Source organism: Phoenix dactylifera, chromosome 9, assembly GCF_051530095.1.
Source record: "Phoenix dactylifera cultivar Ajwa chromosome 9, Ajwa_hap1_PhDact_Kaust_v1.1, whole genome shotgun sequence".
NCBI classification, from domain to species: domain Eukaryota; kingdom Viridiplantae; phylum Streptophyta; class Magnoliopsida; order Arecales; family Arecaceae; genus Phoenix; species Phoenix dactylifera.
This window is the reverse complement of record NC_143198.1, coordinates 11,710,600-11,854,778: the sequence shown is the minus strand read 5'-3', so window position 1 is coordinate 11,854,778 and position 144,179 is coordinate 11,710,600. Positions and strand designations below refer to the sequence as shown.

Below are 144,179 nucleotides of genomic sequence, written 5' to 3'. Positions count from 1 at the left end.
TCTTTAGGATATCCTATATAACGAGCACTTATGGTCCTAGCCTCTAACTTGTCCGCCTGTAGTCTCTTGACATGGGCCGGACATCCCCAAATGTTGAGATGACCCAGACTTGGTTTCTTACCATGCCATATCTCATACGGTGTGGTAGGAACGGATTTAGAGGGAACTCTATTCAATAAATAAATCGCTGTGAGTAAGGCATCTCCCCAAAGGAACATAGGTAAATTAGTGAAGCTCATCATGGACCTGACCATGTCCAACAGGGTCCGATTCCTCCTCTCTGACACCCCGTTGAGTTGAGGTGTACCCGGAGGTGTCCATTGTGAGACTATGCCTTTTTTTTGAGATAGTCCCGGAATTCCCCACTAAGGTATTCTCCTCCTCGATCTGATCGAAGAGCCTTAAGAGGTTTTCCAGTTTGTTTTTCTACTTCATTCTTGAACTCTTTGAACTTTTCAAAGGATTCAGACTTGTGTCTCATAAGATACACATACCCATACCGTGAATAATCATTGGTAAAGGTAATGAAGTAAGAATAACGTCCCCTGGCTAGCACATCGAATGGGCCACATACATCTGTATGTATTAGGGTAAGTATTTCAGTGGTCCTCTCCCCATGTCCTACAAAGGGCAGTCTAGCCATTTTTCCTTGAAGACAGGACTCGCAAACTGGATATGACTCGGAAGTCAATGAGCCAAGAAGCCCATCTTTATCCATTTTGTTCATCCTATCCTCTCCAATATGGCCAAGTCTGAGGTGCCACAAATATCTTTGGTTTATCTCATCTCTGGATCTTTTGGATCCTTTGGCACTCACATCTTGCTCGGTAACAGATACATCCATATGTAAATGATAGAGACTGTCAATCATGAAACCACGTGCGACTATTTTATTTCTCAAATAAATAGAACAGCAGTCTTTGTCAAATGTAAAAACATGACCTTCCTGTGCTAGACATGAAACAGAAATCAAATTTCTGCTAGCAACAGGTACATAATAGCAGTCTCTAAGTATTAAACTAAATCCAGACGGTAGTCGCAAATGGTAGGTGCCCACAGCCACAGCAGCAACTTTTGTCCCGTTGCCAACCCGAAGGGTTACCGCACCTTCCGCCAGCCTTCTACTTTCCTTTAGACCCTGCATGGTAGTGCACAAATGAGCACTAGAACCAGAATCTATAACCCAACTAGAAGTATAAGAAACCGTTAGATTAGTTTCAATTATGAGCAAGTCTATACCTTCTGAAGGTATGTCACCTTTCTTGTTCTTCAGGCTCTCGAGGTATGAAGGACAGTTTCTCTTCCAGTGGCCTTCGACATTGCAGTGGAAACATTTTCCTTTGTCGTTAGCCTTTTTCTTTTGAACTTCCTTCTTTAGCTTCTTGTCTTTCTTCTGCTTCTTAGCAGGCTTCTTTTTCTTCCAAGCAGACTTTCTCTTGGAACCAGAAGTCAACTCAGCAGCAAGGACATTGCCCCTTGAACCTTTCAAGGCTCCCTCAGCAGTTACCAACATGTTGATTAGTTCAGTCTTAGTGCATTCAATCTTATTCATGTGGTAGTTTACTATAAACTGACCAAATGAATCAGAAAGTGACTGTAGGATCAAATCCACTTGCAATTCCTTGTGCATGTCCATACCGAGCCTCTCAAGCTCCTCTAGGTCCTTGATCATGGTCAGACCGTGATCATGGACAGACTGCCCCTCGCGCATCTTCGCTTTGAAAAGCCTCTTGGACACTTCAAAACGAGCTGTGCGACTCTGCTCACCATACAACTCTTGCAGGTGTGCCAGTATGTCCCTAGCAGTCTTTATATTTTCATGCTGGCATTGGAGTTCATTAGACATGGATGCCATCATATAGCATTTTACTCTAATGTCATCATCCAACCATTTTTTATGCATTTCACGCTGAACATCAGTAGGACGTGCTGGTAGTGTGGGGATATCTGAATCGAGTATGTAGCCTATCTTCTCACAGTCCAAAACTATTTTGAGATTTCTAAGCCAGTCTTTGTAATTGGTTCCGGTCAGTCGGTTGGTCTCAAGAATACGGGTCAAAGGGTTTGAAGCTGACATTGTATCTGCAGAGAGTAAAGATTCTAGTTAGACTTTTGTACTTGATCCTAATCTGTTCTAAGGTCTTTTAGAACAAATGTAACTCCCACTATTTTCTCGAATTCCTCACACTCCCCTGGTAGGAAAACGGAAATCCCACACGACTAGAGTTTCTAGTGGGTACTGCGGTCCCACCGATTTACATGCCACCTTACCTAACAGTTATTGGTGACACATAGATGGATGAGTGTACAACTCTTGTACAATGCTTCTCAAGCATGTTGCAGTGTAACTTGGTCTCTAAGCCATGAAGACCTCACCTAACAGTTATTGGTCCCATTTCTTAGTTAAGTCAGACCCACCGTATAACCGTAGGAATAAAGTCGTCATTGGGTCCTCACCTAACAGTTATTGGTGCCCAACCCCACCTTTACCCTACAACATCTCATGTCTATAGAGAGGTCCAGCCCTCCGATGCAACTTGACCACTGTGTCCAGCCGAGACAAATCAACATCAGAAAGGCCTTAGCAGCTCTACTACAGTGGAAGACCTATTGACTTAATATTGGTTAATCAGGTCTTAGTGTTTGCAACTTGAGCCCTTCATAAGAGGTAATCGAACAATTGGCCAGGTAAGCAGGTGGGAGGCTCCCCTTACTCAGAGAGTAAGGTCCTAATTAAGTAACCACCTTTCATGCTTTCCTAGACACCAATTAGATCAATTAATCTAATATGACTTGCTCATGTCGGTTCACTCTCGACTTGATTGAGGAGGTTTTGATTTAGGTCTCAATTGGGTTTGATACATCATATGTAAACCTATCTACCCGACTCGCATTCACATCACATGCAAACGGCTCATCACAGGCAGTTATAATCGACGGGCAATTGATCGAATCCCTTAATTTGACGAACCCTATTTATCAAAAAAATTAAGGATGCACTGTGTCTGGCTGAAGACAATAAACTTAGCGCTTGTTGGGAGGCAACCCAATTCTTTTAGATTTCTTTAACATTGAGGACAATGTTAGGTTTAGATTTGGGAGTATTTTTAAGTATTTTTAATCATTTTTGTTTTGTTTGCATCTCTTACATTTGTTTTCACTTCATAATGTCAGGTTTATTAAAAAATAAAAAATAAAAATAAAAATATCTTTTTTTAAAAAAAATTGTGTTCATTTTCATTTTTATAAATTGAAAAAAAATAAAAAAAATAAAAAAATAAATAATAATAATAATAATAATAATAATAATTTTTTAAAAAAATATTTTTTTACCTAATTTCTATACATGAATGCGAGAATGATAAACACACAGGGTATATAAAATCTAAAAAGCCCAATGACTAGTCGGAAGTAATACAAATTTAAGTTCTTTTTATTAAGTCTCTTTTAGGGAGTTGTAAGCTAATTAATACTTTGGAATTTCACTACACACTGGCCGACCCTTCTAAGGTCTAGGTTCGACATTATGTTGATAGTATAGTAGCAACCTTGGATCCTGATGAATCATACTTATCTAATCCAAAAAAAAAATTATCAATAAAAATGGATTTAGTCAGGAACATCGAAAAGGGCTACCTATTGTCAAAGGTCAAGTGGGCTTGTGATGAGGACTTCGAGCATAAGTCCGTAGGGGAGTCTTAATGCCCGACACCTTATGCCAACTGGTGTGAGAGTTGTCGACTGATTGCTCGTTACACGGAGAAATCACCACAAGAGTAAAAGTGCACAATTTATATATCTTTCTTGAAAAAAATTCTTATCTTCAATGAAAAAAAAAATTATTAAGAAAAAATGCTGTATTGACCTTGAAAAAGATAATAGTGTGAAAGCCGTCGTTGTAAAAATTCGAGTAAACTGGAATATTAAGATAAAGCCCGTGAGGTACTAAAGTAAATATCCACAACTCTCGAAATTCTGCTGATAAGATGATTTTGAATCAGTGAGCAGGTCTTTTCGACCAATCCTTGGAGACTACTAGTATTAGCAATATTTTGGAGATCCGAACTCTTAGCTTGTGTACGGTCCAGATTTTACTGAGCACTCTAGTATAAATAAGTTTTATAACTCCCTAAACGGAAACTTAATAACTTTAACTTAGATTGCATACTAACCTAGAATTTGGGCTGACTTAGTAAATAAAACCGTGTGTGCTTTGAAATTCTTATCATTTATGTATCTTAAATTAGATTTTAATAATAATTAAAAAAAGAGATTTTTTTGAAATTCTTAGCTAGTATGCATTTGGAATTTGATTTTCAATTTATAGATCAATCGATTTAAAAAAAATAAAGAATAAAATAAAAAAAACAAATTAATCATGACAATAAATGATTTATTTTAATATTGAAGTTTGTGGGTATCTTCACTGAAAACCCTCATGAGACTATAACCCGTCCACTAGGATAACCTAGGGGTTTAAAGCCTTGTTGCATATGGTAAATGCAATCGCGATTCCTGCGAAAGTGAGTAAATGTCTTTTCTATTTTGCTTGAAGACTAGCAAAACATAGGTTTGGGGGTGTGATAAGTGCTGAATAATTTATAATTTAGTTATCTTTCCATAGCACTTATCAATGTTCTTAAACTGACAAAAACGTATTTTACCATGAAATTGAATAATCATTTAAATAAATTTAAAATATGGTAAGAAGTAGATAATTTTTTTCTTAAACCAGACTCTGAACTTGTCTCCCTCTTGGTTGCAATCTTGTTTTGACCCGGTTTGGTGATCTAATAGAGTTGTAATCAAGCTAAGGTTATAATTAAATGGGTTTTGGTACTGAGTAGATTGAAAGTTATAATTAATTATTTTTATATGGGAAAAATGTTTGATTAACCCTTCTTATTAAGTCACGGTCTTGTTTATTTTATCTGGTTGAGTTCAGTCTGAAGCAGTTTAGCGAGAATTAAATTTAAATGATGTTGGACTCGAGGACAAGTCAATGATCATGACCCACCTCAAATCCAAAGCCAATTCCCCAATCCTTCCCAGATCAGCAGCCATCCAACGGACTTGCCATTCTTTCTTTACCAGCTGAAACAGGGGAGACTTTTATGCCGTTGATTTCAAATCCTCCCCAGCACACCCAGATCCTCGTTTCAAAGCAACACACCCAGATCCTCGTTTCAAAGCAACGCTCCCAAATCCTCCGCGATCGATTCCCAGCTCCAAGCCATGATCGGCTCCCACCAGCCTTCCATTCCTCTTCTCCCGCGAGGCATCCAGGCAGGCGTTTTCTGCATCCAGGTAGCTACGACATCGTCTTCATCCCCGGATGTTCCGCCTGCGACCATTCCTCCGTCGATCCCGCAGCCAGCCCTCTTCCCAGCAGCCGAGATCCAGCTCTTCCGCATCAGCCCGTTCCAGCCGCATCCAACGACCACACCAGCGACCAGCATCCTGTTTCTCGCCATCACCGTCCGCATCTCCTCCGGATTCAAAATCCCCAAATCCCGGATCCCATCCGCACTCACCAGCATCTGCAAATCAAGCCCGAAATCCAGCCCTTCATCCTTTTCGTCCGCAATCTACCCTCCAGCATCTCGCCCCAGAATCACAGCAGCCTAGCATTCAGCCCCGTCTCCCGTCCGTATTCATCTTCCACGGATCACTCCTCCGCGACCAGCTCCCGTGATCCAGCCGATGATGTGCACTCCGCCCAAGGATCATGCGTCCGCTCCCTTTGGATTCATGGCTGGCTTCACCAAGAAAGGAGAGACCTATATAAGAGAGGGGAGAGCTCGGTTTAGAGGGAGAGGGAGCTCGGTTCAATAGAAAACAGGGGAGACTCTATTTCGGTGAAGAAAAGAGAGAAAAGAGCCAAGCCAGCGAAGAAGAGAAAAAGAAATAAAAAAAGAAAGAAAGAGGGGGGAAAGAGAATAGTTTTGGATATTTTGGAAATAATGGGAGGTGATCAATTTCATTTGAAGATGGGAGGTCGTCCGGAAGCCATGCGCGGCTAAACGTCTAATCTAGGGCTGGATGAAGCCCTAGCAATGTATCAGGACAATTGTAGTTCTTACTTTTTTATTATTTTGGAGTTTGTTTAAATTCTTATTTTCAATAAAATATTTCTTTATGATATTTAAATTTTGAGCATGCTAGTTACTAATCATGTTTGCTAAAGTAGTCTAAGATGATCCATGCCTAGGAATATGCAGTGTGCTGCATCCTAGATTAGCATACTTAGGTAGACACTTCATGCTACATCGAAGATGGATCTTCCTAACACTCTTTATGCTTTTATTTTAAAAGGCTTGTAGCCAAAATTGCATGCCTCTCCAAAAGACAAAAATTAAAAACACAATCCTTGATGCAATGCTATGTGGTGGATTCCAAACCCTAGATCTATTTACTCTGATAAATTCCAATCCGTACTCATAGTTTAATTTAGTTAAATCAAGTTAGCAAATCTTTCTTCTTGATTTATTTTTAAAAGAAAAATAACTTATTCTTCAATCCCTGTGGACCGACACCCGTAATCACTATCCTACAGGATACGTGCTATTGCGTGGTTTATTTTCAAAATTGAAAAAACCGATCAGTAAGGTCCTAATTAAGTAACCACCTTTCATGCTTTCCTAGACACTAATTAGATCAATTAATCTAATATGACTTGCTCATGTTAGTTTACTCTCGACTTGATTGAGGAGGTTTTAGTTTAGGTCTCATTTGAATTGGTCTAATAGTTTGCATCATATGTAAACCTATCTACCCCGCTTACATTCGCATCACATGCAAATAGCACATCACAGGCAGTTTATAATTCAGCAATAAATAAAAGCTGAATTTTAAATAGGTGATGATCATGGATTCTAATTAGGTCATATTACAAGCACATGTACGTCAATCGATCAACTGGTCTTCAACTCTTGAATTGGTCCCGAGTCTCCTTGATTCGATCCCTGATCAACTCTTGATCCAATCGCCATCAACCGCTCATATCGTCGTTTATCTCATGTACTGTCTTCGACTGATCGTTGACGTACATTACATCACAGAAATACAACCAGATATATAAATAAATTACATCCCTTTTAGGAGGCTCGCAGGCCCCTCAAAATATCAAATAAGATGCATGCAAGCATCTGAAAAATTACATGACATTACAGATCACATCACAGGTCTTTACATTTGATACCAAAAGGGTTTGAATCCTATGATCATCACCACATGCATCTTATGCATGATTTTATCCAATCTGATTTTAATTTTATTATGCAACCATCTGAGATCCAGATCATGCAATACCTTAATTTTAAACATCATAATCATATCATAATTTTAAAACTAACATCGCATGATCGATCTAACAAAATCAGCATGCTGAAAATTTTCAGCAATCACGAAATTTCAGCACGCAGAATTTTTCAGCATGCATAATAATTAAAAAATCAGAACTAATTCATAAAAATTTATTATTATCTTAATTGGTTTCCCAAAAACCATGCTCTGATACCACTGTTGGATTGCCCCACAGCGGCGCGACATTCGCGGCGGAATCCGCATGCCGGGCCCGGTGCATCGCATACGCCGGAACAGGATCGGGTAGATTTCAAAATTTTTCTGAATCAGAATGATTCAGAACCCTTTTGAATTAAGATGGGGACTAAACTAAGATCTAATAATTAATTATGAATTGTTAAACTATCAGAAAATCAGAAATATAAAAGTTCAAATGAAGATCTCATCTTCACCTTTGTGCGGGTAGAAGAACACCGCAACCGATGATCGTGGTTTGGTTCCTTGTAGCCGCACAAACGTCCGGCCTCTACAAGTATCCACACGAGGTTGCTGAAGATCAGAGATGGGGCTTCACCGGGGTGCTAGCTCCTTGCAAAAGCCTCTCTTGGATGTCGAAGAAGAAGGAAGAAGAAATCACAAGGATCCCACCTTGTGCAGCCTTCAAAAGGAAGAAGAAAACCCTTCACTGTTTTGATTCTTTTCTCTCCCTTTTTGCTGATTTAAAAATCCCCAAAAATATAGCCTTGCTGCCCCATGCCTGGGAGAAGAGCTCTGATTTTTCTTGGGGCGTGGGGCTCCCTTTTTATAGGGTTTAAAACCCTATGCGCCAGGAAACCTATTCCTAATAGGTTTCCTGGTGCCTTTCTTTATTGGCGGGCCCCTTGATTCTTGGAAAAGAATCAAGGGGCTCCGGCTCACAGCAAAGAAGGAGAGGGGGCCACGCCCCTCCTTGCCCTCTTGGCTGCCCCCTCTTGCCTATTTTGACTCTTCAAAATAAGCCATCAAGAGGGAGGCTCTATTCAGGGAAAAAGGCTGAATTAGGTAGGGTTTTTAGGGACTCGATCTAGCCAACTCTTGACTAGGATTTGAGTCAAATTTCTTTGGGTCAGACCCAACATAATTTGACGCAATTAATCAGCAATAATAGACTTAATTATAATCTAATTATAATTATTTAATTCTTCCATTTAACTCACTAACTCTTAGTGGGTTATTTCGAACATCAATCTTATTGACAATTGATATTGTGATTCTAAATCACAATTCGACAATCCTAATAATCAGAACCTCTAATGTGTGTGACCTCATAGGTTCTAATCTGACTGGTAATGAGACATATTGAGATCTCCATCTCAATATTACTGAAACACTTTTAGTTCTACTCGTCAGGGTTTACCGATCATCAGGTAAATTGCCGTGAGTCCCAACATCCACAAGTGACACCTAGCAGTATGTAGTGGCAACCCAGTAGAATAGAATAATGAACCTCTAGGTGCAGTTATCGTATGATACAGTCCTACTATCGTGGATTCCTACAGGATGGAGGTTATGGACAACTCGTCAAACCCCATCGTCTGTCATATGTCAAGATTTATTCGACTTAAGTTCGAGAGGGGAAAACTCTTTCTCCACTATGCATACTGCCCCGGCCGAGGTCTTACGAACTCAGTCTTATAAATCACATAGGATCTCTCCTTATCTATCAAGGTCGATAGATTCCATATAGGTGCATACCCTACTCCTACAGTAAACCTACTGCAGCCAATCTACACTGCATGGACCTATATGTCTAGAGATCATGTATTCGTGCAGTCAAACTACAATAACCTCACTGTGAGTAGCCGAAGCACCACAGGTCAAAGACCAGTCACACTACTGCAACATCAAGTAAGTCACTGACGAGTGGATAGACATCCAAGTGACTTCTTGTCTAGGTCACGCTCAGTACCCTTGTTCTCTAACAAGCACTTGCACAATTGCTCCAATGTCCCTACACTATGGACTCAAGACTCATCCATCAAAGAAAGCAATATGTGCACTAATCTCAGCGGATCAATCACCGTCCTCGTGATGATCCATCGATCAGGAGCAATTCAGGAATTAATCATCAATGACACATGCCTCAAATTCTCAACTCTTGAGAATATGCGTCATCATCTTATTAATTCCTTGGACGATTCATGGACACATAAGAACATGAATGAAAAGAATGCCAACTTAATAGGTCAAGTACAAATTTATGTTCTAGAATAAAATAATGCGTCAGCCAAATTGGCTTCTAGGGCATACTTCTAACACAGCGTGCCTTATAACGTCAACGATGAATCAAATAATCGAGGAAGACATGTATCAATAAGCATAAATCATAAAAAAAATTTCAACATATAAGAATCATGACATAATCAAAAGATAAATCGTATAAAGCAAAGGATTAGAATTTACATCATGAACTTGGTACATCAAAGGATCTCCCTTCACCCATCACCTACGATATCAGCCCTCCATCAAAGAAATAAGCCTCCTCATGTTTTTTTTCAAATTTTTTTCGGAAACAAGGGATGCCCTGTTTCTTCTTTTTTTTCTTTCTCTCTTTGAATGGCTGCTGGTTGCTCTATTTTCTTCCCCCAAAAAAATGAGCACCCTTTCCAGCCGAGGAAGCTCTCTACATATAGATCCCTAGAGCCCATGGAATCGATGATTCCCCTGATCGCGCGTGGAGAGGAGATGAGAACGGAGCCGAGGATCGTGCGTCAGATGCTGAAAATGCGGAGCGAACATGGAGGGATGCTTTGCGGATGGCTGGGCTGATGCTGGGATTGGGATGGACGAACGGGATGACTGGGGCTGATCCCGGGTGCGGACGATGCGTGGATGGATGCAGAAGGTGCTCGCGGATGCTGCAGCATTTCACGGGATGCTGGGAATCCGGAAGATTGCTCGGACGTTGATCGCGAAAGCTTTGAAATGGTGGAAGGAGGCAAACGCGGAAATGGAAGCTTGTAGGGGATTTGATGCGGTAGAATCACTACGAACGGCTGGGGGGTCTGATGCGGGTCCGAAAGAAGGGGATCACGGGCTCGGACGCTGTGGAGGTCATCGCGGGTGGAAGAAGTGGGCGGACGATGTGGATCTGAGAAAATTACTGGAAGCCGCAGACGAAGAAGGGAGTTGATCGCGGGTGCTTCGCGGACGCTGGGAGACGCATGAGGCAGATGAAATTTGGGTGAGCAGAAACAGGGGATGCAGGAGATCAGATCATGGATGCGGATGGGGAAGGGATCATGGACTCGGGCAGACGCTGTGGAGGAGGTTGAAGGGGATTGCATGCATGAGAGGAGCTGGAGACTGGGTGCGGGAGATCAGATCACAGATCCTGGCTCACGGATGCGGGGGATGAAGCTTGGACTCGTGGACGGTTGAAGTGAGTGAAATCTGGATGAGGGGATGCGAGAGATCAGATCACAGATCCGCTGCGGGCTTTTGGACCCTCTCGGATGATGAAACTTGGCCCTTAGCGGATCCATCTTGCGTTGCCTCCAAATGGCTGCCAAGTGTCGTTCGAGTGAAGTGTACTTAACCAAATTCAATTATGCTTCAGCATGATCAAGTTCGGGGTCATGCATCATCCCAATTTGTACCAAATACGCATCTTAACTCTGATTTATGATCACCTGTATCCAACAAAAATATAATATTAACTCAGCGATTTTATCGTGGTATGTTGGCAGTAATACTAATTTAAGCAGCGTGTAGATCGCACTTTTGTGCTCTCATCACACCCCCCAACTAGCTTATTGCTAGTCTCTAGCAATTCAGAGTAAACAATAATATGAGAGTACAAAAAGTGTTGGTTGATCCTTTGATGTTCTATTAGAACTAATTGCATAAAATTAAGATAATTACTCACTTTCGTAGGAATCATGATTGCCCTTAGCACGTGCAACAAGCCGTTAAACTCCTAGGTTACTCTAGTGGACGAGTATTGTCTCGTGAGGGTTTGCAGTGATGTTACCCACAAATATCATTCATAAAGTGATATATAACGAAATTTAAGTCAATACACATGTGAAATATATTTTTCTCAAGCATGGCAACTATCAAGGCAAGGGTAATACTAAAGTTTAGTATGCATAAATAGAATGACTTTCTTAGAGCACTAATACCTCCACCACAATATGGCACCACCTGAGTTTTAGGTACACTACTCAAGTTCACAAGTATTTTCTACAATTTATTAGAGCCTGATCCATCAAATTTTCAGAATATCTCAGGTTGTCTAAAATTACCAAGAATGGTTCGCATAAAAAGAAAGAATTATCAGTCCCAACTAAACATCCAAAGTATACAAAGTTCCAAATTAATGGAGTCAAACCAGCCCTTACTACATGTCACTGGGTTCAGTTCGACCAACCCTATTCATGCTTATTTTTATTTTTAAACACATATGATGATTACAATAGTCCACCCCCTTAAGCTGTAGTAAGGTCCATATAGCGAGTTTTCGGCCAATGACTCCTGATCCAGTTGGCTCAAGGCATTAGGTGAAACACCCCTAGGGCTTAATTACTCGAACCAGACTACACCACGAGGTCAGATTTGTCATCTTTTTTTTTTTAATAAAAGGAGAAGGTAAACTGAACCATATAACGTGACTACATCATGACTGTAGGTCAACCAAGGTCGGAACATAAGGCACTTAGATGATCTAGCCGGGGTATTCAACCTCTATCTTTATGTGAAAACCAAATCATGAACCTTATAGTACGGACAAGGATACTCGTACTTCTTTTACAAATACGGCTTAATAAAAATGCATTAAACAAATGTGAACTCCTGAGGCCTTCCTATAATCATTAAGTACATGTGCGGGGATCTAATAATAGGTCTCTGATTAGTCATAGTATACATGTGTTCCTTGCCTTAATAGTTGCAAAAACTCAATATGAAAATATATGTGCATTTGCTTAGAAAAGAAAGTAATAGAATAAATCAAATGCAAAAATAAGTTTTTTTTTTGGGCAAAATATTTTCCTCCCCCCAACTTAAACATTGCATTGTCCTCAATGTAATAGATTCAAGAAAACTATATATGAGAGACAATATAGAAAATAATATTGGAGAGAAGAGGAATACCTTGAGCTGTTGATATCCAGAAGAGAAGACCTACAAAATAAGAAGAAAACTAGAAAAAAAATATAATTCTAACTAATATACATATATCTTTACCGTAATGCTCAGTCATAAGAAGGCTCCCCCAAAGAAAAGGAGTCCTCTTCATTTGCAAAATTCTCAAGAAAAAGGTTTTAACCTGTGTCCATTCACCTTAAAAATCGTACCATTTCGTGGATTCTCAATTTCAACCACCCCATATGGAAAAACAGTTTTTATAATGTAAGGACCTGTCCATCTCGATCGCAACTTACCAGGAAACAGATATAAGCGGGAGTCGTATAAAAGGACTTTTTGCAAAGGTTCAAAAGTTTTTTTCAAAATTGATTTATCATGTAAGATCTTCATTCGTTCTTTACAAATCTTAGCATTATCATAAACATCTCTGCGATTCTCGTTAAGCTCGTTCAATTGCGATTTTCTCGCTAGACCAGCATCACGTAAATCAAAATTCAATTTTCTAATTGCTTAATACGATTTATGCTCTATTTCTACAGGCAGATGACATGCTTTTCCGTAAACTAGCCGGTAGGGAGACATGCCAAGAATGGTTTTGTATGCAGTACGATAAGCCCATAATGCATACGATAGTTTCAAGGACCAATCTTTTCATGATGGGTTCACCGTTTTCTCTAAAATACGCTTGATCTCTCTATTGGCTAACTCTACCTGGCCACTAGTTTGCGGATGATATGGAGTAGCAACTCTATGGGTGACACCATACTTTTTCAATAAGGTCTCGAAAGGTTTATTACAAAAGTATTTTCCACCATCACTAATTATAACCTTAGGCATCCCAAATCGTGAAAAAATATTTTGTTGCCCAAGGTGACAAGCCAAGAGGGGGGGTGAATTGGTTTCTCTAAATTTTTACTATCTTAATTGAGTCAATTGATGAGTGAGTGAAGTTAAAACAATACACAATGCAAACACACAAGAAGTATAGTTCGGTGCTCTCCTAAGCACCTACGTCCACTCCCCAAGCGATCCCTTGGGAATTCACTATAATTTTGCGGATTACAGTTAGATTGTTTTCCGGGCTCACAATCCAAAAACCTTTACACATTGGTTTTTCGGGATCACCAAGAACCTATGTTAGTTTTACGGGCTCACCAACGAACCTTCACAATTGGTTTTACAAGTTCACCAACAAACCTACACCGTTGGTTTTATGGGCTCACCAACAAACCTTCATCGTTGGTTTTACGGGCTCACCAACAAATCTTTACAAGGTGATTAAAAAGAAGAAGAAAGTTGAAACTCCTAGATGAGCAAATATAACAATTATAAGCTACAAAGAAGAGTTTAGAATATAGTTATCACTTGATGAGACTTCTCTCTTCTTTGTCAAGATTGCTTCACTTTTCAAGGGTTGATGGAGCTCTTAATGTTCCTTAGAATCTGCTCTACCACTTCCTTTTGACTCTTTGAGTGAAGCACTTGGATGAAGAAAATTAGGGCTCTTGTCTTTCTTGTGTGAGCTTTGATATTTTGCAAAAGTCTGTTTTCTCTGATGAATAGTATCACTTTAAATAGTTTTCCTCATCCATTGGACACCCCCATTGGTTAGATTTCAAAAACTAGCCGTTACTGACTGTTGGGAGGACAAAAAGCACTTCTGCAGAACTAGCCGTTATGGCCCGTGCTGAGGTCGACCTAAATTTTTTTGGGGTCGACTCAAACCACTATTCATCAGACTTGGGGTCGACTCAACTTTCACTGGGGTTGACCCAACTTTCACTGGGGTCGACTCCTGCTACATTGGGGTCGGCCCTCTCAGAAAACACAGAACCTTATATTTCAGCCGTTTTTCACTAGGGTTGACTCAAGGTACAGTGGGGTCGACTCAAGTTCCATTGGGGTCGACCCTCTCAGGGATTCCAGAGAGACAGCAGTGAACGACACAGCCTTGGGGTCGACTTATGTTCAGTTGGGGTCGACTCCATTGGGGTCGACTCAAGCATTCCTGGGGTCGACTCAATCTGGGGTCGACTCAACGAAGGTTGGGGTCGGCCCTCTGAGTAAATTCCAGAGACTTGTTTTCTTGAGGCTTGAAGACGGGGTCGACTCAAGCAAGCTTTGTGTCGACTCCATTACTGTTCATCCGTGCCATTTTCGCAGAAGTGTGCCTGATGGTTCCATGATGTGTCGGGGTTGACTCCACCAATCTTGGGGTCGACTCATTCCACACTTTGCTGCAACTTAAGGTTAGATTCATCCATATAATCAATGAAATATACTTCAAGCAATTTTGAATGTATGCCATGGTAGTGCTACATACTCTTAACAATGAAAATTACTATTGTCCCCTTAATAGTATGTTTCACTTGAAACTTTGCCGAATTAGAATTTAGAATTCACTATCTCTTTTCTATCGCAAATTTTATCTCATTATTAATCATTGAAATACATCTTGATCTCATTCTTCTAATGTACCGAGAGTGACGAACTCAGTAATGATGTATCATGTTAACTTATAGTATTTAATTAGATATTCCCTCAATGGTTGTGTTAATCATCAAAATAACACTATCATCCTCAATCTTTTCCTTTTTGATGATTACAAAATATTGAGTATGAGCAGATTGATACTTATCTTAAAATTAGAAAATTTGTTTTTAGAAGAGCTCAAGTTGCTGAATTTCAGCTTTTCAAATTTGAGAGTGAAGTCTCCCCCTTTTTCATCCAAATATTGCCAATTTGAACTTTTGATTTTCTCCCCCTTTCTTTTATATTTGGTTAAAGGTGAAACTTCAAAAATTTGAGATAAGGCAAGAGTTTCAGGTTATGTATCAAGGTATGAGAGGTATGTGCCAAATTCTGAAATTTGATTAAATGATTAGACTTTAACATTTTCATTATTACATATCGCTCCCCTTAAGTATATATTATCTCCTGTTATAATTTTCAAACTTGTTTATCAACTTATTGCAACTTCTTTCTTTCCTTACTTTTTTCCTTTTTTGTTATCATCAAATAGGTGCATGGCAATAGATAAGTGGATGCAGTAAATAATAAACAGTCAAGTTTCATTGATCAAAATGGAACATTGTAGTACATTAATGTCAAAAATACAATGTTCTTCAATCAAAGTGCAAAGTACATCAACGAGGCAAAATATATATGAGAGCTAGATAAATCCTAGGCACTAATCATAATGCTAACACCAGCCTAGGAGGTATCTAAGGGCTGTGATCTAGTCCTCATCCTCCTAGCATAAGTGGCGAGGGGAGGTCGAGCCTGACGGGACTAAGTCTGGCGTGGACCTCGCTGAGCTGGATGACTCTGTGCTGAAACCTCCGACTCAGCTGCTCGGGGCACAAATGGACCATGAGCCCCTCTCTCTCTCCGTAATGCTCCTACCTGCTCTCTGAGATCGCTAATCTCAGCAGTCATAATGTCCATCCTGCCCGTCAATCCGTCAGAGAGAGTCCTCACCTGAGCTGACACAAGCTCAGTCATCCTACTCCAAAACTCCTCTGTGCCCCCCATAGGTACGGATGACGATGGGCCAGCCTCTGAAGGTGCCGTAGGATGATCCTCAGGTACCTCAGCCTCAGGGATGGGGTCTCCAACCTCTGGTGCATCACCATCTGATGCATGTATCCTTGCTTCTCCATGCACCCACTGCCCGTTCACCTTCTCATAACCCATGCGAACTAGGGACCATGCAGTGTAAGTGTCGGTAAATAATAGATGCCTGGAGATCTCTTCCTCCACTGATATGTCATGCTGTCGGAAGATCAGGGTGAGTATCATACCATAGGGCAGGGAGACTCTCGACTTGCATATAGCCCCTCTCATCTGCCTCATCATCATAGCTGGGAGGTTCAGGAAAATGCCCTGAATAACGTGCTCCATAATGACCAAATCTCTCTCAGATATATGATCAAATCTCCCACTTTTTGGAAACAAAATCTGACCTATGAAGTGTTAGAAAACCCCGATCATGCCGCTGAAATTTTAAAAAATTCAGATGTAGCGGAAGAGGCATGCGCGGGATCAACCGTTCATCGCATGAACGTTGTTCAAAAACCGTTCGTAGATAGATAAGGATTAAAAACTTTTTAAAATATTTAGAAAATCAGATCTTCACCTTGTGCGGGTAGATGATCACCGCAAACTGAAGTTCGTGATTTAGGATGAAGGTTCGCTTGAAGCCGTTCAAGTGCCCGGCCTCTACGGGTATCCACACGAAGCAGGATCCGATCCAAGCTCTCTATCTCACCGGGGTGCTAGCTCCCTTGTAGAGATAACTTTTGATGGCTGATCTCCTCTCTTTCTTTCAACTCTTGAATGTGCTTGAGAGGAGGAAGAAGAAGGATGCAAGAGGATGAAGAATCAAAGGTTGCTTGCAGCCTTTTCAATTTCCCTTGCATTGGAAGAAGGAAGGGGGCCAAGAGGAGGGAGACGCCTCCTCTTCTTTTCCCTTTGCTGATGGCGGCTGAGAATCCCAAGAGAAGGGAGATGGCTCACGGCTGGAAGAGGAGAAAAAGCAGTGCTCTAGGGTTGGCCTTTTTACCTCCTTATAAAGTCACATGAAGTTCCTACATTTTAGGATCTTCACGTTTTTCCTTTTGGAGCCATGAAGAGGGGCGCACGCCCCTCTTCTCTTCTCTTTGATTTCGGCCAAGGGGAGAGGGCTCCCCTCATCACGCATGCCCTAGTTGATCCAATCAACTAGGGCGTGGGGTCTAATGTAAGGTGGTCTATTCCTCTTCCAAAGAGGATTAGGTGCACCTATTTGCTTTCCCTTCAAATCTCAATCTAATTAGGATTTGAACCATGACTCAATTGAATCCTTCAATCCTAATCAAATTAGGAGTCATCATAATTCATTAGATTAATATTTAATTAGAACTTAAGAAACTCTAATCCAATTAGGACTTATTTAATTTTAGTCCTAATCCAATTAGGACTCTAATTTGAATCCGAAGTCCTAATCCGATTAGGACTCTAGGAATCCTGCTCCAAGTAGGAATCCAATTTTAATTCAAAAACTCCTAATCTAATTAGGATTGTAGGAATCCTATTCCAAGTAGGAATCCCAGTCCTACTCCAACTAGGATTCCCAGTCCTAATCCAATTAGGACTCTAGGAATCCTCCTCGAAGTAGGATTTGTGTTTAAGTCTAATTAATTAATTTCCTTTGTTCCTTCTACAACTGAATATCAATCGAATTGATTACTTGTGATTCCTAATCACGATTCAACCATCGGATCGGTCAATACTTCTAGTGTGTGTGACCCCATAGGTTCTATTCTGACTGGTAGTGAGATATATTGTGATCTCTATCACAATATCATTGAAAACTCCTTTCAATGGATTGGAACGATTCCAATTCTACTCATTAGGGTTTATCGATCATCGAGATAATTCCTGTGAGTCCCACCATCCACCAGTGACACCTAGCAGCATGTAGTGGCTACCCAGTAGAATAGGATGATGAACCTCTAGGTGCAGTTATCATGTGATACAGTCCTACTATCGTGGATCCCTACAGGATGGAGGTCATGGATAACTCGTCAAACCCCTTCGTCTGTCATATGTCAAGATTTATTTGACTCGAGTTCGATAGTGAAAAACTCTTTCTCCACTTTATATTACTGCCCTGGCCAAGGTCTTAGAACTCAGTCTAACAAATCACATAGGATCACTCCTCTTCTATCAAGGTCGATAGATTCCATGTAAGTGCATACCCTACTCCTACAGTGAACTTAATGTAGCCAATCTACACTACAAGAACCCATATGACTAGAGACCATGTATACGTGTAGTCAAACTACAATAACCTCACTGTGAGTAGCTGAAGCACCGCAGGTCAAAGGACCAGTCAAACTACTGCAACATCAAGCAAGACACTGACGAGTGGATAGACATCCAAGTGACTTCTTGTCTTGGTCACGCTCAGTATCCTTATTCTCTAACAAGCACCTGCACTATCACTTCAGTGTCCCTACACTATGGACTCAAGTCTCGTCCATCCTATAAGAAAGTGATCTGTGCACTGATCGGATCGATCACCGTCCTCGTGATGATCCATTGATCAGGAGCATTTAGAAATTAATCACCAATGATACATGGCTCAAATTCTCAACTCTTGAGAATATGCATCATCATCTTATTAATTTCTTGGACGATTCATAGACACATAAATAATATGAATGATAAGATGCCTTTTATTTATTCAATAATAAATAGTCAAGTACAAAATTATGTCCCTAGAATTAACAATGTGTCAGCCAGATTGGCTTCTAGGGCATACATCTAACATGAAGTTGTGCAACAACCTCATCTCAGCTGATAGGGAGCTCGCTATCACATTCTCGGAATAATCAAAATCATCGTTCTCAAAGATCAACTGTAGAGCTCTCAACTTGCTTTCCGGCCTTTCTGGAGTTGCACCTTCGCAGGGGAGATGGAGCAACTACTCAAACTTTCTTCTAAAATCCTAATCCGTACACATCGGACCTTAGACACAAGCCCTCCCATTCCAACTTTTAGGAAGGTATAGAACTCACGAACCAAGCCCGGGTAGGTCACCAAATCTAGGGAGCAAAGATACTCCCATCCTTGCTTTCGGATCCAATCCCCCAACCGGAACCCTTCTTGATCCAAAAATTCGGAGTGAATCCTTCTCCCCGTGGTTACCGGTCTCCTGCATATTTAGCAAGTTGAACTGAAGGGGAAGGAGGTGGAGGAGGCTCAACATTTGTCTCACCTTGTGGGGGAACTGTAGATGAATCTCTAGCATGTCTATCTACAATGGTTGGGCGTGAGACTCTTCCGGATCTCTTAGCAACGGCTCGCTTGGGTCCCATTTTCACCAAATCCTTCCTTAGGTCTTGATCTAACAGCTTAGAGAAGCAATCTAGCACTGTTTGGAGATGATTGGAAGAGATTGGAAAGTGGGAAGTAGGGTTTTAGGAAGAGGACTAGATGAAACAGTGCCCTAGAATAGCTCATGGGTCCCTCTTTAAAAACAGGGTCCCACCGTTGGGTCGACCCTAGATTTTTCTTGGGTCGACTCAACGTGGGGTCGACCCCATTCTGGCTCGGGTCGGCCCCAGTTCAGAAAATTTTCTTTCTCTTCCTTTCTTTTTAAAAATTCTTCCTTTCCTCCAATCCTTACAAATTCTTTATGGGGCAATGATACATGAGTAAGAAATCTATAGATGACTAGTTTGACTAATGTTTCATGATTTTTCGAAATGGGAGGAGAGTATCATGAGACAACTTGTTCCTTTTATATCTCCTCAATCAAAAGGATCACATATGCCTAATTCCCTCCTAAGCATGCAAAATCTATCTTCATTAAAGGTTTTGTGAATATGTCAGCTAATTGTTTCTCAGTACATACATGCTCAATACATATGTTCCCATTTTGCACATGATCTCTAATGAAATGATATCTTATTTCAATGTGTTTGGCTTTAGAGTGCTGAACCGGATTTTTAGTAAGGTTAATGACACTAGTGTTATCACACTTTATAGGAATGTTATCTAGTTTAATTCTATAGTCCTCTAGTTGTTGCTTGAGCCATAGTACTTGAGCACAGCAACTTCCGGCAGCTATATATTCGCCCTCAGCCGTTGACAATGCTACCGAATTCTGCTTTTTGCTAAACCATGATACTAAGTTATTTCCTAAAAATTGACATGTTCCACTAGTACTCTTCCTATCTAATTTGCAACCAGCAAAATCTGCATCAGAATATGCAAATAAATCTAGATAGGAGTCTCTGGAGTACCATAAACCTATGTTTGTGGTTGCTCTCAAATATCTAAGGATTCTTTTGACAGCACTTAGATGTGACTCCTTAGGATCTGATTGGTATCTAGCACATATTCCCACACTAAACACTATGTCTGGCCTACTAGCAGTAAGGTAAAGCAAAGATCCAATTAATCCTCTATAAAGCTTTATATCTATACTTTTCCCTTTTTCATCTTTGTCTAGCTTACTAGTGGGATTCATTAGGGTGCCTATTCCCTTGTGATTTTCATTCCCAAACTTCTTTAATATTTTCTTTGTGTACTTAGTTTGATGAATAAAGATACCTTCCTTAGTTTGCTTGATTTGTAATCCGAGAAAGAAATTCAGTTCTCCCATCATACTCATCTCGAATTCTTCTTGCATTAATTTAGCAAACTCTTTGCAAAGATTATCATTAGTTGCACCAAAAATTATGTCATCTACGTATATTTGAACTACTAGTAGATTTTTGTCTTTTCTTTTGAGAAAAAGTGTATTATCTACATTTCCCCTACTGAAATCATTATTCAGTAGAAATTTGCTTAGTCGATCATACCAAGCTCTAGGTGCTTGTTTCAATCCATATAATGCCTTATGTAATCTAAACACATGATTTGGCAATTCATGATTCTCAAAACTAGGAAGTTCCTCTATAAAATCATTTAAGAAGGTACTTTTTACATCCATTTGATACAATTTGAAATTCATGAAGCATGCAAAAGCTAGAAGTAATCTAATAGCTTCTAATCTGGCCACGGAAGCAAATGTTTCCTCAAAATCTATCCCTTCTTCTTGATTGTATCCCTTAGCTACAAGTCTAGCTTTATTTCTTATAACTACCCCATTTTCATCTAATTTATTTCTAAAGATCCATTTTGTTCCAATTACAGAGTTATGCTTTGATCTCTCAGTTAATGTCCATACATTACTTCTTTTGAATTGATTTAATTCTTCTTACATAGCATTTATCCAATTTATGTTTTTTTCAGCTTCTTCATAAGTCTTAGGTTCTAATTATGAAACAAAAGCAAGATAGTCATTTAAATTTCTAAGAGAGGATCGAGTTCTTACCCCTTGAGATGGATCACCAACGATTAAGTTTTTAGGATGTCCATGTGCATACCTCCATTCCTTTGGCAAGTCTTGAGATTGTGGTGGCACGCGATCATTTTTCTTTTCTTGATTTGGCACGTCATCAAGATTCAATTTTTCAAAGTCAATAATTCCTGCATCATCATCAAGAGTATTTTCTCTCCTAGGAGACTCACTATCAGACTCATCAAAAATGATATTAATTGACTCTTCAACTACAAGAGTTCTTTTGTTGAACACTCTGTATGCCCTGCTAGATGTAGAGTATCCTAAGAAGATACCTTCATCTGACTTGGCATCAAATTTACTTAGATCCTCCTTGCCATTGTTTAAAATGAAACATCTACATCCAAATATTCAAAGATATTTAGTAGTTGGTTTCTTATTCTTCCAAAGTTCATAAGAAGTTTTCTTGGTTATAGGTCGTATTAAAACCCGATTTAGAATATGGCAAGCAGTACTTATAGCTTCAGACCAAAAGTACTTTAGAAGATTTGACTCGCACAACATTGTGCGTGCCATTTCTGCCAAGGTCCTATTTTTTTCTTTCAACAACCCCATTTTATTGAGGCGTTCTAGGTGCTGAAAATTGATGTGAGATACCATTTTCATTACAAAATTCTTCAAAGTGTTGATTTTCAAATTCAGTTCCATGATCACTTCGAATTGCTATTAAGGTGAGCTTCTTTTCAGTTATGATATTTTTATAATATTTCAAGAATGCTGAAAATGCTTCATTCTTATGTGCAAGAAATGAAACCCATGTATATCTTGAAAAATCATCTACTATAACTAGTCCATACTTCTTTCCTCCTAGACTCGCGGTTCTAGTGGGTCCAAATAGATCCATGTGTATGAGTTCAAAAGGCCTAGTAGTTGATACTATATTCTTTGATTTGAAGGATGATTTTGTTTGCTTTCCTAATGAGCAGGGACCACAGATTTTGTCCTTCTCAAAGATCAATTTTGGCACATCCTTTATCAAATCCTTCTTGACTAGTTTTGAGATTAAGTCCATACTAGCATGTCCTAGTCTACGATGCCAAAGCCAACTTGTTTCATTTTTCCTTGTTTCATTTTTCCTTTGTTCATTAGTAATTAAACATAATCCATTTTTCTTACCTAACTCATAAAGATCTACCATGTAAATATTTCTCAGCCTTTGTCCTACTTGTTGGGAACCCGCCCATGCCGTAGAAAATTAAAAAAAAATTCAGATGGCAGCGGAAGAGGCATGCGCGGGATCACACGTTCATCCCATAAACGTTGTTCAAAAACCGTTCGTAGATAGATTAGAATTAAAAACTTTTAACTACATTAGGAAGATCAGATCTTCACCTTGTGCGGATAGATGATCACCGCAAACTGAAGTCGTGGTTTAGGATGAAGGTTTGCTTGAAGCCGTTCAAGTGTCCGGCCTCTACGGGTATCCACACGAAGCAGAGATCCGATCAAAGCTTCCTTGTCTCCCCGGGGTGCTAGCTCCCTTGTAGAGACTACTTTAGGTAGCTGATCTCCTCCCTTTTGATCAACCCTTGATTGTGCTTGGGAGGAGGAAGAAGAAGGATGAAGATTGAAGAAGAATCAAAGCACCTTTGAAACCCTTTTCTTTCCCTTGCGTTGGATGAAGCAAAGGAGGAGGGAGGAGGCCGCTAAGCTTCTTGCTTCTTTCTTCTCCTCTTCTTGCTTGCGGCTGAACCAAGGAAAGGGGAGAGGGAGGCCACGGCACAAAGGGAAGAGGGCTTCTAATAAAATGCCCTAGGTGCCTCCCATAGCCCTTTATAAGCAAGTGGAGCTCCTAACTTTTAGGAGCTCCTTGATAACCTTCCAAGAGGGGCGCCGGCCCCTCTTGTTTGCTGCACCAAGCAAGGAAAAGGAAGAGGGGTGTGTGCCCCTCCTTCATGGTTAACCTAATCCTCATTAAGTAAGGATTGAGATGCCCTAATGTGGCTAAGCCTTAATCTAATTAGGCTTAGTCCAAGGGTGAACCAATTTTGGGTTTGATCCATGCAATGTCCTAATCCAATTAGAACTTAATGAATCATGACTCAATTGAACCTTTCAATCCTAATCTAATTAGGAGTCATTAGATTAATAATTAATTGGGACTTAAGAAATTCTATTCCAATTAGGACTTATTTAATTTTAATCCTAATCCAATTAGGACTCTAATTTGAATCTAAAGTCCTAATCCAATTAGGACTTCTAGGAATCCTATTCTAAGTAGGAATCCAAATTGAATTCAAAATTCTAATCTAATTAGAATTGTTGGAATCCTATTCTAAGCAGGACTCCCAGTCCTACTCCAAGTAGGATTCTCAGTCCTAATCCAATTAGAACTTCCGAAATCCTACTCCAAGTAGGATTCGTGTTTAAGTCTAATTAATTAATTCCCATTGTTCCTTCTTCAACTGATCATCAATCAAATTGTTTACTCGTGATTCATAATCACATTTCAACCATCGGATCGGTCAATACTTCTAATGTGTGTGACCCCATAGGTTCTATTCTGACTGGTAGTCAGATATATTGCGATCGCTATCACAATATCATTGAAAACTCCTTTCAATGGGTTGGAACGATTCCAACTCAACTCATTAGGGTTTATCGATCATCGAGATATTCCCTATGAGTCTCACCATCCACCAGTGATACCTAGCAGCATGTAGTGGCTACCCAGTAGAATGGAATAATGAACCTCTAGGTGCAGTTATCGTATGATACAATCCTTCTACCGTAGATCCCTATAAGACGGAGGTCATGGACAACTCGTCAAACCCCATCATCTGTCATATGTCAAGATTTATTCGACTTAAGTTTGAGAGTGAAAAAACTCTTTCTCCACTGTGCATACTATTCCGGCCGAGGTCTTACGAACTCAGTCTTATAAATCACATAGGATCTCTTCTTATCTACCAAGGTCGATAGATTCCATATAGGTGCATACCCTACTCCTACAATGAACCTATTGCAGCCAATCTACACTGCATGGACCCGTATATCTAGAGACCATGTATACGTGCAGTCAAACTACAATAACCTCACTGTGAGTAGCCGAAGCACCGCAGGTCAAAGGACCAGTCATACTACTGCAACATCAAGCAAGTCACTGACGAGTGGATAGACATCCAAGTGACTTCTTGTCTTGGTCACGCTCAGTACCCTTGTTCTTAACAAGCACCTGCACTATTACTTCAGTGTCGCCACACTGTGGACCCGAGTCTTGTCCATCCATAAGGAAAGCAATGTGTGCACTGATCGGATTGATCACCGTCCTCGTGATGATCCATTGATCAGGAACATTCAGAAATTAATCACCAATGATGCATGGCTCAAATTCTTAACTCTTAAGAATATGCATCATCATCTTATTAATTCTTGGACGATTTATAGACACATAAACAATATGAATGAAAAAGATGCCTTTTATTTATTCAATAATAAATAGTCAAGTATAAAATTATGTTCCTAGAATTAACAATGTGTCAGCCAGATTGGCTTCTAGGGCATACATCAAACACTACAATGCTATTATCTTTAGGATTTGTGATTATGCATACTGAAGCTTCAAATGTGACTTTAAGACCTTTATCACAAAATTGACTTATGCTAAGTAGGTTATGTTTCAGACCATTAACTAATAAAACATTTTCTATAAAGGTGGATGGAGTAATGTAAATTTTACCCTTTCCAATGATAAATCCTTTTCCATTGTCTCCATAGGTTACCACTCCACCCTTCTTAGATTCCAAGGTGACAAATTGTTCTACGTCACCTGTCATGTGTCTTGAACAGCCACTATCTAGATACCATCATTTATCCACCTTATTAGCTGCAAGACACCCCTCATCGTCATTGGCCATGTAGTAGATTTGGGCCGTCTCTTGTTGATCTTCCTCTTCCGAACTTGACTCTTCACTTTCACTCCATTCAGCCATGAAGTTCCTCTTCTTAAGTTTTCTTGCCATCCATTTCAATTCCGGACAATCTATCTTGAAATGTCCGGGCTTGTTACACTCATAGCAAATTGGTGTTTCCTTTTTCTTTTCTTTATCCTTACCCTTTTTCTTGCTTGAGCTACCTTTGAGGAAGGGCTTCCTTTTATGAAATTTCTTCTTTCCTCTAATAAACTTTCTGAATTTTCTTGCAAGCATAGCCATTCCTTCTTCATCATATTCCTCCTCATCATCAGATTCTTCTGATTTAGTTTTCTATTTTGGAGTGGTAGACTTCAAGGCAATGGTCTTTCTTTTCTTGACCTCATCTTCTGAATTTTGCCTCATGGTCAACTCATGGGTTATGAGTGATCCTAGAAGTTCTTCCAATTGCAGTGTATTGAGGTCCTTTGCTTCTTGAATTGCTGTTTTCTTGGCCTCCCAAACTCTTGGTAGAGACCTGAGAATTTTTCGCACTAGTTCAGAGTTAGTATAAGACTTTTCTAAGCTCTTTAGCCCATTTATGATTTCCGTGAATCGAGTAAATATTTCAGTTATGGATTCAGTGGATTCCATTTTAAACAACTCATACTTATGTACTAATATATTTATTTTTGACTCCTTGACTTGATTAGTTCCTTCATGTATGTTGCCCAGATAGACAACCCAAGAGGAGGGGTGAATTGGGTTTTAAAATAATTTTAACTATTAAAGCGTTTGTGGGTGACTAATTAATGCTTTTTACAAGATGATTAATTAGTTGCTGTGATGTGTATGAAATGAGAGTAATGGTAAGAGACAAGCAATCACAAACACAAAGCTGTTATAGTGGTTCGGAGCTAACCCTTGCTCCTACGTCCACTCCCCAAGTCTCTCTTGGAAATTCACTATAACCCCTTGGATTACAGCCGGTTGTTTTCCAAGCTCACAACCAAACTTGTTGTTTTACGAGCTCACAACGAACTCGGTCGATTTTTCCAGGCTCACCGACTAGAACCAACCCCGATTGTTTTCCCGGGATCACAATCGAACCCTTACACGTTGGTTTTACACTCGGCTCACCAACCAACCTCAATACTCTTGATTCAATGCCCCGATTGAACCAAGCAAAGACAAAGGTGTAAATAAAAGAGACAAACAGAAAAATACAGCTTCTCAAAAGCAGATAAATGGCAATATAAACAATAACGAAGTTAAGAGCCCTCAAACGCTTTTAAGTTGGAGAAGAGGAAGGGCTTCTTGAACTTCGGGTCTCCTCTTGAATGTGTAGTCGACTTGAATGCAGGAGAAGGCTCTTTCAATGTTGGGAAGAAGTAGGTGGATGCAGTTAATGCTGCTCTTCCCTCTTTTTCGTTGAAGAACAAGTTGCAGAGATTGAAAGCTTGATTACTTGGAGTGGAATGGTTGTTCTCTACCTTGCTACAGTCCTCTGTGGCTATTTAAACCAACCCCCACGGAAACTAGTCGTTAGAGAGCTTTTTCTGCCCGTTCTGCACACTCTGTGCAGCCTGACAATGTGTCCGTTGGTGGGTTAGAGTCGACTCGCGCGATCAGGAGTCGACTCGGCTGTAGCGGGAGTCGACTCATACTTTTCCGGAGTCGACTCGGCAACTGTTCCAAATTTGAATTAAAGTTGCCTTCGAGACTGGGAGTCGACTCGTCTTGACCTAGAGTCGACTCGCCAACTTCTGGAGCTGACTTGGCTTTCTCGGAGTTGGCTCATCCCATGAAGTCCGTGGACGTATTTTTGAATTTGGTCCACTCGAGTCGACTCGACTGTCCTGGGAGTCGACTCGGCGCTCAGAGCCCGAACTCCCTATCTTCTGTCTTTTGGCTCGTCCAGTCTTGGAGTCGACTCGAGCTTCCTCGGAGTCGACTCGGCTCTCAGTTTCCGAAACTTGGTCTTCTGCCCTTTTGATGTGAAGCTGCCTTGGAGTCGACTCTAGCTGTCTGGGAGTCGACTCGAATCTCAGAGGCAGTAACTTGGTCTTCTGTCTTCTTTGTGGTCGCGGAGTCTCGGAGTCGACTCGCATAATGCGGGAGTCGACTCGAATCTCAGAGTCCAGAATCTGCCCTCTGACTTTTTCTTTGTGTACTGCTGAGAGTCGACTCTTGCTGTCTTTGGAGTCGACCTGCCAACCATCGGAGTCGACTCGCGTTCCACTGGAGTCGACTCGAATCTCAGACCCGAAAACTGCTCTCTGACTTTTTCTTTGTATTCCTCTTGGAGTCGACTCTTACTACCCTGGAGTCGACTCGGTGAACATCGGAGTCGACTCGTTGACAGGTTCTGAGTTGAAGCTTTCTGTTCGTCTGTCTGTTCTCAGTCGGAGTCGACTCGTACAGATCGGGAGTCGACTCGAGCTCGTGCCAGTGAACTTGATACGCTTGGAGTCGACTCGTGATACTCTGGAGTCGACTCAAGTCTCAGACTTTGGTTCAAGCTGACTTCTTAACTTATCCAAAAATTATGAACCAAGTCTTGAGACACTTAGACAAGATTTTCACTGAAACACTTAATTGAATTCATTAGTAAACAAGAAATATACTCAAATGCTTTGAGCTCATCAAAATCAAATAGGGTTTTAATCAATCACTCCACAATCTCCCCCTTTTTGATGATGACAAAACATTGAGTATATGTAAAGTGAATTGCACAATAAACAATGAAATAAAATCCATAAATGAATTCAAATGTCTGGTAGTTCAATTTATCCAAGCTTGAAAGGAGTGAAACAATAAATTTTGGAGTTAAAGCTCCCCCTTTCATTTGGAATTATATAAGCCTTCATCTCATGCAATCAATTGTTTGGCTTATATATATTTAATGATTTAGCTTTCTTAAAAATTCAGATTCTCCCCCTCAACATATGCATTCTACTTTGTTTTGATTCTTTGAATTTTCTTTTAATGCTTTGAAGTTTTTGAACTGAAATTTTGGTTTTTAGAGGGAAAATCTGTCAATTTGTTCTTGAGTAGGATTCAGCTATTCTCCGAATATCCCTTGAATAGATTCTGGAGATTACTCCATTAGGAGCCCCAAAAGAGAGATAATGAGCCTCGAGGTACCGAATCCACTTAGAACAAATTTGTGTGTTTTAAGAGTTTATCTTTTTATTGATTTTCATTGATTCCTTTTACATATTTTATACATATTTTTCCTCCTTTTACATATTTCTCCCCCTTTTTGTCATCATATCAAAAAGGAGGTAAACAGAACACACAATCAAACATAGATCAAAAGGCACAGTATTGAAGAAAAATGCGGCTACTCATTGTATTAATTTGTATGTAAGTACATTTCAGAATACAATAAGTAACGTAAAGCAATACATGTCAAAGCAAAATACAAAAAGTAGCTACGGTCTCCTCGAGGATGTATCTCCTCCTCTCGAGGATGTGACTCCTCCTCTCGAGGATGTATCTCCTCGAGGCATGCGCTCCACGAGTGATTGGACCGCATTGGTCACGTTCTCTAGGTGGCGAATGATGGCCTGGATGGCCCTGCTCTGTGTCGTATCCAGCTCGAGTACTGACTTCTGCAGTCCGTCCAGCTTGTCGATGAGCACATTCGACAAGCGCTCGGCCCCTGCGGTGGTGGTGGACATGTCACGGCCGATGTCATCCCGCATCCGTCGAGTGGTGCTCGTGACCTCACTCATGCTGTGGAACTGGGCCTGTATCAAGGTCCTCATGTTGTATATCTCTTGCCGCACCTCAGCCGTCATGTCTGTCACGGCTGTCAGGGAAGGGACCAATGCGGAAGATGTGGGCGCAGGAGAGGGAGTAGGCACCGAACCTCGGAGCTCCCGAAGCAACTCATCCCTCAGATCTCGGACTATCTCCTGCCGCAGCTCCCGGAGCTGCTCAGAATCAATGCGGACCTCCATGGATGGTGGAGCCGAGGAGGAAGGTCCAGCGGAGGTGGTAGGAGCAGGAGTGGATGGAAGATCTGGTAAGTCTGGAAAGTCAGAGTCTGGCTCAGGACTGGGGGAAGGTCTGGTGGTCTGTGTGGTGAGGGAAGACTTCCTAATCCAGATCCCCTCTCTCTTCCGAAACCCCATCCTGTGTAGGGTCCCCGCTCACATGCGATCTGTCCATCGCAATGCCTTAGAGGGTTCCCCCTCAGGAATGGGAATCTCGTACTCCCTGAACAGAAGAGTGAATATCATGCCGTATGGGAGGGTGAGCCTAGGTCTATCTAGGGGCTCACACAGATACCTATAGATGAGTTTGGGGAAGTTGATTGGGGTGTCCTGAAGAATATAAAACATAAGAGCTAGGTCTCTCTCATTTACAAAATCAAATCTCCCTGTCTTAGGGAAGATGGACCTAGACAATATACTCAAGAGGATCCGCACCTCAATCGGAAGTGAGCTAGCAGATACCTCGTCTAGGGGGGACTGAGGTGGATGCCCTAGTACGGCCGTAAGGGCCTCAACCCTGTCCTCGGGGTGTGTGGGAGCCACCCCGACTTGTGGAAGGTGGAGGATGTGGGCAATGAGATCCTCCGTAATGAACAGAGGGACACCGGCTACTGTGCCCTCGATACCTCCATCTCCCCGATGGACGGTACCGTAGAACTCTCTAATGAGGCCTGGATATGTGGGGAGATCTAAGGTGAGGAAGTACTCTAAGCCCTGGGCCCTAAGTCTATCACCTATAGTGAACCCTTCCCGGGAGAGGAAGTCGAAATCGACATATCTCCCGGTGGAGACGGCCTTCCCAGCTAATGGCCTCGCGGGAACCGCCCTAGGCGGGGAACGAGCCGGAGGTTGTGGCCTCGCGGGATCATGCCGAGCCTTGGAGCGCCGCTCGGGACGGGCCTCGGGTTGGGACCTCTTCCGGACTACGGTCTTACGCGGCATAATGACCTAAAATGGGAGGAAAACCCTAAGGGACGGTGAAAGGTCGACGGAAAAGGGCTTGGAGACAATCGGGGATGACCTAGGAGTCGGCTCTAGGGCTTGTGAACAGTGGCGGCTGAGAAAGAAAGTGTTTTCGAAACGACAAAGCTAGGGTTAAAAAGTCGGATCCCGACTGCGAGTCGACTCCACTGAGTCGCGAGTCGACTCGACCTCGAGTCGACTCCAGAATATGCGCGAGTCGACTCTTCTTATGCGCCTGTAGACCTCGAGTCGACTCCCGACTATATGCGAGTCGACCTCCCCCTCTGCTGCCATCTTTGCGAGTCGACTCCCGCAAATGCGCGAGTCGACTCCCCCTTAGGAGCCGACTCTGAAACTTACTCGAGTCGTCTCTAACTTTGGCACGCACCTAAAAATCATGCTATGTTCGTGCCGAATGAGGGAAAATCACTAAATTATGATCTGATTTGATGAACATTGAAAAGAAACTCTATTTTAACCACAATCTAATCATCAAAATCAACGAATCTAGTGGAAACTACCACTAGGATGGATCAATCACTCCTAATCCCCTCCTAAGCACACTAAACCTCTCTTCACTTAGGAGTTTTGTAAAAATATCTGCTAATTGATCATCAGTACAAACAAATTGGAGTGTCATATTACCATTCAATACATGATCTCTTATGAAGTGATGTCTTATCTCAATATGTTTAGTTCTTGAATGCTGAATTGGATTTTTAGTTAGATTAATGGCACTTGTATTATCACAATTAATGGGAATTTTATCTTGTTTAATGCCATAATCTTCTAGTTGTTGTTTAATCCACAAGATTTGAGCACAACAACTCCCGGCTGCAACATATTCAGCTTCAGCAGTAGATAATGCAACCGAGTTTTGTTTCTTGCTAAACCATGAGATAAGGTTTTCTCCTAGAAATTGACACGACCCGCTGGTACTTTTTCTATCAAGCTTACATCCAGCGAAGTCTGAATCTGTGTATCCTATTAAGTTTAGGCTAGATTCTTTAGAGTACCATAGCCCTATATTCTTAGTTCTTATTAAATATTTAAAAATTCTCTTAACTGCAACTAGATGTGATTCTTTAGGATTAGCCTGATATCTAGCACACATGCAAACACTAAACATAATATCAGGTCTACTTGCAGTAAGATACAATAAGGATCCTATCATACCTCGATACAGTTTCTGATCTACAGATTTACCTGATTCATCTTGATCTAATTTGCATGATGAACTCATGGGGGTGCTGATTGATTTGTTTCCCTCCATATCAAACTTCTTGAGCATCTCCTTGATATATTTGGCTTGATTGATGAAGATGCCTCCTTCAGATTGTTTGATTTGGAGTCCAAGGAAGTAAGTCAGCTCTCCCATCATGCTCATCTCAAATTCACTCTGCATCAAGTTAGCAAATTCTTCGCAGAGACGATTGTTAGTAGCACCGAAAATAATATCATCAACATAAATCTGTACTAACAGCATATCTTGGTTTTTCTTTTTCAGAAATAGAGTTGTATCTACATTACCCCTAGAGAACTCATGTTCTAATAGAAATTTGCTAAGTCTCTCATACCATGCTCTAGGTGCTTGTTTCAGACCATAAAGTGCTTTGTTCAATTTATAAACATGATTAGGGTATTGATGATTTTCAAAACCAGGAGGTTGTTCTACATATACCTCCTCATTAATATACCCATTTAAAAATGCACTTTTTACATCCATTTGAAATAGTTTGAAGTCCTTAGAGCATGCATATGCTAATAATAATCTAATAGCCTCAAGTCTAGCTACAGGAGCAAAGGTTTCATCAAAATCTATACCTTCTTCTTGATTATACCCCTTTGCTACTAGTCTAGCCTTATTCCTTATTACGATTCCATTTTCATCTAGTTTATTTTTATAAATCCATTTTGTACCTATAATTGGATATTCAGAAGGTCTCTCAACTAGATTCCACACTTTGTTTCTAGTAAATTGGTTTAATTCTTCTTGCATTGCATTTATCCAATTTACATCATTTTCGGCTTCTTCTATATGTTTGGGCTCAAAGTGTGAGACAAAAGCTAGATGGTTATTTAAATTCCTAAGGGATGCTCTAGTCCTAACCGGTTGAGATGGGTCATCTAGAATTAGTTCCTTAGGATGCCCGTGAGCATACCTCCAAGCTTTAGTTAGCCCATGATCCACAATAGCCTCTTGGCTTGATGATGCTCCTTCAATCAATTTTTGATTATCATCTTGTAATGTCATTTCATCTATCTTTTCTTCAAGAATTTCAGCATCATCATCAAAGTTAACTTTCTTACTAGAGGAGATGTCACTAGAATCATCAAATACAACATGTATAGATTCTTCTATAACTAGGGTTCTTTTATTAAAGACTCTATAGGCTTTACTAGTTGTGGAGTAACCTAAGAATATGCCCTCATCAGATTTAGAGTCAAATTTACCTAGATTATCTTTCCCATTATTATGAACAAAACACCTACATCCAAAAACATGAAAGTAGTTTACCTTTGGTTTTCTGTTTTTCCAAAGTTCATAAGGTGTTTTCTTTATAATAGGTCTTAATAAAACTCTATTTAATATATGACAAGAAGTATTAATGGCTTCTTCCCAAAAGTACTTAGGGAGGTTACTTTCACATAACATAGTTCTAGCCATTTTTTCTAGAGTTCTATTTTTCCTCTCCACAACTCCATTTTGTTGTGGTGTCCTAGGTGCAGAAAAATTATGAGTTATTCCCTTTTTACTACAAAACTCATTGAATAACTGATTTTCAAATTCGGTACCATGGTCACTTCTAATGGCTATTACTGAAGTATCTCTAGCATTGGTTACTTCCTTATGAAACTTTTTAAATACTGAAAAAGCTTGATCTTTATGTGCTAAGAACATAACCCAAGTGTACCTAGAATAATCATCTACAATAACTAGACCATATTTATTTCCACCTAGGCTTGTTGTTCTAGTTGGTCCGAATAGGTCCATGTGTAATAATTCTAGAGGTCTAGAGGTAGAGACACATTTTATGGATTTAAATGAGTTCCTAGATTGTTTGCCAAATTGACATGCTTCACATATTTTATTCTTTTCAAATTTTAATTTTGGCAAACCTATCACGGAATCTCTTTTAACTAGTTTAGTTATTGTGTCCATGCTTGCATGACCTAACTTACGGTGCCATAACCAACTAGCATCATTATCTTTAGTTTCATTAACAACTAAACATTGGTTATGTTTTGCAAGATCTTCAAGGTCTACAACATATACATTTCCACGTCTAATTCCTTTAAAGACTAAACTATTATCATTAGGGTTTGTTATAATGCATAGTGATGGTTTAAACATAACATCATACCCTTCTTCACATAATGACTAATGCTTAACAAGTTATGCTTAAGACCATCAACATATCTAACATTATCAATAAAAGTAGAAGGGGTGATTTGAACTTTACCAATACCAATGATGTGACCTTGGTTGTTGTCTCCAAAAGTCACAGCACCTCCCTTCTTAGCTTCAAGGGTGAAAAATTGATCCTTATCACCCGTTATGTGTCTTGAGCAGCCACTATCCAAATACCAGCAGTTTTTGTTGACCTTGGCTGCAAGACACTCCTACACAAGCAAATCATGTCATCTTAGGTACCCAAGTTTTCTTGGGTCCTTCATGGTTAGTCAAGTTGGTTCCTTTTGGAACTCATACCCTTTTAATTTTTCTTTTTGTTTTACCTTTCCTAAAATTACACACATTTGCTTTATGACCTATAGTTCCACAACAAAAGCAGGTTATTTTCTTAGTTTTACTTTCCCCAGCTTTAACAAAGAAGTTACTAAGAAGTTTTTGTTTATTTCTTGGTTGATATCCTAAACCCGCTTTATTAAATACTGCTCGTTGACTATTTAGTATCATATTCAATTTTTCTGAGCTATATGTAAATTTTTCAACTAAGGGTTTGTATTTGTTAAGTTCTTTGGTTAGTGTTTGATTTTCTGCCTTTAGATCATTTAGTTCTTTTGTGAGATCCTTGTTTAAGATTTGTTTATGGTTTTTAAGTTCTGAGAGTTCCTTAGTTAGTTTTTCATTATCCTTAGTTAAGGTATTAGTCTTTTGAGTTAAAAGTTGGTTGCTTGTCTTAAGGTCTATATTTTCTTTGGTGATTAAATCCTTATCCTTAACTAATAAATCATACTTACGGATATAAGTTTGGTTAGTTACTTTTAATTCTCTGTTTTTAACATTTATAGCCTTATATTCAATCATTAGTTCATTAAAGGCATCATAAAGCTCATCAAAAGTAAAATCTAAAGGCGATTCGAGCGTTACCTCATTTCCATTGGCCATGAAGCAGAATTTGGCCTTTTCCTCTTGTTCCTCATCCGATGAAGAGGATGATGAGTCTGAGTCGGATAGTGTCGTGACAAGAGCCTTCTTCTTCTTGTACTTGCTCCCCTTCTTCAGTAAAGGGCACTCAGCTCTTATGTGACCCGGCTTCTTGCACTCGTAACAGCCAATCCCCTCATTTTCCCTTTCCTTACCTTTGTCCTTGCGGTAGGAATTTGAGGGGCCTCTCCTTTGATGATAGGACTTCTTGTGGTTGATGAATTTTCTGAATTTGCGCACAAGAAGTGCCTCACCATCATCATCCTCATGTTCTTCTTCTTCACTGCTGCTACTGCAAGATAAGTCCTTGTTAGATGAAGTAGATTTTAGAGCTATTACCTTTTTCTTATGGGAGGACTCTTCCTCGTTGTGTTGTTTCATGGTTAGCTCGTGCGTCATTAGGGATCCAAGAAGCTCCTCAAGTGGTAATTTGTTCAGGTCCTTGGCTTCTTGGATTGCGGTCACTTTAGCTTCCCATGACCTTGGTAGACACCGAAGGATTTCCTGACAAGCTCACTGTTAGTATAGTTCTTGCCAAGGCTTTTTAGGCCATTGACAATGTCAGTAAACCTAGTAAACATGCATGTAATTGTTTCATTAGAATCCATTTTAAATAGTTCATATTTATGAACCAAAATATTTATTTTGGATTCTTTGACTTGATTCGTGCCCTCATGGGTCACTTCAAGTCTGTCCCAAATCTCTTTTGCAGAATTGCAAGTAGAGACCCTATTAAATTCATTTCTATCTAAGGCACAATAAAGCACATTCATAGCTTTAGAGTTTAGTTGTGCCTTCCTCATGTCATGTTCATCCCAATCCTTTTCTAGTTTGGGTACCGTGACACCCTCTACATATATGGATGGGATGTATGGCCCATTTACTACAATGGTCCACATCTCATAGTCTTGGGCTTGGATAAATATTCTCATCCTAGCCTTCCAATATGAGTAGTCGGATCCATTAAAGAATGGGGGTCTTTGGGTGGACTGACCCTCAATGTGGGAAGATCCAAATGGGGTTGTCATTTTGATCTTTTACTCTTGGGTGGAAGAGTTTAGGCTCTGATACCACTTGTTGCCCAGATAGACAACCCAAGAGGGGGGGTGAATTGGGTTTTAAAATAATTTTAACTATTAAAGCGTTTGTGGATGACTAATTAATGCTTTTTACAAGATGATTAATTAGTTGCTGTGATGTGTATGAAATGAGAGTAATGGTAAGAGACAAGCAATCACAAACACAAAGCTTTTATAGTGGTTCGGAGCTAACCCTTGCTCCTACGTCCACTCCCCAAGTCTCTCTTGGGAATTCACTATAACCCCTTGGATTACAGCCGGTTGTTTTCCAAGCTCACAACCAAACTTGTTGTTTTACGAGCTCACAACGAACTCGGTCGGTTTTCCCAAGCTCACCGACTAAAACCAACCCCGATTGTTTTTCCGGGATCACAATCGAACCCTTACACGTTGGTTTTACACTCGGCTCACCAACCAACCTCAATACTCTTGATTCAATGCCCCGATTGAACCAAGCAAAGACAAAGGTGTAGATAAAAGAGACAAACAGAAAAATACAGCTTCTCAAAAGTAGATAAATGGCAATATGAACAATAACGAAGTTAAGAGCCCTCAAACGCTTTTAAGTTGGAGAAGAGGAAGGGCTTCTTGAACTTCGGGTCTCCTCTTGAATGTGTAGTCGACTTGAATGCAGGAGAAGGCTCTTTCAATGTTGGGAAGAAGTAGGTGGATGCAGTTAATGCTGCTCTTCCCTCTTTTTCGTTGAAGAACAAGTTGCAGAGATTGAAAGCTTGATTACTTGGAGTGGAATGGTTGTTCTCTACCTTGCTACAGTCCTCTGTGGCTATTTAAACCAACCCCCACGGAAACTAGCCGTTAGAGAGCTTTTTCTGCCCGTTCTGCACACTCTGTGCAGCCTGACAATGTGTCCGTTGGTGGGTTAGAGTCGACTCGCGCGATCAGGAGTCGACTCGGCTGTAGCGGGAGTCGACTCATACTTTTCCGGAGTCGACTCGGCAACTGTTCCAGATTTGAATTAAAGTTGCCTTCGAGACTGGGAGTCGACTCGTCTTGACCTAGAGTCGACTCGCCAACTTCTGGAGCTGACTTGGCTTTCTCGGAGTCGGCTCATCCCATGAAGTCCATGGACGTATTTTTGAATTTGGTACACTCGAGTCGACTCGACTGTCCTGGGAGTCGACTCGGCGCTCAGAGCCCGAACTCCCTATCTTCTGTCTTTTGGCTCGTCCAGTCATGGAGTCGACTCGAGCTTCCTCGGAGTCGACTCGGCTCTCAGTTTCCGAAACTTAGTCTTCTGCCCTTTTGATGTGAAGCTGCCTTGGAGTCGACTCTAGCTGTCTGGGAGTCGACTCGAATCTCAGAGGCAGTAACTTGGTCTTCTGTCTTCTTTGTGGTCGCGGAGTCTCGAAATCGACTCGCGTAATGCGGGAGTCGACTCGAATCTCAGAGTCCAGAATCTGCCCTCTGACTTTTTCTTTGTGTACTGCTGAGAGTCGACTCTTGCTGTCTTTGGAGTCGACCTGCCAACCATCGGAGTCAACTCGCGTTCCACTGGAGTCGACTCGAACCTCAGACCCGAAAACTGCTCTCTGACTTTTTCTTTGTATTCCTTTTGGAGTCGACTCTTACTACCCTGGAGTCGACTCGGTGAACATCGGAGTCGACTCGCGCACTTCGGGAGTCGACTCGTTGACAGGTTCTGAGTTGAAGCTTTCTGTTCGTCTGTCTGTTCTCAGTCGGAGTCGACTCGTACAGATCGGGAGTCGACTCGAGCCCGTGCCAGTGAACTTGATACGCTTGGAGTCGACTCGTGATACTCTGGAGTCGACTCGAGTCTCAGACTTTGGTTCAAGCTGACTTCTTAACTTATCCAAAAATTATGAACCAAGTCTTGAGACACTTAGACAAGATTTTTACTGAAACACTTAATTGAATTCATTAGTAAACAAGAAATATACTCAAATGCTTTGAGCTCATCAAAATCAAATAGGGTTTTAATCAATCACTCCACAATGTATGACCTTTAGTTTATTCCAAATTTCTTTCGCGGAGATGCATATAGATATTCTATTGAATTCACTTACATCTAGTGAACAATAAAGTACATTAATTGCTTTAGCATTTAGTTGTGCTAGTCTTCTATCACTCTAATTCCAATCCATTTCTGGTTTGGGAATGATTGTGCCCTCTATACTAATTGTGGGTGTGTGTGGTCCTCTAGTTATGATATTCCATAATTCATAATCTAGAGCTTGAATGAATATCCTCATTCTAGCTTTTCAGTATGTGTAATTAGTGTCATTAAACAGAGGAGGTCTATTTGTAGATTGCCCCTCGCTCATAAAACATCCTACTTGGGTTGTCATGATCTTTGTCTCTTGATTGTGAGATCAACAAATACTATGTGAGCACCTTGCTCTGATACCACTTGTTGCCCGAGGTGACAAGCCAAGAGGGAGGGATGAATTGATTTCTCTAAATTTTTACTATCTTAATCGAGTCAATTGATGAGTGAGTGAAGTTAAAACAATACCCAATGCAAACACACAAGAAGTATAGTGGTTCGGTGCTCTCCTAAGCACCTACATCCACTCCCCAAGCGATCCCTTCGGAATTCACTATAATCCCACGGATTACAATTGGATTGTTTTCCGGGCTCACAATCCAAAAATCTTTACATTTTGGTTTTCCGAGATCATCAAGAACCTATGTTGGTTTTACGGGCTCACCAACGAACCTTCACAATTGGTTTTACGGGTTCACCAACAAACCTACACCATTGGTTTTACGGGCTCACCAACAAACCTTCACCGTTAGTTTTACGGGCTCACCAACAAACCTTTACAAGTTGATTAAAAAGAAGAAGAAAGTTGAAACTCCTAGATGAGCAAATATAACAATTATAAGCTACAAAGAAGAGTTTAGAATATAGTTATCGCTTGATGAGACTTTTCTCTTCTTTGTCAAGATTGCTTCACTCTTCAAGGATTGATGGAGCTCTTAATGTTCCTTAGAATCTGCTCTGCCACTTCCTTTTGACTCTTTGAGTGAAGCACTTGGATGAAGAAAATTAGGGCTCGTCTTTCTTGTGTGAGCTTTGATACTTTACAAAAGTCTGTTTTCTCTGATGAATAGTGTCACTTTAAATAGTTTTCCTCATCCATTGGATACCCTCCATGGGTTAGATTTCAAAAACTAGTTGTTACTTACTGTTGGGAGGATAAAAAGTACTTCTGCAGAACTAGCCGTTATGCTTCTGTCCGTGCTGGGGTCGACCCAAACTTTTCTGGGGTCGACTCAAACCACTATTCATCAGACTTGGGGTCGACTCAACTTTCACTGGGGTCGACCCAACTTTCACTGGAGTCGGCTCCTGCTACATTGGGGTTGGCCCTCTCAGAAAATACAGAACCTTATATTTCAGCCGTTTTTCACTGGGGTCGATACAACACTTTTTGGGGTCGACTCAACTTTCACTGGGGTCGACCCAACTTTCACTGGGGTCGACTCCTGCTACATTGGGGTCAGCCCTCTCAGAAAATACAGAACCTTATATTTCAGCCATTTTTCACTGAGGTCGACTCAACACTTTTTGGGGTCGACTCAAGGTACAGTGAGGTCGACTCAAGTTCCATTTGGGTCGACCCTCTCAGGGATTCCAGAGAGACAGCGGTGAACGACACAGCCTTGGGGTCGACTCATGTTCAGTTGGGGTCGACTCCATTGGGGTTGACTCAAGCATTCCTGGGGTCGACTCAAGGAAGGTTGGGGTCGGCCCTCTCAGTAAATTCCAGAGACTTGTTTTCTTGAGGTTTGAAGACGGGGTCGACTCAAGCAAGCTTGGAGTCGACTCCACTACTGTTCATCCGTGCCATTTTCGCAGAAGTGTGCTTGATGGTTCCATAATGTGTCGGGGTTGACTCCACCAATCTTGGGGTCAACTCATTCCACACTGTGGAGTGATTGGTTATACCCCTATTTGATTTTGATGAGGTCAAAGCATTTGAGTATATTTTAAGTTATACTAATGAATTCAATCTAGAGTTCCAGGCAAATATATGTGAATTTATCTTTAAAAGCATCGAGCTGTTGTTCAAGATTATTCGGCTAAGTGTTGAACACAATTAAGCCAAAGTCTGAAGCTCGAGTCGACTCCGAAAGCTTGCGAGTCGACTCCAAGTGTTTCAGAAGTTCTGGCACATGTTCGAGTCGACTCCGGTACACTACGAGTCGACTCCGACTGAGAATTGACAGAAGGACAGAAAGTTGATTTTCAGACCCTGTCAGCAAGTCGACTCTAGAAGGGTTCGAGTCGACTCCGATGGTTGCCGAGTCGACTCCCGACATTTCCGAATCGACTTCTAAGGGTAACAGAAGAAAGACAGAATGATGTATTTCAGACCCTGCAACCGAGTCGACTCCAGAAGGTTACGAGTCGACTCCGAAGTTTGGCGAGTCGACTCCTAGTTACGTCCGAGTCGACTCTCAGAGGAAAGCAAGACTCAAAGACAGAGGATCAGTTTTCGGGCTCTGAGAGCCGAGTCGACTTCAAGACGATCCGAGTCGACTCCGAGGCAGTTCAACTCCAAAGACAGAAGATCTGTTTTCAGGCTCTGAGAGCCGAGTCGACTTCAAGACGATCCGAGTCGACTCCGAGGCAGTTCAACTCCAAAGACAAAAGATCAGTTTTTGGGCTCTGAGAGCCGAGTCGACTCCAAGATGATCCGAGTCGACTCGAGAAAGAAATGCAGAAAAATAGATCTCTGGAACCCTGAAAACGAGTCGTCTCTAGAGGGCTGAGTCATCTCCGGATATTGGCGAGTCGACTGCAGGTTTGGCCGAGTCGACTCCAGAACGGGATAGCACTTTAATTCAAATCCTGACCAGTAGGCGAGTCGTCTTCAGTAAAGCATGAGTCGACTCCAGCAATAGCCGAGTCGACTCCAGATCGAGCGAGTCGACTCCGACCCCAACGGATACATTGTCAGGAGTTGCAGATTGTGCAGAACGGCCACAAATTGGTGTCTAACGGCTAGTTTTCAATAGAAACTGCTTAAATAGTCAGAGTGAACAGTAGTAGATACTAAGAGAGCTATTCCATTCAAACAAAAAGGGATTTCCACCTACCAAAGGCTCAAAAGAGTAAATACAAGTGAAAGAAGGAAGAAGCGCATTGAACTTCATCCAACAAACTCTTTCCTTCTCATTCAAGGCTCTCCATCTGACATCAAATCTTTAGCACATTCAAAGAGGAGACTCAGAGTTCGAGAAGCCCCTTTCTTCCTCTTCCAAAATCTGTTTGAGGGCTTCTAACCTTCTCTTTTCATATTGTTTAATATTTGCTTATTAAGAAGCTTTCCTTGTAACTTTTTCCAAACTATTTTCTTACTTGATTCAATCAGGAGATTGAATCAAGGGTCTTAAGGTTTGTTGGTGAGCCAAAGTTACAAACCAACGGTGTAAGGGTTCGATTGTGATTCCGAAAAAACAATCGGATGGTTTTAGTCGGTGAGCCTGTAAAAACCGACCGAGTTCGTTGTGATCTCGTGAAAACAACAAGTTGGGTTGTGAACTTGTAAAACAACCGGCTGTAATCCCAAGGATTACAGTGAACTCCCAAGTGAAACATGGGGAGTGGACGTAGGAGCAAGGGTTAGCTCCGAACCACTATAAAACCTCTTGTGTTTGTAATTGGTTCATTGTCTCTTCCATCCTCTCCACTCACTACTACTAGTAATCTAATTAATCTGCCTGCAATAATCTTAATTAGTTACTCATTAAGTTTTAATTTGTAATTATTACTTAAAACCCAATTCACCCCCCCTCTTGGGTTGTCTTCTTGGGCAACAAGTGGTATCAGAGCAGGAGCTCTTATATTAAAAGAGTAAAAGATCAAAATGACAACCTCTTTTGGATCTTCTCTTAGTGAGGGGCAATCCACCAATAGGCCTCCATTCTTCAATGGAACCAACTACACCTATTGGAAGGCTAGAATGAGGATATTTATCCAAGCCCAAGACTATGATGTTTGGAGCATCATAATTAATGGACCATATATTCCTTCTATCTATGTAGATAACAGTACTATACCCAAGCTTGAAAAAGATTGGGATGACAATGATAGAAGAAAGGTACAACTAAATGCCAAAGCAATGAATGTACTTTATTGTGCCTTAGACCATAATGAATTCAATAGAATCTCTACTTGCAATTCTGCAAAAGAGATATGGGACAGACTTGTGTGTTAGAAGTATGCCCTAGAAGCCAATCTGGCTGACACATTATTAATTCTAGGACATAATTTGGTACTTGACTTTATTATTATTGATTAATAAATGGGCATTCTTTTCATTCATATTGTTTATGTGTCTATGAATCGTCCAAGAAATTAATAAGATGATGATGCATATTCTCAAGAGTTGATAATTTGAGCCATGTATCATTGGTGATTAATTTCTAAATGCTCCTGATCAATGGATCATCACGAGGACGGTGATCGATCCGATCAGTGCACAGATCACTTTCCTTTTGGATGGACGAGACTTGAGTCCACAGTGTAGGGACACTGAAGTGATAGTGCAGGTGCTTGTTAGAGAACAAGGGTATTGAGCGTGACCAAGACAAGAAGTCACTTGGATGTCTATCCATTCGTCAGTGACTTGCTTGATGTTGCAGAAGTATGATTGGTCCTTTGACCTGCGGTGCTTCAGCTACTCACAGTGAGGTTATTGTAGTTTGACTACACGTATACATGGTCTCTAGTCATATGGGTCCTTGTAGTGTAGATTGGCTGCATTAAGTTCACTGTAGGAGTAGGGTATGCACTTACATGGAATCTATCGACCTTGATAGAAGAGGAGTGATCCTATGTGATTTGTTAGACTGAGTTCTAAGACCTTGGCCAGGGCAGTAATATAAAGTGGAGAAAGAGTTTTCCACTATCGAACTCGAGTCAAATAAATCTTGAAATATGACAGACGAAGGGGTTTGACGAGTTATCCATGACCTCCATCCTGTAGGGATCCACGATAGTAGGACTGTATCACATGATAACTGCACCTAGAGGTTCATCATCCTATTCTACTGGGTAGCCACTACATGCTGCTAGGTGTCACTGGTGGATGGTGGGACTCACAGGGATTATCTCGATGATCGATAAACCCTAATGAGTAGAGTTGGAATCGTTCCAATCCATTGAAAGGAGTTTTCAATGATATTGTGATAGAGATCACAATATATCTCACTACCAGTCAGAATAGAACCTATGGGGTCACACACACTAGAAGTATTGACCGATCCGATGGTTGAATCGTGATTAGAAATCACAAGTAATCAATTCGATTGATATTCAGTTGAAGAAGGAACAAAGGGAATTAATTAATTGGACTTAAACACAAATCCTACTTCGAAGAGGATTTCTAGAGTCCTAATTGGATTAGGACTGGGAATCCTAGTTGGAGTAGGACTGGAATTCCTACTTGGAATAGGATTCCTACAATCCTAATTAGATTAGGAGTTTTTGAATTAAAATTGGATTCCTACTTGGAGTAGGATTCCTAGAGTCCTAATCGGATTAGGACTTCGGATTCAAATTAGAGTCCTAATTGGATTAGGACTGAAATTAAATAAGTTCTAATTGGATTAGGGTTTCTTAAGTCCTAATTAAATATTAATCTAATGAATTATGATGACTCCTAATTTGATTAGGATTGAAGGATTCAATTGAGTCATGGTTCAAATCTTAATTAGATTGAGATTTGAAGGGAAAGCAAATAGGTGCACCTAATCCTCTTTGGAAGAGGACTAGACCACCTTACATTAGACCCCACGCCCTAGTTGATTGGATCAACTAGGGCATGCGTGATGAGGGGAGCCCTCTCCCCTTGGCCGAAATCAAAGAGAAGAGAAGAGGGGCGTGCGCCCCTCTTCATGGCTCCAAAAGGAAAAACGTGAAGATCCTAAAATGTAGGAACTTCATGTGACTTTATAAGGTGGTAAAAAGGCCAACCCTAGGGGACTGCTTTTTCTCCTCTTCCAGCCATGAGCCATCTCCCTTCTCTTGGGATTCTCAGCCGCCATCAGCAAAGGGAAAAGAAGAGGAGGCGTCTCCCTCCTCTTGGCCCCCTTCCTTCTTCCAACGCAAGGGAAATTGAAAAGGCTGCAAGCAACCTTTGATTCTTCATCCTCTTGCATCCTACTTTTTCCTCCTCTCAAGCACATTCAAGAGTTGAAAGAAAGAGAGGAGATCAGCCATCAAAAGTTATCTCTGCAAGGGAGCTAGCACCCCGGTGAGATAGAGAGCTTGGATCGGATCCTGCTTCGTGTGGATACCCGTAGAGGCCGGGCACTTGAACGGCTTCAAGCAAACCTTCATCCTAAACCACGAACTTCAGTTTGCGGTGATCATCTACCCGCACAAGGTGAAGATTTGATCTTCTAAATATTTTAAAAAGTTTTTAATCCTTATCTATCTACGAACGGTTTTTGAACAACGTTCATCCGATGAATGGTTGATCCCGCGCATGCCTCTTCCGCTGCATCTGAATTTTTTAAAATTTCAGCGGCATGATCGGGGTTTTCTAACATTGGTATCAGAGCCTAGGCTTCGTAGATTAAGGTAAGGATTAATTATTAATAGGCTTATTAGATCTGAAAATTGAAAGATTATGCATGCTGAAAATTTTCTGCATGCAGATTTTTTCTAGGGTGCTGATTTTTACATGCTGATTTTTATGTGATAAAAAGATGATTCTAATGGCATTGTTAATGGGATTACAAAGTTTAGAATCATGATTAGCATGATCAGCAACCTATGTCATAACATAATCAATTAATTCTCAGATCTGAAAATTATAATTGCTGCATGTGGTGATGATCATAGGATTCAAACCCTTTTGGTATTAAATGTAAAGACCTGCGATGTGATCTGCAATGTCATGTAATTTTTTAAATGCTTGCATGCATCTTATTTGATGTTTTGAAAGGCCTGCGTGCCTCCTAAAAGAAGATGTAATTTATTATTATTTTTATTTTACATCTGGTTGTATTTCTGTGATGTGATGTACGTCAACGATCAAGTTGAAGACAAGGCATGAGATGAACAGGGGTCTAAGCGGTTGATGGCGATTGGATCAAGAGTTGGTCAAGGATCGAATCAAGGAGGCTTGGAACCAATTCAAGAGTTAAAGACCAATTGATCGATTGACGTGCATGTGCTCGTAATACGACCTAATTAGAATCCATGATCATCACCTATTTAAAGTTTAGCTTTATTTACTGCTGCGATTATAACTGCCTGTGATGTGCCGTTTGCATGTGATGTGAATGAAAGCTGGGTAGATAGGTTTACATGTGATGTAGCAAACCCAATTGAGACCTTAATTAAAACCTCCTCAATCAAGTCGAGAGTGAACCAACATGAGCAAGTCATATTAGATTAATTGATCTAATTGGTGTCTAGGAAAGCATGAAAGGTGGTTACTTAATTAGGACCTTACTCTCTGAGTAAGGGGAGCCTCCCACCTGCTTACCTGGCCAATTGTTCGATTACTTCTTATGAAGAGCTCAAGTTTCAAACACTAAGACCTGATTAACCAATATTAAGTCAATAGGTCTTTCACTGTAGTAGAGCTGCTAAAGCCTTTCTGATGTTGATTTGTCTCAGCTGGATACAGTGGTCAAGTTGCATCGGGGGCTGGACCTCTCTATAGACATGAGATGTTGTAGGGTAAAGGTGGGGTTGGGCACCAATAACTGTTAGGTGAGGTTCCAATGACAACTTTATTTCTACGGTTATACGGTGGGTCTGACTTAACTAAGAAATGGGACCAATAACTGTTAGGTGAGGTTTTCATGGCTTAGAGACCAAGTTGCACTGCAACATGCTTGAGAAGCATTGTACAAGAGTTGTACATTCATCAATCTATGTGTCATCAATAACTGTTAGGTGAGGTGGCATGTAAATCGGTGGGACCGTAGTACCCACTAGAAACCCTAGTCGTGTGGGATTTCCGTTTTCCTACCAGGAGAGTGTGAGAAATTCGAAAAAATAGTGGGAGTTACATTTGTTCTAAAAGACCTTAGAACAGATTAGGATCAAGTACAAAAGTCTAACTAGAATCTTTACTCTCTGAGGATTATAAAGTCAGCTTATAGACTCTTAACTCATATCCTATAGAACAACCGTTTGACCAAACCCAATTATAAAGATTGGCTCAGCAAATTTCAAAAATAGTTTTGAATTGTGAGAAATTCGGGTATATGCTAGACCATGGAATCCCCATGTTACCAATCCGTCCGATCACTGATCAGCGTAAGACGCTTGTTAAGTGGACGAACAATGACAATAAAGTTAGGTGCTGCACAATGGCATCCATGTCCAACACATTACAATGCCAGCATGAGAACATGAAGACTGCCAGGGACATATTAAATCACCTGCAAGAGTTGTATGGTGATCAGAGTCACGCAGCTCGGTTTGAAGTATCCAAGAGGCTCTTCAAAGCCAAGATGCACGATGGGCAGTCTGTCCATGATCATGGTTTGACCATGATAAAGGACTTAGAGAAGCTTGAGAAGCTTGGCATGACCATGCACAAGGAATTGCAAACGGATTTGATCCCGCAATCCCTTCCAGCTTCATATGAATAGTTTATAGTAAACTACCATATGAACAAGGTTGTATGCACTAAAATAGAATTGTTAAATAAATTGGTAACTACCTTAGGGACCTTGAAGAAGTTCAAGGTGTTAGATGTATGCCCTAGAAGCCAAATTGGCTGACACATTGTTGATTCTAGGGACATAATTTTGTACTTGACTATTTATTATTGAATAAATAAAAGGCATCTTTTCATTCATATTGTTTATGTGTCTATGAATCGTCCAAGAAATTAATGAGATGATGATACATATTCTCAAGAGTTGAGAATTTAAGCCATGTATCATTGGTGATTAATTTCTAAATGCTCCTGATCAATGGATCATCACGAGGACGGTAATCGATCCGATCAGTGCACAGATTACTTTCCTTCTGGATGGACGAGACTTGAGTCCACAGTGTAGGGACACTGAAGTGATAGTGCAGGTGCTTGTTAGAGAACAAGGGTTCTGAGCGTGACCAAGACAAGAAGTCACTTGGATGTCTATCCACTCGTCAGTGACTTGCTTGATGTTGCAGTAGTGTGACTGGTCCTTTGACCTGCGGTGCTTCGGCTACTCACAGTGAGGTTATTGTAGTTTGACTGCACACATACATGGTCTCTAGCCATATGGGTCCATGCAGTGTAGATTGGCTGCAGTAGGTTCACTGTAGGAGTAGGGTATGCACCTATAAGGAATCTATCGACCTTGATAGAAGAGGAGTGATCCTATGTGATTTGTTAGACTGAGTTCTAAGACCTTGGCCAGGGCAGTAATATAAAGTGGAAAAGGAGTTTTCCACTATCGAACTCGAGTCGAATAAATCTTGACATATGACAGACGATGGGGTTTGACGAGTTGTCCATGACCTCCGTCCTGTAGGGATCCACGATAGTAGGACTGTATCACATGTTAACTGCACCTAGAGGTTCATCTTTCTATTCTACTGGGTAGCCACTACATGCTGCTAGGTGTCACTAGTGGATGGTGGGGCTCATAGGGATTATCTTGATGATCGATAAACCCTAATGAGTTGAGTTGGAATCGTTCCAACCCGTTGAAAGGAGTTTTCAATGATATTGAGATAGAGATCACAATATATCTCACTACCAGTCAGAGTAGAACCTATGGGGTCACACACACTAGAAGTATTGACCGATCCGATGGTTGAAATCGTGATTAGGAATCACAAGTAATCAATTTGATTGATAAGAAGTTGAAGAAGGAAAGGGAATTAATTAATTGGACTTGAAACAAGAATCCTACTTTGGGTAGGATTCCTAGAGTCCTAATTGGATTAGGACTGGGAATCCTAGTTGGAGTAGGACTGGGATTCCTACTTGGAATAGGATTCCTACAATCCTAATGAGATTAGGAACTTTGAATTAAAATTGGATTCCTACTTGGAGTAGGATTCCTAGAAATCCTAATTGGATTAGGACTTCGAATTCAAATAAAGTCCTAATTGGATTAGGACTAAAATTAAATACATCCTAATTAGATTAGGATTCCTTAAGTCTAAATTAATTATTAATCTAATGAATCAACATGACTCCTAATTGGATTAGGATTGAAGAGTTCAATTGAGTCATGGTTCATTCAAGTCCTAATTGGATTAGGACTAGCATAGATTAAACCCAATTTGGCCAATCCTAATTAGATTAGGATTAAACCATGAAAGAGGGACCTAATCCTCTTTGGAAGAGGATTAGGCTAACCAACTAAGAGGGGCATCAGCCCCTCTCCACTTGATTAGGTGCGACATGAAGAGAGAGGGGGCCGGCGCCCCCTCTTGGAAAGTTGTCAAGGCTCCTAACTTGTAGGAGCCCTTCATCCTTATTAAAGGAGGACTAGGGCCGGCGCCCTAGATGACCCTTTCTCCTCTTCATCACGTGGCCACCCCCTCTCCATCTCTCCTTGGTTCAGCCGCCATCAGCAAGGGGAAAAGAAGAGGAGGCGTCTCCCTCCTCTTGGTCTTCTTCCTTGGCTTCAGCGCGTGTGAAGAGAAGAAAGCTGCGAAGGGATTTGATCTTCTTCCTCTTCTTCATCCTTCTTCTTCCTCCTCTCAAGCACAATCAAGGGTTGATTGAAAGAGAGGAGATCAGCCATCAAAAGCTATCTCTGCAAGAGAGCTAGCACCCCGGTGAGATAGAGAGCTTGGATCGGATCCTGCTTCGTGTGGATACCCGTAGAGGCCGGACGTTTGAACGGCTTCAAGCGAACCCTCTTCCAAAACCACGAATTCAGATTTGCGGTGATCATCTACCCGCACAAGGTGAAGATTTGATCTTCCTAATAGTTTTAAAAGTTTTAATTCTTACCTAATTACGAAAGGTCTAGAAACAACGTTCATGCGATGAACGTCGATCCCGCACATGCCCCTTTCCGCTGCCATCTGATTTTTGTTTTGAAATATCAGCGGCATGGGCGGGTTCCTAACACAAGGGGCATTGTTTTTGCTGTCAAGTTGGTTTCTACTTTCAAGAGAGAGTCTATTTGGAAGAAGAAGAAGCCTGCGAAGCAGAAGACTAAGAAAACACCAAGTAAGGAAGTTCCAAAAAAAAGGCCAATTGCAAGGAAAAGTGTTTCCATTGCATCATGGACGGCCATTGGAAGAGGAACTGTCCTACATACATGGGAAGCATAAAAAAACATGAAGGGTGACAGACCTTCAGAAGGTTTGTCAGATATGCTCAGGATACTTGGGACTGTTACCTATTGCTAGCAGAAATTTGATTTCTGTAGCATAGAAAGATTTTTATTTATTTGAAAAATAAATTGATTCAACATGGTTTTATGATTGACAGTCTCTATCACATACATATGGATGTATCTGTGAATATATCTGAGCAAACAGTGAATACCATAGGATCTAATAGATCCAAAAATGAGATGAATCTAAAGTATTTGTGGCACCTCAGGCTTGGCCATATAGGAGAAGACAGAATAAACAAATTGGAGAAACATGAGCTTTTGGGCTCATTGACTTTCGAGTCATATTTGATTTGTGAATTCTGCCTTCAAGAAAAGATGGCCAAATTATCCTTTGTAGGACACAGGGAGGTCCACTGAAATACTTACCCTAGTACACACTGATGTATGTGGCCCATTCGATGTGCAGGCTAGGGGTTGTAATTTTTACTTCATTTTACCGATGATTACTCACGGTATGGATATGTGTATGAGACACAAATATGAAACTTTTGAAAGGTTCAAAAAGCTTAGATATGAAGTAGAAAAATAAGCACAAAAACTCATTAAGGTTCTTCGATCAGATCGAGGAAGAGAATACCTTAATGGAGAGTTCCGTGATTATCTCAAGGAGAATGGTATAGTTTCCTAATGGACTCCTCCTGGTACACCTCAGCTCAATGGAGTGTCAGAGAGGAGGAATCGGACTCTATTGATATGGTCCAGTCCATGATGAGCTTCACTGATTTACCCTTGTTTCTTTAGATAGATGCCCTATTTTCAGCTATTTACTTGTTGAATAGAGTTCCCTCTAAATCCGTTCCTACCACACCGTATGAGATATAGCATGGTAAGAAACCAAGTCTTGGTCATCTCAAGATTTGGGGATATCCGGCCCACGTCAAGAGACTACAGGCGGACAAACTAGAGGCTAGGACCATAAGTGCTCATTTTATAGGTATCCTAAAGAGTCATTAGGATACAATTTTTACATCTCAGAGAAGCACAATGTGTTTGTGAGCCGTCATGCCATCTTCTTGGAAAACCAGTTTATCCTTGATAGAGGCAGTGGGAGGAAAATTGAGCTTGAAGAGAAAGTCTCTGAAAAGCAACGAGTCATGGATCCTATCGAACCCATTAATACAGAGCCAGTATACGATGTCCCTCAACCACCTCGCAGATCAAGTAGGGTCTCCCATCCTCCCGATAGATACTTAGGTATACTAGAAGAGGATACCGAGGAAATGTTCCTAGTGGGAGATAGGGATCACACGCAGGATCCCAAAACCTACGACGAGGCGATATCTGATATCGATTCCGAGAAATGGTTGGAAGCTATGAAGTCAGAGTTAGACTCCATGCATTCCAACCAAGTCTGGACCTTAGTAAATCCACCAGAAGGTATTGTACCTATTGATGCAAATGGATCTACAAAAGAAAGATAGGTTCGGATGGAGAGGTAGAGACCTATAAGGCAAAGCTTGTGGCGAAAGGGTATAGTCAGCGCAAGGGCATTGACTATCAGGAGATCTTTTCAGCTGTAGCCATGCTGAAATCCATCCGAACATTGCTTGCCATTGCAGCATTTCATGATTATGAAATCTGGCAGATGGATGTGAAAACAGCTTTCCTGAATGGATATCTTGATGAAGACATCTATATGGAACAGCCTTTGGGTTTCACTTCCAGTGATGGAGATCACAAGGTCTGCAAGCTGCAAAGGTCCATCTATGGACTAAAGCAAGCATCTCGGAGTTGGAACACTCGTTTCAATGACGCAATCAAAACGTTTGATTTCATCAAAAACGAAGAGGATCCGTGTGTTTACAAAAGGGTTAGTGGGAGCACTGTCGTATTTTTCGTACTGTACGTGGACGATATCCTCCTGATAAGGGAATGATATTCCCATGCTAACCTTGGTCAAGGTCAGGTTGTCAAAAGGGTTCTCCATGAAAGACCTTGGGGAAGCATCCTATATTTTGAGAATAAAGGTCTATAGAGATAGATCTAAAAGGATGCTTAGCCTATCACAGAAGATGTACATAGAGGAAGTGCTGAAAAGGTTCAGCATGGAAAACTCTAAAAGGGGTCTTTTACCCCTAAGGCATGGAATTAATCTCTCCAAGAAGATGTGACCCAACACATCTGAAGAGATTCAACGCATGAGCAAGATCCCCTATGCATCAGCAAGAGGGAGCCTATGTACATGACTTGATATAGTACATGCTGTGAATGTCACGAGCATATGTCAATCAGATCCAGGCAAAAAGCACTGGATAGCTGTGAAGAACAGTCTTAAGTACTTGAGAAGAACTAAGGACTTGTTCATGGTCTTTGGGAGAAGATCAGAGTTGAAGGTAGAAGGATGCACACATATTTATGATAGAAAGTCTACATCAGAATATGTGCAATGGTGGTTCAGTAAATTGGAAGAGTTCCAAACAACCGATCATTATAGATTCTACCTTAGAAGCTGAATGTTAAGCCGTCTCTGAGAGTGCAGTGGAAATCTTTTGGTTTAAAAAGTTCATTGCAGAGTTAGGTGTAATGTCATTAGATAACATAACACTCTACTACGATAACAAAGGCACCATAGCACTAGCTAAGGAGCCAAAGGTCTCACCAGAAATCGAAGCACATAGAGCGGCAGTTTAACCTAATAAGCGACTACCTCAAAAGAAAATAAGTAGAGGATTAGAGAGTAGACTCCACAGAAAATGTGGCGGACCCATTCACTAAGCAGCTAAGTCGGCAAAAAACTAAAGTGCATCTTGAGAAGATGGGGCTTAGGTTTATGGCTGATTGGCTTTAGTGCAAGTGGGAGATTGTTAGAAGTATGCCCTAGAAGCCAATCTGGCTGACACATTATTAATTCTAGGACATAATTTGGTACTTGACTTTATTATTATTGATTAATAAATGGGCATTCTTTTCATTCATATTGTTTATGTGTCTATGAATCGTCCAAGAAATTAATAAGATGATGATGCATATTCTCAAGAGTTGAGAATTTGAGCCATGTATCATTGGTGATTAATTTCTAAATGCTCCTGATCAATGGATCATCACGAGGACGATGATCGATCCGATCAGTGCACAGATCACTTTTCTTTTGGATGGACGAGACTTGAGTCCACAGTGTAGGGACACTGAAGTGATAGTGCAGGTGCTTGTTAGAGAACAAGGGTACTAAGCGTGACCAAGACAAGAAGTCACTTGGATGTCTATCCATTCGTCAGTGACTTGCTTGATGTTGCAGTAGTATGACTGGTCCTTTGACCTGCGGTGCTTCAGCTACTCACAGTGAGGTTATTGTAGTTTGACTACACGTATACATGGTCTCTAGTCATATGGGTCCTTGTAGTGTAGATTGGCTGCATTAAGTTCACTGTAGGAGTAGGGTATGCACTTACATGGAATCTATCGACCTTGATAGAAGAGGAGTGATCCTATGTGATTTGTTAGACTGAGTTCTAAGACCTTGGCCAGGGCAGTAATATAAAGTGGAGAAAGAGTTTTCCACTATCGAACTCGAGTCAAATAAATCTTGACATATGACAGACGAAGGGGTTTGACGAGTTATCCATGGCCTCCGTCCTGTAGGGATCCACGATAGTAGGACTGTATCACATGATAACTGCACCTAGAGGTTCATCATCCTATTCTACTGGGTAGCCACTACATGCTGCTAGGTGCAACTGGTGGATGGTGGGACTCACAGGAATTATCTCGATGATCGATAAACCCTAATGAGTAGAATTGGAATCGTTCCAATCCATTGAAAGGAGTTTTCAATGATATTGTGATAGAGATCACAATATATCTCACTACTGGGGTCACACACACTAGAAGTATTGACCGATCCGATGGTTGAATCGTGATTAGGAATCACAAGTAATCAATTCGATTGATATTCAGTTGAAGAAGGAACAAAGGGAATTAATTAATTAGACTTAAACACAAATCCTACTTCGAGGAGGATTCCTAGAGTCCTAATTGGATTAGGACTGAGAATCCTAGTTGGAGTAGGACTGGGATTCCTACTTGGAATAGGATTCCTACAATCCTAATTAGATTAGGAGTTTTTGAATTAAAATTGGATTCCTACTTGGAGCAGGATTCCTAGAGTCCTAATCGGATTAGGACTTCGGATTCAAATTAGAGTCCTAATTGGATTAGGACTAAAATTAAATAAGTCCTAATTGGATTAGGGTTTCTTAAGTCCTAATTAAATATTAATCTAATAAATTATGATGACTCCTAATTTGATTAGGATTGAAGGATTCAATTGAGTCATGGTTCAAATCCTAATTAGATTGAGATTTGAAGGGTAAGCAAATAGGTGCACCTAATCCTCTTTGGAAGAGGACTAGACCACCTTACATTAGACCCCACGCCCTAGTTGATTGGATCAACTAGGGCATGCGTGATGAGGGGAGCCCTCTCCCCTTGGCCGAAATCAAAGAGAAGAGAAGAGGGGCGTGCGCCCCTCCCGTGAAGATCCTAAAATGTAGGAACTTCATGTGACTTTATAAGGAGGTAAAAAGGCCAACCCTAGGGGACTGCTTTTTCTCCTCTTCCAGCCGTGAGCCATCTCCCTTCTCTTGGGATTCTCAGCCGCCATCAGCAAAGGGAAAAGAAGAGGAGGCGTCTCCCTCCTCTTGGCCCCCTTCCTTCTTCCAACGCAAGGGAAATTGAAAAGGCTGCAAGCAACCTTTGATTCTTCATGCTCTTGCATCCTTCTTCTTCCTCCTCTCAAGCACATTCAAGAGTTGAAAGAAAGAGAGGAGATCAGCCATCAAAAGTTATCTCTGCAAGGGAGCTAGCACCCCGGTGAGATAGAGAGCTTGGATCGGATCCTGCTTCGTGTGGATACCCGTAGAGGCCGGGCACTTGAACGGCTTCAAGCGAACCTTCATCCTAAACCACGAACTTCAGTTTGCGGTGATCATCTACCCGCACAAGATGAAGATCTGATCTTCTAAATATTTTAAAAGGTTTTTAATCCTTATCTATCTACGAATGGTTTTTGAACAACGTTCATCCGATGAACGGTTGATCCTGCGCATGCCTCTTCCGCTGCATCTGAATTTTTTAAAATTTTAGCGGCATGATCGGGGTTTTCAAATATTGTGGTGACCCACGAGGGTACGAATCAAGTAAAGGAGTCTAAAATAAACATGCTAGTTTATAAGTATGAACTATTTAAAATGGATTCTAATGAAACTATCACTTGCATGTTTACTAGATTTACTGATATTGTCAATGGTCTAAAAAGCCTTGGCAAAAGTTATGCTAACAATGACCTTGTCAGGAAAATTCTTCGATCTTTGCCAAGGTCATGGGAAGCTAAGGTAACAGCAATCCAAGAAGCCAAGGACTTGAACAAGTTTCCACTCGAGGAGCTTCTTGGATCCCTAATGACGCATGAGCTCACGATGAAACAACACAGCAAAGAAGAATCCTCTCATAAGAAAAAGGTAATAACCCTCAAATCTATTTCTTCTAACAAAGATCCATCTTGCAGTAGCAGCAGCGAAGAAGAAGACAATGAGGGAGATGTTGATGAGGCTCTTCTCGTGCGAAAGTTCAGAAGATTCATCAACCGGAAGAAGTCCTTTCATCAGAGGAGAGGTCCCTCAAGTTCCTACAACAAGGACAAGGTAAGAAAAGGAAAAGTGAGGGAATCGGTTGCTATGAATGCAAGAAACTAGGACATTTCAGAATCGACTGTCCTTTGCTGAAGAAGGGCAGCAAATACAAGAAGAAGCAAGCTCTTGTCACCACCTTGACAGACTCCGATCAATCATCATCATCATCGGATGAGGAACAAGAGGAAAAAGTAAATTTTTGCTTCATGGCAAATGATAATGAGGTAATATCTGAAACACATTTAGATTTTACCTTTGATGAATTGTATGATGCTTTTAATGAACTAATGGATGAATATAAGACAATAAACCTTAAAAATAAAGATTTGAAACTAACTAATCAATCCTACACTCATAAGTACGATAAATTAATTAAGAACAAGGATTCTATCATCAAAGAAAATTTAGAACTTAAAACAAACAACCAATTGCTAACTCAAAAAACTAATACTTTAAGTAAAGACAACGAAAGACTAACTAAGAAAGTTTCAGAACTTAAAAACAGTAACCGAATTCTAAAAGATAACTTTGCAAAAGATATAAATTTACTAAAAACAGAAAAACTAAACTTAACAAAAGAACTTGAAAAATATAAACCTATAGTTGAGAAGTTTACCTTTAGTTCTGAAAAACTAGACATGATACTTAATAGTCAAAGAGCTGTATTTAGTAAAGCCGGCTTAGTGTATAAGCCTAACAACAAACAAAAATTTCTTAAAAACTTTTTTGTAAAGGCCGGAGAAAGTAAAACCAAAAATGCAACTTGTTTTCGTTGTGGTAAAGTAGGACATATAGCTAATGTGTGTAACCACAAAAAACCTGAAATTAAAAGAAAGATTAATAAGATTTGGGTTCCAAAAGAAACCAACGTTACTAACTGTTGCCCAAGGTGACAATCCAAGAGGGGGGGTGAATTGGGTTTTTCTAAATTTTAGTGCTTTTAAAAACTTTCGTAATTAAGTGCGGTGAATGCTTTCATAAATTACTTGAATGAATTAAACTAGAGTAAAGATGAAAGATAATGCAAGAATAAGCATAAGAACAAGCACAACACAAACACAGCGATATATAGTGGTTCGGTGCACCCCAAGGCACCTACGTCCACTCCCCAAGCGTCCCCTTGGGAATTTTACTATAATCCCTCGGATTACAGTAGGATTGTTTTCCGGGCTCACAATCCAAAACTTTTACAATTTGGTTTTCCGGGATCACCAAGAACCTATGTTGGTTTTACGGGCTCACCAACAAACCTTCACAATTGGTTTTACGGGCTTACCAAGAACCTATGTTGGTTTTATGGGGTTTCCAACAACCTACGTTGGTTTTACGGGCTTACCAACAAACTACGTTGGTTTTACGGGGTTACCAACAACCTACGTTGGTTTTACGGGCTTACCAACAACCTACGTTGGTTTTACGGGCTTACCAACAACCTACAATGTTGGTTTTACGGGCTTACCAACAAACCTTACAACAAGTAGTTTGACAAACAAAAAGAAAGATTCAAACTCCTAAATGAGCATATAAAACAATATAAACTACAAAGAAGAGTTAGAAAATATTTATCGCTTTGAAGTGGCTTCTCTCTTCTTTGTCAAGGATGCTTCACTTCTTCAAGGGAGGATGGAGCTCTTGATGATTCTTTGAAACTGCTCAACCCCTTTCTTTTGATTCTTGAATGAAGCACTTGGATGAGGCTTGCCTTGCTAGGGTTCTCTCTTGAATGCACTTGATGTATTTTCCCCCAAGGCTTACTTCTTCTGATGAATACTCCCTCTTAAATACTTCTCCAACCTCCAAATAGTCCTTTCTGACCGTTGGATTGAAGAAACTAGCCGTTTATAGCCGTTGGGAGTCCAAAAAGCATTTCTGCACAACTAGCCGTTATGTTCAGCCCGTGTTTGGGTCGGCTCAACCTGTCCTTGGGTCGACCCAACTTTGCCTTGGGTCGACTCAACCTTTCCTTGGGTCGACCCTCTCAGAAAACACAGAAACTTGAAATTCAGCCTTCCTTTCCTTGGGTCGACCCAACCTTTCTTTGGGTCGACTCAACCTTGGGTCAGCTCAAACTTTTCTTGGGTCGACTCAACCTTGGGTCAGCTCAAACTTTTCTTGGGTCGACCCAACTTTCAGAAAATTCAGAATCTTGAATTTCAGCCTTTCTTCACTTGGGTCGACTCAACCTTTCTTTGGGTCGACTCAAGGTTTACTTGGGTCGACTCAACTTCTTCTTGGGTCGACCCTCTCAGTAAATCCAGAGAACCATTTTTCTGTCTTATTTTGGGGTTCTTCATGTTTGGGTCGACTCATGCTTTTCTTGGGTCGACCCAACTCACTGTTCATCTGTGCCAATATTGCAGAAGTGTGCCAAATGACTTCTTGATATGCCGGGGTCGACCCAATCAACCTTTGGGTCGACTCAATCCACACTTTGCTGCATTCTCAAGGTTAGATTCATTCAAATGAACAAAGACATGTCTCTATATCAATTCATACAAATATACTGAGAGTAATGAACTTATAAATGAAGTATCAATTTAACTTATAGCATACTCTAGATAATTGCTTGTTAATCATCAAAATAACACTATCATCCTCAATCTCCCCCTTTTTGATGATTACAAAATAAAGAGTATAAGCCTATTGATACTTGTCTTAAAATCAGTTTATGGAAGGGATTAAATTGCTGAATTTCAGCTTTTCATATATATAGGTGAAATCTCCCCCTATATCATTTAAATATTGCCAATTTGACTCTTTGAATTGCTCCCCCTTTCATTTATAATTCATTAGCAATGAAACTTCAAAAATTTGAGATAAACTATGAGTTTTAGGCTATGTATCGGGGTGCGAGAGGTGCGTGCCAAATTCTGAATTTTTATGTGCCAAATTCTGAATTGTGATAGAAATTTTTGATTTGATGATTTTCATTGTTGCAAATTGCTCCCCCTTAGATGTATAAGCTTTCTTATATGGTTTTCAATTTGTTTTATAAGTTATTTCTCTTCCTTTCTTTACTTCTCCTCTTATTACTCTATCTTTACTTCTCCCCTAATACTCTTTCCTTACTTCTCCCCCTTTTTGTTATCATCAAAAAGATACATGGAAAAAGATGCAATAAATAACAAACTTCAAACTTCATTGATCAAAATAGGAACATTTTAGTACATTCATGCCAAAAACAAAAACACAATGTTCCTTAATCAAAGTTTAAGATACATGATCGCTTGGCTGCGGCTCTCTTGGGTCCCATTTCTCCAAGATCTTGAAGTAATCTACTGTTTGGAGATGATTGGAGAAGATTTGAGAGTGGGGAATAGGATTTTCGGAAGAGGACAAAGGGTAAACAGTGCCCTAGATAGCTCACGGGTCCCCCTTTTAACAGTGGGATCCCGACGTTGGGTCGACTCAAGAAACTTCTTGGGTCGACTCAACGTTGGGTCGACCCTATTCTGGGTTGGGTTGACCCAAGTGCAGAATTTTCTTTTCTCTTCCTTTTTGTTTCTAAAAATTTTTCTTGCTTCCAATCCTTATAAATTCTTTCTGGAACAATGATACATGAGTAAGGAATCTATAGATAACAAGTTTGACTCATGTTTCATGGATTTTTAGAAATTGGAGGAATGTATCATGAAACTACTTGCTCCCTTTTATATTTCTTCAATAAAAAGGATCACATATACCTAATTCTCTCCTTAGCGTGGAGAATCTATCTTCACTCAAGGGTTTTATAAATATGTCGGCTAATTGTTTTTCAGTGCATATATGTTCAATACATATGTTTCCATTTTGCACATGATCCCTAATAAAATGATATCTTATTTCTATGTGTTTGGCTTTAGAAATGAGACATTTAAGATGTGAGCCAAAAGAGATCTCTAACTGTAGATTCCAAAGATATTTTTCAAATCAAGTGTAGATGGAATCTTTTTCAAGTTATTTCAAGAAGTTTTAAGAATAATATTCAAAGAAAGGCACGGATGAAAATCCAACTTTTTTTTAATATATTAAGTATATAGCAAAATGAGAGCAATCAAATTAATTTTCAGAGTATAGTATAAGAGCAGATAAAGATCAAAACTTATATGCTCGAAAAATATAAAATTATGTTGAATCGTTAATTCTTAATGACTTCAAGGTTCTTTCATGATATAAAAGTATTGGGGCATAGATACCAAAACATGAATTTATGCAGTGTAGGATACATAAAATTCAGGGCTTTGAATGTTCTTTTAAAGCTCTCTTAAAGACTTTCTTTTACTTCTTTAAAGATCATAGCATCAAAATCAATTAAAATGGATTGGCTCAGGATTGAAACACTAAAGTGCAAGCCAATAAGAGATCATTAGTGGATTCCAAAGTAAATTTTCAATGCTAAGACAACTGGAATCCTTTTCACTTAGTTTTCAAAACAAGTGGTTTACAAATTAAGTACAGATAAAAATCCAACTTTCAAAAGATATTCAATGAAGCACAAAGTTTAATACCACTTTACATTTAGTATTCTTTCTCTTATCTTTAGTTGTGAATTTACATGATTAAGTTCTATATGATCTCTCCCTCTGAAATTTTCTTTCTCCCTCTTAATTAATTAATCCATAAAATTCAAGGTATGCATCAAATTAAAGTAACTTTGGGATAAGATACTGAATATCTAAAGCTCCCCCTTAAAAGATGCATTCTTCTTTAATTATTCTTATCTTTTGTTGAATTTCAGATTTTAATGATAAACGTGAATAAAACTGAAACTTTATGATATCAAGAATGTAGAGTGATCTAGAATTATTCAAAATTTATAGCAATCACTCTTTTTAATCTTTTAAGAACAAGTTATGCTTCCTCTTAATCTTTGAGAAAATGTACTGAAATATTAATCAGAAAATGATTCATTTGAAGCTCAAATTCTTTCAAAAGTATTTATATTTTCTTTCTTTTAAAAATCATTTGAGTGAGCTGAAATATTTCTAGACTTAAGATCATTCACTCTTTTCTTAAAAATAGTTTTTTTTTTTGATGGAAGCATTTAATTATGCAGGAGTGTATATTCAAAGTATTAATTTCTTAGTCATAGTTTTTCAGCAATGAATATATGAAGCACAATAAATCTTTTCAATATTAAAATAAAATCATATATTAAAAATATTTGTTTGCAATCAAGATCATCGAAAGACACATCATTCAGACCAATATTGGTACACTTTGAAGATAAGAAATGATATGTTTCAGATGCGTATCGGGGCAAGCAATCAAGGCATCAGAATTATTCTATTTTTCTTAAACTGTAGTTTTATCTAGAAATTCATATTGAGTTTAAGCTTTTATACAAAATCAGATTCTGAATTTCATAAAGATTCTCAAGGAGGCTTTCAAAGTTGTAATTTGAGATATGTATCTTCACATTGTAGCTCATCTTAAATCATTAAGATTGAAAACACATATTTCAAAAACATTAGAGCACATCCAGAATCTTTGTAATTCATATTGAATTTTGGTACAAATTGGAGGACATTATGTACTAATGTTAGGCAAGTTGAAAGATAAATTATAATCAATTCATTCTGCCTAATTTGCAAATTCAGATTATCCTTTTCTTCTTCTTTTTATAAATATATTCAACTTTCAGATTTCAAAGGTGATCATGAACGACAAATCTAAAATTTCTTTCAAAAATATTTTTAGAAAAATTCTTTATGTAATTTTTCAAACATTCAAGCATTGGAACCGATTTAATAAGAAATTTTATTTTTGATCAAGAGAGTACAAGAGAAATCCAACATATCATTGATGAGTATAGAATACAAGTAAAACAATTTTCATTAGGCTTTGAGGCACAAGTTATTTCGAAGTCAAAGGTGAAGCAAAAAGTTGTATACAAAGTTAAAGCCTATTCCAAATTATGAGTGTTATAAAGAAAAATAAATTTGCTATTGGTAGAAACATGTTTCAATCAAATTATTCAAGCATGAAGCATTTCAAACTGAATATTGAAAATATATAATTCAAAGTATGCAAAACATAACAAGCATGTCATGGATCAAAATCAATTCTTTTCAAATAAATTTTTTTTTTTTTTATTTAAATACAATTTAGCACTGATTTTATCCTTAAGGTGTGTTTTCAAGTGATTGAAACTTCATTTGATTTTTCACAACCTTCTTATATATTTTCATTTATTTATCATTCATTCCCCAAATTTTTAATTTCTTTCTTTAACCATTCAATGAACATTTTGATTATCTTCATTTATTTTTCGGTTTTACTTTTCTATGCTCTATATTCTATTTGCTCCCTATCCGGTGGAGTTGGAAGGGGCACGAGGTACTACCACTAGCCTCCCTCTTGTGCCGTTCCTAATATGCCCTACACCGAATAGTTGGGTCAAATAGTGCCGGGTACTACCACTAGCCTCCCCATTGGCACCATCCCTATAATAAGCAATGTAGAAATGTTAAACTGTTCTCTTTAGCAACAAGATATTCACTCCAAACTCTCCCTAGTTAAATATAATTAATTACGGATTTTATCCCTTCCAAAAGAATGTTCACACAAGTCTCACAAATATGCTGAATATATTATGCTTGCGCTGCTTTTACTTAAGATTGGAGTATTTACTTAGCTTTTACTTCTTCTGAGCAATGTTCATTTTCTTTTTCTTTATCTCTCTCTCTTTTTGTTATTTTCAAGTAGTTACATGAAAGAGCAGAATAAAGAATTAATCTAATATGCTGCATATAAATATATATCATGCAAACAGCATTTTCATTATGCCCAATGATTCATAGCTTATCACAAGTTATTTTGAATTAGAAACTTGAGGCATAAACTTGTGTATTTCATGGTTATGTATTATACAGGCAAAAGTGAACTTCAATTTAATCATACCATGAAACAATTATCATTAGCATGAGAATGAAGCATGATATCAAGAAGATTAGCAATTAAATGTTTAATCATGCTACCATATAATTTTAGACTATTAATTTTGCTCAACTAACTCACAAGAGAAGGGTTTAGATTACCAATGCATTTAGCATTCTTCAAGCCAAATACCTTTTAGATTCTTTACACCCTTGGCTGAAGAAAATCTCCTTTTTTTTTGTTTGCAAGGGAATGTTTATTGTATCTTTCATCGAGGTGTCCTTCAAGTTGAAATTTCTTGCTCATAAATCCTGTATCATTAATGAAATCTTTTTCTTTCTTGAAGGAAAGTCATTAGTTTCTTCAAGATACAAAACATTCATACAATATATTTCTTAGCTAGATGACTCAACATAAGATATGACAATAATTGAATATTAAGTCACTTTACTCAAGAGATTGTCTAAATATAATCAAGCACAAGTCACTTGAACTAAAGAGATAACTTCATTAAGTAAAATGGTTCAAGGACAAGCATGTGAGGCAATAGAAGGATTCATCAAGGTCAAAAAAAAATTTTTTATTTTCAGAATTAATTTAGCTTAGATTCTATTTGCTTAAGATAATTATCAATAAGATATACAAGTTGAGTTTTAATCAAATTATCTTAAACAGTTGTTTCTATCAAAAATTTTGATTATGATTTAGTTTTGAACACTAATAATCATGTTTCAGGGAGTTGAGCAATCTTCTTTTAGAGCAATTAGGATTTTATTTTGACTTATGAGTGATAGTTTAAAAGAATTAATATTCATGCTTTAAAAGATTTTTATGATCAAGTTAAGCATGACATGTTACAATTAATCAGTAGAATTTGAGATAATTTTAGAGAAAGATATTAATCATGGATACAAAGATTATGCTCAATGGAGTTTTAACATAAAGGCATGAAATCAGCATCTATCATTTATACTAGAGAGAAAATTTAGATTTTGAAAACTTGAAGGAGAAAGTTATACATATTCATTCATTGTTTTCTTATCATCATGCAAGCACTAGAAAATTTCATGCTAAGATCGTGTAGATAAGATTTGTCATACATACAAGGCATTTAATAAATATTCAATAGCCTAACTGAATTTATAAAGTTAAGCATATCAAGACATAAAATGACAATTGAAATTACATTCACAAATGATGAAATAAAATTTATTTATAAGTCACGTGCCATGGCACCCAATTAAGAGTTTCACATGAGTTTCAAGGGCTGCTTTGACACATTTGCAAGATAATCTCAGTTTTTCATTTTAGGTACCCAAGCTTGCTTGGGTCTTTGGGAGTTAGTGCATATGGTTCCTTTTGGAATCCAAATCTGTTTAATTGTAATAATTTTATCATTTGATTTGCTTGTATTAGAACCATAGGTAAAGTTTTTATGCCCAATCTTTTTATGTTTGAAATAAGTTATCTTATTTGATGGTTTGCTTGGCGAATTGATAACCTTTTTCTTTAGGGGTTTATTATTGAGCAAAGGAATCCAACCAAGTCTTGATTTATCAAAAACAGCATGTTGGCTTTCAAACATCGTTTTTAATCTTTCTAAACTTACAGTGAATTTGTTAATAAAAGATTTCAATTGGTTAACTTCTTCACTTAAGTTTTGATTTTCTTTAATTAAATTCTGATTTTTCTGAATCAATTCTTCCGAATTTAATCTTAAGCGTTCATTCTCAGAGTTTAATTTGTCTCTCATTTTAGCGGAAGAATTTCTTTCTTCTGACATTTCCAGATTTATCTTTTTAAGATTTTTATTTTTCGTAGCTAATTTTCTACATTCACCATACAAATCATGAAAAGCATTTAATAGTTCATCATAAGAGAATTCTTCCTGAAATTCATTAGGTGTGAAATCAGATTCAGATTTTACCTTATCTTCTTGTGCCATAAAGCATAAGTTAGTTACCTCTTGTAGTTCTTTGGAGCTAGTATCATTATTGTTGCTCCTCACTTTCATTTTCTTGCTTGACTCTTCCTTGGTCAAGGCTTTCTTGCTTTTTATCTCTTTCTTCCTTTCTTCTTGCTTCCTCTTCTTCTTTGTCTTTAGGAAGCTTTTGAATTTTTCGGTGTTTGGGTATGGATCCTTGTTTTCATCACCGAATTCTTCATTTGTTGTTCTTTCTTCCGGATTGGGAGATTCAACATCGTTTTCTGCAGGCTCACTGTTAGTATGTAATTGAAGCACATGTGAGCTAATCTGAATATTGTCATAGATATTTTCTAAAGTATCCCAGATTTCCTTAGCAGATAAGCATGCAGAGATTTTATTAAATTCAGTTTCATGGATAGCACAATATAGTATGTTCATAGCATTAGCATTCAATTGTGCTAAGTCTTTTTCATTAATAGTGTGAGAGAGTGAGTGAGGGCCTCTGGTTAATGATGTACCATAATTCATAGTTTGAAGCTTGAATGAATATCCTCATTCTAGCTTTCCAATAAGTGTAGTTTGTGCCATTAAATAGAGGTGGTCTATCAATTAATTGTCCCTCTCGTATAGAACATCCCACTTGGGTTGTCATGATCTTTAACTCTTGATTGTGAGATCAATGGGTACTATTAGAGCATCTTGCTCTGATACCACTTGTTGCCCAAGGTGACAATCCAAGAGGGAGGGTGAATTGGGTTTTTCTAAATTTTAGTGCTTTTAAAAACTTTCGTAATTAAGTGCGGTGAATGCTTTCATAAATTACTTGAATGAATTAAACTAGAGTAAAGATGAAAGATAATGCAAGAATAAGCATAAGAACAAGCACAACACAAACACAGCGATATATAGTGGTTCGGTGCACCCCAAGGCACCTACGTCCACTCCCCAAGCGTCCCCTTGGGAATTTTACTATAACCCCTCAGATTACAGTAGGATTGTTTTCCGGGCTCACGATCCAAAACCTTTACAATTTGGTTTTCCGGGATCACCAAGAACCTATGTTGGTTTTACGGGCTCACCAACAAACCTTCACAATTGGTTTTACGGGCTTACCAAGAACCTATGTTGGTTTTACGGGGTTTCCAACAACCTACGTTGGTTTTACGGGCTTACCAACAACCTACGTTGGTTTTACGGGGTTACCAACAACCTACGTTGGTTTTACGGGCTTACCAACAACCTACGTTGGTTTTACGGGCTTACCAACAACCTACAATGTTGGTTTTACGGGCTTACCAACAAACCTTACAACAAGTAGTTTGACAAACAAAAAGAAAGATTCAAACTCCTAAATGAGCATATAAAACAATATAAACTACAAAGAAGAGTTAGAAAATATTTATCGCTTTGAAGTGGCTTCTCTCTTCTTTGTCAAGGATGCTTCACTTCTTCAAGGGAGGATGGAGCTCTTGATGCCTCTTTGAAACTGCTCAACCCCTTTCTTTTGATTCTTGAATGAAGCACTTGGATGAGGCTTGCCTTGCTAGGATTCTCTCTTGAATGCACTTGATGTATTTTCCCCCAAGGCTTACTTCTTCTGATGAATACTCTCTCTTAAATACTTCTCCAACCTCCAAATAGTCCTTTCTGACCGTTGGATTGAAGAAACTAGCCGTTTATAGCCGTTGGGAGTCCAAAAAGCATTTCTGCACAACTAGCCGTTATGTTCAGCCCGTGTTTGGGTCGGCTCAACCTGTCCTTGGGTCGACCCAACTTTGCCTTGGGTCGACTCAACCTTTCCTTGGGTCGACCCTCTCAGAAAACACAGAAACTTGAAATTCAGCCTTCCTTTTCTTGGGTCGACCCAACCTTTCTTTGGGTCGACTCAACCTTGGGTCAGCTCAAACTTTTCTTGGGTCGACTCAACTTCTTCTTGGGTCGACCCTCTCAGTAAATCCAGAGAACCATTTTTCTGTCTTGTTTTGGGGTTCTTCATGTTTGGGTCGACTCATGCTTTTCTTGGGTCGACCCAACTCACTGTTCATCTGTGCCAATATTGCAGAAGTGTGCCAAATGACTTCTTGATGTGCCGGGGTCGACCCAATCAACCTTTGGGTCGACTCAATCCACACTTTGCTGCATTCTCAAGGTTAGATTCATTCAAATGAACAAAGACATGTCTCTATATCAATTCATACAAATATACTGAGAGTAATGAACTTATAAATGAAGTATCAATTTAACTTATAGCATACTCTAGATAATTGCTTGTTAATCATCAAAATAACACTATCATCCTCACTAACCTTGAAGGATCCAAGAAAACTTGGGTACCTAAAATTGTATGATTTCCTTGTGTAGGAGTGTCTTGCAGCCAAGGTCGACAAAAACTGTTAGTACTTGGATAGTGGCTGCTCAAGACACATGACGGGTGACAAGGAGCAATTCTTCACCCTAGAGCCTAAAAAGGGAGGTGCTGTGACATTTGGAGACAATAACCAAGGTCACATCGTTGGTATAGGTAAAGTACAAATCACCTCTTCAACCTTCGTTGATAATGTACGATTTGTAGATGATCTTAAGCATAACTTACTTAGCATTAGTCAATTATGTGATAGAGGTTTTGATGTTTTGTTTAAACCATCTTTATGCATCATAACCAACTCAATTGACAATGGCTTAGTATTTAAAGGAATTAGACGTGGTAACGTCTATGTAGTAGATCTTGAAGATCTTGCTAAAAACAGTCCTTGCTTAGTAGCTAGTGATACTAAGGTTAATGATGCAAGTTGGTTATGGCACCGTAAGTTAGGTCATGCAAGTATGGATACAATATTAAAATTAGTTAAAAGAGATTCTGTAATAGGTTTGCCAAAACTAAAATTTGAGAAAAATAAAATTTGTGAAGCATGTCAATATGGCAAACAATGTAGGAGCTCTTTTAAATCCATAAATTGTGTCACTACTACTAGACCCCTTGAACAGTATACACATGGATCTATTTGGACCAACTATTTTAGATCCACAAGTCTTGGTGGAAACAAGTATAGCCTTGTCATTATAGATGATTTTTCTAGATACACATGGGTCATGTTCTTAGCTCATAAAGATGAAGCATTTTCAGTATTTAAGAAATTTCATAAGGAAGTTACTAATTCAAAAAATGCTTCAATTATAGCTATTAGGAGTGATCATGGAACGAAATTTGAAAATCATCTATTTGATGAATTTTGTAGTAAAAAGGGAATAACTCATAATTTCTCTGCACCTAGGACACCACAACAAAATGGAGTTGTGGAAAGAAAGAATAGAACTCTAGAGAAAATGGCTAGAACCATGTTGTGTGAAAGTAACCTCCCTAAGTATTTTTGGGGAGAAGCCATTAACACATCATGTCATATATTAAATAGAGTTTTATTGAGACCAATTATAATGAAAACACCTTATGAACTTTGGAGAGATAGAAAGCCCAAAGTAAACTATTTTCATGTTTTTGGGTGTAGGTGTTTCATTCACAATAATGGAAAAGATAACTTAGATAAATTTGATTCTAAATCCGATGAAGGTATTTTTTTGGGATATTCTACATCAAGTAAAGCTTATAGAGTCTTTAACAAAAGAATCCTTGTTATTGAAGAGTCTATACATGTTGTTTTTGATGATACTAATGATATCTCTTCTAGCAAGAAAGTAGCTCTTGATGATGATGCAGAAATACTTGAGAAAAAGATAGATGATATGACATTACAAGAGAATGAACCGAAGCAAATTGGAGAAACTTCAACAAGCCAAGAAGTAATTGATGATCATGGGCTTACAAAGGCTTGGAGGTATGCATGCGGTCACCCTAAAGAATTAATATTAGATGATCCATCACAAACTATTAGAACTAGAGCTTCTCTTAGGAACTTAAATAATCACCTAGCTTTTGTTTCACACTTAGAACCTAAAAACATTGGAGAAGCTGAAAATGATGTAAATTGGATAAATGCTATGCAAGAAGAACTAAACCAATTTACTAGAAACAAAGTATGAAACTTAGTTGAACGACCCACTGAATACTCAATAATAGAAACTAAATGGATATACAAAAATAAACTTGATGAAAATGGAGTTGTGATTAGGAACAAGGCTAGACTAGTAGCAAAGGGCTATAATCAAGAAGAAGGTATGGACTTTGATGAGACTTTTGCTCCTGTAGCTAGACTTGAAGCAATTAGATTGTTACTAGCATTTGCATGCTCTAAAGACTTCAAACTATTTTAATGAGGAGGTGTATGTAGAACAACCTCCTGGTTTTGAAAATCATCAATACCCCAATCATATTTATAAACTAAACAAAGCACTTTATGGTCTAAAACAAGCTCCTAGAGCATGGTATAAAAGACTTAGCAAATTTCTATTAGACCATGAATTCTCTAGAGGAAATGTTGATACAACACTGTTTTTAAAGAAGAAAAATAAAGATATATTAGTAGTACAGATTTATGTAGATGATATTATTTTCGGTGCTACTAACAATTGCCTCTACGAAGAATTTGCTGATTTAATGCAGAGTGAATTTGAAATGAGCATGATGGAAGAGCTGAATTATTTTCTCGGGCTCCAAATCAAACAATCTAAAGAAGGCATCTTCATCAATCAAGCAAAATATATCAAGGAGATGCTTAAGAAGTTTGATATGGATGGAAACAAGCCAATCAGCACACCCATGAGTTCATCATGCAAACTAGACAAAGATGAATCAGGTAAATCAGTAGATCAAAAGATGTATAGAGGTATGATAGGATCTTTATTATATCTTACAGCAAGTAGACCTGATATCATGTTTAGTGTATGCATGTGTGCTAGATATCAATCTAATCCTAAGGAATCACACCTAATTGCAGTTAAGAGAATCTTTAAATATCTCATAGGAACAAAAAACATAGATCTATGGTACTCTAAAGAATCAAGCATAAACTTAATAGTGTACACTGATTCAGACTTTGCTGGTTGTAAACTTGATAGAAAAAGCACCAGCGGTTCATGTCAATTTTTAGGAGAAAACTTAATCTCTTGGTTTAGCAAGAAACAAAACTCGGTTGCACTATCTACGGCTGAAGCTGAATATGTTGCTGCCGGAAGTTGTTGTGCTCAAGTCTTGTGGATTAAACAACAATTTGAAGATTATGGCATTAAACAAGATAAAATTTCCATTAACTGTAATAATACAAGTGCCATTAATCTAACTAAAAATCCAATTCAGCATTCAAGAACTAAACACTTTGAGATAAGACATCACTTCATAAGAGATTATGTACTGAATGGTGATGTGACACTTCAATTTGTTTGTACTGATGATCAACTTGCTGACATCTTCACAAAATCTTTGAGTGAAGATCGATTTTATATACTTAGAAGAGGGTTAGGAGTGATTGATCCATTCTAGTGATACTCTCCTCTAATTCATTGATTTTGATGATTAGCTTATATTAGACATAGGGTTTCTTATCTATGATCATCAAATCAGTTTTTAAATCTTTGATAGTTCCATAACTCTCTCTTTTGGCACGGAAATAACAAGTTTTTTAGTTATGTGCCAGAGTTCGAGTCGACTCAAATAGATTTTAGAGTCGGCTCGTGGGCGAGTCGACTCGCGCATATTTGGGAGTCGACTCGAGGTCGAGTCGACTCACAACTTATCAGAGTCGACTCGAGATCGGGAATCCGACTTTTAACCCTAAGCGGAATGTTTTTTCTCTTCACTTCTATTTTCAGCCGCCACTGTTCAAAAGCCCTAGAGTCGTCTCCGACCTCTTCTCCGACCCGTTCTAGGTCCTCTCTGTCGAGTTTTCCTCCATTTTTCTTGTCCATCACTCCGTGTTTAGGTCAAAAATGCCTAGGAAAGTCGTTGTCCCAAGTCGGAAGAGACCCTTCTCCGCGAGTGGGGCCGAGCGACGGTCCAAGGCTCAGAACGAACCCATGAGGCCACCACCTCCGGTTCCTTCCCCGCCTAGGCTGGTTCCCTCGCGCTCATGCGCCGAGAAGGTTTTCTCTACCGGGAGGCAAGTCAACTTTGACTTCCTCTCCTAGGAAGGGTTCAACCTAGGGCATCACCTTAGGGCCCAGGGCTTAGAATTCTTTTGCTCTCTTGACCTCCCTACCTATCCAGGGTTAGGAAATTTTACGGTACTATCGCACGGGGTAGCGGCGGTATACAGGGGACTGTAGCAGGTGCCCCGGTTTTCATTTCCGAGGACCTCATTGCTCGAGTCCTCCATCTCTCCAGAGAGGGGATCGTTCCCACACACCCCTCAGATAGGACAGAGGCCCTTACGGCCATCTTAGGGAGTCCACCTCAGTCCCCCATAGAGGAGGTGTTCGCAAATCAGCTTTCGGCTGAAATGCGGCTTCTCCTAAGTATCATTTCTAGGACTCTCTTCTCCAAAACTGGTAGGTTTGACTTCATCTCAGAGAGAGACCTAGCTTTGATGTTCCACATACTCCAAGACACTCCTATCAACTTCCCTAAACTCATCTACAAGTATCTCTGTGAACCCCTAAACAAACCTAGGTTGAGTCTCCCATATGGAATGCTATTCACTCTTATCTTTAGGGAGTTAGAGGTCCCTATCCCTGAGGGGGAACACTCTCGCTCACTGCATTTTATAGATCGCATGGGTGAGGGGACCTTCCATCGGATGGGATTCCACAAGGTCGGGGGAGTCTGGGTACGGAAACCATCCACATCCACACCATCTGACCCTACCACTCATCACTCCCCTAGCCCTGACCATGACCAGGAGCACTATACAGATCTTCCCACTTTTTCTTCCACCTCTGGTCCTACCCATACTGAGCCCTCCACCTCCACTGCCCCACCTTCTCAGCAGCAGCCCCTGGAGGTTCGGATATCTTCTGAGCAGCTCCGAGAGTTGAGGCAGGAGATAGTGAGGGAGCTAAGGGATGATCTTCTGAGGGAGCTACGAGGTCCTCAGACTGCTCCCTCCACCGAGATAGTCCCTTCCTTGGCAGCCGTGACAGAGATGACTGCACATCTGAAGGAGAAAATATCCAATGTACGAAGCCTAGTTCAAGCTCAATACTGGAACATGAGTGACGTCAAGGACGACACAAGAAAGATGCGAGACAGCATCAGACATGAGCTAGGCAACCAGAGTCAGGATGCAGAGCGACTAGCTAATGCATTGATCCTCAAGCTTGACACCCTCCAGGAGAGTGTGAACGAGATTTCCTCGACACAGTCTAGAGTCACCTCGGAGATTCTCGAACAACTAGGAAATGTCAATGAGGGGTTAAGCATGGTCATCAAGCACACTAGACTGAGTATGGGACCCACATCCTCCACTACAAAGAAAAAGTAGTGTATTCTTATCTATTTTTATGATGTACAGTCCCTTGAGGACTTCTTTTGATATGTAATCACACTTGTACTCAAATTTGAATTTAATATAATGAGTAGAAATTTTCTTTCAAAATTGTGCATTCTTGAGTTCTAATTCTGTGTCTTTTTGCTATGATAACAAAAAGGGGGAGAAAATATGTAGATTTGAAATGTAAAGGGAATCACTAAAAAGAAAATCCTTAATGCAAAAAGTAATTTGTTCTTAGTGGATTCGATACCTCGAGGCTCATTATCTCTCTGTTGGGGCTCCTCAAGGAGTAATCTTCAGAATCTATTCAAGGAATATTCGGAAATTAGTTGAATCATACTCAAGAACAAATTATCAGATTTTCCCTCTAAAACTAAAAATTTAAGCTCAAAAGCTTCAAGACATTTAAAGGAAATTCAGAGAACCTAAACAAAATTGAATGCATATGTTGAGGGGGAGAACCTGAAATCTTAAGAAAGCAAATTCATTAAACACATATAAGCCAAACAATTAATTGCATGATATGAAGGCTTATATAATTCCAAATGAAAGGGGGAGCTTTAATTTCAGGATTTACTGTTTCATACCTTTCAATTTTGGATAAATTAAATGACTAGATATTTGAATTCATTTCAAAACTCTATTATAAATCTCCTCTTAGTTGAGCAATTCACTTTACAAATACTCAATGTTTTGTCATCATCAAAAAGGGAGAGATTGTGGAGTGATTGGTTATACCCCTATTTGATTTTGATGAGCTCAAAGCATTTGAGAATATTTTAAGTTATACTAATGAATTCAATCTAGAGTTTCAGGCAAATATATGTGAATTTATCTTCAAAAGCATCGAGCTGTTGTTTAAGATTATTCGGCTAAGTGTTGAACACAATTAAGCCGAAGTCTGAAGCTCGAGTCGACTCCGGAAGCTTGCGAGTCGACTCCAAGTGTTTCAGAAGTTCTGGCACATGCTCGAGTCGACTCCGGTACACTACGAGTCGACTCCGACTGAGAACTGACAGAAGGACAGAAAGTTGATTTTCAGACCCTGTCAGCGAGTCGACTCCAGAAGGGTTCGAGTCGACTCCGATGGTTGCCGAGTCGACTCCCGACGTTTCCGAGTCGACTCCTAAGGGTAACAGAAGAAAGATAGAATGATGTATTTCAGACCCTGCAACCGAGTCGACTCCAGAAGGTTACGAGTCGACTCCGAAGTTTGGCAAGTCGACTCCTAGTTACGTCCGAGTCGACTCTCAGAGGAAAGCAAGACTCAAAGACAGAGGATCAGTTTTCAGGCTTTGAGAGCCGAGTCGACTCCAAGACGATCTGAGTCGACTCCAAGGCAGTTCAACTCCAAAGACAGAAGATCAGTTTTTGGGCTCTGAGAGCCGAGTCGACTCCAAGACGATCCGAGTCGACTCCGAGGTAGTTCAACTCCAAAGACAGAAGATCAGTTTTTGGGCTCTGAGAGCCGAGTCGACTCCAAGATGATCCGAGTCGACTCGAGAAAGAAATGCAGAAAAATAGATCTCTGGAACCCTGAAAACGAGTCGTCTCCAGAGGGCCGAGTCATCTCCGGATATTGGCGAGTCGACTCCAGGTTTGGCCGAGTCGACTCCAGAACGGGACAGCACTTTAATTCAAATCCTGACCAGTAGGCGAGTCGTCTCCAGTAAAGCATGAGTCGACTGCAGCAACAGCCGAGTCGACTCTAGATCGAGCGAGTCGACTCCGACCCCAACAGATACATTGTCAGGAGTTGCAGATTGTGCAGAACGGCCACAAATTGGTGTCTAACGGCTAGTTTTCAATAGGGACTGCTTAAATAGTCAGAATGAACAGTAGTAGATACTAAGAGAGCTATTCCATTCAAACAAAAAGGGATTTCCACCTACCAAAGGCTCAAAAGAGTAAATACAAGTGAAAGAAGGAATAAGCGCATTGAACTCCATCCAACAAACTCTTTCCTTCTCATTCAAGGCTCTCCATCTGACATCAAATCTTTAGCACATTCAAAGAGGAGACTTAGAGTTCGAGAAGCCCCTTTCTTTCTCTTCCAAAATCTGTTTGAGGGCTTCTAACTCTTCTCTTTTCATATTGTTTAATATTTGCTTATTAAGAAGCTTTCCTTGTAACTTTTCCCAAACTATTTTCTTACTTGATTCAATCAGGGGATTGAATTAAGGGTCATAAGGTTTGTTGGTGAGCCGAAGTTAAAAACCAACGGTGTAAGGGTTCGATTGTGATCCCGAAAAAACAATTGGATGGTTCTAGTCGGTGAGCCTGTGAAAACCGACCGAGTTCGTTGTGATCTCGTGAAAACAACAAGTTGGGTTGTGAACTTGTAAAACAACCGGCTGTAATCCTTGGGACAAGTTTGTGATCATTGGTCCTACAAGCGACAGCTTCTACCCATTTGGACACATACTCGACACCGACTAAAATGTACTCATATCCAAAAGACAGTGGGAATGGGCCCATAAAATCGATGCCCCAACAATCGAAAATTTCGATAATAGTAATGGGTTGAAGAGGCATCATTTGCCTACGAGTTAGACTTCCAATACGTTGACATGGATCACATGTCCTGCAGAACTCATGGGCATCTTTGAACATAGTAGGCCAATAGAAACCACATTGCAAGACCTTTGCGGCGGTTTTCTTAGAAGCAAAGTGTCCACCACAAGCATCAGTATGGCAGAAAGAGAGTACGCTTTGTATATCATGATCCGGTATGCATCGTCTAAAGATTTGATCGTTGCAATATTTAAATAAATAGGATTCGTCATAGTAATAATTCTTTACTTCGCGCAAGAAAATTTTTCTATCTGTCGGGCCCCAATGCTCCGAAATCCGGTTCGTAACAAGAAAATTTATAATGTCAGCGTACCATGGCACAGTAGAGAGTGTAAACAACTGCTCTTCAGGGAATGAGTCCTTGATAGGAAACTGTGGTACCGAATCATGAAAAACTAGCCGTGATAAATAGTCAGCAACCATATTTTCTACTCCCTTTTTATCTTTGATGGTGATGTCAAATTCTTGGAGTAGAAGTATCCATCGTATTAGGCGTGGTTTGGCCTCTTTCTTATCTAGCAAATATTTTAGTGCTGCATGATCCATGAAGATAACAACAGGAGCACCAAGGATATAAGAACGAAATTTATCTAATGCAAATACTACTGCAAACAATTCCTTCTCGGTGGTGGTGTAATTCATTTGAGCATCGTTTAAGGTTTTGCTTGCAGTGTAAATGACATATGGCTTATTATCCTTGCGTTGTCCTAGGACAGCTCCTATCGCATAGTCGCTAGTGTCGCACATGATCTCAAAAGGTAATAACCAATCGGGTGGTCGCACGATGGGTGCAGTGCTAGGCATAGACTTCAACTTTTCGAATGTCTCCTGACAGGTTTCAGTCCAATTGAATGGTGTATCAAGGGATAGGAGGTTACATAATGGTCGAGCTATGACACTAAAGTCCTTGATGAACCTCCTGTAAAATCCGGCGTGACCCAAAAATGATCTAACATCTCTAACCATCTTGGGTGCAGGTAGCTTAGCAGTTAAATCGATCTTAGCTCTATCTACTTCCATGCCTTTTGATGAAACAATATGTCCTAGGACAATTCCCTTTGGCACCATGAAGTGGCATTTCTCCCAATTCAGTATCAAATTTTTTTCTATACATCGAGCTAAAACTGCTTGTAAATGTGACAAGCAATCATCAAATGAGTCGCCAAAAACGAAAAAGTCGTCCATGAACACTTCCAAAAACTTCTCGTTCATGTCTTCAAAGATGCTGAGCATGCATCTTTGGAATGTTGCAGGTGCATTACACAATCCAAATGGCATTCGTCGGAAAGCAAATGTGCCAAAAGGACAAGTGAAGGTAGTCTTCTCTTGGTCTTCTGGAGAAATCTCAATTTGGTAATATCCCGAATAGCCATCGAGAAAACAATAGAAATCATGCCCTGCAACTCTTTCCAACACTTGGTCTAGGAAGGGAAGAGGAAAGTGATCCTTTCATGTGACCAAATTCAACTTTCGGTAGTCCACACACATGCGCCAATTCGTCGGGACACGAGTTGGAACTAGTTCACCTTGTTCATTTTCTACTACCGTCAAACCCAACTTCTTAGGAACGACTTGAGTATGACTTACCCACTTGCTATCGAAAATTGGGTAAATAATACCCACGTCAAGCAACTTGAGGACTTCTGCCTTAACTACAGCTCTCATCGTAGGATTCAGCCTTCGTTGCATTTGCCTTGTGGTTTTGGCATTGTCCTCTAAATATATCCGGTGCGTACAGATTAAGGGGCTAATCCCCTTCAAGTCGGCAATAGACCACCCTAAGGCTCCTTTATGATTCTTTAGAATACCAACTAATTTTCTTTCTTGGGTATGATCAAGTCCAGACGAAATGATTATAGGAAAAATGTCCTCGGGTCCAAGAAAGGCATACTTAAGTTCCTTTGGTAAGGATTTCAATTCAAGCTTGGGTGCTTGCTCATGGGATGGTATTATTTTCGCCTCTTGAGGCGACAACCTCTCAAATTCTCCTACTTTTCGTCTCCACCCATTGACCATCTTGATATCCAAACTATCCACAATAGGTGTGACTGACAAATCATCATCATTAGTGCCATTAGGACACCAATTAATTAAGCTATCATTGGATGGGTTGTTAATTGATTCTGCTAACAAATATTCTTCCGCGATGGTTTCAACCCAATCAATCTCCTTACTTTCTTCGGGATCATTGGGTTGTTTGCATACATTAAAAATGTTTAGTTCTAAAGTCATGTTACCAAAAGAAAGCTTCATGACGCCATTCCTACAATTAATCAATGCATTAGAAGTTGCGAGGAATGGACGTCCTAAAATGACCGGAATCTAAGACTGCGAGTTCGAAGCTGGATGTGTGTCCAATACGATAAAATTGATAGGAAAGTAGAACTTGTCTACTTGGACTAATACATCCTCGATAATCCCCCTCGGAATTTTAACTGACCTGTCAGCTAATTGCAAAGTGACGGAGGTTGGCTTCAACTCACCTAAACCAAGTTGCTCATATACAGAATATGGCAACAAATTCACACTCGTCCCTAAATCTAACAATGCTCGCTCTATCCTAAAGTCGCCTATGATGCATGAGATGGTTGGGCAACCTGGATCCTTAAATTTAGGAAGAATGTTGTGCTGCAAAATAGCACTCACATTTTCAGTTAAAAATACCTTCTTCTTAACATTTAATCGGCGCTTGACAGTATACAAGTCCTTCAAATATTTGGCATATGAGGGTACTTGTTTGATTGCATCAAGAAGAGGTATGCTGATCTTTACTTGCTTAAAAAGCTCAAGAATTTCAGAATTACATTCGAGCTTTTGCAACGGCTTTAACTGCTGTGGAAAAGTTGGAGGAAAAGGACATTCAACTTTCTTGGTAGAAGTTGGGACCTCAACTTCTTCTTTGTCCCTTTCATCGGCTTTGGGAGCATCAGAATTAGAAGTGACCTGCGGTCTCAATGGGACGGTCTGATCAACGACTTTCCTATTACACAAAGTCATGATGCTCTTTGTGTTGGGAACCCGCCTATGCCACTGATATTTCAAAAAAAATCAAATGGCAGCGGAAGAGGCATGCGCGGGATCGACGTTCATCGCATGAACATTGTTTCATGAACCGTTCGTAGTTAGGCAAGGATTAAAAACTTTTAAAAACATTAGAAGATCAGATCTTCACCTTGTGCGGGTAGATGATCACCGCAAATCTGAGTTTGTGGTTTAGGATGAAGGTTCGCTTGAAGCCGTTCAAGTGCCCGGCCTCTACGGGTATCCACACGAAGCAGGATCCGATCCAAGCTTCCTTGTCTTCCCGGGGTGCTAGCTCCCTTGCAAAGACTTCTTTTGATGGCTGATTTTCTCTCTTTCAATCAACCCTTGATTGTGCTTGAGAGGAGGAAGAAGAAGAAGGGATCTTGAAGAAGAACCAAAGCCCCTACTGCAGCCTTTCTTTTCCCTGCGTTGGATGAAGGAAGGGAAGGAGAGGAGGCCGCCAAGGCTTTTTCTTTTCTTCCCTTTGCTTGCGGCTGAACCAAGGAGAGGGGAGAGGGTGGCTACGGCTGCAAGGAGGGGAGAAGAATCACTTAGGGCGCCGGCCCCTTTGCCCTCCTTTTATAACCATCTAGGGCTCCTACAAGTTAGGAGCCCTTGATGTATTACCAAGAGGGGCGCCGGCCCCTCTTGTTGCCGCACCAAAGGATCAAAGGAGGAGGGGCGTGAGCCCCTCCTTCATGGTTGTCCTAATCCTTATTAAGTAAGGATTGGGATGCCCTAATGTGGTCAAGCCCTAATCCAATTAGGCTTAGCCCAAGGGTGAACCAATTTGGATCCAATCTAGGTAAGTCCTAATCCAATTAGAACTTAAATCAATTTTGACTCAATTGAACTCTTCAATCCTAATCCAATTAGGAGTCTTATTGATTCATTAGATTAATAATTAATTGTGTCTTAAGAAACCCTAATCCAAATTAGGACATATTTAATTTTAGTCCTAATCCAATTAGGACTCTATTTGAATCTGAAGTCCTAATCCAATTAGGATTTCTAGGAATCCTATTCTAAGTAGGAATCCAAAGATGAATTCAAAATCCTAATCTAATTAGGATTGTAGGAATCCTACTCCAAGTAGGAATCCCATTCCTACTCCAAATAGGATTCCTAGTCCTAATCCAATTAGGACTCTAGGAATCCTACTCGAAGTAGGACTCTTGTTTAAAGTCCAATTAATTAATTTCCATTGTTCCTTCTTCAACTTATTTATCAATCAAATTGATTACTCGTGATTCATAATCACTTTTCAACCATCGGATCGGTCAATACTTCTAGTGTGTGTGACCCCATAAGTTCTATTCTGACTGGTAGTGAGATATATTATGATCTCTATCATAATATCATTGAAAACTCCTTTCAATGGATTGGAACGATTCCAACTCAACTCATTAGGGTTTATCGATCATCAAGATAATCCCTATGAGTCCAACCATCCACCAGTGACACCTAGCAGCATGTAGTGGCTACCCAGCAGAATAGAATGGTGAACCTCTAGGTGCAGTTATCATGTGATACAGTCCTACTATCGTGGATTCCTACAGGACGGAGGTCATGGACAACTCGTCAAACCCCATCGTCTGTCATATGTGAAGATTTATTCGACTTAAGTTCGAGAGTGGAAAACTCTTTCTCCACTGTGCATACTGCCCCGGCCGAGGTCTTACGAACTCAGTCTTATAAATCACATAGGATCTCTCCTTATCTATCAAGGTCGATAGATTCCTTATAGGTGCATACCCTACTCCTACAGTGAACTTACTGCAGCCAATCTACACTGCATGGACCCATATGGCTAGAGACCATGTATGTGTGCAGTCAAACTACAATAACCTCACTGTGAGTAGCCGAAGCATTGCAGGTCAAAGGACCAGTCACACTACTGCAACATCAAGCAAGTCACTGACGAGTGGATAGACATCCAAGTGACTTCTTGTATTGGTCACGCTCAGTACCCTTGTTCTCTAACAAGCACCTGCACTATTACTTCAGTGTCTCCACACCATGGACTCGAGTCTCGTCCATCCATAAGGAAAGTAATGTGTGCACTGATCTCATCGGTGTTAGATGTATGCCCTAGAAGCCAATTTGGCTGACACATTGTTGATTCTAGGGACATAATTTTGTACTTGACTATTTATTATTGAATAAATAAAAGGCATCTTCTTCATTCATATTGTTTATGTGTCTATGAATCGTCCAAGAAATTAATAAGATGATGATACATATTCTCAAGAGTTGAGAATTTGAGCCATGTATCATTGGTGATTAATTTCTAAATGCTCCTGATCAAAGGATCATCACGAGGACGGTGATCGATCCGATCAGTGCACAGATCACTCTCCTTCTGGATGGACGAGACTTGAGTCCACAGTGTAGGGACACTGAAGTGATAGTGCAGGTGCTTGTTAGAGAACAAGGGTACTGAGCGTGACCAATACAAGAAGTCACTTGGATGTCTATCCACTCGTCAGTGACTTGCTTGATGTTGCAGTAGTGTGACTGGTCCTTTGACCTGCGGTGCTTCGGCTACTCACAGTGAGATTATTGTAGTTTGACTGCACACATACATGGTCTCTAGCCATATGGGTCCATGCAGTGTAGATTGGCTGCAGTAAGTTCACTGTAGGAGTAGGGTATGCACCTATATGGAATCTATCGACCTTGATAGATAAGAAGAGATCCTATGTGATTTATAAAACTGAGTTCGTAAGACCTCGGCCGGGGCAGTATACACAGTGGAGAAAGAGTTTTTCACTATCGAACTCGAGTCGAATAAATCTTGACATATGACAGACGATGGGGTTTGACGAGTTGTCCATGACCTCCGTCCTGTAGGGATCCACGATAGTAGGACTGTATCACATGTTAACTGCACCTAGAGGTTCATCATTCCATTCTGCTGGGTAGCCACTACATGCTGCTAGGTGTCACTGGTGGATGGTGGGACTCATAGGGATTATCTTGATGATCGATAAACCCTAATGAGTTGAGTTGGAATCGTTCCAACCCATTGAAAGGAGTTTTCAATGATATAGTGATAGAGATCACAATATATCTCACTACCAGTCAGAATAGAACCTATGGGGTCACACACACTAGAAGTATTGACCGATCCGATGGTTGAAATCGTGATTAGGAATCACAAGAAATCAATTTGATTGATAAGAAGTTAAAGAAGGAACAAAGGGAATTAATTAATTGGACTTAAACACAAATCCTACTTCGGGTAGGATTCCTAGAGTCCTAATTGGATTAGGACTGGAAATCCTAGTTGGAGTAGGACTGGGATTCCTATTTAGAATAGGATTCCTACAATCCTAATGAGATTAGGAATTTTTGAATTAAAATTGGATTCCTACTTGGAGTAGGATTCCTAGAAATCCTAATAGGATTAGGACTTCGGATTCAAATAGAGTCCTGATTGGATTAGGACTAAAATTAAATACATCCTAATTAGATTAGGATTCCTTAAGTCTAAATTAATTATTAATCTAATGAATCAACATGACTCCTAATTGGATTAGGATTGAAGAGTTCAATTGAGTCATGGTTCATTCAAGTCCTAATTGGATTAGGACTAGCATAGATTGAACCCAATTGGCTAATCCTAATTGGATTGGGATTAAACCATGAGAGAGGCACCTAATCCTCTTTGGAAGAGGATTAGGTTAACCAAGTAAGAGGGACATCAGCCCCTCTCACATGGCTAGGGCGACATGAAGAAGAGGGGGCCGGCGCCCCCTCTTTGGAAAATTGTCTTGGAGCTCCTAATTGTTAGGAGCTCCAAACCTTATTAAAAGAGGACTAGGGCCGGCGCCCTAGGTGAAGCCTTTTCTTCCTCCAAGCCGTGGCCACCCTCTCCCTCTCCTCCCTTGGTTCAGCCGCCATCAGCTAGGAGAAAAGAAGAGGAGGCGTCTCCCTCCTCTTGGTCTTCTTCCTTGGCTTCAGCGCGTGTGAAGAGAAGAAAGCTGCGAAGGGATTTGATCTTCTTCCTCTTCTTCATCCTTCTTCTTCTTCCTCCTCTCAAGCACTTTCAAGAGTTGAAAGAAAGAGAAGAGATCAGCCATCAAAGGAGTCTTTGCAAGGGAGCTAGCACCCCGGGAAGACAAGAAAGCTTTGATCGGTTCTCTACTTCGTGTGGATACCCGTAGAGGCCGGACGTTTGAACGGCTTCAAGCGAACCCTCTTCCAAAACCACGAATTCAGATTCGCGGTGATCATCTACCCGCGCAAGGTGAAGATTTGATCTTCCTCTTAGTTCTAAAAGTTTTAATTCTTACCTAATTACGAAAGGTCTCGAAACAAGCGTTCATGCGATGAACGTCGAACCCGTGCATGCCGATTCCGCTGCCATCTGAAAATTTTTGAAATATCAGCGGCATGGGCGGGTTCCCAACAGTCGTATCAGAGCCTAGGCTTCGTAGATTAAGGTAAGAATTAAATATCTAAAGGCATATTAGATCTGAAAATTAAATGATCATGCATGCTGAAAAATTCTGCATGCAGATTTTTCAGGGGTGCTGATTTTTACATGCTGATTTTTATGTGATAAAAAGATGATTCTAATTGCATTGTTAATGGGATTACAAAGTTTAGAATCATGATTAGCATGATCAGCGACCTATGTTATGATATAATCAGTTAAGTTTCAGATCTGAAAATTATAATTGTAGCATACGGTGATGATCATAGGATTCAACCCCTTTTGGTATCAAATGTAATGACCTGCGATGTGATCTGCGATGTCACGTAATTTTTCAGATGCTTGCATGCATCTTATTTGATGTTTTGAGAGGCCTGCGTGCCTCCTAAAAGGTGATGTAAATTATTTTTATTTTTATTTTACATCTGGTTGTATTTCTGTGATGTGATGTACATCAACGATCAAGTTGAAGCAAAGGCATGAGATGAAAGGTGATCCAAGCGGTTGATGGCGATGGGATCAAGGGTTGATCAAGGATCGAATCAAGGAGGCTTGGAACCAATTCAAGAGTTGAAGACCACTTGATCAATTGATGTGCATGTGCTTGTAATACGACCTAATTAGAATCCATGATCATCACCTAGTTAAAGTTTAGCTTTAATTATTGCCGCGATTATAACTGCCTGCAATGCGCCGTTTGCATGTGATGTGAATGAGAGTCGGGTAGATAGGTCTACATGTGATGTAGCAAACCCAATTGAGACCTAAATCAAAACCTCCTTAATCAAGTCGAGAGTGAACCGACATGAGCAAGTCATATTAGATTAATTGATCTAATTGGTGTCTAGGAAAGCATGAAAGGTGGTTACTTAATTAGGACCTTACTCTCTGAGTAAGGGGAGCCTCCCACCTGCTTACCTGGCCAATTGTTCGATTACCTCTTATGAAAGGCTCAAGTTGCAAACACTAAGACCTGATTAACCAATATTAAGTCAATAGGTCTTCCACTGTAGTAGAGCTGCTAAGGCCTTTCTAATGTTGACTTGTCTCGGCTGGATACAGTGGTCAAGTTGCATTGGGGGGCTGGACCTCTCTATAGACATGAGATGTTGTAGGGTAAAGGTGGGGTTGGGCACCAATAACTGTTAGGTGAGGACCCAATGACGACTTTATTCCTACGGTTATACAGTGGGTCTGACTTAACTAAGAAATGAGACCAATAACTGTTAGGTGAGGTCTTCATGGCTTAGAGACCAAGTTGCACTGCAACATGCTTGAGAAGCATTGTACAAGAGTTGTACACTCATCCATCTATGTGTCACCAATAACTGTTAGGTGAGGTGGCATGTAAATTGGTGGGACCGCAGTACCCACTAGAAACCCTAGTCGTGTGGGATTTTCGTTTTCCTACCAGGGGAGTGTGAGGAATTCGAGAAAATAGTGGGAGTCACATTTGTTCTAAAAGACCTTAGGACAGATTAGGATCAAGTACAAAAGTCTAACTAGAATCTTTACTCTCTGCAGATACAATGTCGGCTTCAAACCCTTTGACCCGTATTCTTGAGGCCAACCGACTGACCGGAACCAATTACAAGGACTGGCTTAGAAATCTCAAAATAGTTTTGGACTGTGAGAAGATAGGTTATATACTCGATTCAGATATCCCCACATTACCAGCACGTCCCACTGATGTTCAGCGTGAGATGCATAAAAAGTGGTTGGACGATGACATTAGAGTAAAATGCTATATGATGGCATCTATGTCTAATGAACTCCAATGCCAGCATGAAAATATAAAGACTGCTAGGGACATACTGGCACACCTGCAAGAGTTGTATGGTGAGCAGAGTCGCACAGCTCGTTTTGAAGTGTCCAAGAGGCTTTTCAAAGCAAAGATGCGCGAAGGGCAGTCTGTTCATGATCACGGTCTGACCATGATCAAGGACCTAGAGGAGCTTGAGAAGCTCGGTATGGACATGCACAAGGAATTACAAGTGGATTTGATCCTACAGTCACTTCCTGATTCATTTGGTCAGTTTATAGTAAACTACCACATGAATAAGATTGAATGCACTAAGACTGAACTAATCAACATGTTGGTAACTGCTGAGGGAGCCTTGAAAGGTTCAAGGGGCAATGTCCTCGCTGCTGAGTTGACTTCTGGTTCCAAGAGAAAGTCTACTTGGAAGAAAAAGAAGCCTGCAAAGAAGCAGAAGAAAGACAAGAAGCCAAAGAAGGAAGTTCAAAAGAAAAGGGCTAACGACAAAGGAAAATGTTTCCACTGCAATGTCGAAGGCCACTGGAAGAGAAACTGTCCTTCATACCTCGAGAGCCTGAAGAACAAGAAAGGTGACACACCTTCAGAAGGTATAGACTTGCTCATTATTGAAACTAATCTAACGGTTTCTTCTACTTCTAGTTGGGTTATAGATTCTGGTTCTAGTGCTCATTTGTGCACTACCATGCAGGGTCTAAAGGAAAGTAGAAGGCTGGCGGAAGGTGCGGTAACCCTTCGGGTTGGCAACGGGGCAAAAGTTGCTGCTGTGGCTGTGGGCACCTACCATCTGCGACTACCGTCTGGATTTAGTTTAATACTTAGAGACTGTTATTATGTACCTGTTGCTAGCAGAAATTTGATTTCTGTTTCATGTCTAGCACAGGAAGGTCATGTTTTTACATTTGACAAAGACTGCTGTTCTATTTATTTAAGAAATAAAATAGTCGCACGTGGTTTCATGATTGACAGTCTCTATCATTTACATATGGATGTATCTGTGATTGTTACCGAGCAAGATGTGAGTGCCAAAGGATCCAAAAGATCCAGAGATGAGATAAACCAAAGGTATTTGTGGCACCTTAGGCTTGGCCATATTGGAGAGGACAGAATGAACAAAATGGATAAAGATGGGCTTTTAGGCTCATTGACTTCCGAGTCATATCCAGTTTGCGAGTCCTGTCTTCAAGGAAAAATGGCTAGACTGCCCTTTGTAGGACATGGGGAGAGGACCACTGAAATACTTACCCTAGTACATACAGATGTATGTGGCCCATTCGATGTGCTAGCCAGGGGACGTTATTCTTACTTCATTACCTTTACCGATGATTATTCACGGTATGGGTATGTGTATCTTATGAGACACAAGTCTGAATCCTTTGAAAAATTCAAAGAGTTCAAGAATGAAGTAGAAAAACAAACTGGAAAACCTCTTAAGGCTCTTCGATCAGATCGAGGAGGAGAATACCTTAGTGGGGAATTTCGGGACTATCTCAAAGAAAACGGCATAGTCTCACAATGGACACCTCCGGGTACACCTCAACTCAACGGGGTGTCAGAGAGGAGGAATCGGACCCTATTGGATATGGTCAGGTCCATGATGAGCTTCACTGATTTACCTATGTTCCTTTGGGGAGATGCCTTACTCACAGCGATTTATTTATTGAATAGAGTTCCCTCTAAATCCATTCCTACCACACCGTATGAGATATGGCATGGTAAGAAACAAAGTCTGGGTCATCTCAAGATTTGGGGGTGTCCGGCCCACGTCAAGCGACTACAGGCGGACAAGTTAGAGGCTAGGACCATAAGTGCTCGTTTTATAGGATATCCTAAAGAGTCATTAGGATACAATTTTTACGTCTCAGAGGATCACAATGTGTTTGTGAGCCGTCATGCCATCTTCTTGGAAAATCAGTTTATCCTTGATAGAGGCAGTGGGAGGAAAATTGAGCTTGAAGAGAAAGTCTCTGAAAAGCAACGAGTCATGGATCCTATAGAACCTATTCATAAGGAGCTAGTACACGATGTCCCTCAACCACCTCGTAGATCTAGTAGGGTCTCCCATCCTCCCGATAGATACTTAGGTATACTAGAAGAGGATACCGAGGAAATGTTCCTAGTGGGAGATAGGGATCACATACAGGATCCCAAAACCTACAACGAGGCGATATCTGATATCGATTCCGAGAAATGGCTGAAAGCTATGAAGTCAGAGATAGACTCCATGCATTCCAACCAAGTCTGGACCTTAGTAGATCCACCAGAAGGTATTGTACCTATTGGATGCAAATGGATCTACAAAAGGAAGATAGGTTCGGATGGAGAGGTAGAGACCTATAAGGCAAGGCTTGTGGCGAAAGGGTATAGTCAGCGCGAAGGTATTGACTATCAGGAGACCTTTTCACCTGTAGCCATGCTAAAATCCATCCGGACATTGCTTGCCATTGCAGCATTTCATGACTATGAAATCTGGCAGATGGATGTGAAAACTGCTTTCCTGAATGGATATCTTGATGAAGATATCTATATGGAACAGCCTTTGGGTTTCACTTCCAGTGATGGAGATCACAAGGTCTGCAAGCTGCAAAGGTCCATCTATGGACTAAAGCAAGCCTCTCGGAGTTGGAACACTCGTTTCGATGATGCAATCAAAACGTTTGATTTCATCAAAAACGAAGAGGAACCATGTGTTTATAAAAAGGTTAGTGGGAGTGCTGTCATTTTTCTCGTACTGTACGTAGATGACATTCTCCTGATTGGGAATGATATTCCCATGCTAACCTCGGTCAAGGTCTGGTTGTCAAAAGAATTCTCCATGAAAGACCTTGGGGAAGCATCCTATATTTTGGGAATAAAGGTCTATAGAGATAGATCTAAAAGGATGCTTGGCCTTTCACAGAAGATGTACATAGAGGAGGTGCTGAAGAGGTTCAGCATGGAAAACTCCAAGAGGGGTCTCTTACCCCTAAGGCATGGAATTCATCTCTCCAAGAAGATGTGCCCCAACACATCTGAGGAGATTCAACGCATGAGCAAGATTCCTTATGCATCGGCAATAGGAAGCCTCATGTATGCCATGCTATGTACACGACCTGATATAGCTCTTGCTGTGAGTGTCACAAGCAGATATCAGTCGAATCCAGGTGAAGAACACTGGACAGCTGTGAAGAATATTCTTAAGTACTTGAGAAGAACTAAAGATTTATTCTTGGTTTTTGGAGGATCATCAGAGTTAAAGGTAGAAGGGTACACAGATTCAGACTTCATGACTGATGTCGATGACAGGAAGTCAACATCTGGATACGTGTTCTTGTGCAATGGTGGTACGGTGAATTGGAAGAGTTCTAAACAACCGATTATTGCTGATTCGACTATGGAAGCCGAATACATCGCCGCCTCTGAAGCTGCTAAGGAAGGCTTCTGGTTCAAGAAATTCATTGCAGAGCTGGATGTGATGACATCAGATGCCATAACACTCTACTGCGATAACAATGGCGCCATAGCCCTTGCTAAGGAGCCAAGGTCTCATCAGAAGTCTAAGCATATAGAGCGGCGCTTTCACCTCATACGCGACTATGTGGAGAAGAAATATGTAGAGGTGTAGAGAGTAGACTCCGCGGATAACGTGGCAGACCCTTTCACTAAGCAGCTGAGTCAGCAAAAGACTGAAGCCCACCTTGAGAAGATGGGCCTAAGATATATGACCAATTGGCTTTAGTGCAAGTGGGAGATTGTTAGATGTATGCCCTAGAAGCCAATTTGGCTGACACATTGTTGATTCTAGGGACATAATTTTGTACTTGACTATTTATTATTGAATAAATAAAAGGCATCTTCTTCATTCATATTGTTTATGTGTCTATGAATCGTCCAAGAAATTAATAAGATGATGATACATATTCTCAAGAGTTGAGAATTTGAGCCATGTATCATTGGTGATTAATTTCTAAATGCTCCTGATCAAAGGATCATCACGAGGACGGTGATCGATCCGATCAGTGCACAGATCACTCTCCTTCTGGATGGACGAGACTTGAGTCCACAGTGTAGGGACACTGAAGTGATAGTGCAGGTGCTTGTTAGAGAACAAGGGTACTGAGCGTGACCAATACAAGAAGTCACTTGGATGTCTATCCACTCGTCAGTGACTTGCTTGATGTTGCAGTAGTGTGACTGGTCCTTTGACCTGCGGTGCTTCGGCTACTCACAGTGAGGTTATTGTAGTTTGACTGCACACATACATGGTCTCTAGCCATATGGGTCCATGCAGTGTAGATTGGCTGCAGTAAGTTCACTGTAGGAGTAGGGTATGCACCTATATGGAATCTATCGACCTTGATAGATAAGGAGAGATCCTATGTGATTTATAAAACTGAGTTCGTAAGACCTCGGCCGGGGCAGTATACACAGTGGAGAAAGAGTTTTTCACTATCGAACTCGAGTCGAATAAATCTTGACATATGACAGACGATGGGGTTTGACGAGTTGTCCATGACCTCCGTCCTGTAGGGATCCACGATAGTAGGACTGTATCACATGTTAACTGCACCTAGAGGTTCATCATTCCATTCTGCTGGGCAGCCACTACATGCTGCTAGGTGTCACTGGTGGATGGTGGGACTCATAGGGATTATCTTGATGATCGATAAACCCTAATGAGTTGAGTTGGAATCGTTCCAACCCATTGAAAGGAGTTTTCAATGATATAGTGATAGAGATCACAATATATCTCACTACCAGTCAGAATAGAACCTATGGGGTCACACACACTAGAAGTATTGACCGATCCGATGGTTGAAATCGTGATTAGGAATCACAAGAAATCAATTTGATTGATAAGAAGTTAAAGAAGGAACAAAGGGAATTAATTAATTGGACTTAAACACAAATCCTACTTCGGGTAGGATTCCTAGAGTCCTAATTGGATTAGGACTGGGAATCCTAGTTGGAGTAGGACTGGGATTCCTATTTAGAATAGGATTCCTACAATCCTAATGAGATTAGGAATTTTTGAATTAAAATTGGATTCCTACTTGGAGTAGGATTCCTAGAAATCCTAATAGGATTAGGACTTCGGATTCAAATAGAGTCCTGATTGGATTAGGACTAAAATTAAATACATCCTAATTAGATTAGGATTCCTTAAGTCTAAATTAATTATTAATCTAATGAATCAACATGACTCCTAATTGGATTAGGATTGAAGAGTTCAATTGAGTCATGGTTCATTCAAGTCCTAATTGGATTAGGACTAGCATAGATTGAACCCAATTGGCTAATCCTAATTGGATTGGGATTAAACCATGAGAGAGGCACCTAATCCTCTTTGGAAGAGGATTAGGTTAACCAAGTAAGAGGGACATCAGCCCCTCTCACATGGCTAGGGCGACATGAAGAAGAGGGGGCCGGCGCCCCCTCTTTGGAAAATTGTCTTGGAGCTCCTAATTGTTAGGAGCTCCAAACCTTATTAAAAGAGGACTAGGGCCGGCGCCCTAGGTGAAGCCTTTTCTTCCTCCAAGCCGTGGCCACCCTCTCCCTCTCCTCCCTTGGTTCAGCCGCCATCAGCTAGGAGAAAAGAAGAGGAGGCGTCTCCCTCCTCTTGGTCTTCTTCCTTGGCTTCAGCGCGTGTGAAGAGAAGAAAGCTGCGAAGGGATTTGATCTTCTTCCTCTTCTTCATCCTTCTTCTTCTTCCTCCTCTCAAGCACTTTCAAGAGTTGAAAGAAAGAGAAGAGATCAGCCATCAAAGGAGTCTTTGCAAGGGAGCTAGCACCCCGGGAAGACAAGAAAGCTTTGATCGGTTCTCTACTTCGTGTGGATACCCGTAGAGGCCGGACGTTTGAACGGCTTCAAGCGAACCCTCTTCCAAAACCACGAATTCAGATTCGCGGTGATCATCTACCCGCGCAAGGTGAAGATTTGATCTTCCTCTTAGTTCTAAAAGTTTTAATTCTTACCTAATTACGAAAGGTCTCGAAACAAGCGTTCATGCGATGAACGTCGAACCCGTGCATGCCGATTCCGCTGCCATCTGAAAATTTTTGAAATATCAGCGGCATGGGCGGGTTCCCAACAATCGGATCGATCACCGCCCTCGTGATGATCCATCGATCAGGAGCATTCAAAAATTAATCACCAATGATGCATGGCTCAAATTCTTAACTCTTAAGAATATGCATCATCATCTTATTAATTCTTGGACGATTCATAGACACATAAATAATATGAATGAAAAAGATGCCTTTTATTTATTCAATAATAAATAGTCAAGTACAAAATTATGTCCCTAGAATTAACAATGTGTTAGCCTGATTGGCTTCTAGGGCATACATCTAACAATCTCCCACTTGCACTAAAGCCAATCAGTCATATATCTAAGCCCCATCTTCTCAAGGTGGGCTTCAGTCTTTTGCTGACTTAGCTGCTTAGTGTACGGGTCTGCCACGTTATCCGCGAAGTCTACTCTCTGCACCTCTACATATTTCTTCTCAACATAGTCGCGTATGAGGTGGAAGCGCCGCTCTATGTGCTTGGACTTCTGATGAGACCTTGGCTCCATAGCTAGTACTATGGTGCCAATGTTATCGCAGTAAAGTGTTATGACATCTAATGACATTACACCTAACTCTGCAATGTACTTTTAACCAGAAGGTTTCCACTGCACCCTTAGACACGGCTTAACATTCAGCTTCTAAGGTAGAATCTATAATGGTCGGTTGTTTGGAACTCTTCCAATTTACTGAACCACCATTGCACATATTCTGATGTAGACTTTCTATCATCAATATGTGTGCATCCTTCTACCTTCAACTCTGATCTTCTCCCAAAGACCAAGAACATGTCCTTAGTTCTTCTCAAGTACTTAAGACTGTTCTTCACAGCTATCCAGTGCTTTTTGCCTGGATCTGATTGACGTATGCTCGTGACATTCACAGCATGTACTATATCAAGTCATGTACATAGCATGGCATACATGAGGCTCCCTATTGCTGATGCATAGGAAATCTTGCTCATGCGATGAATCTCTTCAAATGTGTTGGGGCACATCTTCTTGTAGAGATTAATTCCATGCCTTAGGGGTAAGAGACCCCTATTAGAGTTTTTCATGCTGAACCTTTTCAGCACTTCCTCTATATACATTTTCTGTGATAGGCCAAGCATCCTTTTAGATCTATCTCTATAGACCTTTATTCCCAAAATATAGGATGCTTCCCCAAGGTCTTTTATGGAGAACCTTTTTGACAACCAGACCTTGACCGAGGTTATCATGGGAATACCATTCCCTATCAGGAGGATGTCGTACAGTACGAGAAATACGACAGCACTCCCACTAACCCTTTTGTAAACACACGGTTCCTCTTCGTTTTTGATGAAATCAAACGTTTTGATTGCGTCATTGAAACGAGTGTTCCAACTCCGAGATGCTTGTTTTAGTCCATAAATGGACCTTTGCAGCTTGCAGACCTTGTGATCTCCATCACTGGAAGTGAAACCCAGAGGCTGTTCCATATAGATATCTTCATCAAGATATCCATTCAGGAAAGCAGTTTTCACATCTATCTGCCAGATTTCATAATCATGAAATGCTGCAATGGCAAGCAATGTTCGGATGGATTTCAGCATGGCTACATATGAAAAGGTCTCCTGATAGTCAATGCCTTCGCGTTGACTATATCCTTTCGCCACCAGCCTTGCCTTAAAGGTCTCTACCTTTCCATCCGAACCTATTTTTCTTTTGTAGATCCATTTGCATCCAATAGGTACAATACCTTCTGGTGGATCTACTAAGGTCCAAACTTGGTTGGAATGCATGGAGTCTAACTCTGACTTCATGGCTTCCAGCCATTTCTCGGAATCGATATCAGATATCGCCTCATCGTAGGTTTTGGGATCTTGTGTATGATCCCTATCTCCCACTAGGAACATTTCCTCGGTATCCTCTTCTAGTATACCTAAGTATCTATCGGGAGGATGGGAGACCCTACTAGATCTACGAGGTGGTCGAGGGACATTGTGTACTGGCTCTGTATGAATGGGTTCAATAGGATCCATGACTCGTTGCTTTTCAGAGACTTTCTCTTCAAGCTCAATTTTCCTCCCACTGCCTCTATCAAGGATAAACTGGTTTTCCAAGAAGATGGCATGACGGCTCACAAACACATTGTGATCCTCTGAGATGTAAAAATTGTATCCTAATGACTCTTTAGGATATCCTATAAAACGAGCACTTATGGTCCTAGCCTCTAGTTTGTCCGCCTGTAGTTTTTTGATGTGGGCCGGACATCCCCAAATCTTGAGATGACCAAGACTTGGTTTCTTACCATACCATATCTCATACGGTGTGGTAGGAACGGATTTAGAGGGAACTCTATTCAGTAGATATACTGCGGTAAGTAAGGCATCTCCCAAAAGAAACATAGGTAAATCAGTGAAGCTCATCATAGACCTGACCATATCCAATAGGATTCGATTCCTCCTCTCTGACACCCCGTTGAGTTGAGATGTACCCGGAGGTGTCCACTATGAGACTATGCCGTTTTCCTTGAGATAGTCCCAGAATTTCCCACTAAGGTATTCTCCTCCTCGATCTGATCGAAGAGCCTTAAGAGGTTTTCCAGTTTGTTTTTCTACTTCATTCTTGAACTCTTTGAACTTTTCAAAAGATTCAGACTTGTGTCTCATAAGATACACATACCCATACCGTGAATAATCATCGGTAAAGGTAATGAAGTACGAATAACGTCCCCTGGCTAGCACATCGAATGGGCCACATACATCTGTATGTACCAGGGTAAGTATTTCAGTGGTCCTCTCCCCATGTCCTACAAAGGGCAATCTAGCCATTTTTTCTTGAAGACAGGACTCGCAAACTGGATATGACTCGAAAGTCAATGAGCCTAAATGCCCATCTTTATCCATTTTGTTCATTCTGTCCTCTCTAATATGGCCAAGCCTGAGGTGCCACAAATATTTTTTGGTTTATCTCATCCCTGGATCTTTTGGATCCTTTGGCATTCACTACTTGCTCGGTAACATTCACAGATACATCCATATGTAAATGATAGAGACTGTCAATCATAAAACCACGTGCGACTATTTTATTTCTCAAATAAATAGAACAGCAGTCTTTGTCAAATGTAAAAACATGGCCTTTCTGTGCTAGACATGAAACAGAAATCAAATTTCTGCTAGCAACAGGTACATAATAGCAGTCTCTAAGTAATAAACTAAAACCAGATGGTAGTCGCAGATGGTAGGTGCCGACAGCCACAGCAGCAACTTTTGCCCCGTTGCCAACCCGAAGGGTTACCGCACCTTCCGCCAGCCTTCTACTTTCCTTTAGACCCTGCATGGTAGTGCACAAATGAGCACTAGAACCAGAATCTATAACCCAACTAGAAGTAGGCGAAACCGTTAGATTAGTTTCAATTATGAGCAAGTCTATACCTTCTGAAGGTGTGTCAGTCTTCTTGTTCTTCAGGCTCTCGAGGTATGAAGGACAGTTCCTTTTCCAGTGGCCGTCGACATTGCAGTGGAAACATTTTCCTTTGTCGTTAGCCTTTTTCTTTTGAACTTCCTTCTTTGGCTTCTTGTCTTTCTTGTGCTTCTTAGCAGGCTTCTTTTTCTTCCAAGTAGACTTTCTCTTGGAACCAAAAGTCAACTCAGCAGCAAGGACATTGCCCCTTGAACCTTTTAAGGCTCCCTCAGCAGTTACCAACATGTTGATTAGTTCAGTCTTAGTGCATTCAATCTTATTCATGTGGTAGTTTACTATAAACTGACCAAATGAATCAGGAAGTGATTGTAGGATCAAATCCACTTGCAATTCCTTGTGCATGTTCATTCCGAGCTTCTCAAGCTCCTCTAGGTCCTTGATCATAGTCAGACCGTGATCATGGACAGACTGCCCTTCGCGCATCTTTGTCTTGAAGAGTCTCTTGGACACTTCAAAACGAGCTGTGCGACTCTGCTCACCATACAACTCTTGCAGGTGTGCTAGTATGTCCCTAGCAGTCTTCATATTTTCATGCTGGCATTGGAGTTCATTTGACATGGATGCCATCATATAGCATTTAACTCTAATGTCATCATCCATCCATTTTTTATGCATCTGACGTTGAACATCAGTAGGACGTGTTGGTAGTATGGTGCTATCAGAATCGAGTATATAGCCTATTTTCTCACAGTCCAAAATAATTTTGAGGTTTCTAAACCAGTCCTTGTAATTGGTTCCGGTCAATCGATTGGTCTCAAGAATACGGGTCAAAGGGTTTGAAGCTGACATTGTATCTGCAGAGAGTAAAAATTCTAGTTAGACTTTTGTACTTGATCCTTAATCTGTTCTAAGGACTTCTAGAACAAATGTAACTCCCACTATTTTCTCGAATTCCTCACACTCCTCTGGTAGGAAAACAGAAATCCTACACGACTAGGGTTTCTAGTGGGTTCCACCGATTTACATGCCACCTCACCTAACAGTTATTGGTGACACATAGATTGATGAATGTACAACTCTTGTACAATGCTTCTCAAGCATGTTGCAGTGCAACTTGGTCTCTAAGCCATGAAAACCTCACCTAACAGTTATTGGTCCCATTTCTTAGTTAAGTTAGACCCACCGTATAACCGTAGGAATAAAGTCGTCATTGGGTCCTCACCTAACAGTTATTGGTGCCCAACCCCATCTTTACCCTACAACATCTCATGTCTATAGAGAGGTCCAGCCCCCCGATGCAACTTGACCACTGTGTCCAGCCGAGATAAATCAACATCAGAAAGGCCTTAGCAGCTCTACTACAGTGGAAGACCTATTGACTTAATATTGGTTAATCAGGTCTTAATGTTTGCAACTTGAGCTCTTCATAAGAGGTAATCGAACAATTGGCCAGGTAAGCAGGTGGGAGGCTCCCCTTACTCAGAGAGTAAGGTCCTAATTAAGTAACCACCTTTCATGCTTTTCTAGACACCAATTAGATCAATTAATCTAATATGACTTGCTCATGTCGGTTCGCTCTCGACTTGATTGAGGAGGTTTTAATTTAGGTCTCAATTGGGTTTGCTACATCACATGTAAACCTATCTACCCGACTCTCATTCACATCACATGCAAACGGCACATTGCAGGCAGTTATAATTGCAGCAATAATTAAAGCTAAACTTTAAATAGGTGATGATCATGGATTCTAGTTAGGTCGTATTACAAGCACATGCACGTCAATCGATCAACTGGTCTTCAACTCTTGAATTGGTTCCAAGCCTCCTTGACTCGATCCTTGACCAACTCTTGATCCAATTGCCATCAACCGCTTAGACCCCTGTTCATCTCATGCATCATCTTCGACTTGATCGTTGACGTACATCACATCACAGAAATACAACCAGATATAAAATAAAAATAAAAATAAATTACATCCCCTTTTAGGAGGCACGCAGGCCTCTCAAAACATCAAATAAGATGCATGCAAGCATCTGAAAAATTACATGACATCACAGATCACATCGCAGGTCATTACATTTGATACCAAAAGGGTTTGAATCCTATGATCATCACCACATGCAGCAATTATAATTTTCAGATCTGAAAACTAACTGATTATCTCATGACATAGGTTGCTGATCATACTAATCATGATTCTAAACTTTGAAATCTCATTAACAATGCAATTAGAATCATCATCTTATCACATAAAAATCAGCATGCAAAAATTCAGCAACCCTGAAAAATCTGCATGCAGAAATTTTCAGCATGCATGATCATTCAATATTCAGATCTAATAAGCCTATTTATAATTAATTCTTACCTTAATCTACGAAGCCTAGGCTCTGATACCACTATTGGGAACCCGCCCATGCCGCTGATATTTCAAAAAAAATCAGATGGCAGCGGAAGAGGCATGCGCGGGATCGACGTTCATCGCATGAACGTTGTTTCATGAACCGTTCGTAGTTAGGCAAGGATTAAAAACTTTTAAAAATATTAGAAGATCAGATCTTCACCTTGTGCGGGTAGATGATCACCACAAATCTGAGTTCGTGGTTTAGGATGAAGGTTCGCTTGAAGCCGTTCAAGTGCCCGGCCTCTACGGGTATCCACACGAAGCCGGATCCGATCCAAGCTTCCTTGTCTTCCCGGGGTGCTAGCTCCCTTGCAAAGACTTCTTTTGATGGCTGATTTCCTCTCTTTCAATCAACCCTTGATTGTGCTTGAGAGGAGGAAGAAGAAGAAGGGATCTTGAAGAAGAACCAAAGCCCCTACTGCAGCCTTTCTTTTCCCTGTGTTGGATGAAGGAAGGGAAGGAGAGGAGGCCGCCAAGGCTTTTTTTTTTCTTCCCTTTGCTTGCGGCTGAACCAAGGAGAGGGGAGAGGGTGGCTACGGCTGCAAGGAGGGGAGAAGAATCACTTAGGGCGCCGGCCCCTTTGCCCTCCTTTTATAACCATCTAGGGCTCCTACAAGTTAGGAGCCCTTGATGTATTACCAAGAGGGGCGCCGGCCCCTCTTGTTGCCGCACCAAAGGATCAAAGGAGGAGGGGCGTGAGCCCCTCCTTCACGGTTGCCCTAATCCTTATTAAGTAAGGATTGGGATGCCCTAATGTGGTCAAGCCCTAATCCAATTAGGCTTAGCCCAAGGGTGAACCAATTTGGATCCAATCTAGGTAAGTCCTAATCCAATTAGAACTTAAATCAATTTTGACTCAATTGAACTCTTCAATCCTAATCCAATTAGGAGTCTTATTGATTCATTAGATTAATAATTAATTGTGTCTTAAGAAACCCTAATCCAAATTAGGACATATTTAATTTTAGTCCTAATCCAATTAGGACTCTATTTGAATCCGAAGTCCTAATCCAATTAGGATTTTTAGGAATCCTCTTCTAAGTAGGAATCCAAAGATGAATTCAAAATCCTAATCTAATTAGGATTGTAGGAATCCTACTCCAAGTAGGAATCCCATTCCTACTCCAAATAGGATTCTCAGTCCTAATCCAATTAGGACTCTAGGAATCCTACTCGAAGTAGGACTCTTGTTTCAAGTCCAATTAAGTTATTCCCATTGTTCCTTCTTCAACTTATTTATCAATCGAATTGATTACTCGTGATTCATAATCACTTTTCAACCATCGGATCGGTCAATACTTCTAGTGTGTGTGACCCCATAGGTTCTATTCTGACTGGTAGTGAGATATATTATGATCTCTATCATAATATCATTGAAAACTCCTTTCAATGAATTGAAACGATTCCAACTCAACTCATTAGGGTTTATCGATCATCAAGATAATCCCTATGAGTCCCACCATCCACCAGTGACACCTAGCAGCATGTAGTGGCTACCCAGCAGAATAGAATGGTGAACCTCTAGGTGCAGTTATCATGTGATACAGTCCTACTATCGTGGATCCCTACAGGATGGAGGTCATGGACAACTCGTCAAACCCCATCGTCTGTCATATGTGAAGATTTATTCGACTTAAGTTCGAGAGTGAAAAACTCTTTCTCCACTGTGCATACTGCCCCGGCCGAGGTCTTACGAACTCAGTCTTATAAATCACATAGGATCTCTCCTTATCTATCAAGGTCGACAGATTCCTTATAGGTGCATATCCTACTCCTACAGTGAACTTACTGCAGCCAATCTACACTGCATGGACCCATATGGCTAGAGACCATGTATGTGTGCAGTCAAACTACAATAACCTCACGGTGAGTAGCCGAAGCACTGCAGGTCAAAGGACCAGTCACACTACTGCAACATCAAGCAAGTCACTGACGAGTGGATAGACATCCAAGTGACTTCTTGTATTGGTCACGCTCAGTACCCTTGTTCTCTAACAAGCATCTGCACTATTACTTCAGTGTCTCCACATCGTGGACTCGAGTCTCGTCCATCCATAAGGAAAGTAATGTGTGCACTGATCTCATCGGATCGATCACCGCCCTCGTGATGATCCATCGATCAGGAGCATTCAGAAATTAATCACCAATGATGCATGGCTCAAATTCTTAACTCTTAAGAATATGCATCATAATCTTATTAATTCTTGGACGATTCATAGACACATAAACAATATGAATGAAAAAGATGCCTTTTATTTATTCAATAATAAATAGTCAAGTACAAAATTATGTCCCTAGAATTAACAATGTGTCAGCCAGATTGGCTTCTAGGGCATACATCTAACACTTTGCATGTTCTGCATGCAAACTAGGTGTTGGAATCCCTCGCACGCCGCAGAAAATTTCAGAAAAATTCTGCGCGCAGCGGAATACATGCGCGAGATTCCGTTCATCGCATGAACATATTTTAAAACCGTCGTTCGTAGATAGATTGGGATTAAATACTTTTACATAATATTAGGAAGATCAGATCTTCACCTTGTGCGGGTAGATATTCACCGCAATCTGATGATCGTGGTATTTGTTGAAAGGTTCACTTGAAGCCGCTCACGCGTCCGGCCTCTACGGGTATCCACACGAGGCAGAGAACCAATCCAAACTCTCTAATCTCCCCGGGGTGCTAGCTCCCTTGCAGAGATATGTTTTGATGGCTGAAATCCTCTCTTGATTTATCAACACTTTGATAGATGTCAAGAGGAAGAAGAAGGACTTGAAAGGGAGGAAGAAGATCCCATCTTGCTGCCTCCTTTTTCTTTTATTCTTGTGGATGGAAGAAGGGTGAAGAGAGAAAGCCATACACCACCCTATTTTTCTTTGATGCTCATGGCTGAAAACCCCAAGAGGAAGGAGGCTTGCCCATGGCACAAAAACCAAGAGGGGAGGAGGCACTCTCACGGCACAAAAACCAGAGAGAGGGGAGGAGCTCTCACGGGAAGAAAAATCCATGATTTGGGCCCCCCTTTTGTTTCCCCTTTTCTTCCTTTTTTTTTTTTTGTTTGTGTGCGGCTGAAAACCATCATGGGAGAGGGGGGCTGCCGTATCCTCTTTCTTTTTATGAGAAGAGGGGGCCACATGCTCCCTTTTTTTTTTTTTTGTTTGAACCCTAGGCGTGAGCTCCTACAAATTAGGAGCTCACGTCTATCTTTTGGCAAGAGGAGGGGCGTACGCCCCTCTCTCTAATCCTCTCATGTCCCATGCCCAAGCCTCATCTCATGAGGTGCGTGGGCCCCACTTTCAGCCCCTTTTTAATCCCCTCACAATTGAGGTCTAATCTAATTAGATCTCAATCAATTTATGAATCAATTAGGACTTATCCATATGAGTCCTAATCCAATTATGACCCAATTGAATCTTGACTCAATTAAATTCTTCAATCCTAATCCAATTAGGAGTCATCTTAATGTTGGGAACCCGCCCATGCCGCTGATATTTCAAAAATTTCAGATGGAAGCGGAATCGGCATGCACGGGTTCGACGTTCATCGCATGAACGCTTGTTTCGAGACCTTTCGTAATTAGGTAAGAATTAAAACTTTTAGAACTAATAGGAAGATCAAATCTTTACCTTGCGCGGGTAGATGATCACCGCGAATCTGAATTCGTGGTTTTGGAAGAGGGTTCGTTTGAAGCCGTTCAAACGTCCGGCCTCTACGGGTATCCACACGAAGTAGAGAACCGATCAAAGCTTTCTTGTCTTCCCGGGGTGCTAGCTCCCTTGCAAAGACTCCTTTGATGGCTGATCTCTTCTCTTTCTTTCAACTCTTGAAAGTGCTTGAGAGGAGGAAGAAGAAGAAGGAACTCAAGGAAGAAGAACACAGCTTCTGCAGCCTTCTTTCTTTTCCCTGCGTTGGAAGAAGGATTGGAGGAAGAGGAAGACGCCAACGCTTGGACCTTGCTCTTCCTTTGCTTGCGGCTGAACCAAGAGAGGAGAGGGGAGGGTGGCGGCAGCAAGAGGAGGATGAAAAGCTCTCTTAGGGCGCCGGCCTCTAGTCCTCTTTAAAAAGGGATTGGAGCTCCTAACTTTTAGGAGTTCCAATGACAACCTACCAAATAAGAAGGGGGCGCCGGCCCTAGCTCCTCTCTTCTTGTCGCCCCAAGCATTTGGAGAGGGGCTGATGCCCCTCTTAGTTGGTTAACCTAATCCTCTTCCAAAGAGGATTAGGTGCCTCTCTCATGGTTTCATCCTAATCTAATTAGGATTGGCCAAATTGGGTTCAATCTATGCTAGTCCTAATCCAATTAGGACTTGAATGAACCATGACTCAATTGAACTCTTCAATCCTAATCCAATTAGGAGTCATGTTGATTTATTAGATTAATAATTAATTTAGACTTAAGGAATCCTAATCCAATTAGGATTTGTTTAATTTTAGTCCTAATCTAATTAGGACTCTATTTGAATCCGAAGTCCTAATCCTATTAGGATTTCTAGGAATCCTACTCCAAGTAGGAATCCAATTTTAATTCAAAACTCCTAATCTCATTAGGATTGAGGAATCCTATTCCAAGTAGAAATCCCAGTCCTAATCCAATTAGAACTCTAGGTATACTACCCGAAGTAGGATTCTTGTTTCAAGTCCAATTAATTAATTCCCTTTGTTCTTCTTCAACTTCTTATCAATCAAATTGATTTCTTGTGATTCCTAATCACGATTTCAACCATCGGATCGGTCAATACTTCTAGTGTGTGTGACCCCATAGGTTCTATTCTGACTGGTAGTGAGATATATTGTGATCTCTATCACTATATCATTGAAAACTCCTTTCAATGGGTTGGAACGATTCCAACTCAACTCATTAGGGTTTATCGATCATCAAGATAATCCCTATGAGTCCCACCATCCACCAGTGACACCTAGCAGCATGTAGTGGCTACCCAGCAGAATAGAATGATGAACCTCTAGGTGCAGTTAAACATGTGATACAGTCCTACTATCGTGGATCCCTACAGGACGGAGGTCATGGACAACTCGTCAAACCCCATCGTCTGTCATATGTCAAGATTTATTCGACTCGAGTTCGATAGTGAAAAACTCTTTCTCCACTGTGCATACTGCCCCGGCCGAGGTCTTACGAACTCAGTCTTATAAATCACATAGGATCTCTCCTTATCTATCAAGGTCGATAGATCCCATATAGGTGCATACCCTACTCCTACAGTGAACTTACTGCAGCCAATCTACACTGCATGGACCCATATGGCTAGAGACCATGTATGTGTGCAGTCAAACTACAATAACCTCACTGTGAGTAGCCGAAGCGCCGCAGGTCAAAGGACCAGTCACACTACTGCAACATCAAGCAAGTCACTGACTAGTGGATAGACATCCAAGTGACTTCTTGTATTGGTCACGCTCAGTACCCTTGTTCTCTAACAAGCACCTGCACTATCACTTCAGTGTCCCTACACTGTGGACTCAAGTCTCGTCCATCCAGAAGGAGAGTGATCTGTGCACTGATCGGATCGATCACCGTCCTCGTGATGATCCTTTGATCAGGAGCATTTAGAAATTAATCACCAATGATACATGGCTCAAATTCTCAACTCTTGAGAATATGTATCATCATCTTATTAATTTCTTGGACGATTCATAGACACATAAACAATATGAATGAAAAAGATGCCTTTTATTTATTCAATAATAAATAGTCAAGTACAAAATTATGTCCCTAGAATCAACAATGTGTCAGCCAAATTGGCTTCTAGGGCATACATCTAACAATCTCCCACTTGCACTAAAGCCAATTGGTCATATATCTTAGGCCCATCTTCTCAAGGTGGGCTTCAGTCTTTTGCTGACTCAGCTGCTTAGTGAAAGGGTCTGCCACGTTATCCGCGGAGTCTACTCTCTGCACCTCTACATATTTCTTCTCCACATAGTCGCGTATGAGGTGAAAGCGCCGCTCTATATGCTTAGACTTCTGATGAGACCTTGGCTCCTTAACAAGGGCTATGGCGCCATTGTTATCGCAGTAGAGTGTTATGGCATCTGATGTCATCACATCCAACTCAGCAATGAATTTCTTGAACCAGAAGCCTTCCTTAGCAGCTTCAGAGGCGGCGATGTATTCGGCTTCCATAGTCGAATCAGCAATGATCGGTTGTTTAGAACTCTTCCAATTCACCGTACCACCATTGCACAAGAACACGTATCCAGATGTTGACTTCCTGTCATCGACATCAGTCATGAAGTCTGAATCTGTGTACCCTTTTACCTTTAACTCTGATGATCCTCCAAAAACCAAGAATAAATCTTTAGTTCTTCTCAAGTACTTAAGAATATTCTTCACAGCTATCCAGTGTTCTTCACCTGGATTCGACTGATATCTGCTTGTGACACTCACAGCAAGAGCTATATCAGGTCGTGTACATAGCATGGCATACATGAGGCTTCCTATTGCCGATGCATAAGGAATCTTGCTCATGCGTTGAATCTCCTCAGGTGTGTTGGGGCACATCTTCTTGGAGAGATGAATTCCATGCCTTAGGGGTAAAAGACCCCTTTTGGAGTTTTCCATGCTGAACCTCTTCAGCACCTCCTCTATGTACATTTTCTGTGACAGGCCAAGCATCCTTTTAGATCTATTTCTATAGACCTTTATTCCCAAAATATAGGATGCTTCCCCAAGGTCTTTCATGGAGAATTCTTTTGACAACCAGACCTTGACCGAGGTTAGCATGGGAATATCATTCCCAATCAGGAGAATGTCATCTACGTACAGTACGAGAAAAACGACAGCACTCCCACTAACCTTTTTATAAACACATGGTTCCTCCTCGTTTTTGATGAAATCAAACGTTTTGATTGCATCATCGAAACGAGTGTTCCAACTCCGAGAGGCTTGCTTTAGTCCATAGATGGATCTTTGCAGCTTGCAGACCTTGTGATCTCCATCACTGGAAGTGAAACCCAAAGGCTGTTCCATATAGATATCTTCATCAAGATATCCATTCAGGAAAGCAGTTTTCACATCCATCTGCCAGATTTCATAATCATGAAATGCTGCAATGGCAAGCAATGTTCGGATGGATTTTAGCATGGCTACAGGTGAAAAGGTCTCCTGATAGTCAATGCCTTCGCGCTGACTATACCCTTTCGCCACAAGCCTTGCCTTATAGGTCTCTACCTTTCCATCCGAACCTATCTTCCTTTTGTAGATCCATTTGCATCCAATAGGTACAATACCTTCTGGTGGATCTACTAAGGTCCAGACTTGGTTGGAATGCATGGAGTCTATCTCTGACTTCATAGCTTCCAGCCATTTCTCGGAATCGATATCAGATATCGCCTCGTTGTAGGTTTTGGGATCCTGTATGTGATCCCTATCCCCCACTAGGAACATTTCCTCTGTATCCTCTTCTAGTATACCTAAGTATCTATCGGGAGGATGGGAGACCCTACTAGATCTACGAGGTGGTTGAGGGACATCGTGTACTGGCTCCTTATGAATAGGTTCTATAGGATCCATGACTCGTTGCTTTTCAGAGACTTTCTCTTCAAGCTCAATTTTCCTCCCACTGCCTCTATCAAGGATAAACTGATTTTCCAAGAAGATGGCATGACGGCTCACAAACACATTGTGATCCTCTGAGACGTAAAAATTGTATCCTAATGACTCTTTAGGATATCCTATAAAACGAGCACTTATGGTCCTAGCCTCTAATTTGTTCGCCTGTAGTCGCTTGACGTGGGCCGGACATCCCCAAATCTTGAGATGACCCAGACTTGGTTTCTTACCATGCCATATCTCATACGGTGTGGTAGGAACGGATTTAGAGGGAACTCTATTCAATAAATAAATCGCTGTGAGTAAGGCATCTCCCCAAAGGAACATAGGTAAATCAGTGAAGCTCATCATGGACCTGACCATATCCAATAGGGTCCGATTTCTCCTCTCTGACACCCCGTTGAGTTGAGGTGTACCCGGAGGTGTCCATTGTGAGACTATGCCGTTTTCTTTGAGATAGTCCCGGAATTCTCCACTAAGGTATTCTCCTCCTCGATCTGATCGAAGAGCCTTAAGAGGTTTTCCAGTTTGTTTTTCTACTTCATTCTTGAACTCTTTGAACTTTTCAAAGGATTCAGACTTGTGTCTCATAAGATACACATACCCATACCGTGAATAATCATCGGTAAAGGTAATGAAGTAAGAATAACGTTCCCTGGCTAGCACATCGAATGGGCCACATACATCTGTATGTACTAGGGTAAGTATTTCAGTGGTCCTCTCCCCATGTCCTACAAAGGGCAGTCTAGCCATTTTTCCTTGAAGACAGGACTCGCAAACTGGATATGACTCGGAAGTCAATGAGCCTAAAAGCCCATCTTTATCCATTTTGTTCATTCTGTCTTCTCCAATATGGCCAAGCCTGAGGTGCCACAAATATCTTTGGTTTATCTCATCCCTGGATCTTTTGGATCCTTTGGCACTCACATCTTGCTCGGTAACATTTACAGATACATCCATATGTAAATGATAGAGACTGTCAATCATGAAACTACGTGCGACTATTTTATTTCTCAAATAAATAGAACAGCAGTCTTTGTCAAATGTAAAAACATGACCTTCCTGTGCTAGACATGAAACAGAAATCAAATTTCTGCTAGCAACAGGTACATAATAGCAGTCTCTAAGTATTAAACTAAATCCAGACAGTAGTCGCAGATGGTAGGTGCCCACAGCCACAGCAGCAACTTTTGCCCCGTTGCCAACCCGAAGGGTTACCGCACCTTCCGCCAGCCTTCTACTTTCCTTTAGACCCTGCATGGTAGTGCACAAATGAGCACTAGAACCAGAATCTATAACCCAACTAGAAGTAGAAGAAACCGTTAGATTAGTTTCAATTATGAGCAAGTCTATACCTTCTGAAGGTGTGTCACCTTTCTTGTTCTTCAGGCTCTCGAGGTATGAAGGACAGTTTCTCTTCCAGTGGCCTTCGACATTGCAGTGGAAACATTTTCCTTTGTCGTTAGCCTTTTTCTTTTGAACTTCCTTCTTTGGCTTCTTGTCTTTCTTCTGCTTCTTTGTAGGCTTCCTTTTCTTCCAAGTAGACTTTCTCTTGGAACCAGAAGTCAACTCAGCAGCGAGGACGTTGCCCCTTGAACCTTTCAAGGCTCCCTCAGCAGTTACCAACATGTTGATTAGTTCAGTCTTAGTGCATTCAATCTTATTCATGTGGTAGTTTACTATAAACTGACCAAATGAATCAGGAAGTGACTGTAGGATCAAATCCACTTGCAATTCCTTGTGCATGTCCATACCGAGCTTCTCAAGCTCCTCTAGGTTCTTGATCATGGTCAGACCGCGATCATGGACAGACTGCCCTTCGCGCATCTTCGCTTTGAAAAGCCTCTTGGACACTTCAAAACGAGCTGTGCGACTCTGCTCACCATACAACTCTTGTAGGTGTGCCAGTATGTCCCTAGCAGTCTTTATATTTTCATGCTGGCATTGGAGTTCATTAGACATAGATGCCATCATATAGCATTTTACTCTAATGTCATCGTCCAACCACTTTTTATGCATCTCACGCTGAACATCAGTGGGACGTGCTGGTAATGTGGGGATATCTGAATCGAGTATATAGCCTATCTTCTCACAGTCCAAAACTATTTTGAGATTTCTAAGCCAGTCCTTGTAATTGGTTCCGGTCAGTCGGTTGGTCTCAAGAATACGGGTCAAAGGGTTTGAAGCCGACATTGTATCTGCAGAGAGTAAAGATTCTAGTTAGACTTTTGTACTTGATCCTAATCTGTCCTAAGGTCTTTTAGAACAAATGTGACTCCCACTATTTTCTCGAATTCCTCACACTCCCCTGGTAGGAAAACGGAAATCCCACACGACTAGGGTTTCTAGTGGGTACTGCGGTCCCACCAATTTACATGCCACCTCACCTAACAGTTATTGGTGACACATAGATGGATGAGTGTGCAACTCTTGTACAATGCTTCTCAAGCATGTTGCAGTGCAACTTGGTCTCTAAGCCATGAAGACCTCACCTAACAGTTATTGGTCCCATTTCTTAGTTAAGTCAGACCCACTGTATAACCGTAGGAATAAAGTCGTCATTGGGTCCTCACCTAAAAGTTATTGGTGCCCAACCCCACCTTTACCCTACAACATCTCATGTCTATAGAGAGGTCCAGCCCCCCAATGCAACTTGACCACTGTATCCAGCCGAGACAAGTCAACATCAGAAAGGCCTTAGCAGCTCTACTACAGTGGAAGACCTATTGACTTAATATTGGTTAATCAGGTCTTAGTGTTTGCAACTTGAGCCTTTCATAAGAGGTAATCGAACAATTGGCCAGGTAAGCAGGTGGGAGGCTCCCCTTACTCAGAGAGTAAGGTCCTAATTAAGTAACCACCTTTCATGCTTTCCTAGACACCAATTAGATCAATTAATCTAATATGACTTGCTCATGTCGGTTCACTCTCGACTTGATTGAGGAGGTTTTGATTTAGGTCTCAATTGGGTTTGCTACATCACATGTAGACCTATCTACCCGACTCTCATTCACATCACATGCAAACGGCGCATTGCAGGCAGTTATAATCGCGGCAATAATTAAAGCTAAACTTTAACTTGGTGATGATCATGGATTCTAATTAGGTCGTATTACAAGCACATGCACATCAATTGATCAAGTGGTCTTCAACTCTTGAATTGGTTCCAAGCCTCCTTGATTCGATCCTTGATCAACCCTTGATCCCATCGCCATCAACCGCTTGGATCACCTTTCATCTCATGCCTTTGCTTCAACTTGATCGTTGATGTACATCACATCACAGAAATACAACCAGATGTAAAATAAAAATAAAAATAATTTACATCTCCTTTTAGGAGGCACGCAGGCCTCTCAAAACATCAAATAAGATGCATGCAAGCATCTGAAAAATTACATGACATCGCAGATCACATCGCAGGTCATTACATTTGATACCAAAAGGGGTTGAATCCTATGATCATCACCGTATGCTACAATTATAATTTCAGATCTGAAAACTAACTGATTATATCATGACATAGGTCGCTGATCATGCTAATCATGATTCTAAACTTTGTAATCCCATTAACAATGCAATTAGAATCATCTTTTTATCACATAAAAATCAGCATGTAAAAAATCAGCACCCCTGAAAAATCTGCATGCAGAATTTTTTCAGCATGCATGATCATTCAATTTTCAGATCTAATATGCCTTTAAATATTTAATTCTTACCTTAATCTACGAAGCCTAGGCTCTGATACCACTGTTGGGAACCCGCCCATGCCGCTGATATTTCAAAAATTTCAGATGGAAGCGGAATCGGCATGCACGGGTTCGACGTTCATCGCATGAACGCTTGTTTCGAGACCTTTCGTAATTAGGTAAGAATTAAAACTTTTAGAACTAATAGGAAGATCAAATCTTTACCTTGCGCGGGTAGATGATCACCGCGAATCTGAATTCGTGGTTTTTGGAAGAGGGTTCGTTTGAAGCCGTTCAAACGTCCGGCCTCTACGGGTATCCACACGAAGTAGAGAACCGATCAAAGCTTTCTTGTCTTCCCGGGGTGCTAGCTCCCTTGCAAAGACTCCTTTGATGGCTGATCTCTTCTCTTTCTTTCAACTCTTGAAAGTGCTTGAGAGGAGGAAGAAGAAGAAGGAACTCAAGGAAGAAGAACACAGCTTCTGCAGCCTTCTTTCTTTTCCCTGCGTTGGAAGAAGGATTGGAGGAAGAGGAAGACGCCAACGCTTGGACCTTGCTCTTCCTTTGCTTGCGGCTGAACCAAGAGAGGAGAGGGGAGGGTGGCGGCAGCAAGAGGAGGATGAAAAGCTCTCTTAGGGCGCCGGCCTCTAGTCCTCTTTAAAAAGGGATTGGAGCTCCTAACTTTTAGGAGTTCCAATGACAACCTACCAAATAAGAAGGGGGCGCCGGCCCTAGCTCCTCTCTTCTTGTCGCCCCAAGCATTTGGAGAGGGGCTGATGCCCCTCTTAGTTGGTTAACCTAATCCTCTTCCAAAGAGGATTAGGTGCCTCTCTCATGGTTTCATCCTAATCTAATTAGGATTGGCCAAATTGGGTTCAATCTATGCTAGTCCTAATCCAATTAGGACTTGAATGAACCATGACTCAATTGAACTCTTCAATCCTAATCCAATTAGGAGTCATGTTGATTCATTAGATTAATAATTAATTTAGACTTAAGGAATCCTAATCCAATTAGGATTTGTTTAATTTTAGTCCTAATCTAATTAGGACTCTATTTGAATCCGAAGTCCTAATCCTATTAGGATTTCTAGGAATCCTACTCCAAGTAGGAATCCAATTTTAATTCAAAACTCCTAATCTCATTAGGATTGAGGAATCCTATTCCAAGTAGAAATCCCAGTCCTAATCCAATTAGAACTCTAGGTATACTACCCGAAGTAGGATTCTTGTTTCAAGTCCAATTAATTAATTCCCTTTGTTCTTCTTCAACTTCTTATCAATCAAATTGATTTCTTGTGATTCCTAATCACGATTTCAACCATCGGATCGGTCAATACTTCTAGTGTGTGTGACCCCATAGGTTCTATTCTGACTGGTAGTGAGATATATTGTGATCTCTATCACTATATCATTGAAAACTCCTTTCAATGGGTTGGAACGATTCCAACTCAACTCATTAGGGTTTATCGATCATCAAGATAATCCCTATGAGTCCCACCATCCACCAGTGACACCTAGCAGCATGTAGTGGCTACCCAGCAGAATAGAATGATGAACCTCTAGGTGCAGTTAAACATGTGATGCAGTCCTACTATCGTGGATCCCTACAGGACGGAGGTCATGGACAACTCGTCAAACCCCATCGTCTGTCATATGTCAAGATTTATTCGACTCGAGTTCGATAGTGAAAAACTCTTTCTCCACTGTGCATACTGCCCCGGCCGAGGTCTTACGAACTCAGTCTTATAAATCACATAGGATCTCTCCTTATCTATCAAGGTCGATAGATCCCATATAGGTGCATACCCTACTCCTACAGTGAACTTACTGCAGCCAATCTACACTGCATGGACCCATATGGCTAGAGACCATGTATGTGTGCAGTCAAACTACAATAACCTCACTGTGAGTAGCCGAAGCGCCGCAGGTCAAAGGACCAGTCACACTACTGCAACATCAAGCAAGTCACTGACGAGTGGATAGACATCCAAGTGACTTCTTGTATTGGTCACGCTCAGTACCCTTGTTCTCTAACAAGCACCTGCACTATCACTTCAGTGTCCCTACACTGTGGACTCAAGTCTCGTCCATCCAGAAGGAGAGTGATCTGTGCACTGATCGGATCGATCACCGTCCTCGTGATGATCCTTTGATCAGGAGCATTTAGAAATTAATCACCAATGATACATGGCTCAAATTCTCAACTCTTGAGAATATGTATCATCATCTTATTAATTTCTTGGACGATTCATAGACACATAAACAATATGAATGAAAAAGATGCCTTTTATTTATTCAATAATAAATAGTCAAGTACAAAATTATGTCCCTAGAATCAACAATGTGTCAGCCAAATTGGCTTCTAGGGCATACATCTAACACTTAATTTATTAGATCAAAAATAATTAGGACTTTAGGAATCCTAATCCAATTAGGATTTATTTAATTTTAGTCCTAATCCAATTAGGACTCTAGGTATCCTACTCCAAGTAGGACTTTAATTAAATTTGAAGTCCTAATCTAATTAGGACTCTTGGAGTCCTACTCCAAGTAGGACTCTTATTTAATAAGATCAAGCCCAATTAATTAAGTCCAATTGATTCAATTGAATTGCAATCCAATTGCAATTACTCCTTCTTCAACTCACTAACTCTTAGTGGGTTAATTAATTATCAATCAAATTGATAATTATGAACTATTGTGATTCCAAATCACAACTCAACCATCGGATCGGTCAATACCTCTATTGTGTGTGACCCCATAGGTTCTATTCTGTCTGGTAGTGAGATATACTGCGATCTCTATCACAATATCATTGAAAACTCCTTTCAATGGGTTGGAACAATTCCAACTCAACTCACCAGAGATCATCAATCATCAAGATAGTCCCTGTGAGTCTCACCATCCACCAGTGACACCTAGCAGCATGTAGTGGCTACCCGGCAGAATGGAATGATGAACCTCTAGGTGCAGTTAGTATATAATACAGTCCTTCTATCGTGGATCCCTACAGGACGGAGGTCATGGATAACTCGTCAAACCCCATCGTCTGTCATATGTCAAGATTTATTCGACTTAAGTTCGAGAATGGAAAACTCCTTTTCCACTGTACATACTACCCCGGCCGAGGATTTACGAACTCAGTCTCATAAATCACATAGGATCTCTCTTAACCTATCAAGATCGATAGATTCTATCTAGATGCACCCCTACTCCTACAATGAACCTACTGCAGCCAATCTGCACCACAAGAACCCAATTGGCTAGGGCTCATGTTTATGTGCTCGTCAAACTACAGCAACCTCACTGTGAATAGCCGAGGCATCGCAGGTCGAAGGACCAGTCATATAACTACAGCATCAAGTAAGTCACTGACGAGTGGATAGACATCCAAGTGACTACTTGCTATGGTCACGCTCAGTACCCTTGTTCTCTAACAAGCACTTGCACAATTGCTCCAGTGTCGCCACACTGTGGACTCAAGACTCGTCCATCAAAGAAAGCGATCTGTGCACTAATCTCAGCGGATCGATCACCGTCCTCGTGATGATCCATCGATCAGGAGCAATTCAGAAATTAATCACCAATGACACATGCCTCAAATTCTCAACTCTTGAGAATATGCGTCATCATCTTATTAATTTCTTGGACGATTCATGGACACATAAGAACATGAATGAAAAGAATGCCCATTCTAATAAATTCATTATTAGGTCAAGTACAAATTTATGTCCCAGAATAAAATAATGCGTCAGCCAAATTGGCTTCTAGGGCATACTTCTAACAATCTCCCACTTGCACTAAAGCCAATCAGCTATAAACCTAAGCCCCATCTTCTCAAGATGCGCTTGAGTTTTCTGCTGACTTATCTGCTTAGTGAATGGGTCCACCACATTTCCTGTGGAGTCTACTCTCTGATCCTTTACTTATTTCTTTTCAAGGTAGTCGCTTATTAGGTTAAACCACCGCTCTATGTGCTTCGGCTTCCGGTGAGACCTTGGCTCTTTAGCTTGTGCTATGGTACCTTTGTTATCGCAGTAGAGTATTATGGCATCTGATGACATTACACCTAACTCAGCAATGAACTTATTAAACCAGAAGGTTTCCACTGCACCCTTAGATACGGCTAAACATTCAGCTTCTAAGGTAGAATCTACAATAATCGATTGTTTGGAACTCTTTCAATTTACTGAACCATCATTGTATATAATCTGATGTAGACTTTCTATCATCAATATGTGTGCATCCTTCTACCTTCAACTCTGATCTTCTTCCAAAGACCAAGAACATGTCCGTAGTTCTTCTCAAGTACTTAAGACTGTTCTTCACAGCTATCCAGTGCTTCTTGCCTGGATTTGACTGATATATGCTCGTGACACTCACAGCATGTACTATATCAAGTCATGTACATAGCATGGTATACATGAGGCTCCCTATAGCCGAAGTATAAGGGATCTTGCTCATCCACTGAATCTCTTCAGATGTGTTGGGGCACATCTTCTTGAAGAGATTTACCCCATGCCTAAGGGGTAATAATCCCCTTTTAGAGGTTTCCATGCCGAACCTCTTCAACACTCCCTCTTTGTAATATTCTGTAACAGGACAAGCATCCTCTTAAATCTATCTCTATAGACCTTAATTTCCAAAATATAGGATGCTTTTCCAAAGTCTATCATGGAGAATTCCTTAGACAACCAAACCTTGACTTAGGATATCATCCACGTACAATACGAGGAATGCAATAGCCCTCCCACTAACCTTCTTATAAACACATGGTTCCTCCTCGTTCTTGAAGAAATCAAACGATTTGATTATATCGTTGAAACGAGTGTTCCAACTCCGAGATACTTATTTTTGTCCATAGATGGACCTTTGCAGCTTACAGACCTTGTGATCACCATCACAATATCATGATATGCTACAACAACAAGCAATATTCGAATGGACTTCAGCATGGCTACAGGTGAAAAAGTATCCTGATAATCAGTGCCTTCGCACTGACTATAACCTTTCGCCATTAGCCTTGCCTTATAGGTCTCTACCTAGCCATCCGAACTTAATTTTCTCTTGTAGATCCATTTACACCCAATAGGTACTATACCTTCCGGTGAATCTACTAAGATCCAGACTTGGTTGGAATGCATGGAGTCTATCTCTAACTTCATGGCTTCCAGCCATCTCTCGGAATCGATGTCTAACATCGCCTCGTAGGTATTGGGATCCTTACCTTGATCCCTATCTCCCATGAGGAACACTTCCTCTACATCCTCTGTAAGTATACCTAAGTACCTTTCAGGAGGATGGAAGATCCTACTAATCTACGAGGTGGAGGAGGTACAACATGTACTGGCTCGATATGAATAGGTTCTATAGGCACAATGGCTCGTTGCTCTTTAGAGACTTTCTCTTCGAGCTCAATTTTTCTCCTACTGCCTCTATCAAGGATAAACTATTTTCCATGAAGATAGCATGTCGGCTCACAAACACTTTGTGATTCTCTCGGACATAAAATTGTATCCAAATAACTCTTTAGGATATTCTATAAAACGAGCACTAATTGTCCTATCCTCTAACTTGTCCGCCTGTTGTCATTTGACTTGGGCCGGACATCCCCAAATCTTGAAATAACCAAGACTCAGCTTCTTACCATGTCATATCTCATATAGTGTGGTAGGAACAGACTTAGAGGAAACACTATTCAATATGTAAATAGCTGAAAATTGGGCATCTCTCTAAAGAAACAAGGGTTGATCAGTGAAGCTCATCATGGACCTGACAATATCCAATAGGATCTGATTCCTCCTCTCCGACACTCCGTTAAGCTGAGGTGTACCAGGAGGGATCCATTATGAAACTATACCATTCTCCTTGAGATAATCACGGAACTCTCCACTAAGGTATTCACCTCCTCGATCTGATCGAAGAACCTTAATGAGTTTTTCTGTTTGTTTTTCTACTTCATATCTGAACTCTTTGAACCTTTCAAAAATTTCAGATTTGTGTCTCATACACATATCCATACCGTGAGTAATCATCGGTAAATGAAGTAAAAAATTACAACCCCTAGCCTGCGCATCGAATGGGCCACACACATAAGTGTGTACTAGGGTAAGTATCGCAGTGGACCTCTCCCATGTCCTAAAAAGGATAATTTGGTCATCTTTCCTTGAAGGCAGAATTCACAAATCGGATATGACTCGAAAGTCAATGAGCTCAGAAGCCCATATTTCTTCAATTTGTTTATTTTGTCTTCTCCTATATGACCAAGCCTGAGGTGCCACAAATACTTTAGATTTATCTCATCTCTAGATCCTTTTGGATCCTATGGTACTCACTGTTTGCTTAGATACATTCACAGGTACATCCAAATGTAAGTGATAGAGACGGTCAATCATAAAACCATATGCATCCAATTTATTTCTCAAACAAATTGAACAATAGTCTTATAAAAATCTTTCTGTGCTAAACAAGATACAGAAATCAAATTTCTGTTTGCAACAGGTAACAGTCTCTAAGTATCCTTTTAATAATGAGCATATCTGGCATACCTTCTGAAGGTCTGTCACCCTTCTTACTCTTTATGCTTCCATGTATGTAGGACAGTTCCTCTTCCAATGGCCGTCTTATGATGCAATGGAAACACTTTTCCTTGCAATCGGCCTTTTTCTTGGAACTTCCTTACTTGGCCTTTTCTCGGTCTTCTGCCTTTTCACAGGTTTCTTCTTCTTCCAAGTAGACTCTCTCTTGGAAGTAGAAACCAACTTGACAGCGAGAACGATGCCCCTTGAACTCTTCAAGGTCCCTAAGGTAGTTACCAATTTTATTTAACAATTCTATTTTGGTGCATACAATCTTGTTCATATGGTAATTTACTATAAACTGTTCATATGAAGCTAGAAGGGATTGCGGGATCAAATCCGTTTGCAATTCCTTATGCATGGTCATGCCGAGCTTCTCAAGCTCCTCTAAGTTCTTTATCATGGTCAAACCATGATCATGGACAGACTGCCCATTACACATCTTGGCCTTGAAGAGCCTCTTGGACACTTCAAAACATGCTGCGTGACTCTGTTCACCATACAACTCTTGTAAGTGATATAATATGTCCCTGGCAATCTTCATGTTCTCATGCTGGCATTAAAATTCATTGGACATGGATGCCTTTGTGCAGCACCTAACTTTATTGTCATTGTTCGTCCACTTAGCATGCGTCTTACGCTGATCAGTGATCGGACGGATTGGTAACACGGGGATTCCATGGTCTAGCACATACCCTAATTTCTCACAATTCAAAACTATTTTTGAAATTTGCTGAGCCAGTCTTTATAATTGGGTTTGGTCAAATGGTTGTTCTATAGGATATGAGTTAAGAGTCTAGAAGCTGAATTTCTAATCCTCAGAGAGTAAAGATTCTAATTAGAATTTTGTACTTGATCTCTATTTATTTTAGGGCCTTTTAAAACAAATATACCTCCCACTATTTTCTCGAATCTCTCACACTCCTCTAGTAGAGAAACGGAAACCTTGCGACTCTAGGTTTCAAGTGGGGTGCTACGGTCCCACCAATTTACATACCACCTCACCTAACAGTTATTGGTGACAAATAAACGATGAGTGTACAACTCTTGTACAATGCTTCTCAAGCAAGTTGTAGCGCTATCAGATCTCTAAGTAATGAAGACCTCACCTAACAGTTATTGGCCCCATTCCTTAGTTAAGTCGGACCCACCGTATAACCGCAGAAGTAAAGCCGTCATTGGGTCCCTCACCTAACAGTTATTGGGCCCAACCCTATCTTTACCCCGACAACATCTCATGCCTAATAGAGAGGTCCAGTCCCCCGATGCAACTTGCCCACTGTATCCAGCCGAGACAAATCAACGCCGGAAAGACCTTAGCAGCTCTACTACGGTGGAAGACCGCTAGACTTAATATTTTCGAGGAGATTTAATTTAAGTCTCTTTCATTTAATTATCTACATCTCATGCAAATAATTATCTACCCGCTATGCATAAACATAAACATAAACATAAACATCCAGGCATAATAACAAAAATTAAACTGGTGATGATCATGGATCCAGGATGGGGTCATAGTACAAGCACATGCACGTCAATTGGTTAGATCATCTTCAACTCTTGACTCGATCTTGAGCACCCTTGGTCCAATTGCGATCAACTCCTTGATCCATCTCCAATCAACCCTTGATCTCGATCCGCGCAAATCGTGCTTGTAGAGGCATGCACCGATCAACCATTGACATGCAACACATCACAGATTACATCCCAGATAACTTTAAAAATAAATAAAATTAAATAATAGTTACAACCCTTTTTCATGAGACACGCAGGTCTCTAATACATCAATATAAGATGCACGCAGGCATCTGAAAATCTGATTTACATGCATCACATAACATCACAGAACATTTCAGCACATGTAAAGGGTCCATCCATGATCATCACCATACGCATCTCATGCATTAAATAAAATTTACAGATCTGAATATTTAACAGTTTATGTCATCTTATGAGTTGCTGATCATGCAAGATATGATTCTAAATAATTTTAATCTCATTAACAAATCAATAGAATCATTAATCTAATCGCATAGAAAATCAGCATGCAGAAAAATCAGCAAGCTGAAAATTCTGCATGCAGAAAAATTCAGCAAGCATAATCTTTAAATTTTCAGATCTATTATGCCTTAATCATTTAATCCTAATCTTAATCTACGCAACCATGGCTCTGATACCACTGTTGGAATCCCTCGCACGCCGCAGAAAATTTCAGAAAAATTCTGCGCGCAGCGGAATACATGCGCGAGATTCCGTTCATCGCATGAACATATTTTAAAACCGTCGTTCGTAGATAGATTGGGATTAAATACTTTTACATAATATTAGGAAGATCAGATCTTCACCTTGTGCGGGTAGATATTCACCGCAATCTGATGATCGTGGTATTTGTTGAAAGGTTCACTTGAAGCCGCACACGCGTCCGGCCTCTACGGGTATCCACACGAGGCAGAGAACCAATCCAAACTCTCTAATCTCCCCGGGGTGCTAGCTCCCTTGCAGAGATATGTTTTGATGGCTGAAATCCTCTCTTGATTTATCAACTCTTTGATAGATCTCAAGAGGAAGAAGAAGGACTTGAAAGGGAGGAAGAAGATCCCATCTTGCTGCCTCCTTTTTCTTTTATTCTTGTGGATGGAAGAAGGGTGAAGAGAGAAAGCCATACACCACCCTATTTTTCTTTGATGCTCATGGCTGAAAACCCCAAGAGGAAGGAGGCTTGCCCATGGCACAAAAACCAAGAGGGGAGGAGGCACTCTCACGGCACAAAAACCAGAGAGAGGGGAGGAGCTCTCACGGGAAGAAAAAACCATGATTTGGGCCCCCCTTTTGTTTCCCCTTTTCTTCCTTTTTTTTTTTTTGTTTGTGTGCGGCTGAAAACCATCATGGGAGAGGGGGGCTGTCGTATCCTCTTTCTTTTTATGAGAAGAGGGGGCCACATGCTCCCTTTTTTTTTTTTTTTTTGAACCCTAGGCGTGAGCTCCTACAAATTAGGAGCTCACGTCTATCTTTTGGCAAGAGGAGGGGCGTACGCCCCTCCCTCTAATCCTCTCATGTCCCACGCCCAAGCCTCATCTCATGAGGTGCGTGGGCCCCACTTTCAGCCCCTTTTTAATCCCCTCACAATTGAGGTCTAATCTAATTAGATCTCAATCAATTTATGAATCAATTAGGACTTATCCATATGAGTCCTAATCCAATTATGACCCAATTGAATCTTGACTCAATTAAATTCTTCAATCCTAATCCAATTAGGAGTCATCTTAATTTATTAGATCAAAAATAATTAGGACTTTAGGAATCCTAATCCAATTAGGATTTATTTAATTTTAGTCCTAATCCAATTAGGACTCTAGGTATCCTACTCCAAGTAGGACTTTAATTAAATTTGAAGTCCTAATCTAATTAGGACTCTTGGAGTCCTACTCCAAGTAGGACTCTTATTTAATAAGATCAAGCCCAATTAATTAAGTCCAATTGATTCAATTGAATTGCAATCCAATTGCAATTACTCCTTCTTCAACTCACTAACTCTTAGTGGGTTAATTAATTATCAATCAAATTGATAATCATGAACTATTGTGATTCCAAATCACAACTCAACCATCGGATCGGTCAATACCTCTATTGTGTGTGACCCCATAGGTTCTATTCTGTCTGGTAGTGAGATATACTGCGATCTCTATCACAATATCATTGAAAACTCCTTTCAATGGGTTGGAACAATTCCAACTCAACTCACCAGGGATCATCAATCATCAAGATAGTCCCTGTGAGTCTCACCATCCACCAGTGACACCTAGCAGCATGTAGTGGCTACCCAGCAGAATGGAATGATGAACCTCTAGGTGCAGTTAGTATATAATACAGTCCTTCTATCGTGGATCCCTACAGGACGGAGGTCATGGATAACTCGTCAAACCCCATCGTCTGTCATATGTCAAGATTTATTCGACTTAAGTTCGAGAATGAAAAACTCCTTTTCCACTGTACATACTACCCCGGCCAAGAATTTACGAACTCAGTCTCATAAATCACATAGGATCTCTCTTAACCTATCAAGATCGATAGATTCCATCTAGATGCACCCCTACTCCTATAATGAACCTACTGCAGCCAATCTGCACCACAAGAACCCAATTGGCTAGGGCTCATGTTTATGTGCTCGTCAAACTACAGCAACCTCACTGTGAATAGCCGAGGCATCGCAGGTCAAAGGACCAGTCATATAACTACAGCATCAAGTAAGTCACTGACGAGTGGATAGACATCCAAGTGACTACTTGCTATGGTCACGCTCAGTACCCTTGTTCTCTAACAAGCACTTGCACAATTGCTCCAGTGTCGCCACACTGTGGACTCAAGACTCGTCCATCAAAGAAAGCGATCTGTGCACTAATCTCAGCGGATCGATCACCGTCCTCGTGATGATCCATCGATCAGGAGCAATTCAGAAATTAATCACCAATGACACATGCCTCAAATTCTCAACTCTTGAGAATATGCGTCATCATCTTATTAATTTCTTGGACGATTCATGGACACATAAGAACATGAATGAAAAGAATGCCCATTCTAATAAATTCATTATTAGGTCAAGTACAAATTTATGTCCCAGAATAAAATAATGCGTCAGCCAAATTGGCTTCTAGGGCATACTTCTAACACTAGGAGCCGTATTATTACTACCGTGCACTTGTGGGTTGAAGGGTTCTAGCATGTCATAATGGGCAGCGGAAGCTAGGGATTTTAAAAATTTTCTTAATAAAGTCCCTATGCATGAAACCCTTTTAAGCCTAGATCACCTTAATGATTACAATCAAATAATATAAAATAAATGCAGAATTAGTAGAATACCTCAAACGCTAATCCAAAGTGTACAATCTCCACGAGGCGTCCAAGTGTCCGCCCTCCAATGGTGATCCACACGAAAACTTGATCAAGACTTTAGCTCCAAAGACTTTTGATCCTTAATGCAGAATTCTTCTAAAGAACTCTAACGGCTTGCTTTCCTTCCTTTCTATTTTTCTTTAGCCTTCTAAAATCACTTCTAATCCTTTTGTCCTAATGAAGACCACCTTGTCTTGGCTTAGGACACACTAGAAGCAATGTTAGAAAGAAAGAAACTAATGTAAGAAAGAAGGAATATGAGAGAGAGAGAGTTGGATTGATTTCCGATGATTTGAAAACACCGGGAGCATTCCCTATTTATAGATGGCGTACGGATGCATTGTAGCCATCCATTCATGCATGAAGAGGGGCGTGAGATCAAGGGATGTGTCATTTGATGAGAGGGCATATCAGAAGTAGTTAGGATAAGATGAAGTGCTTATGATATGGCGCTTCATCCTTATCCATTCCCTAAGCATCTCTTCATGAAATCCACCGTACTCATGCCTCTCTTCATTTCTTCTCATGCATGAAAAATAGGGAGCATTCTCAACCATTGATCAAGGCTAGATGATGATCCAAAGGCCCTTATTGGTGGCGCCATAAGAAAGAAGGAGAGAGAGAATGATGCGGTTGAAGGGAAAGTAGTTAGGATATGATGACGTGTCATCTTTATCCAATCCAAGTGGCACTTCTTCATGAGGCGCCATTCTAAATTCACCGTATTCCCTTCTTTCTCACGCCATCTGATGTTGACTAAGTCAATATCACAAGTCCATCACGAGATCATGATCTCCCATCATCCCATGATGAAGATCCAATGGCTCTAATCCATGGCGCCATCCATTTGATCCTTTTCTTCATCCAAATGTTGATCCAACGGTCAAAATTAAATGTTTTATCAAATCTAATCCAATTAGACTCAAATCAAGCCAATTTAGGTGCCAACTCTTGGCTAACCCATATTAGAATATGATCTAATCAAATTAGATCAATTAAGAATCAGATTCGAATCCAATTCGAATCAGATTCGAATCCAGTTCGAATCAGGAGCTAAGGTTTGCAACACCTGCTAGGATGTTTATCTTGCAAACATGATCTAATCCAATTAGACCCTTGATAAGTTTTCTTGGGTGTGACCCATTGGGTTCCATACTTAGCCAGCAATAGGTGTGAGTGCGAGTTGACCCAACTTGATTAGAACTCTTCTAATCGATTTAAGTCCAAACTGCGCGAACCCGAACTTAACAATTAGAATTCTTTCTAATTGATGATCGAATTAAACTCTTTAGTTCGATCAAACCTATAAGACAAGATTGACGTCTAGCAACGTGTCATGTCTACCCGGAAAATATGGAATTTGGTGGAAATACCAAAAATACCCTTCAGTGGCAAGTTACCATGCAATTCAATCCTTTAATCAAACTGCATCCCAAATATGTATATGAGTATGAATATATGTCAAACTCAATTTCATATTCATATTTTTCTCAATCTTTTAATGATAATTCAAATAATGAAACATTAGAAACTCTTTCTAATTTTCATTCTGCTTTGATCAAAGGCTTCCTGAATTATCATATGATTAGAATAAATAGGATGTTATCTTCTCTTACTAGAAGTGATTAATTCCTTGTTGACCTACTCATAATCTTCGTACACAATCCACCATATCCAGAAGACCTCGTACATAACTTATTGTCATGAATGAGTGTAAACCAAAACATAGGTTCATGTGCACAAGATACCATGGTGATCTCAGGTCAAAGGATCAGTTGCACAACTCCCACTAAGAGAATCATCTTTTGACATGTAAGTAAGACTTCATAAGATTTCTCTTTGTAGGTCAATTCAGTGAACTCATTCTTCTAATGAGCACCCATATCTTTGTATTAGTGTCTCCACACAAATGATTGTGAGATCAATCATCCTCTGCATCGAGCATACATAAGACATGCCAGTCTTTCCGGTAATCATTGATCCCCGACTCAATGTACCAATGACTGGGAATATTTAAGATTAGGATTTTAGGATTTTAAGTCTCACTAGTATGATCTCATCATAGTCTTAAAACCATTGCCCTAATCTAAGGAGTTTATCATAAATATAATCAACAGCATATGATAAAATATAATGCCTTTATTCATATTTAAATGTCATGTACATGATTTGGACAAATCAAAAGAAAAACCCTTCGCAATACATATTGCAATTGGCTTGTAGGGCATCTACTCTTTCAATCTCCCACTTGCACTAAAGCCAATCGCTCTTATATTTTATCCCCATACAATCGAGGTGGCGATCGAACTGCTGTTGTGGTAGAGCTTTAGTGAACGGGTCTGCTAGGTTGTTCTTGGTGTCTACTCGTTCAATGACTATGTCTTGTCTCTCGACAATCTCTCGAACAAGATGGAAGCGTCTTAGAATGTGCTTGGATTTGTGATGAGACCTTGGTTCCTTTGCTTGAGCAACAGCTCCAGTGTTATCACAATAAACTGGGACTGGTCCAGCAATCTCGGGAACTACTCCTAACTCAGAGATGAACTTCTTCATCCAGACAGCTTCCTTAGCGGCTTCACTTACAGCAATGTATTCTGCCTCAGTAGTTGAGTCAGCTACAGTTTGCTGTTTGGAACTCTTCCAGCTCACTGCACCACCATTTAGGGTAAAGACATACCCTGAAGTGGACTTGCTATCATCTGGATCTGATTGAAAACTAGAATCAGAAAATCCTTCTAGTTTCAACTCAGATCCTCCATAAACTAGAAAAATATCTTTAGTCCTTCTCAAGTACTTAAGAATATTTTTCACAGCTATCCAATGATCCTCTCCTGGATCAGCCTGAAATCTACTTGTTATGCCTAAGGCATAAGCAACATCAGGCCTAGTACATAGCATAGCATACATAATCGATCCTATTGCCGAAGCATAGGGAATAGAATTCATTCTATTCCTCTCTTCAGATGTCTTAGGAGACATCTTCTTAGAGAGACGTATGCCATGACTCATAGGCAAATAACCTCTTTTACTTTCTTCCATGCTGAATCTTTTCAGCACATTATCTACGTACCTAGACTGGGACAAGCCTAGCATCCTTTTAGATCTATCCCTATAGATCTTTATACCAAGTATATAGGATGCTTCTCCCAAGTCTTTCATGGAAAAGCTTTTTGACAGCCAAGTCTTGACCGATTGTAACATTGGAATATCATTTCCAATGATCAGTATGTCATCTACATACAATATTAAGAAGACAATGGCACTCCCACTAGTCTTCTTGTACACACATGGTTCATCCACATTTTTGATAAAACCAAACTCTTTGACTGTTGTATCAAAACGGATGTTCCAACTCCTCGATGCTTGCTTTAATCCATAAATGGATCTCTTAAGCTTGCATACTTGATTTGCTCTCTTACTTGAGACAAATCCTTCTGGCTGTGTCATGTAAACTTCTTCCTCAAGATAACCATTAAGGAAGGCGGTTTTGACATCCATCTGCCAGATTTCATAATCATAGTATGCAGCTATTGCAAGCAAAATCCGAATAGATTTGAGCATAGCTACTGGCGAAAAAGTTTCATCATAGTCAATTCCTTGCTTTTGCCTGAAACCTTTTGCCACCAATCTAGCCTTGTAGGTTTCTACTTGGCCATCTGCTCCAATCTTTTTCTTATAGACCCATTTGCAACCTATAGGGTTTACACCCTCTGGTGCATCAACCAAAGTCCATACTTGGTTGGTATACATAGAATCTATTTCGGATTTCATGGCTTCTAGCCATTTGTCAGAGTCATTACTCATGACAGCTTCCGAATAGGTCAGAGGATCATTATTCTGAACAATGTGGGCTTCATCATTTTCAATGATGAACCCATATCTCTCAGGTGCTCTTCGCACTCTATCTGACCTTCGGAGAGGAGATGTGTGTTGTGGTTGTACCTCATCAATGGGTACATCTGGTTGAAGAATTTCTTGTGTTTCTATTTGTAGGTCTTGAACTTCTTCAAGTTCTATTTTTCTATCCTTGCCCTTTTCTAAGATAAACTCTTTTTCTAAGAAAATGGCATGCCTACCTACAAAAACTTTTTGTTCGGTAGGATGATAGAAGATGTATCCTATACTATCTTTAGGATAACCTACAAAAATATATTTATCTGATCTAGCACTTAGCTTGTGTCCAAAATTTCTTTTGACATAAGCTTGACAACCCCATATCTTAAGATACTTAAGATTAGGCTTCTTTCCTCTCCATATCTCATATGGAGTGCTAGGTACAGACTTAGAAGGTACCCTGTTTAATATTAGTGCAGCAGTCTCTAGGGCAAAACCCCAGAAAGAAATAGGAAGATCAGTAAAGCACATCATGGACCGTACCATATCTAATAAAGTACGATTCCTCCGTTCAGCTACACCATTTAATTGTGGCGTATACGGAGGTGTCCATTCAGAGAGAATGCCCTTTTCTTTAAGATGATTTAAAAACTCACTAGAAAGGTATTCACCTCCTCGATCAGATCGAAGGATTTTAATACACTTTCCGGTTTGTTTTTCAACCATACTTTGATACTCTTTAAACTTATCAAAAGCTTCGGATTTATGTTTCATAAGATACACATATCCGAACCTTGATAAATCATCAGTGAATGTGATTAAGTAAGAGTATCCACCTCTAGCTGGAGTTGTCATAGGACCACATACATCTGTGTGTATAAGTCCTAATAACTCACTTGCCCTTTCTCCATGTCCAGTGAATGGAGACTTAGTCATTTTACCCATAAGACAAGATTCACAAGTTCCTAATGATTCATAATCATAAGGATCAAAGAACTCTTCTTTGTATAACTTGTTGATTCTTGATTCACTTATGTGACCAAGTCGGCAATGCCAAAGAAGGGTGTTATTTACTTCCTCTCTCTTTCTTTTATTGCTTTTATTAATATGAAAGACATTGTCATTAAGTAATAAAACAAGAAGACCATTTTCCATAATGCCATTGCAAAGATGCTTATTAGAAAAATAAATAGAGCAACCATTGCCCTTTCCATTAATTTCAAATCCTTTCTTTAACAACAAAGGAATGGAAATTACATTTCTAATAATTTTGGGCATATAATAACAATCTTCTAATTGTAGGAGCTCTCCCGAAGGTAACTCCAAGTTGTAGGTTCCAACAGCTTCAGCCTGGATGGACTCTCCTCCAGCGCCATACAGCTCGAAGTCACCTTTCTTCAAAATTTTAATTTTCTGTAGTCCATGCAAAGATTTGCAAATGTGAAAACCACAGCCGGTATCCAATACCCATGAATTTGAATTTGAAGAACTTAATGACAAGTTGGCATGTAACATAAACATACCTTTTGATGCAACTCTTGCATCGGTCTTCATACTTGCAAGAAAACTCTTGCAATTCCTTTTCCAGTGGCCAGCTTTGCCGCAATGAAAACAGGTACTTGATCCGGAGTTTTTCTTTCCTTTTTTCTTTTTGATGCTACTCTTGGGGTTCAATCGTTTCTTAGAACCCTTATTTCCCGATTTCCTTTTAGAAGTGCCATCTATAAGAAGGAGTGGACCTTTATCCTTCTTAATATGGCCTTCAGCTGTTTTGAGCATATTTAACAGCTCGGGCAGGGAGGTGTTCAGCTTGTTCATGTGAAAGTTCACAACAAACTGAGAGAATGAATCAGGCAGTGATTGCAGGATCAAATCCTGACTGAGCTCACTATCCATAGCAAAACCTAATTGACTTAATCTAGTGATTAAGTCTATAACCATAAGAACATGGTTTTGCACTGGAGTTCCTTCATTCATTCTAGCACGGAACAACTGCTTAGATATCTCATACCTAGCAGTCCTGCTTTGTTCTCCATACAACTCTTTTAAATTGAGAAGTATGGATTGAGTGTCCATGCCTTCATGTTGCCTCTGTAATTCATTGCTCATAGAGGCAAGTATGATACATTTGACAGTCAAACTGTCATTTTTCCACATCTTATGTGTGGCAACCTCCTCTTCTGTAGCATCATCCCCTAGATCTCCAAGATCAGGGGTTTCAAGTATATAGGAAATTTTCTCCTGAGTGAGTACTATCTTTAAATTCCTCAACCAGTCCACATAGTTTGGTCCGGTCAACTTGTTGGCATCTAAGATGCCTCTTAGTGAAAGTGAAGAAGCCATTTAATAATTCTACATATGCAAGAACATAACTAATATAAGCAGACCAATCATGATGACATGTTTGCAACTAGATAAGGACTTTAATCTAATTTGTCTCCTACTATTTTTATCGAATATCATAGCCCTCTCCTATGATAAACGTGAAAATATAATTTTTCTTAGTAGGGTTGAGATCCTAATTCATCATAAAAAGCCTTGTGGTTACACAACAAACCTTTATGAGTTCAAAGGTAGGAAACTCTTTCCGATTGCATCTCATGCAATTCTCAACTTTATCTTGTCCTCTTAAAATACTTATTGCCTTGTGTTAGCACAACAAACAATAATATTTTAGTTAAGTCAAACCCTTCATTTTCATATAGTCATATTCGAATAATATTGCCCTTGTGGTTGCACAACAAGGCAATATATTAAAATATGCCATAAGCATCTTAATGCACCAAGACAGTATAACATCAGTCCCCATTGCAAGTTTTGTGTTAGCACAACAAACTAGCATGGATCTTGACATAATAATATCGAGGCATGAAGGAAGGCTATCAATAGTATTATATCAATATTAAGCTTATCCATAATAGACAATCAAACAATTGGCCAGGTAAGCAGGTGGGAGGCTCCCCTTACTCAAAGAGTAAGGTCCTAATTAAGTAACCACCTTTAGTGCTTTCCTTAGACACCAATTAGATTAATTGTTCTAGAATGGGTTAGCTCAAAATTTTTTAACACTATGACTTAATATAATTTTTATTGAGGGCTTACTAGTCTCTAGCACATTCTTTAATTGTAACATATATTTAACATATCTAAAATAAGCTATCATGCATCATAGCTATCTCATAGCATGTATAAATTATAAGCAACTAATTAACATGCTTCAACATATTTTCATATGAAAAATTTCGTATCATGACATTTTATTACATATCATATCATATATGAATCATATATTTCAGCATTTCATTAAGCATATGACATTACTATCTCATAGTAAATTAATAATCATACATCATGCATTATATTATTTGATTGAACCAATTAAGGATAGCTCTGATACCACTGAAGGGTTCTAGCATGTCATAATGGGCAGCGGAAGCTAGGGATTTTAAAAATTTTCTTAATAAAGTCCCTATGCATGAAACCCTTTTAAGCCTAGATCACCTTAATGATTACAATCAAATAATATAAAATAAATGCAGAATTAGTAGAATACCTCAAACGCTAATCCAAAGTGTACAATCTCCACGAGGCGTCCAAGTGTCCGCCCTCCAATGGTGATCCACACGAAAACTTGATCAAGACTTTAGCTCCAAAGACTTTTGATCCTTAATGCAGAATTCTTCTAAAGAACTCTAACGGCTTGCTTTCCTTCCTTTCTATTTTTCTTTAGCCTTCTAAAATCACTTCTAATCCTTTTGTCCTAATGAAGACCACCTTGTCTTGGCTTAGGACACACTAGAAGCAATGTTAGAAAGAAAGAAACTAATGTAAGAAAGAAGGAATATGAGAGAGAGAGAGTTGGATTGATTTCCGATGATTTGAAAACACCGGGAGCATTCCCTATTTATAGATGGCGTACGGATGCATTGTAGCCATCCATTCATGCATGAAGAGGGGCGTGAGATCAAGGGATGTGTCATTTGATGAGAGGGCATATCAGAAGTAGTTAGGATAAGATGAAGTGCTTATGATATGGCGCTTCATCCTTATCCATTCCCTAAGCATCTCTTCATGAAATCCACCGTACTCATGCCTCTCTTCATTTCTTCTCACGCATGAAAAATAGGGAGCATTCTCAACCATTGATCAAGGCTAGATGATGATCCAAAGGCCCTTATTGGTGGCGCCATAAGAAAGAAGGAGAGAGAGAATGATGCGGTTGAAGGGAAAGTAGTTAGGATATGATGACGTGTCATCTTTATCCAATCCAAGTGGCACTTCTTCATGAGGCGCCATTCTAAATTCACCGTATTCCCTTCTTTCTCACGCCATCTGATGTTGACTAAGTCAATATCACAAGTCCATCACGAGATCATGATCTCCCATCATCCCATGATGAAGATCCAATGGCTCTAATCCATGGCGCCATCCATTTGATCCTTCTCTTCATCCAAATGTTGATCCAACGGTCAAAATTAAATGTTTTATCAAATCTAATCCAATTAGACTCAAATCAAGCCAATTTAGGTGCCAACTCTTGGCTAACCCATATTAGAATATGATCTAATCAAATTAGATCAATTAAGAATCAGATTCGAATCCAATTCGAATCAGATTCGAATCCAGTTCGAATCAGGAGCTAAGGTTTGCAACACCTGCTAGGATGTTTATCTTGCAAACATGATCTAATCCAATTAGACCCTTGATAAGTTTTCTTGTGTGTGACCCATTGGGTTCCATACTTAGCCAGCAATAGGTGTGAGTGCGAGTTGACCCAACTTGATTAGAACTCTTCTAATCGATTTAAGTCCAAACTGCGCGAACCCGAACTTAACAATTAGAATCCTTTCTAATTGATGATCGAATTAAACTCTTTAGTTCGATCAAACCTATAAGACAAGATTGACGTCTAGCAACGTGTCATGTCTACCCGGAAAATATGGAATTTGGTAGAAATACCAAAAATACCCTTCAGTGGCAAGTTACCATGCAATTCAATCCTTTAATCAAACTGCATCCCAAATATGTATATGAGTATGAATATATGTCAAACTCAATTTCATATTCATATTTTTCTCAATCTTTTAATGATAATTCAAATAATGAAACATTAGAAACTCTTTCTAATTTTCATTCTGCTTTGATCAAAGGCTTCCTGAATTATCATATGATTAGAATAAATAGGATGCTATCTTCTCTTACTAGAAGTGATTAATTCCTTGTTGACCTACTCATAATCTTCGTACACAATCCACCATATCCAGAAGACCTCGTACATAACTTATTGTCATGAATGAGTGTAAACCAAAACATAGGTTCATGTGCACAAGATACCATGGTGATCTCAGGTCAAAGGATCAGTTGCACAACTCCCACTAAGAGAATCATCTTTTGACATGTAAGTAAGACTTCATAAGATTTCTCTTTGTAGGTCAATTCAGTGAACTCATTCTTCTAATGAGCACCCATATCTTTGTATTAGTGTCTCCACACAAATGATTGTGAGATCAATCATCCTCTGCATCGAGCATACATAAGACATGCCAGTCTTTCCGGTAATCATTGATCCCCGACTCAATGTACCAATGACTGGAAATATTTAAGATTAGGATTTTAGGATTTTAAGTCTCACTAGTATGATCTCATCATAGTCTTAAAACCATTGCCCTAATCTAAGGAGTTTATCATAAATATAATCAACAGCATATGATAAAATATAATGCCTTTATTCATATTTAAATGTCATGTACATGATTTGGACAAATCAAAAGAAAAACCCTTCGCAATACATATTGCAATTGGCTTGTAGGGTATCTACTCTTTCATGGGTTAGGTTGGGGTTGAGCTGGAAGCTTACCCTTCTCTTGGGTACTTAGGACGGTAGTCAATATTGACAATTGGTTTCTTATATCTTCAAAATTTCGAGTATTTTGAGCATTGATATTAGCTTGACCTTGTAGAAAAGTTTGTATAGATTGCAAAGTATCCTCAATATTCGGCTTCTGAGAGGGTGGTGATGTAAAAGTAGGATGTGCAGGTGTAGGAGCTGAATGGTGTGACTGTTGAGGCTGATCATTTTTCCACCTAAAATTTGGATGATTCTTCCAACCAGGGTTATAGGTATTCGAGTATGGATCGCTATAAGGCTTTTAGTAGGAGTTCATAGCATTTGCTTGATCGTGCAAGACTTCTTTGAATGCCGGTATGGTGGGGCAATCTGTAGCGGTATGACCCGACATATCGCAGATACCACAACACTCATTTCTAAGCTCTATAGTCTTGATAGGCTCAATCTTCCTAAGCTCAATTTCTTCTACCTTCCTAGTGAGGGCTGTCATTTTAGCATGAAGATCATCCTCAGTTTTGAGGTTGTAAAGGCCTCCCTGTACAGAGCTAGTAGGCTTAGGCAAAGACTTATTGTTTCTATCCCCGTTATCCCAAAGTTGGGCAGTCTCAGCAAGGGAATCCAAATACTCCCAAGCCTCATCAAGTTGTTTTTCTAAAAATCTACCATTGCATATGGTCTATATAAACTGTTTCAACTGTGGAGATAAACCTGTTGGGAATTGTGTCCCAAAGCCAATTTATTAGTTGTAAGAAATTGAATTATGTATATGTTTTATTAAAATGAATAAAAATTTATTCTGGCAATTTTCTATTCATCACAAGTGTTGCATCTTCAAATTGAACTCCTGTGTATTGTGATGAAGTCCTTAGGACTAATTTAGTGGATAAAAGAGGTTTTATCATTTAGTCCTTAAACCAGTTCGCGACCAAATGATGAGCTGTCAATTGGACGATAGCTATGTCAAGTATAGGTCGTTGTGTGCCATTTAGTTGGTTGTCCTCTTAAACCAAGGAGTGTGGAGACACTGTATGGCATACAGATGAGATGTAGGAGTACATCGCCACTGAATAGTGACTCACCTGCGTAGCACTCCACTGTTGGGAGTTAGCTCGTAAAACGTATGGGCATAAGTACCCCTTAGACCTGAGACTGTCACGGTGACTTGCAAGCAACTCACTGTACTTAGGCACTGGATGACCTGAATTTCTAATTCAGGGATCGGAAGGATGCTGGGTGCAGTCAAGTACTCGCGAAGTCTGTGTATGAGTCAAGATGGGATTGACCGCTTCAGATTTTAGGAGTTGATGTCTCACTGTATTTCAATTCAGTAAAACCTTGGCCAGGGTAAACCAAGTGATAAGTCACTTGATTTGATTAATTGAAATACATTATGAATGACCGGACCCAGAGTTCGACAGTCCACTCTGAGGTCATCTTGAGCATCGAAGGTCATAGGGATGAATTATGCAACAACCATACGTCTAGGTTCTTGAATGTTGCTTTGCATATTTGACCTATCCGGACGTCGGGTATCATTGCTAGATGGTCACCTCGATTAGTGCATGGAGTAGTCCATGTACTACCGGCTTAGTGTTCGAACCTATCGGAGTCACGCACATTAGTCAAGCTAAGTAGGAAGGTCTTGACCCAATTTAATTAAGAATTAAATTATGGGTCATTTGGAATTTGGCTCTGTCTATGTTCAGCTAGCACTGAACATGAGGTACATGCTAAATTTCATGGATGAACAACTAATTAAGTCTGTATTTCGGGTCAATCAAGTTTTAATTAATATAATTGAACTTGATCAGGACTCAATTGTTGAGATTGGATTTGATTGGGTCTAAATTAGTGTAATTGGGCTCAATCATGATTTAATTGGGATTTAATTTCGTATTTGTTCTGATCTAAGTCGGACTTGGATCGAGCCGAAACTAGACCCAATTGAATCTCCTATGAGTCAGACTCATGTGGAATTTTTTCGGGTCAAAAATTCATTCAAATGGGCTGCAAATTTGGTTTAGAACCAAATTGACTAACTTATGATCAAATGGGCTAACCCATTTGTATCACAAGTTGACTTTTCCCATTTAGAGTGGTTGCTGACCGTGAATAAATCCCATGGACCCGTGGACCACTCCCTTCACATGGCCCCTTAGCACCTTTTTTGTGAGCCGCAACTCACCTGGGACGCATGAAACAGAGCTTCTCTGTTTCACGCGTCCGCAACCCTTCCGACCGTCAATTGCACGGCCAACCGGCCTCCGGCCAGACGGCCGACTGGACCGGAATGTGCGGTTTTGAACCGCCAACATTCCAGTCCAGTTTGATTTTTGAAATCCAGCAATAATTGACATTAATCACTGTTTTATTACACGGTTGTTTTTGAAACAATCGTTATCAAATTCATTCATATTTGATAATGAATGAATTCAATAACGCTAGACCATTTACGCCTCTTAACTCCTCTCAGCGTTGGCCTATTTGTAGGCCACCGTTTCCTCTCGAATGGAGTGAGAGAGAAAATTTTCTTGGGAAGAAAACGTGAGACAGAGAGATAGGTTGATTCTGTGAAGAAGAAGAAGAGTGAGGAAGGAGTTCCTCTCTCTCTCTGGTGGTTTGGAGTTCGGCCCAGGTCCGGCGTCCTCTCCTCCCCTCCATTCCTCTGTGATCAGGATCAAGAGACGGGTGTCTCTTCGGCCTAGGCGTGCTGTGAACAAACGGGAGAAAGAAACCGAAGAAAGAAAGAAAGAGAAGAAAGAAAGAAATAGGAAGCTTGACGTGCGTGCGAAGTAGAGGGCTTGCAGATCCAGGCCTTGCAGAGCTACCTTCAGGGATCTAGATCCAGATCCAGATTCAAATTACCTCGACCAACTTCCGCTACGGGCTTGAGGTAATTTTACATAAAAGTTAAATTTAATATTTATAATTGTTATAAATAAAATAAAAAAATTTTAAAACTGATTTTTCATGCCTGGCGTTCGATTTTATCGGACAACTCAGGAAATATTTCCTTCAACTGGTATCAGAGCCAGGTTGGCCGATGGAATTGGCCTATAATATCTAGAATTATGCATGATTTAATTTTTAAATTTAGATTAGATCTAGATTTATTGATAAAATATCAATCTTGTGCTGAATTATAAGGTTGTCCTGCTATAAGGTTAACCCCTTATAGTGAAAAGGTTGTCGTAGCACAAAATTGAGATAAATTTGTATCATAAAATAAATAGTTTATTTTTGTAAAATTATGCATAATTGATGTTTATGAAATTTCAGTTTTAAATTTATTATGGCCACAAAATTTAAATATAAATTGTTTATATTTGGAATAAATTGACACCTTGAATCCATGATCATAATGCATTTAATAAAGAATTAAATGTTGAATTTAAAATTTAAAATTTGAATTTCAAATAAAAATTTAAAATTCAAAATTTGAAATTCGAATTAAAATTTAAATTTGAACATGGGATTTGGAGATGGGTTAGCACAATCAGATTAGTTGACTAGGTTAGACCTAATCATGAAATCAAATTGAAATGGACTAACTTAAGAAACATGATTTAATCTAATCAATAGTTGAACTAGACTAAATCAAGGTTTATAAAATGATCAAACTCAATAGTTGTAGTTTATCATATCCAAACATTTCAATTGGATCTGATTGTGGCTTAGTGGTCGAGCCCGAGTTCCCAAGGATAACCTAAATCAACTTGATAAACCAATTGGTGTCTAAGGTAAGTCGGCATTTGATCATGTTTTTTAATTGGGGCTACCTCTTGCCTGGCTAACATAGTTGGTGTCTAGGAAAGAGGTTAATGGCGTAACCCTCCCTTGATCTCTCTTACCTGGCCAATTTGGTCGATCAAGTTTTGATTAAGGTACCTTGAGACTTGGCACTCACCCATGCCATTAAGAAAAATCACTGTGACTGATTTAGGTGTCTAATAGACCAATAAGAGCTAGTCCTCTATATGATTTGGTGAAGTCAGTGGGAGGATTTAGAATTATCGGTCAGTGTTACATATCATTTAAAATCCTCTAAATTATTAGGTCCTTAAAATGATAAAGTTATATAGATAACTAGATCATAGCCTCCCATTAAGGTGAATGATAATGGGTCCAATATTACAGTTGAACATGCAGGACGCTTCCGTCTGGTGTTCCTCTGAATACTGGAATTATCCTTCGTTATATGATAGCTTTTTGAGCTATCTAATTGTGATTAGGTTGGCCGAGCCTTCCTCGGGCCTGATCATACATTAGGTAGTGTCATCGAGTTAGTTCATTAATGGTTGGACCTAACCAGGATCTTCAGTGGAGGCCTCCGCCTACTGATTACCACCTGGGGCAAAATTGATTACTAGAAATTGGTTAGAGAAACAATTGGTAATAGACCTACCCTTAGATGCAAATGGGTTGGCCGAGCCTTCCTCGGGCCCGTATGCAGTCTATGCAGATTCTAGTACTCACTAGGAAATTAAAGTAATTCCTCGAATTAAAGGTAGAGGCTATTAATTCGATTAAAATAGTGGGAGAAAACTTTTGACTAAAGTCCAAGTCTTTAGGATTAAATAAATCATATACTGATTAGTTGGGTTTTTTTCTTTATTTTTCAGATATGGCTAACTTATTGTCCCTCCGAACACTATTAGACAATGATAAGCTTAATGGACCTAACTTCTATAGCTGGTATCGAAAGATGAAAATAGTATTAGAGCATGAGCGGATCCTGTATGTGATATCGGATCCTGCACCTGAGGAACCTGCAGCCAATGCACCACGTGCAATCAGAGACGCTTATCAGAAGTGGCTCAACGATCGCACTACAGTGCGTTGCATCATGAGGGCCTCGATGAATGACGAGTTTAGTCGTAAATTCGAGGAAGCGCAGCCAGTGGAAATCCTTCAAATGTTGAAGGAGTCTTTCGGCACACCTGATGATGTTGAACGACATAAGACCTCCTGCGCTATATTCAATGCCCGCATGAGGGAAGGGACATCGGTCACCGATCATGTATTGTATATGGTCGAACAAATCGATCGCCTAAGTAAACTTGGCTTTCCTTTGCACGAGCAATTGGGCAAGGACGCCATTTTGAACTCACTTCCCAAGTCCTACCTGACCTTCCTTAGTCATTATAGAATGACTAAACCTGAAGTATCCTATCATGGTTTGCTAGGTTTACTGCAGACCTATAAGAAGGATCACCAACTCAAAAAGGAGTCGGTGAATATGGTAGGTGGGACTTCTGCAGGACTTTCTTCCTTTAAGAAAGGAAAGAAGAAGAAGGTGCAAAAAGCTCGTGCTGGGGTCTCTAAGCTCAGCCAGACTAAGAAGCGTAAAGCCGATAAGAGCAAGGCAGAGTGCTTCTTCTGTAAGAAGATGGGTCATTGGAAGCGGAACTGTCCGGCTTACATAGCGTCCCTTGATCCAAACAGGCCTAAGAAGAAAAAACAGCAAACAGTTGCTGCACAAGGTAATTATATGATAACATCTTGTAATTTTTCTATTTATGATTCTACTGCTTGGGTATTGGATACCGGAAGTCCAATTAATATTTGTAATTCATTGCAGGGACTTCAAGTTAGTAGAAGATTCAAGAGTGGCGAAAGATTCCTGAACGTTGGAGATGGAAGATCAGTTCCAGTCCTAGCTTTAGGAGTCATTGAGCTTGTTTTTGAATCTAGAGTAGTCATATTAGATGATTGTCATTATTGTCCAACATTTTAAATGAATGTCATCTCTGTAGGCCTTTTGGCCAAAAATGGTTATTGCTTATCAATAAAAGAAAATTTTTGTGATATCATTTTGAATGGTATTAAAATTTTTCGTGGATAATTGAAATATGGCATTTATACTCTATCACTGCCTGTGAATGTAATGTACACCTCTAATAAACGCCCTAAGTTAGATAATGTCAATGAAGCCTATTTATGGCATTGCCGGCTAGGTCACATAAATAAAAACAGGATAAACAGGTTAGCCCAACAGGGCATTTTAGAAATCAATGATTGTGAATCATTGCCAACTTGTGAATCCTATCTTCTGGGTAAGATGACCAAGTCACCTTTTTCTGGAAAGGGTGAACGAGCCAGCGATGTTCTTGGCCTCATACATACTGATGTATGTGGACCTATGAACGTAAGTGCCAAAGGTGGTTATGCCTACTTCATAACCTTCACAGATGACCTATCCAGGTATGGGTATGTCTATCTGATGAAGCATAAGTCGGAATCATTTGAAATGTTCAAACGATTTCGTAATGAAGTAGAAAAACAGACTGGAAAGAGTATTAAGATCCTTCGGTCAGACCGAGGAGGAGAATATCTTTCCGGTGATTTCTTGACTTATCTAGAGGAGAATGGGATTCTCTCACAATGGACCCCTCCAGGAACACCTCAGCACAATGGTATATCCGAAAGGACGAATCGAACTCTGTTAGACATGGTTCGATCCATGATGGGGTTTACTAGTCTGCCTCTATCTTTTTGGGGTTATGATTTAGAGTCTGCGTGTATAATACTAAATAAGGTTCCAAGTAAGTCTGTTGAGAAGACTCCATATGAGATATGGACTGGGCGTAAGCCGACACTTTCATACCTTAGGGTTTGGGGATGTCCGGCTTATGTTAAACGTTCTCAAACTGACAAACTTGGTCCTAGGTCCGATAAGTGTTATTTTGTAGGGTACCCTAAGGAAACTAGGGGTTATTACTTCTACCTTCCTAATGAACAAAAGGTGTTCGTAGGACTTAAGGCAACCTTTTTGGAAAGGGAATTCCTTAGTGAAGAAATTGTTGCCTCTAAGGTTGAACTTAGTGAAGTTCAGCAGGTGGAAGATTTAACACAATCTACTGAACCCACAGAACCGGATTCAATTAGATCAAACCCGGAGCCCAATGTAGAAGCACCATTAAGGCGATCAGGTAGAGTACCGCGTCAAGTGGATAGATACTATGGTTTCTTGGTCCAAGACGCAGATCCCATTGAGCTCGATGAGAACAATGAGGATCCGATCACCTATATGGATGCTATGCAAAGGTCCGACTCTGAGTTATGGCTTAACGCCATGAGATCCGAAATGGAATCCATGGAAATCAATAGTGTATGGACACTAGTTGATCCACCCGAAGGGATAAAACCCATAGGGTGCAAATGGATCTTCAAAAGAAAGAGAGGCGCAAATGGAAAGGTGGAGACCTATAAAGCCCGTTTGGTTGCCAAGGGGTATCGTCAACGTTATGGCATCGACTATGACGAGACTTTTTCTCCTGTGGCAATGCTAAAATCTATTCGGATCATGCTTGCTATTGCAGCATATATGGATTATGAAATCTGGCAAATGGATGTGAAAACAGCTTTTCTAAATGGAAAACTGGAAGAAGAGGTGTATATGATACAACCTGAGGGTTTCACATCCACGGACGAGTCCAAAGTATGCAAGCTACAAAAGTCTATTTATGGACTTAAGCAAGCTTCTCGAAGTTGGAACATACGTTTCGATAAAACTATCAAAACGTATGGCTTCGTTAAGAACGAAGAAGAACCTTGTGTCTACAAGTGGACTAACGGTTCAGTGATCACATTCCTTGTCTTGTATGTGGATGACATTCTCTTAATTGGAAATGACATTCCTGCATTACAAAAATGTGAAACTCTGGTTGTCATCACAGTTCTCCATGAAAGATTTGGAAGAAGCATCCTACATCCTAGGAATGAAGATCTATAGAGATAGATCTAAGAGGTTGCTTGGATTGTCCCAATCCACGTACATCGACACTATGTTGAAGCGGTTCAACATGGAGAATTCCAAGAAGGGCTATCTTCCGATAGGCCAAGAAATTTCTCTCTCTAAGAAAGATTGTCCGACAACTTCCGAAGAGAGAGAGCGTATGAGTAGAATCCTATATGCTTCTGCAGTAGGTTCTATTATGTACGCCATGACATGTACAAGACCGGATGTTGCTTACTCACTAGCAGTAGCGAGTAGGTATCAGTCTGATCCGGGTGAGAACCATTGGAAGGTGGTGAAAACCATCCTTAAGTATTTAAGAAATACTAAGGACCAATGGTTAATCTATGGAGAATCTGACTTAAAACTTGTGGGGTTTCCAGACTCTAGTTTTCAGTCAGACCATGATGACAGTAAGAGTATGTCTGGATTTGTGTTTACCCTGAATGGAGGAGCAGTCTGCTGAAAAAGTTCCAAGCAGCATTCAGTAGCCGATTCTGTATGCGAAGCAGAGTATGTTGCTGCATCAGATGCGGCAAAGGAAGCTGTTTGGATCAAGAAGTTTGTAAATCAACTTGGTGTTGCTCCCTCAATCAACGGTCCAGTTCTTTTGTATTGTGACAATACTGGAGCCATTGCACAAGCAAAGGAGCCAAAGTCTCACCACAGGACCAAGCACATTCTGCGTCGCTACCACCTTGTACGAGAGATCGTGGAACGAGGTGACGTCAATCTTCAGAAGATCGATGGAAAGGAGAACCTAGCTGACCCATTCACTAAAGCCCTTTCTGTAAAGGAGTTCGATTATCACAAATCGAAGATGGGTATAAGATACTGTACAAATTGGTTTTAGTCCAAGTGCGAGTTGTTGGGAATTGTGTCCCAAAGCCAATTTATTAGTTGTAAGAAATTGAATTATGTATATGTTTTATTAAAATGAATAAAAATTTATTCTGGCAATTTTCTATTCATCACAAGTGTTGCATCTTCAAATTGAACTCCTGTGTATTGTGATGAAGTCCTTAGGACTAATTTAGTGGATAAAAGAGGTTTTATCATTTAGTCCTTAAACCAATTCGCGACCAAATGACGAGCTGTCAATTGGACGATAGCTATGTCAAGTATAGGTCGTTGTGTGCCATTTAGTTGGTTGTCCTCTTAAACCAAGCAGTGTGGAGACACTGTATGGCATACAGGTGAGATGTAGGAGTACATCGTCACTGAATACACCTGCGTAGCACTCTACTGTCGGGAGTTAGCTCGTAAAACGTATGGGCATAAGTACCCCTTAGACCTGAGACTGTCACGGTGACTTGCAAGCAACTCACTGTACTTAGGCACTGGATGACCTGAATTTCTAATTCAGGGATCGGAAGGATGCTGGGTGCAGTCAAGTACTCGCGAAGTCTGTGTATGAGTCAAGATGGGATTGACCGCTTCAGATTTTAGGAGTTGATGTCTCACTGTATTTCAATTCAGTAAAACCTTGGCCAGGGTAAACCAAGTGATAAGTCACTTGATTTGATTAATTGAAATACACTATGAATGACCGGACCCAGAGTTCGACAGTCCACTCTGAGGTCATCTTGAGCATCGAAGGTCATAGGGATGAATTATGCAACAACCATACGTTTAGGTTCTTGAATGTTGCTTTGCATATTTGACCTATCCGGACGTCGGGTATCATTGCTAGATGGTCACCTCGATTAGTGCATGGAGTAGTCCATGTACTACCGGCTTAGTGTTCGAACCTATCGGAGTCACGCACATTAGTCAAGCTAAGTAGGAAGGTCTTGACCCAATTTAATTAAGAATTAAATTATGGGTCATTTGGAATTTGGCTCTGTCTATGTTCAGCTAGCACTGAACATGAGGTACATGCTAAATTTCATAGATGAACAACTAATTAAGTCTGTATTTTGGGTCAATCAAGTTTTAATTAATATAATTGAACTTGATCAGGACTCAATTGTTGAGATTGGATTTGATTGGGTCTAAATTAGTGTATTTGGGCTCGATCATGATTTAATTGGGATTTAATTTCATATTTGTTCTGATCTAAGTCGGACTTGGATCGAGCCGAAACTAGACCCAATTGAATCTCCTATGAGTCAGACTCATGTGGAATTTTTTCGGATCAAAAATTCATTCAAATGGGCTGCAAATTTGGTTTAGAACCAAATTGACTAACTTATGATCAAATGGGCTAACCCATTTGTATCACAAGTTGACTTTTCCCATTTAGAGTGGTTGCTGACCGTGAATAAATCCCATGGACCCGTGGACCACTCCCTTCACATGGACCCTTAGCACCTTTTTTGTGAGCCGCGACTCACCTGGGACGCATGAAACAGAGCTTCTCTGTTTCACGTGTCCGCAACCCTTCCGACCGTCGATTGCGCGGCCAACCGGCCTCCGGCCAGACGGCCGACTGGACCGGAATGTGCAGTTTTGAACCGCCAACATTCCAGTCCAGTTTGATTTTTGAAATCCAGCAATAATTGACATTAATCACTGTTTTATTACACGGTTGTTTTTGAAACAATCGTTATCAAATTCATTCATATTTGATAATGAATGAATTCAATAACGCTAGACCATTTACGCCTCTTAACTCCTCTCAGCGTTGGCCTATTTGTAGGCCACCGTTTCCTCTCGAATGGAGTGAGAGAGAAAATTTTCTTGGGAAGAAAACGTGAGACAGAGAGATAGGTTGATTCTGTGAAGAAGAAGAAGAGTGAGGAAGGAGTTCCTCTCTCTCTCTGGTGGTTTGGAGTTCGGCCCAGGTCCGGCGTCCTCTCCTCCCTTCCATTCCTCTGTGATCAGGATCAAGAGACGGGTGTCTCTTCGGCCTAGGCGTGCTGTGAACAAATGGGAGAAAGAAACCGAAGAAAGAAAGAAAGAGAAGAAAGAAAGAAATAGGAAGCTTGACGTGCGTGCGAAGTAGAGGGCTTGCAGATCCAGGCCTTGCAGAGCTACCTTCAGGGATCTAGATCCAGATCCAAATTACCTCGACCAACTTCCGCTACGGGCTTGAGGTAATTTTACATAAAAGTTAAATTTAATATTTATAATTGTTATAAATAAAATAAAAAAATTTTAAAACTGATTTTTCATGCCTGGCGTTCGATTTTATCGGACAACTCGGGAAATGTTTCCTTCAAAACCTTCATAAAAGAAGCTAATGGTTCTCCAAGTTTCGAACCCGTGATGAGGGCATGAGAGAAGAAGGTCTTTAAATCTTTTCCAACATTCATAAAATATTTCATTATCTTTTTGTTGGAAATTGCTGATATGTCTTTTCAAAAAGTTGGTCCTTTGTGTGGAAAAGAACTTCTTTAAAAATTCTATCTGCATATCTTGCCAAGTTCTTATTGATCTAGGTCGCAAAGAGTTTAGCCATGTTTTGGCCTTATCCTTTAGAGAGAAAGGGAACAATGTCAGCTTGAGGACATCTTCGGTGACGTTTGGCACTCTAAATGTAATGCTCAGTTCTTCAAAATCCTTTAAATGAAGATACGGACTCTCGGACTCTAACCCGTGAAACTTGGGCAGCAATTGTATTACCCCTGGTTTGATGTCAAAATGTCCTACATTATCAAAAAAAATTATGCATGAAGGCTGACTAGTCCTAGCCGCTTGTAGGTATTGTCTTAGGGTCATAACATGGGGTTCACGTTCTCGATCGTGGTGACTCCCCGCATCTTTATTTAAATCAGCCATTTCACAAGGTGTGAGATGCTGCGAAGGAATTTCAAGGGTGTGTTGATAAGTGCTTAATAATTTATAATTTAGTTATCTTTCCATAGCACTTATCAATGTTCTTGTTGCCCAGAGATGGTCACCCAAGAGGGGGGTGAATTGGGTGTTTTAAAAACTTTTGACTAATTAAAAATAAAACACACGAATATATGCACTAAAGTAAAGAAGGAGGAATGAGAAAGGTCAATCGCAAACACAAGGTTTTATAGTGGTTCGGAGCTTCCACTGCTCCTACATCCACTCCCCAAATCACCTTTGGGAATTTCCACTATAATCCACGATTACAGTACGGTAGTTTTGCGAGTTTACTACCCAACTCGTTGTTTTACACCGGGCTCACAACAAACCCTAAAACCCCCAATTTCACTTAGGCTTGGGACGCCTTTCCCTTGTTCCAAGTCCCTTGACTGGAACAAGCACCACAACGAAAGAGTTTACAAAAGAAAGGAAAAGCTCTAAAAAGCAAATATTGCAATTATGAACAATAGAACCCGGAAGAATCCTTTTGCCGTTGGAAGCGTGGGAGATATTGATTCTTCCGATATGGAGCGCGTAGGATTGAGTGTGAGCTTTGAATCCCAAGCGCACGAGAGTGATTGAGCTTGAAATCACTTGGGAAGCTTGAAAACACTTGATTTCTTCACTTGAATGCACTCACTCCCTTGAACTTTTCTTTCTTACTTCTCTCTTGAATGATCTAGCTTTGGGTTGGTGAAGAGTTGTTGAGAAGCACTTAAGAGGTCCCTTTTATAGCCCAAAAAGCAAATATAGCCGTTAGAGACAAAGAAAGAAGGATTTGAAATTCAAAGCAAACCTGAAAAGCTGTCAGTCGCGTCCCAGTCACTCCGGGGACGTCTCCGCTTCAACGGGAGACGTCTCGGCTACAAGATTTTACTTTTTCCGTTGTCTGGGGTCGACTCGGCACTTTCAGGGGACGTCTCGGCTTGTTTGCACTTTTTGAATGGGGACGACTCCGCTGATCTGGGGACGACTTCGCTTCTTTATCTCCGAAGAACATGTCCTCTGGTATTTCCTGAGAGAGTCGACTCCGCTCCTTCAGGGGACGTCTCGGGTTGTCTGCACTTTATGCATGGGGACGACTCCGCTGTCTCAGGGTCGACTCCGCTTCCTTATCACCCAAAAAACCATTCTCTGGAAAACCCTGAGAGAGCCGTCTCCGCTATCTTGGGGACGACTCGGGAAGTCTCCTTTTTACTTGCGGGGACGACTCGGCTTACTGTGGGGACGTCTCGCGCATATCTCTTGAAAACTGCCTTTCTGCCGCCACTGAGAGAGTCGACTCCGCTACTGAGAGAGTCGACTCCGCTAACGCGGGGACGACTCGGCAGGTGTCGGGGACGTCTCCAAGTGTGCCGGTTCTTTCTGTTTGTGCCAGAGACGTCTCTGAAACTATCCGGAGACGTCTCGGCTGTCCCTGATCTGTTTTTTTTAACTCAAAATATTCTTCAATAAATTCATAAAAATTATGGGAACTTGCCTAGACATTTCTTAACAATATTCTTAATAAGACACATGAATTCCTCAATTAAATTGTTAAGATATAATGGAATTTTACTCTAGTGTTTTGTATTCATCAAAATCTATTAGGGGGTCAACAATCTCCCCCTTTTTGATGATGACAAAACACTGAGTATATGCAAAAATTGAGATTTAAACATATACACAGTATTTGATCAGATGTACAAGTATAATGTTTTGATTAGAACTAGATACAATGTGCATCACTCAAAGTATTCAATTTTCAGTTCTTTCCTTGTGCATAAGATTGATCTTTATAGTTCTTAAATGATTTTAGCATATCAACTGAATTTGAATCAAGTTAAAATGAAGTATTGATGCTGAGGATAATTGAAAGCTAGATTCTTTTTGACTCCCCCTTTCTTTTCCAGAAGGGCAATTATCTTAAGGTCAATATTCTTCAATTTTATCTTTTCTAAATCAACTTTGGAGTATGATTATAAATTTTGCATTCCATATTCAATATCCATATATATAACTGCTCCCCCCTTTCACTATCTCTACATTCAATATCTACTCCCCCTTTTTGTCATCAACAATGAAGGGGACAAATTATCTCTATATTCAATATATTCAGTGTTCATTTTACTCCCCCTTTGATATTCAGGTTGTGCTCCCCCTGTTTCATATGCTTTGATACGTTGTGCCAAATCTGAATACTTAATGTATGTTATGAGATTCTTATGACACATCAAGAGGCACATTCACATTCATAGAAACACATACATAGAGTTGGCAATGTACACAGTTTTCAAAAGGGATTGTATTCATGTATCATTGTGAACCTTTGAAGTCAGTACATAGTCAAAAAGAAGAAATCATTACAAGTATTGATTTCTAATACAAAAGTGTTTCAAAAATAGCCTAGGATTTACAAAAAGAAGATCCTACAAGATATCCATCATCGGCGACGTTGCTCATGGGCCCTACCAGCTGTATTTTGTTCATAAACCTTACAAGCTGCATCTATGAATGTGTTGATGGAATCCATGAGGGTCTTAAATTGATCTCTCTGTGACTTGTGGAAACCTGCCACAAGTGCCTCAAACTCTATAGTTGCCATTTCAATTCTTCCTCTGAGTTGGGCAACTAAGGTGCTCACATTGCCATCTGGTTTTGTTAGCTCTTTAAGACTCTTGGAAATGCTCTTCAAGCTGTCCTTGAGCTCTAATGATCTGATGGTTTGGGTGGCACCCACACCAATTATTTCTTGTGTTGTAGCTTCAATTTGACTTCTAATATCCTTCATCTCTTGTAGAAGCCCTTCATGTGAAGCTCTGATGGGGGCCAACTCTGTGGAGATCATGGATCTCATCTCCTCCCTCATCTGCTGGCAAATGGCAGATGCTAAGGTGCGCATCTGATCCTCTGACAGAAAGGAGGGCCCACTAACTGGAGGAGGTGGTGGCATGGATGTGGAAGGTCCAGCTGAGCTGGAGGGAATATCAGGGATATCCATGTGGCTAGGTGGAGGAGAGTGATGGTCAGACTCATGATGTGGGATCTCAGGCTCTAGGATTTGGGTTTTTCTCTTTGGTACCTTGACCCATGATCCATCTATCTTATGAAATTCCATTCTTCTCATTGTGCCCTCATTGTAATAGTCGGTGTTTCTCAAGGGCTTTGCAGGTTCATTTGTTGGAATGGGAACTTTGAAGTGTTTAAAGATTAAGGTAAAGATCATGCCATAGGGTATACTAAACCTAGAATACCTATGACATAGGGCAATGTAATTTAGCATGAGTCTAGGGAGGTTTAGAGGGATCCCTAGTAGGATGTGGTGCATTATAACTAAGTCTCGCTCCGAAACAAAATCGAAGCGACCAGTTTTAGGAAATAGGACCCGGTTGACAATACTTAAGAGAAGTCTCATCTCTGCATTTAGGTCCTGGGAATTGACAACATCAAGAGGGCCGCAGTCCTCTCTTCCTAAAAGTAAATTTAGGGCTGACTCCCTTTGGGGATGTGAGGTTGGAGCCTCACCGTCCCTAGGAATTTGTAAGACAGTGGATAGGACATCTTCATTGACTTCTACTAATGTCCCTTGGACATATCCAGTGTACCCTAGGTCCCCTAAGGCCATATTGCTAAAAAGTTCTCTAACTAGGCCGAGGTAGGTCGAGGTATTGAGGGTACAAAAGTGTTCCCACCCTTGGGCTCGGAGTCTCTCTCCAATAGAGAACCCCTCATGATCTAAAAAGGAGAAATCTATATACCTTCCTGTCGTGACTGTGCGATTTGCACAGGAAATAGTCGTGGTTGGCGGAGCAACCGGAGGAGACGGCGCGGAGGGTTCTTCCCGTCGTTCCTCACCGTCGGCCGCTACCCTAGGTCGCCTTCCACGGGTCGTCCTAGCCTTCTTTGGTGCCATGGATGCTAGGGTTTGTGATGTAGAGCAAACGGAGGCTAGGATTTGAGGTGGAGAGCAAATGGAGGCTAGGGTTTTTCGTTTTGGTCGGGAATGAAGGAGAAAGCTCGAGTCGGCTCGAGCGATTTCGACCTATTTAAAAAGCCCTCCTTCGGTCCCCGAGACGTCTCCGCGACTAAGGCGAGACGTCTCCCCTGGGGGGACGTCTCTGCAATTTGCCAGAGACGTCTCCGGCACTGAAAAATTTCAGACTGAATTCTATCTTCTCCCAATTTTTGTTTAATTACCCTAATCAACATGATTTTTTTTGATAAACTTAGAGTGAATTTGTTTGTGATCCTCCCCCTTAATGATACATCCTATAATAATTTGATAATGATTTTTGAATTATTAATATTGAAATGAGGAGTGTTTGACCAAATTTCGAATACCTATGAAATAGGCTCTGAAAATATCTCCATGAAGAGTCCAAGGGAGGGTAACCATCCTCCGGAAAGTCAGACAGTTCGTCATTTAGCTTAGATGAATTCATGTTTTCACTTATGTTTACCTTGAGGTTGATTATTAGTTTGAGTAGCAAAGCAATGCAATACAAATTCAACTCATTTGCTAGGATCATACAAGCTCAAGGCATTCCTTAAGAAATTGAATCTTTCTTTACAAAGGGGCTTTGTAAAGATATCAGCTAATTGATTTTCAGTACATACATATTCAATCATCACATCATTTTTCAGCACATGATCCCTAATAAAATGATGCCTAATCTCTATATGCTTTGACTTAGAGTGTTGGACAGGATTTTTTGTTAAGTTAATTGCACTTGTATTATCACATTTAATTGGTATATTATCCATTTTGATACCGAAGTCTTCAAGTTGTTGCTTAATCCAAAGAACTTGGGCACAACAGCTTCCAGCTGCAATGTACTCAGCCTCAGCTGTGGACAAGGCAACTGAATTTTGTTTCTTGCTAAACCAAGAAACCAAATTGGCACCCAAGAGTTGACATGTGCCACTTGTGCTTTTTCTGTCGAGTTTGCACCCGGCAAAATCAGCATCGGAATAAGCAATTAAGTTTATGTCAGATTGTTTAGAATACCATAAACCTACATTAGATGTCCCTACTAGATATCTAAATATTCTTTTAACAGCTTGCAAGTGTGATTCCTTAGGACATGCTTGGTATCTAGCACACATACAAACACTGAATAATATATCTGGTCTACTAGCAGTAAGGTAAAGTAGAGAGCCTATCATACCTCTGTACAATTTGCAGTCTATACTTTTACCTTTTTCATCTTTGTCAAGCTTGCAACTTGAGCTCATGGGTGTGCTGATTTCCTTTGCATCCTTCATCTTGAATTTTTCCAGCATTTCCTTGATGTATTTGGACTGACTGATGAAGATGCCTTCCTCTGATTGTTTTATTTGTAGCCCAAGGAAGAAGTTGAGCTCACCCATCATGCTCATTTCAAATTCTCCCTGCATAAGCTTGGCAAGCTCTTGACAAAGACTATCATTAGTAGCACCAAAAATTATATCATCCACATAAATTTGTACAAGCAATAAGTCATTTCCTTTTCTTTTAATAAAGAGGGTTTTGTCTACATTTCCTCTCTTAAATTTGTTCTCAATTAGGAAATTGCTTAATCTTTCATACCATGCCCTAGGAGCTTGCTTAAGTCCATACAATGCTTTATGCAATTTATACACATAATCTGGATGTAAGTGATTTTCAAAACCTGGAGGTTGTCCTACATAAACTTCCTCCATTATATAGCCATTTAAGAATGCACTTTTTACATCCATTTGATAGAGTTTAAAATCCATGAAGCATGCATATGCTAAAAGCAGTCTAATAGCCTCTAACCTAGCAACAGGAGCAAAAGTTTCATCAAAATCTATTCCTTCATCCTGATTATATCCTTTGGCCACTAGCCTAGCTTTGTTTCTTATTACTATTCCATCTTCATCTAGTTTATTTCTATACACCCACT

The 144,179-nt window shown here is 40.3% G+C and overlaps 1 non-coding gene across 1 annotated transcript; it reads left to right on the top strand.

Moving 5' to 3' along the window:
* The first annotated feature begins 137,716 nt into the window (after positions 1–137,716).
* LOC120105278 (small nucleolar RNA R71) lies at positions 137,717–137,825 on the top strand. Its single transcript, XR_005507675.1, has one exon. It is a non-coding gene; the product is annotated as a small nucleolar RNA R71 (small nucleolar RNA).
* The last annotated feature ends 6,354 nt before the right edge of the window (positions 137,826–144,179 follow it).